The sequence below is a fragment of the Crinia signifera genome, chromosome 3 (assembly GCF_055691185.1).
Source record: "Crinia signifera chromosome 3, ASM5569118v1, whole genome shotgun sequence".
Taxonomy (NCBI): Eukaryota; Metazoa; Chordata; class Amphibia; order Anura; family Myobatrachidae; genus Crinia; species Crinia signifera.
In genome coordinates this window covers 124,234,352-124,378,530 of record NC_139219.1, presented here as the reverse complement: position 1 = coordinate 124,378,530, position 144,179 = coordinate 124,234,352, and the positions used below count along the sequence as shown (strand labels likewise).

General features: G+C 45.7%; 1 protein-coding gene across 5 annotated transcripts; it reads left to right on the top strand.

The window, feature by feature from the left end:
* Positions 1-68,002: 68,002 nt before the first annotated feature.
* Positions 68,003-143,677, top strand: LOC146063759 (chitin synthase chs-2-like). 5 transcript variants are annotated; one of them, XR_014471656.1, is made up of 20 exons: positions 68,003-68,136; positions 80,123-80,264; positions 82,896-83,078; positions 83,720-84,726; positions 85,847-85,936; positions 87,023-87,190; positions 99,584-99,764; positions 99,902-100,015; positions 108,225-108,366; positions 111,880-112,080; positions 115,317-115,601; positions 116,585-116,764; positions 120,547-120,934; positions 125,677-125,729; positions 130,643-130,707; positions 131,971-132,081; positions 133,508-133,725; positions 135,083-135,138; positions 138,100-138,176; positions 143,356-143,677. XR_014471656.1 is itself a non-coding variant. In XM_083176467.1 (19 exons), exons 1-19 carry the CDS (start codon positions 68,096-68,098, stop codon positions 143,415-143,417), a joined length of 3,687 nt encoding a protein of 1,228 aa, XP_083032593.1. In that variant the 5' UTR covers positions 68,003-68,095; the 3' UTR covers positions 143,418-143,677. The 5 variants fall into 5 exon arrangements, 2 of the variants coding, with proteins under 2 accessions (XP_083032593.1, XP_083032594.1); XR_014471657.1 differs by having other exon boundaries at positions 138,100-138,226; XR_014471655.1 differs by having other exon boundaries at positions 138,100-138,242.
* Positions 143,678-144,179: the final 502 nt, after the last annotated feature.

Genomic DNA, 144,179 nt, shown 5'->3' with positions numbered 1-144,179 from the left:
ACCAATTAATGTACCTCCTACGCTCGCATTGCTCGCCATGAATCTGGCCAGGTGCCTGACTGCTAGAACTGCACTACAACTGCGAAAAAAATAATCATGGGTGGACCATTACTATGTTGATCTTTTGCTTGTGCCAATCTATTGTATTTCAATGCAGCAGGATGTGCAGTAGTGATCTATTGGACAGGTTCTCAAAGTCGGTCCTCTGGACCCCACACAGTGCATGTTTTGCAGGTCTCATCACAGAACCAAGGAGGTTATTCTGGTTGGTGCGTAAATTTCCGAATTCTTTCGTAGCGGTCCGCACGCCACGCTGTGCGGTGGTGTGCGGATATCGTCCGTAGAAACGCCCACCGGTCCTCCGCATTCGGACGGACTCACTCTTTAAGAACAGGGCGTGTTCACGGATGACATACAAACCATGCGTGTGCGGGGGAAACACTCAGATTCTGCACGGTCTGACCGCGTATGCACGGCCTTCCCGCGTCAGAACGGACGTGAACCGGCCAGTACGCACAGATGCAGTGTACTTACGCACAAAACCACACTACTCTTATCTGAGTTCCCAAATAGATCACATGACACACTTAGGCAATTATCAAACCACTTTGAAAAGGGATTGTTGCTCCTGGTCATCTATTATTTATCTAATTGATCCTTAAACACTTAAGCACTATACATTAACCCTAACATTCCCTATGGGGATAAAAATGTGATCTACCCTTTTGCTGCGTACATAACTAAACATCACCATGATTGTATTTGCTATGCTATTTATACTTTTAATGTAAAATACTAAAATAACACACAGACAACTTCTTAATTAAACGGTAACTTTTATTTACAAAATCATAAATAGAAAATAAACTTATTCCAGGAGCAGGTCGCAGAGGTCCTGGACATGGCCAGCCATCCGCATGAGGTCCTCCCGCAACCTCATGAGGGCCCCTCGCACACCCTGGGCTGCCTCCTGGTAATCTGTGGGCATGAGAAAGGGGGTACAACATTAATTATGCTACTCAGGTACACCTTGTACAGTCAATCCTAAGTACCTACACCATGAGAAATCATACATACAAACAAATACTTAGGCAATCCTGTATCTAATGGCAGCAAATATATGTTCATGATGCTGCCACCACACACACACACACACACACACACACACATATACACACACACATACACACATACACACATACACACACACTTGTGTGACATATACATTTCACAATGTATATATCAAAATCACAACCACACTTGAGGACCACTCACAGTTGTCCTGGCCAAACACTCCCCAATCTACTCGAAACCTACACCCACTACAACATGCCACATTTAGCCATACATATATACCTGCATGTTACTGCTTAATAGCTAAACTGCATGATAGATAGATACATAGATAGATAGATAGATAGATAGATAGATAGATAGATAGATAGATAAGAGATAACACATTAAAAGCCTACGCTACTCACTCTAACCTATTACTTCATGATTCCTTGTCACATTGCCAGACAGGTGAAAGTGCATCACTAATCTGCTTTTATACACCAAACAATTTCTAAGTTCAATACATCCTACATAAGTACATTCAAAAATACATGGCAACAACACAGGACCACTGGCTACAGGGTGGCCCAGGAGAACTGGACACTTGAGACTCCGTTAGATATCTGGCCTGCCGATATTCCATTGATGTTTTGTTTGCAGGGCCGGCGCTACCCACTCAGCAGCTCCTGCAAAGCAGGGAGGCGCCATGCTGAAAAGGCGCCATCTCCCTCCCTGCTCTGCTAAAGCTGCCTCAGCCCTCACTGTCACTGCCTCCTGCTCGCCCCCCCCCCCGCAACGCCTGTCTGACAGCGGGCGGCAGTACGGAGAGGCTGAGCAGCTCCCTGCACCGCTCACACACTGTCCTCCTGCAACCTGCCCCCTCTTCCTCACGGACACTTGCGCTGAGGCATGTAGCGCTGCCTGTGAATGCCTGGATGACATTTCATGTCCGGATCCGCCCCCCACCCATTTCTCCCTGTGCCTGTCAGCTGTCAATCAAATGACGAACAGGCGGTGGTAGTGATGTGTGAGGGGGACAGCTCACCAGGGGCAGCTTCATCCCGGCGTCTGTACTTTGGTGGGGGCTGTCTCCGCCTCCTGGGCCCGGCTAGGCGGTGATAGAGGCATCACTGAGGCGGCTGGCGGGGATCTTGAATCAGGCAGCGGGGGGGGGGGTGCTGGGAGCCTGGGAGGTTTGATTTGGGCAAGGTGCTGCGGCTGCTTCCCGCAGCCCAGCCAGCCCAGGGGCGAGCGTTGCCTGCCCCTTTTTTAAGAGTTTTGGGCCGGCCCACCGGGAAATGGCCCTGGTTTCCCGGTGGGCCAATCCGCCCCTGCAATCGGGCATCACATCGCACAGTACAAAAACTATGTGCTGCACATACTTTTGGTACTGCTTTCGGATCGCATCGCGCACACATTGCATGCATGCCGTTCGATGCAATGCGATCTAGCCCATAACGTATGCAATTCTCGCAGCGTGTATGGGCACCTTTAGTGCCTGCAACATTTTGAGGACACAGCACTGAGATGGTGTATGTATACATGTACATGCACCCGAGATCCTCCATAGGATCGCATGTTGCATACACTCCCACAATCGGGCTGCAGCTTGTTGCAATGTAAAAGGGCGCAAAATGTATGGTTTGCAGGAGGGCGCTAGACACTATAGCACCGGCCCTGTTTGTTTGTCTTCGATACAAAGACCCTGCTTAAAGAAACACTCATCACCTACATGAGCCTGCACATTGCACGGTTGCAGCATGGCCCTATAAGGCCAAAGTGTGTCAGTTGTTGTACATTTCTTTGGACTACTCTTTACTCTATTATACCAAAATGTCATCATCTTTGCCACATAAATAACTGTCCCTAAGTTAGTCATGAGTAATTACGTCTACTTACCCCTGCCAGACACCTCCACCGTCTCTTCTTCCTCCCCACTTGGAGGCGGTGGCACCTCTTCAAGGGGTACGGCCTCTTGATACACGGGGGGGAGGTACAAAGTGGAGGTTGTTGATTGGCTAGGGGGAGGGGTGTGTGTAGGGGTGTTGGAGGCGAGGTATTCCACCTCATGGTGGCCCTCAACCTCCTCCTCCATCTCCACCTGTCCCGCCTCCTCCTCCTCCACCTCAACCTGGCCCTCCACTTCCACATTCAGGGCGACCTCCTGGACCTGTAGGGCGTCGGATGTTTCCTCCTGGGCGACCTCCTGCCCCTCATCTGAGGCCTCCTGCCCCTCATCTGAGGCCTCCTGGGCCTCCTGGGCCTCCTCCTGGGCCTCCTCCGCCGCCTCCTGGGCCTCCTCGGCCTCCTCCTGGGCCTCCTCGGCCGCCTCCTGGGCCTCCTCCTCTCTGGCCTGTCTGGCTCTCTCCCGTGCTGTGGGTTAACCAAACAAAATGGGTCAGTGTCATTTGGCATTGTAATTGACCAAGTACATATCCTAACCACATTATATATGTGTTATATATCACACATATAGTATATGGCATTTCTATGTCATAAACACCCAACTGACCTCATGTTATGTTATTATTCAATAATGTGAAAATGCAAACACTCACTGGCCTAGATGCACTAAGCTTCAAAAGTGATACAATGGAGAGTGATACACAGGCAGCCAATCCGCTCCTTCCTGTCATGTCACAGACTGTAGTTGTTTTGAAGCTGAGCGAATCTGGCCCACTGTCAATTATATGTATTTTGCGAAAATACTTACAGCGTTGAAGATGCCGCCTCAGAGCCTGCAGCCGCTCCGGCTCCAGCCTCCGCAGGTCGGACCATCGCCTCTCCAGTTGGGCGATGGTCCTTCGCACATTAGTGCCGGCGAATATGCGGCGCCGGGCCGCAACATATGCCCGGCGCTTGTCCCTGTTGCTGATGAAGGGGCCTGCCTGCCCCAGTCTCCTCTCCATGACTGCCACCAGCGACAGCAGCTCCGCAGTGGAGAAGGATGGTGCTCGCTGGTAGGCAGCCATTTTAGCAATGGCACATGAAAATACTTCCTGTCCTGTGATTGGTTGTTAACTTTACTATTTGGTATTAACTTTATTATCCATATTGACATGGACGTTGTGTATGCGCCCAAACATCGGCGATAACATCGCACCGCCAAGCAACGCGTGCTATAGCTAGGCATCGCTTAGCTGTACTTCGCATTACTTACTGTATGCATTTATGTGTATGCGTACATTTATGAGAAAAAAACACATACACATACTAGCACTTCGCCATTACATTGGACACCTGCCTGGTTGCCTGGTTGGCTGCCTGCCTGCCTGCCTGCCTACCTCCTACTGCTTATATATTTTTAACTAACCCCCCAAAATCAACATATATATATGTGATCATCAAAAATACATCAGAACCAAAAATATTCACATCCACATCCCACACATACATGGTGAAAAAAGTAAGAAATTCAATGTACTCACCAGACTCGGATGATAAGCTCAACTAAAAAAATGAATACATAAAATATTATTTCAAATCTATGGACAATACGTGCAATATTGGCCTTAAACCAATACACCTCAAACACAATACGTAGTGCTATTGCTATTGCCATTAAGAGGCCATGCTGCCTAATGTTTAAATCGGAGGACACAAAATTTAAGTCATTGTCAACCTTGATGGGGATAATAGATCCAAAACATGTTTGGTCTGGACAACAATCAGAAATGTACCTGAAGTATCTCAGGGCCACAGAGTCCCGCAGCTGGTATCCGCGTCTGCTTTCCGGGGAGCGGGATGGGCGCATGGGCGGGTCTTGCGGCTCAGATGGAACCTCCCACTCATCAAAGGGTATCTCACGCCGCACAGCTATGTTGTGAAAACAAACACACAGGCCCACAATCCTCGACACCATTTCAGGCGCATACTGTAGGTCACCACCAGTGCGATGGAGCACTCTAAATCGACCCTTCAACAGGCCAATTGAGCGCTCCACCACTTGCCTGGTGGCAACATGCGCCCTATTGAATGCCTCCTGTGGGCCTGGTTCTGGGGAGCTGTACGGCGTAAGTAGCCAGGGCGTACATGGGTAACCGGAGTCACCCAGAACCCACGCATCACGGCCTTTAAGCTCTTGGAGTCTTTGCCAAATGCCGGTTTGTCGGATAACATTAGAGTCATGGGCACTTCCGGGAAACTTCGAGTTGAAGGCGAGAATTTCCATGGATGGGCCACATACCACATCACGTTCAGTGAGTGGAACAATTTTCGGTTCCTATAGATCTTCTCACTTCTTGATGGAGGCACAAATGGTACATGGGTGCCATCCACAGCCCCTATCACATTAGGGAAGCCAGCAATTTGATGGAATGCCTGCTGGCTTCCGTGAAGGGTCTCTTGGGCAAAAGTCATGGCCATGAAGTGCCCCTTGCGCCTAAACATGGCTGACGTCACACGCCTCAGGATTCGGCTGAAAGCCGGCTGAGATATTCCAGCAAGTACTGCCACTACTTGTTGGAAGGATCCCGAGGCGCAGAAATGCAACACCGCCAGCAGCTGAGTGTGAGGCGGAATTGCTGTCGTGAGCCCATGAAGAGGTTCTAGATCACTCTCAATTAAAGAGAGTATATCTAGAATAACATGTGGGGGTAACCTGTACCTAGTAAGTACCTCATCATCGGGCATCCCAAAGAGTGTCACCCGTGTGCGGAAGATTCTAGCATGTCCTGGCCTCCTTGGGCGATGAGTGGGGTGAGCCGCAAGTGACCTTAGCCTCTCACCCATGTACTGCATTACAGCTTCAGCAAGCTACAACAAAAGGTTAAAAAATAAGGATACACCTATGCCAAGATTGGTGATACTTCAAAATTTGACACATTTGATGCAACTATACGTACAATACAGGGGCGCCCAGTGTAGTCCCACAGATCCATAGTAATCTAGAAAGAAGTTTCAATAATATTACCTCCCCACACACCTTGTTAAAGACACATTTATTTTAAACATGTAACAACTAAACACAAAGTAACTATTACAGGTGTGCTCATCTGCTCAATAACTAAATAAAAACAAATCAAATAATGCTGGGACATGTAGTTCACCATTATATGGTGCCACACACGTTTAACATCTGTCAGTTAAATGGTGGCCAGCTAACATGTTTCTGTAATGCTAACAAGACTTTGCTGTACCAACAATCTGGAGCAGCAGAATGCTTACCTTAGAACCTGGCCCAATACAGTTCTGGAGACAAATGGGTACTCTTTACCTAGCACGGCGCCCACGATCTCCATCGCGGGCATCGTGGGTAAAGAAATCGTGGGGATCGCGGGCATCGCGGTCAGTACATTAACGGCCGCGACGCGATGCCCGCGATCCCCACGATTTCCCATAGGGTTCAATGTAAAATTATGTGCTGCTCGCGATTTTAGATTCAATGCTTCAATGGCCGCGATTTGGCCATAGGAATCAATGTTAAATGGGCCACAGAGCCCAAATAGGCACAATTAACACTTAAATGTCCCCCCAAATTTGTAACGCCACCCCACGATCCACGCCAACCCGAAGCGTGGCGAGCGCAGCGAGCCCGCGAGGGGCGGCGGTACGCGTCCTCCGACCTTTTCATACCCCCACTATCGACGTCGGCGTGGAGTTGAGAATAGAATAGTGTGGCGAGCGCAGCGAGCCACCGAGCCCGAAGCGTGGCGAGCGCAGCGAGCCCCGCGAGGGGACGCGGATACCTTCACAGGTAAACGTGGCCCTACGCGGGCTTCACAGGTATCCGCGTCCCCTCGCGGGGCTCGCTGCACTCGCCACGCTTCGGGCTCGGTGGCTCGCTGCGCTCGCCACACTATTCTATTCTCAACTCCACGCCGACGTGGATAGTGGGGGTATGAAAAGGTCGGAGAACGCGTACCGCCGCCCCTCGCGGGCTCGCTGCGCTCGCCACGCTTCGGGTTGGCGTGGATCGTGGGGTGGCGTTACAAATTTGGGGGGACATTTAAGTGTTAATTGTGCCTATTTGGGCTCTGTGAACCATTTAACATTAATTCCTATGGCCAAATCGCGGCCATTGAAGCATTGAATGTAAAATCGCGGCCAGCACTAAATTTAACATTGAACCCTATGGGAAATCGTGGGGATCGCGGGCATCGCGTCGCGGCCGTTAATGTACTGCCCGCGATGCCCGCGATACCCACGATGGGCGCCGTGCTAGGTAAAGAGTACCGACAAATGCACCTAGCTGCGATGCACTATTTATAGGCCTAGCACATGTGTTGTGCATGACATCAGTGATCAGTATTGCATGACTTCTGGTCCGGATTTGAAAATGGATTGTGGAAATTCCTTTTTATGGTCAATCTACACACTAACACAGTACTACTGAACATTGACAGATAGCATTTAGGATTGCATAATGTTACAGGTGTCCATGACAACAAATCTTTAAACAGGTCACCTACATTATAGTTTGATGTTTCTCCAGGTTTTGTACAAGCGATTTACAGCTACTATGGGCGTGGCCTATGCGCCGCACACACACCACGGCGTACGCTGCCGTGCGTGGCGCTGCCGCACGGAACGCAGCTTGTAGCTGATTTACGCCAATTACACCAAAAGTATTTAAAGTTGTGCTACAAAGGCACACAGTTGTTTCTAACATGGCTGGCTCTGATTCAGAGGAAGACCAGGTGTTGCAGAACCTCTTAGCCCGCATGGAGTCCAACACCACCTATGTCCCCCTCAACCCAGACCAGCCATTGGGGGAAGACCAGCCAGATGGGCCATCGTCATCAGCCCAATCGGTAGCTGGCCCATCTTCAGCCTCAGCAGAATCATTGGGAACACAGAAGGTGGCTTCCCAACAGAGTAGCCTGGCCAGCACTTCAAGTACAGCGCAAGGTGGCCGTGGGCGTAGCCGTGGCGGTGCCAGTGGCAGTGGTGGTGCCAGTGGTAGTGGCCGTGGCCGAAATAGGGCAACAGAGGAACCAACAACCAGAAACATGGCATTCGAAGCACAGGAGCTTGCCATCCTGGTGCCCCGGGCACGGGATTGGATCGAGTGTCCACAGGACAAGTTGACACACACAAGGAGATGGAAGATCTGGGAGGACATAACGGCGGAGATTAATGCGGTGGCTCCACAAGTTCGTGAGACGGAGCACGTTAAGAAGAGGCAAGTTCATGTGTGTTACATTTGAGCAGTACAAGAGCAGTAATGTTTACATTACATATTAGATGAAGTTGGTCAATGGGCGGTCAAGTTGCTTGGAGGCACAGACATGTTTGCCATGTCATTGATTTGATAGTTATTGTAGGGTGTGTGAGAGTGTATCTTCTAAGGGTTGTTGATAACATTTAATATAATGTAATCTTGGTGGCATGAGGCACATGTTGTATTATGTTGCAGATTGCAATTGGTGCTATTGCAAACAGGAGGAGTGACATTTATTAATATGTAAACTTTGATTGCAGGTGGCACGACTTCAAAACGAACCTCAAGAAGAAATTGACCCAGCGGTGGGAACACAGCCACACCTCTGGGGCTGGCCCCATGCCATCAAGGCTGCAGTTCACCCCCCTGGAAGAGATGGCAGAGTGCTGCATTGCAGTTGAGGAGGTCCGGGGGGTGAGCACCATGGACAGCGAGGCCCCAGCGGAAGTCATGGCTTCTTTGCTTGAAGGTAATTATTTGGCATGTCATAAGTAGATGTATTGAATTTTGCAGGGAATGTGTTGTAATTGGAATTTTCTCTTTCTCCAGCATCCCCACCGCTTGGTCAACAATCTCTTGAGGAGGTTGAGGAGTCTGGGCCACCTGGCCCCAGTAGCAGGCCCGTGCAGCAGCAGCCGCCAATGTCCGCGGCTGAATTGGCCACGTGGGGGCATGTGCTTGTCAACATTCAGCAGCAGGAAGAGTCGGCATCAGAGCGGGTGCGTAGGGCCGAGGAGGTGTTGCAGGGTTTGACCAGCAGCCAGCAGAGTATCGCTGAGAGCCTGCAGGCTATGAGTGCCAGCCAGCAAGCTATTGCTGCTAGCCTGCAGGTGCTGGCTGATCAAGCCCTGCGGCAAAATGACCTCCTCCTCCGCCATAATGAGCTTTTGGTGGAGCTAGTTGCCAGCAATAGGGTCCTAATGTTATCTGTTTCTGGTGCATTACCACCATCAGCACTCCCTGCTGCCAGAGGGGGAAGACGAGCCACCCCCTCCCCAGCATGTGCTCCACCTGGGTCACCATCTGACCGTGGCCGTGGCAGAAGAGCTGCTGCACGTGGCAAAGAGCCTGCCAGGGGCAAACGTGCCCGGAAATGAACTTGTGTCCGCATTAATCTCCACCGTTATGTCTTCCCAAATCTTTCATTGAGCTGTGTGTGTCAGCTTCCTGTGTCCAATTCCGTGCCGAGGGTACCCACATTTGCCCTTGCTTCGAATGTCATGTTTGGTTCCCCTGTTGCCCTGTTTGGGCTAGCATTACTGTGTGCTGTACTTGAAGTGTTGGTGCTATACTTTTGTTGTGAAGCCACCTGATGTGTTCCTAATGATTCTGCTGTGGCTATGTATGTCTATAATACATGTATTAAGTTGATTTAATAAATGTTTTTTTTTTCCCCCCAAATGTGTGGTTTAATTGATACATGTAGAAGTGAGATGTGTATTTGTATTATTACTATTAAGTTGTGTTCATTATTTGCAGTGTAAAAGTGTGTGAAAAGTGCAGCATATATGTGTGTGTTTAGTAATGTTCCATTTAAGCTGCAATGGTTCCAATTGAAGCAGTGACAAGCGTGTAATTAACAAGGAATGAGTAAAGTAGGTGATTGTATTGTCTTCACCTGACATTGGTTTCAGTGATTAGGCGTTCCGTTTGCCTAGCGCATGACCGAGTGGTGTCCGCAAAGCAATACTTGCTTATGGACACCGCATATTTCTTGCCTTTTTGTTCGCGTGCATTAGGTGTGCCGTCCGAATGCACGCGTACCAAATTAAGTGCACTCCCCCGTGTCCGCCCATGTTTCCGCCCAGTTTAGCCCACTTTGAAAGTACGCCCCTGTGTCATTCCGAATGACGCCCATAATACGCCCATATTTCCCGAGTGATTGCGGTGCACATTGCTGTGCGGTATTAGTGAGTACAAGTACGTAGACCATGCGTGGCACATGCGCATTGCGTTCCCCACGCATGCGCAGACGGCTAAAAAACTGCATCCTATGTCACAGGACCCATTCGCACCACTGGTGTAACTATAATGGGTGTAAGGTGTGATGTGCACACTGGCCCTTGAATCACAGGGTGGCCCACACACTGCACACTCTGCACCCATTAATTGTCCCTCAGCCCGGCATTGACTGTAGAGCTGCAAATATCACTGGAAAAATGGCTAATGCAGGCATTTTCTGGTGATTTACGCATATGCAAAATGGATGTCCCCAGGCATGGGTGAAGTAGACTTTGGCACAATGCATGCACCACTGAAGAAGAGGGGCCTGTTAATAGGCCTCCTCCTATAATAAAGCACTTCTGGTTTGCATTTGTAAAGTACTGAATATTGGTAGTTTGCATATTTATTTTATTTATTTACAGTTTATTGTATAGTGCAGCAGATTCCGTTGCACTTTACAATTGTAAACAACAGTGATAAAACAAACAGGGTAGTAACAAACCAACATAGAAGTAGGAGGGCCCTGCTTGCAAGCTTATAAATACAAATTCCCCTCTCAAGTGTGGCATTATATTAACCCAACACAGGAAATGTTTGTCTGTTTTGGGGTTGATTGTTTCCAAACTCAGCAATTTCTTGCTAATACATCATAAACTCCCCATCAGGTATCCCCCAGGTCTACACCTTTTAACTCACCATAAACTTAACCTAAACCTTAATAACTAACTTATCTAATAAAAAAGACACAGACACAAGTGCTGGCGTTTCAAAATTAATGTCAATTTATTTTGACAATTAAACTAAACTATATATATATATAATGGTGGCGGCACCAAAGAACGGTCACTATAGGAAAGTGGGGTTAAAGATGTTTACCATACACACCATCGCTGGTGATCGCTCTCCCCGGTCATCCACTCGTGCTAGTGGTGACCACCCCCCGGGCGGAAGCATGGCCGATGACCCTAGATGTCAGGGGAGAGCGACACCCCACTATCTACACACACACACATCAAGATCTTACAAGGATGACCGTTCTTTACCGCCGCCTAAGAGAGAAGAAATAGGGAAGGGTGGGTGGGGCTTTTTCAGACAGAGGAAGGACTTCCTGTAAGCATATTCCTTTTCTTCCCTGTCTGTACCCTCCCACTGCTCTGATAGGCCTTGTGCCCATCCTATCTGCATGTCAGCTGACCTTCCAGTGTAACCTGGGGAACCCATCAGGGGTTTATGCTCTCTCATTGCTTATTCAGCATTCGTGGTTCTTAAACTCCCCATCAGGTATCCCCCAGGTCTACACCTTTCAACTCACCATAAACTTAACCTAAACCTTAATAACTAACTTATCTAATAAAAAAGACACAGACACAAGTGCTGGCGTTTCAAAATGAATGTCAATTTATTTTGACAATTAAACTAAACTATATATATATATATATATATATAATGGTGGCGGCACCAAAGAACGGTCACTATAGGAAAGTGGGGTTAAAGATGTAGCCCATACACACCATCGCTGGTGATCGCTCTCCCCGGTCATCCACTCGTGCTAGTGGTGACCACCCCCCGGGCGGAAGCATGGCCGATGACCCTAGATGTCAGGGGAGAGCGACACCCCACTATCTACACACACACACATCAAGATCTTACAAGGATGACCGTTCTTTACCGCCGCCTAAGAGAGAAGAAATAGGGAAGGGTGGGTGGGGCTTTTTCAGACAGAGGAAGGACTTCCTGTAAGCATATTCCTTTTCTTCCCTGTCTGTACCCTCCCACTGCTCTGATAGGCCTTGTGCCCATCCTATCTGCATGTCAGCTGACCTTCCAGTGTAACCTGGGGAACCCATCAGGGGTTTATGCTCTCTCATTGCTTATTCAGCATTCGTGGTTCTTAAACTCCCCATCAGGTATCCCCCAGGTCTACACCTTTCAACTCACCATAAACTTAACCTAAACCTTAATAACTAACTTATCTAATAAAAAAGACACAGACACAAGTGCTGGCGTTTCAAAATGAATGTCAATTTATTTTGACAATTAAACTAAACTATATATATATATATATATATATATATATATATATATAATGGTGGCGGCACCAAAGAACGGTCACTATAGGAAAGTGGGGTTAAAGATGTAGCCCATACACACCATCGCTGGTGATCGCTCTCCCCGGTCATCCACTCGTGCTAGTGGTGACCACCCCCCGGGCGGAAGCATGGCCGATGACCCGAGATGTCAGGGGAGAGCGACACCCCACTATCTACACACACACATCAAGATCTTACAAGGATGACCGTTCTTTACCGCCACAGCTAGGCCCTAAGCCGCAGCACCGCCACCAAGTAGGAATCGCTCAGCACTGTGTATCTAACCAACTAAAAACATCGCCCAAAAACAGAGCCACGCCCTCCGGGCTCAGATGAACACCATCGCTTCTATACAGCGCACTCCGCTGAAAGCTGATGGCGTCATGGCGAATAACACCCCCGCCATTGGTCAGCAGGTATTTCTCAGCTGCAGCGTTCACTGTCTTCCGTGAACGCTCCAGGCGGGGGCAGGACACCGCATTTCTCCACACAATCCTCGATATAATGGAGGACCACACCAACTTACATGTTGGCAAATACAGCGAAATAAAATAGAGGTCCCGCACAATCACAGAGCGTAGCTCAAGAGCGGTCACCCGCCCTAAGTCATTGCCACCCTGGTGGAATATAATGACTCTCGGGACCCCAAAATTTCACAGGGCTCGAATCAGCCCAGCCTGCAGTCCTTTCCACAACATACCTCTCTCACCCAGCCACCTAACCTCCCCAGCCCGACGGAACACACGTACTTTAGAGGCGATGTTCACCCTAGAAGCCCAAAAGACAAAGGAATGTCCCATCATCCATATGGTCCTGTCGACCTGAAATATTTATAGAGAGGTTAGAAGGCTGTCGACAAGCTTGCATACCACACACTCACCACACTTGTTAGGAGAGAGGAATGAGAAAAACCGTGGCCGACCAGCTCTTGAGGCACAAAACACACCGTCTGGAGTAAACTAACAAGTACGCCATGCCAGATTGTAATTATAGCCGAATTGTGCCCCCAGACGGATGTGAAAACACACCTCAAGGCCCCCACTGTAAGTTGACGAGCGCTTATGCGTCCAGTCGACCATGGTGAAAAGTGACAGATAAGGCTGGCCGAATGTACCTTCGAAAAGCTGCCGAGCGCCATCGACCCAAAGATTGAATCTCTGCGTCGGAGCAGCCCTCCGCAGCCGCCGAGGTAGCAGCCCCAATCCTAAAGGAATGAGACCCAAATTCCCTAGGATCGAGGCCCGTGGCCTCCAGCGCCCGCCCCAAGACGTGACAAAATTGGTATTTGGTGAGCGGTGACCCATCCTCATGCATCAGCCATGCGCCGGGAAGGTCCGGGCGCACCTGGGCGAAGGCCGAGACCAACGTCACAGGACACGCCCTTTCCACCGCGCACGGGAGCAAGGACAGCCACCGCCCCCTCCCAGCCTGGTCCGTCTTAGAACGTCGCAGGTGACATAGCACCAAGTCAGCTTGGACGACCAGATCATCCACAGCCAGAGGTGAGGGCGTCCGTTTTGACGGGGCCACCAGCTCCCCAATCCTGAAGGCCCCGTGATATGCCATCACGTACGCCGTGCAGAACAAAAGGACCTCATAATAAGGCCAGCAAATGTCCCCCAGGGCGTCCAGCAGTGCTGGAAGTAACGACATATCGATAGGGCGCCTGCAGTCCGGGAGAGCGGGCGTAGCCCGCCGCCAACCCCGCAACGCCCTCGACACCAGAAATGACCGGGACGGGTCTACCCTACCCTGCAGCGAGGAGAAAAATGACACCCCTGCCAAAGTCCTGCGCACGGAGGCGACAGAGCGACCAGCGGAGTATGAACTCCAAACAAAGGCCGACATGGCCGCTTCAGGTGTCTTACCTGCTTGTGGAGCGGACAGTCTGAACTGCTCCCACTCCTGCCATCCAGCCTGATAGCAGTGGAGCGTCCGTGGCGCGATAGCCCGCATGGCTAGCCCCTCCATTCCGGCCTGATCATCTGCCAAATATAAGAGGGACAGCATTCACCAACAATAGATGCATCAGGAGCCAGGGCCCGGAACTTATCCCAGTCGGCCCTGGACAATGCGTCTGCCACAGAGTTCTCTACTCCGGGAACATGTTGTGCCACAAACTGTATGTTGAACAGCAGGCATCTCAGCACCAAGCGCGCAAGCAAGCGGACTACCGGCATGGAAGCTGAACCCTGCCTGTTGATTGAGTGCACGACTCCCAAGTTGTCGCACCAGAATATGATGCTGGAGTCGCGAAGCCTGTCTGCCCATAATTCCAGCGCCACTACAATGGGGAACAGCTCCAGCAGCAATAAGTTTTTTGTAAGCCCTTCCGACACCCATTCCACGGGCCATGGAGCGGCGCACCATGAACCGTGAAGGAAGGCTCCGAATCCCACTCCGCCCGCTGCATCAGTATACAATTGTAACTGTGCATTGGTGCGTGGGCTCGCAGGCCAAATAAGGACTCCGTTGAACTGTTCCAGGAAGGAAAGCCAAGTGCGCAAGTCCCTCTTTATCTCTGCGGAGAGACGTACATAATGGAGGGGGTGTCTGACGCCTGACATGGATCTCTCTAACTTCCTACAAAAAACTCTTCCCATGGGTATGACCCTGCATGCGAAATGCAGAAGCCCAAGGAGCGACTGTAGCTGCCGCAACTGTAGTTTACCCGTTGCCAATGCTAGGCTAATGGCTCCGCGTAGCCGAGACAGCTTGTCATGGGGGAGGCGGCAACAGGCCGCCACTGTGTCGATTTCTATCCCCAAGAAGGACAGGCACGGTACTGGGCCTTCCGTCTTGTCCGCCGCAATGGAGACCCCAAAATCCAGGAAAAGCTCCTGCAGGTATGTCAGCAGGAGCTTGCATCGATGAGAACCGGCAGGGCCCACACACAAGAAGTCATCTAAGTAGTGGGCAACACCAGTTTCGCCTGAACCCAACACTACGCACCAATGCAAGAAACTGCTAAAGCGCTCAAATAGGCGCAAGAAATCGAGCAGCCCATTGGCAAGCACCTGTCCACGTAAAAACCCGTGGGAAGGCGAAAGCCCATGAACCGAAACGATTCTGGATGAAGTGGGAGAAGGCGAAAGGCGGACTCAATGTCCACCTTGGCCAACAAGGCCCCGTGTCCATGGCTGCGCACTATATCAAGAGCTTGTTCGAACGACTGATACCGCACGCGGCACAAGTCTTCGGGGATGGAGTCATTAACAGAGCTGCCCGGGGGATGAGACAAGTGTTGGATAAGCCTAAACTTGCCGCTAGCCTTCTTGGGGACCACCCCCACAGGGGAGAGAACCAGGTTCTCAATAGGGGGTGACGGGAAGGGGCCCACCATCCTACCCAGGCTCACCTCCTTGGCCACCTTCTCTAAGACTACCCCGGGCATCTGCACTGCGGATTTTAAATTGCGGGGGGCATGCGCTATTACTTCCCCCCGAATTGGTAGGCGGAAGCCCAAGCGGAAGCCTTCCTCTAAAAATTCAGCCTCTTCCCTACACGGGTACCGTCCCAGCCAGCCGGCCAAGCGGTCAACCCGTACCGGAGAAGGGGCCTTACTGAGGTGCGCTCCCGGCTGCTGCAGCCTGGGAGGTGCCTCCTTGCTTTCCTTTCCTGCAATCCTTAAATGGGTGATTGCCCCAGCATTTTGAGCATGCGTGCTTGAACTTGCATGAAGCGCCAAGGGCGCAACCCGCACCATTGAAGGCAAAGCAACGCCCAACGGGGGCTCCCCCCGCCCTCCCGCGAAAGGGTTGCTGGTGTTTGCGAGGGGCGGGGCTGGAGGCTGGCGAGGCCGCAGGAGCAGCCGCCGGCTTTGGCCCCATCCAGATCTCCACGTCTTTACACCCAAAAGCCATAATGGCCAACCCGGACTGCTTGCGGCGGAAGTTCTCATCATAGGAGCGCCATGAGGAATCTAGAGGCCAGGATGGGGATGGATGAGGGGCGAGGAACGGACAGTAGCCCAGCTGCGTCCTGGGGCTGTGAAGGGGTGAGCTGCCTGGCCTGCACACCTCCGCCTCTGGCGCTGGACCGGGCGGAAGGCCGCGATCCAGGCCTGGCGTTAGCGTTTGCGGGCGTGCGGGGGCCTAGCCCTCTCGCGCGAGTGTTTGTGGCGCGGGCTCTACCCCTGCCCGACCCCCCCTGGCCACCGCGACTACCGCTGCGCGTGCCGCAGCCTATCCCCGCAGTACGCGAGGTCCGGCGCCGGGCCGCGTCATCAGCCGGCGCCGCGACCATCGCGTCATGCCGCGCGGGCGGCTCGGGAGCCTCCGGACCCCGCCGCGATCCCCTCCGGTCCCCACTGGAACCACCAGGGACCGCGCCGCTAGGCCCCGCAGCCTCCCAATCCGCCGCAGCAGCATCAGCAAGGCGGGCAGGCGGGCGGGTAGCCCTACGCGGCCTATAGGCCATGGCGATACTTAATGATGTAGAGAGGGACAGGTGAGATAGAGATGGACAGATCTAGAAGGGCAGAGGAGACAGATAAAAGAGATTAAAGATGAAAGATTCTTGCAAAGAAAACAGATATTGTTTGCTGCAGAGCAGCGCTTGCCTGTTCTTGCAGCAGCTTTTTCAGACAGAGGAAGGACTTCCTGTAAGCATATTCCTTTTCTTCCCTGTCTGTACCCTCCCACTGCTCTGATAGGCCTTGTGCCCATCCTATCTGCATGTCAGCTGACCTTCCAGTGTAACCTGGGGAACCCATCAGGGGTTTATGCTCTCTCATTGCTTATTCAGCATTCGTGGTTCTTTTTTAGAGCAATAACGCAAGTGGTTTATAACAATAAGGTAAATCAAGTGCAACAAGCAGTCCAGTAGATCTCCCAAGAGCATGGTTTCAATTCCTTATGCTATCTTCACCATCAACTACTGCAGTGCCAGATTAAAGTCCTGGAGCTAAATTATATGAAGGGCCTATTGTGTATTGCCAGGCAGTGTGTGACCACAGTACTGTATGTGTGTTTTCCACCTCATGGCACTCTCGGACACTACAGTAGCAGTAATAATAAAAAAGAACCCATAGGTATAAGCTTCACCTACAGGACAAAAACAAGGAACAGGAGTGTTGAAACACATTTGGAGCACATGGAGGACCTGAAATAGATCTTCATGGAGCTGATTGCTTTCAACAATTCGGTACTTGTGGATTATCACGGCTCCCATCGCATGCCACTACATTTGGCATGCGATGGCATGCGATTTGATGCCACTACATCAAATTACCACACACACCTTGACAAAGTTACCACACACACCTTGACAAAGGGGCGCAGCCCCGAAACGTTGGATGTTTTATCACCCGCTGTGAATACACTGTTTTGTACAAAGACCCTGGAGTGCCAGTCTCTTCTTTTCAAGTATATATATATATATATATATATATATATACATATATATATATATATATATATACTGTATATAGATATATAGATATATATATAGATATATATATCCGTACAAGACTGCCGGCACTCACTCCAAGCAAATATTCCAACTGGCCCCGGTGCCCGACGGAGATTCTAGTATACCATGTACAATAAACGGCACTCAGGAGGCAGGATACATCTGATTTCAAAGATTTGGTGTATTAAAGCATGACACTCAGAGGACAAGCTTTCGGGGGATTAACCCCTTCTTCAGGTCACAACACCTACAGCAATGAATGTTAAACAAGACATACCTTTTATACCCTGTTGCTGTATCCTCACACCGCTGCAAGACACGCCAGACGCCGCCGGCCGGAAGTCAGGAAGTGACGCACTTCCGGATAGACACTCGATCCAGTCGCTAAGCAACCATCACAAGCGTCTCACTCCGGAAGGCGCACAGTCCTGTCCCCAGCCGCAGTGTCATCGGCATATGCACATGCAGAAAGATGTTATGGAAAACAGCAAACAAAGTACATCACTTACCCCACTGAAGCGGGATCCCACCTGTCAGGAGAGATATCCATTCTTCACTGCACGCCAGTACAGGACGCAGCAGGTGGTTGCTAAGCAACCCACCCCACCACGTTCACATAGGCTGCTGTATAAATGTCACTCGACCTCCAGCAGTCGGCAGCCAGACCTGGGGAAGAGATGTACCACAATGTTACATACATATATTTTACATTAAACAATTATAGAACCATAACATAATATTATATACAATATAAAGAAAATAAAGAAAAAGAAGAAACACAGAGAATACATTAATCCAAGGGGATATGAATCAGACAAAGCTATTCCAATTCAATTTTTCGTTTAACCCATTAGGGTAAATGGTATTTAACCGCAGGATCCATCTTGCCTCCAGCCGGAGCAAAGATTTAACCCTATCTCCCCCACGCATAGATTCCTCAACCTGGTCAATCATAAAATATTTCAATGCAGATAAAGGGTGTCTCATAGCCTTAAAGTGGCGGCCAACCGGTTGGTCATTATCCCTACCACCCAAGGCGAGACTTATTGCAGATCTATGCAGGCCCATCCGTTCCCGAAAGCTCCGAGACGTCTGGCCTACATAGTACAGGCCACACGGGCACACAATCACATAGACGACATAAGTCGACCTGCATGTCAACACTTTGCGAATTTCAAACGTTTTAGGAGAATGTGGATGTTTGAATGACTTGCATTTAACCAGGAAGTTACATGTAATGCAACCAAAGCAGCTATAACAGCCTGGTGGCTTAAAATAAGTGTTGGGGGCCCTAGGTAGGACTCTCCCAGTAATGTCAGTATGTACTAAGCAGTCTCTAAGATTGCGGCCTCTTTTGAAGGCCGCAATCGGACGGACATTAGTTAAGCCAGGCAAGTCAGCATCTGATCTCACAATAGGCCAAAGTGCCCGGGTCGCTTGGCCAATCACCGGGCTGGCCACAGAATAAAGGCTAGACCATGGCAACAACTCCTGTTTGTTTTTAGGTTTTGTAGATAACAGCTGAGCTCTGGGCATTTGTAATACTTTTAATTTTTGTGCTTTTAAACTCACTAAATCATACCCACGAGCCACAAATTTAGCAATAAGCGTATCTAATCTATCGGACAAACCAGATGTGTCACTCATGAGTCTAGCAATTCTCATCATTTGGGAAAGGGGTAAACTTTTTTTGAGAGCAGGCGGGTGATGGCTATTTGCCATCAGGAACGTATTACGCTCCACATCTTTAAAATAAGCATCAGTGATGATTTTGCCATTCCTGATGTGTATAGCAACATCCAGGAAATGGGCTGTCGTCGCGCTCCACTCAAATGTAAATTTAATCGTTGACTTTCTTGCATTGACCATAGAGATCAATGCCGTGAGTCTCTCGATCCCCCCTGTCCATAAAATGAATACATCGTCTATGTATCGTGTGTAAACATGTAAGTACTGGTTGACTGATGGATCATTCAAAAACAATAGTTCCTCTTGTTGGAACATATAAATATTTGCGTATGCAGGGGCCACTGCTGACCCCATGGCACACCCGCGGAGCTGGAGGTAATAGCTCCCATCGAATAGGAAATAATTTCTATTCAGAATTAAATCTAACAAGCAAATAAATAAATCATGGTCAAACATATCTGTACTTAGATGTTCTCCAATGAACAATCTCATCGCCTCAAGCCCACCAGAGTGAGGTATGGATGTATATAAACTACATACATCCAAACACACCATAATGGTGTTTTCAGGTACATCCCCCACACTCTGTAACAACTTTAAAAAACTGGTTGTATCCTTTAAAAAGGCATTCTTTTTGGGGAGAAGGGGCTGAAGGAGAAAGTCCACAAGTTGTGAAATTGGCTGGTAAAGGGAATTGCGTGCAGAAATTATAGGGCGTCCTGGCTGTTTATTGGCATTTTTGTGAAGTTTGGGGAGGGTATAAAGGACTGGAATCACGGGGTGCTCACATAAGATATTTTTAACTGCTTTATTAGACAAATGGCTTGCAGATACTGCTGCTTTAAGCACTGCTTGAAGTTCTTTCAGATATAACTGAGTAGGATCCTCTCTTAGTTTTTTGTACACCGCTTCATCACCCAGTTGGTCATAGATCTCTTGGCGATAGTCACTGATGTTCTGCACGACTATGGCCCCGCCCTTGTCTGCGGGCCTAATAGTAATGTCCTCATAGCGTCCATGTTCACTGAGCGCTTGGGCTTCAAGTTTAGTGAGATTTTTAGACACAATGCCTGGTGCTGCCACAAAGCGGTTCACGGAGTCATCCAATAAACGGCCAAATGTCCTAATAGATGGATTGGATGATACGGGATCAAATTTGGATACAGATCTGGTTTTTAAGAAAGCATCAACAGGATTGGTGTTAGGTATTTGCACCTGATTCTGGAAGTGCTCTTTAGGCCACAATTTTCTCAAAAATTTGTGATGGTCACATTTCCATGTGAAAGAATCGTGAAAATTAGTTGGCACGAAAGAAAGGCCTTTACTTAGTACACCCAACTCAATAGGGGACAGGACTCTGTTAGACAGATTAAATACTAATAGTGTTTCTTGTCCTTCCGCTCCCGTGGAGGGTTTCTGCGGACCTCTCCTGTTCTGTTGGCCCCTGCGGGTGGCCGGCCTTTTTTGCGTGCTGGCAAAGCCACCTGCTCTAAAGGGAGACTTTGTGTGCCAGTTGCATCATCTGATTCTGAGATGGCAAACTCACTATCGCTGGTCATTTGGCCTGGGGTTGTACGAGGACGGGACCGACCTGGCCCAGATCTTGGCTGCCATGGTCTTGTTCTCCTACTGTTGTCACCTCGTTGTTGGGAATTAGACATATTCCCCCCTGCTAGCCAATGATAGACACGATTTTCATCATAGTCCAAGTCCACCGTGGACTTTTTATTGCGCTTAAATTTCAGCAAATCTCGTTTATAGTTGTCACATTGCTGTTCAAGCTTTGTAATCCAGCTTTGATTAGCAGCATCATCCAATTGATTTTTAAAGGTGCTTTTAAATACATCAATCTTGGTTCTAGCAGCCTGGAGTTCCCGGCCTGACTCCTCGACTACCAGGACCATCAGATCCAGTGAACATTGATTGAGAATACCAATCCATTTACGCACAAATTCTGGCTTGCGTCTCCTGATGGTAGGGGTATTTCTCACTCAAAATCCCCTTGGGATTCTCCTCGATCTGTAGTATTCAGATAATGAGGAGCCGTGGAGCAAATAATCTGTCTCCTTACGTCGCAATCTGAATAATTGATGGTAAATCTCCTCCATACTTAAGTTAGAGATGTCTGAAGCCACATCCTCCTTGAATAAAATATTCTCAATTTCGGCAGTTGTATATGTGAACAGTTCACCCGGCGATAGATAGATAGATAGATAGATAGATAGATAGATAGATAGATAGATAGATAGATAGATAGATAGATAGATAGGTAGATAGGTATAAATGAGTGCCCCACAAGCACACCCCACAGATCAAGTCTGAGTATGGCCTTATAAGAGAGTGGTTGAGTGCCTGTGCATGCAACCACTTTCACTGCCACCCCTGCAACACTCCCATATCATACCCATAAGGTTAACCATCTCCATTCTCACACTAAGCCATTTCCCAGTCACCACCCAGGAATGTCCAGTCCTTTACCAGGACTTTCTTACTTTTTTTCTTGGTTGAAACAGTCTTTTTGTGAGTACAAGCATGCACCACAGGAGCATTTCGGAATTTTCATGCACAAGTGGTAGGAAACAATCCCCCAACTACATGAATATTGGTATTGTGCTTGGCTCTGAATCAGGCTCAGTATGTTCTTGTATACCGTATTTTCGATATGGTGCTCTGCAGGGGTGTAACTAGATATTCATAGGCCCCATAGCAAAAGTTTGTAAGGGCCCCTATTTAGCAACTGATGGTGTTAAATGTATGTAAAACATATTACTTTACAGTAAAGATGGGCCCCCTTCAGCTCTGGGACCCATAGCAGCTGCACCCCTTGCACCTATGGTAATTATGCCCTTGGTGCTCTGATTTCTGGAAAGACACAAGGTCTCAAGCAAAAGGTCCTTTCCTTGTACAGTATTTTAATCCCTAAATTCTGAATGAACGTGACCATGAAATATATCTGTTTATAGAAATTCTGATTTTTTAGTAGGTAACATTAGAAGAATAGATAACTGAATTTACTGTTAAAAAAAATGATATACAAGACAGAGAGCATTCTTGTGACCACTAGTATTCATTATATCACCCCAGTTCTGGGGGTATTTAATGAAGATAAACCAAATCTACAGTATGGTCATTCTACAATGCATGCCTCAGAAATGTCTAGTGCTGTTACAATGCAGACCCATAAAATCTCTGATGGCTTTATAATGCACACCTCCCCTAATTCCTGGTGACCTTCCAATAGACCACAGACCTCTTGTGTCTTTATAGTTATTCAATGTATTTAAAGTCACTCTGTTCCAGCATCCACCAATTTTTAAGACCTATCATTGCATAGATTAGTGAATTAGGAGCTGAATCATTAGCATTATTTTCACTGAAATAATGTAAAAAAAAGGGTATTTTCAACTGAATGCATTAAAGGGCTTTTGAAGCAGTTTTCTAATTAACATTTTCAACACAGGCCGGGCGATAATCAAACAACCACGCATGCATATCAATCTTAGTACACAGGCACAAGACCATGATGGGATAAAATCCTGCCACTGTTTTTTATCACTGGCCGTACACAAGTTGATTGACAGGAAGCCTGAATTTGGGGGGTGGTAACCAGACGTTTTCTGGGAGAAGGCATGCATAGGCGTTTCAAGGGAAGTCATGTGACCTCAGCTCTGTTTTTTAGCGCACCCGCCAAGTAAATCCTGGGCTATGCACGGATTGCACACACTGCAAAAATCATTTGACAGTGAGTGAGTTGTGAATGGATTTTTGCAGCTATACACCAATCCACATCATTTTCGCATTCCATTCGCAAGCATTATACAGCAATTTGCAAGCTTGCACAGTGCAGGATTCACTCTTGCAGGGTGGCAATAACCTGATTGCAGGGCTCTGCAAATTAGCAGCCAAGGCTGTGAATTTTGCAGCCTTGCGAGTCCACCATAGGCCACCTGCATGACCGCTCCCTTACCTTTGCACGCCATTATCCCCCCACATGGCTGCGAATGGATGATTTGCATAATCATCCATTTGCAGCCGGGGAGAAATCATTAAAAGGGTGGTGACCATTGAACGATTTCTCCAGTTTTCGCAGATCAGAAACACATCTTTGTCATCTCTGATCTGCGAGCACCATGTGTGGAAAGCAGGAGGGTAGCTGACATCCACTGATGTCAGCTGCCCGTCCCCAACACCCACATCCCCGGGCAATTACAATGGGAACTCTCAGTGTTTTCATGGGAATGCCCATGAAACGCTGGGCGTTCCCATGTGCTGCGCCCCCCACTGCCCAGTGGTGTAGCTAGGTGCCACGGCGCCCGGAGCAAGGGCATGTTTCGCGCCCCCCCCCCCCAATTGTAGTAGGTGAGGCTCCTGCGCAGTGAAAAGTGGGCGCGGCCCAACATTATACCACACACCGTAATGCCCATTGCACATTTTAGCGAGCTTTGTAATACCAATTACACATAAAGCCACATGCCGTAATGCCAATTACACATAAGGCCACACACGATGTCCATTGCATACTATATAACAAACCGCAATGCCCATCACATACTATATAACACACCGTAATGCCCATTACATACTATATAACACACCGTAATGCCCATCACATACTATATAACACACTGTAATGCCCATTACATACTATATAACACACCACAATGCCCATTACATACTATATAACACACCGTAATGCCCATCACATACTATATAACACACCGTAATGTCCATTACATACTATATAACACACCGTAATGCCCATCACATACTATATAACACACCGTAATGCCCATTACATACTATATAACACTCCGCAATGCCCATGACATACTATATAACACACCGTAATGCCCATGACATACTATATAACATACCGCAATGCCCATTACATACTATATAACACACCGTAATGCCCATCACATACTATATAACACACCGTAATGCCCATTACATACTATATAACAAACCGTAATGACTATTACACATTTGACACATAAGTGTCACTTACCTACATGCTCGATGCCAGGGGCTTCATGTTCGATGCCAAGGGGGACTGAAATTGCTCGTTGCCAAGGGGGAAAGAACTGTGCAGCAGCCCGCTCCCGGCTCCCCGCCGCTATTTTCAATTCAATGCACCACCAGCTACCCTGCCTGCAGCTCCCCCGCCCGCTCCCAGTGCCGGCAACAGAAATCATGGGGCCCCTACACTGATATGTGTGGGGAAATATGGATTATTATTCCCTAGTGTAAAGTCTGTGTGTATTGATTCCAAAAAAACAGTCCTGCAGACTAGATGTCTGTTGAATGGTTAAATTAGTGTTGTATCAAGAGAGTGTTGGTCAAAGAGCTAAACTGTTACTTAGTTCACGAAGAATAAATGTGTAGTTGCTTACAGCTTAGTTTAAGTAGTGTTTGCAGTAATCGTGGTCCCTTATAATGTGGGGACCTCCATACAAATACTAATATTGGGTGGCACAATATAGGTGAGGAGAGTGCTAATACAGTACAAGCAAACACGTACAATTTTATTACTGCAAAAAAGTTGCTTTCTGGAGTGATTGATGCTTCACTCTCCCAACTAGTAAAGCATTTACAACTTCATAAACGCTTGTGCATATTAACTACAGTAATTGCTGAAAAGACTGCTAATATCTGGCTGACGTGGGATTACTGTAATGCCATAGTGGTAGGGTACTGGTAAAAATGAATTTTAAACATTGTTGAATTGCTCAAGAATATTATTAGGGTGATACACTGCCGCTCCCAGCAGTGTTTCCCTGAGCAAGATAGAGACGGCAGGGCAGTCGTCCCCCTCCCCTCTCCCCCCGCCGGGCCTGCCCGCTCCCGGCTCCCAGCAGTGTTTCCCTGTGCGGGGATAGAGACTGCAGGGCAGGGCAATCGTCCCCATCCCCGTCCACCTCCCCCTCCCTGTCGCCGTGCCTGCCCGCTCACGGTTCCCCGCTGTGTCCGGCAGATGTTTGCTATTTAATATTCACATCTCCCGCTGCACCGCGCTAGCCAATAGGCACTCGTGGTCCAGCAGCCACCAGTTGATTGGCTGCTGGACCGCAAGCGCCTATTGGCTAGCGCGGTCCAGCAGAAGATGTGAATTTTAAATAGCAGAACATCTCCCGGACACAGCGGGGAACCATGAGCGGGCAGGCACGGTGGCAAGGAGGGGGAGGCAGTAGCGCACGCAGGGGGGGTTTCCGAGTACCCAGAACCCCCCCCCCCAGGAGTCTAATGGTCATTGTCTGAAAGCTGAGGGTCCCCTCTTTCCAAGAGTACAAGAATTTTTAAAATCGGACCTTGGGAACCGGAGATATCTGACTTCAAAGCAGTGGTCCCCATCCAAGTCTGTTAATTGATGTTCCCAGTCAGATATTTCAGGTTCTGTCTGACATAGAGTTTTTCTGAGGATATATTCCAAAATCTGCGACTCTCCCCCTTTGAAGGACACTAGAAGCTTGTCTCTACTGTTCCCAGAACCAGAGATATCAGCCTTAAAGCAGCTGGTTACTGCTCCAGCTCCACACACCTGGTATGTAGTTTTATATACTCCTTGGCAGATTGCTCTGCCTCCTGAACTCTGATCTCCTAGTCCCCAGTACCATTTGGTAGGTGGGATTCTCTAGTTTTTAATTCCATTACAATCTAAGAAATCTATTTCCGGGAACTGGAGATATCTGCAGTCAAGCAAGCTGTCCTCCCACCAGAAAATTATGAATAATAAGCCCACTCCACTATGCACCCCTCCTCTGCATATTAAACATCCTCTACCACCCTGGAAGTTATGTATCAGGGCCCCTTCATTCAGCCCAATGCCCCCTTCTCCCACCTCATCTCCCACCATCTGTGCAGTAAAGGGGTAATTAGTGGAAATTACTGATCCAGGCCCTATATGTTGATATAATACCCCCTACCACCCGCGGGACATCAAAACATATACTGGGTCACCTAAGTGTCCATCTCCGTACTTTGCTCCGCCCCTCTGGAAACCCCCTTCTGAAAATCCTGCGTTTGCCACTGGAAGGGGGAGGTGGACGGGGATGGGGACGATTGCCCTGCCCTGCAGTCTCTATCCCCGCACAGGGAAACACTGCTGGGAGCCTGGAGCGGGCAGGGGGAGCGGGCAGATGAGCGGGCATGGGAGCGGGTGAGCTGGCGGTGCCAGCACGGCTCCGGCGCCCCTGAAATCTTCCTGCGCCTGGAGCTTGTGCTCCACCAGCTCCGCCCTCGCTACGCCCCTGCCACTGCCACCCCACGCCCCCTGCCTGCACTGCTAGGTGTGAGTGGGTCAACAAACATGTAGTTTGCCATACCCGTATGCACCCTGTGTCTGCACATGCACAGGGAGACCGAACCAACTTTAATAACCCCTGGGTCTAAATATCCCCTTGTATTATTTGTGTGCAGCATGTAACAGTTTACCTAAGAAGCTGAAAATGTGTTGTACTATTATCTTGGTATTTAACAGTGGCAGAAAAAGGGTCGGGCCATGGACACTTTTTGCTTGACGTGACACTAGTAGACACAATCCCATGGTCAACACGGTCATACATCTCCTGCAACGTCCTAAGCACTAGCTCCTCACTCTGAGTGGGGATTGGATTATAGGATCAACAGTAATTAGGTCGACGGTGTCTAGGTTGACCCCAAAAGGTCAAAATTCACAAAGTTGACATAAACTAAAGGTTGACATGTAAATGGTTAACGCATTAAAAGGTCAACCTGAGAGTTTCGGCAGTTTCTAAATTTGAGACGTGAACCACCAATTAATGTACCTCCTACGCTCGCATTGCTCGCCATGAATCTGGCCAGGTGCCTGACTGCTAGAACTGCACTACAACTGCGAAAAAAATAATCATGGGTGGACCATTACTATGTTGATCTTTTGCTTGTGCCAATCTATTGTATTTCAATGCAGCAGGATGTGCAGTAGTGATCTATTGGACAGGTTCTCAAAGTCGGTCCTCTGGACCCCACACAGTGCATGTTTTGCAGGTCTCATCACAGAACCAAGTGAGATAATTAGCTCCACCTGTGGATCTTTTAAAATGTCAGTCAGCAATGAGTGCATCTGTCGGGTGACCTGGAAAATGTGATCGACCATATTAATTGTCCACCCCTGAGGACCGAGTTTGAGAACCACTGATCTATGGCATAGTACTGGATCATTGCGACATCACAAAGCAGCTTACGGCAACCATGGGGTCATGCAAGCCACATGCCATAGATCCTCAAAAGAGGCCAGTAAGTCTATGACTAAAAATGGAGATCTTGGTCTCTTCTTCCCGTAAATAACAATGACATACAAGGCTATCGCTGCCACCTCCTCCCCCAAACGACATCAGACTGTCAGTAACTGACAGTTCTATGCTGTACTGCATCCTATGTCACAGGACCCATTCGCACCACTGGTGTAACTATAATGGGTGTAAGGTGTGATGTGCACACTGGCCCTTGGATCACAGGGTGGCCCACACACTGCACACTCTGCACCCATTAATTGTCCCTCAGCCCGGCATTGACTGTAGAGCTGCAAATATCACTGGAAAAATGGTTAATGCAGGTATTTTCTGGTGATTTACGCATATGCAAAATGGATGTCCCCAGGCATGGGTGAAGTAGACTTTGGCACAATGCATGCACCACTGAAGAAGAGGGGCCTGTTAATAGGCCTCCTCCTATAATAAAGCACTTCTGGTTTGCATTTGTAAAGTACTGAATATTGGTAGTTTGCATATTTATTTTATTTATTTACAGTTTATTGTATAGTGCAGCAGATTCCGTTGCACTTTACAATTGTAAACAACAGTGATAAAACAAACAGGGTAGTAACAAACCAACATAGAAGTAGGAGGGCCCTGCTTGCAAGCTTATAAATACAATTTCCCCTCTCAAGTGTGACATTATATTAACCCAACACAGGAAATGTTTGTCTGTTTTGGGGTTGATTGTTTCCAAACTCAGCAATTTCTTGCTAATACATCATTTTTAGAGCAATAACGCAAGTGGTTTATAACAATAAGGTAAATCAAGTGCAACAAGCAGTCCAGTAGATCTCCCAAGAGCATGGTTTCAATTCCTTATGCTATCTCCACCATCAACTACTGCAGTGCCAGATTAAAGAGAGCGAGCGTCGACTAGACGCGAGAGACAATAAACTACTAGGATGGGCTCCATTACCATTGTAATCCCATATGCAGTGGGGAACAGCAGGGAAAGTGGGAAGGTAGCAAGGGGGGAGGGCAGAGAAGAAATAGGTAAAGTGACCCCTCCCCTGGGCGTATCACCATACTTAAGGAAGGCCAGGTATAGGGGGAGGGTCATTAGGAGCAGAATACCTGAGAAGTGTTTGTCCGAGGAGCAGAATACCTGAGAAGTGTTTGTCCGAGGAGCAGAATACCTGAGAAGCAAGAGGGCACACCGTAAGGATTGTGGAGACTCACCAGCAGCTTTAAAGTTAAAAAGAAGCAATGGACTGTCCTAAGAGATCCAGAGATCTAAGGGACCGGAGCAGCAGCAGAAGAAAGCAAGGAGGGCTCCAGCAGCAGGAGATCTGAGATCGGCACCAGGAGGGCAGCATCCGGCTGTGGAACGGGCCGGCCGAGAGGAAGAAAGAGGCAGAAGACAGGACTCCAGCAGCGGGCAGCAGCGCCGAAGAGAAGCAGCAGCAGCCGGGACATACACACAGAGTCGGGTAGGAGCATCCCCAGGGCCGCACTCGCAGCCAGAGCGCAGCCCATCCCCTCCTTACCCGACTCCCAGCAGCAGCGGGCACCAGCAAGAACATCCAGAAAGCAGCAGAAATATTATAAGTATCTATATTTATTGGCATTTGTATCCCTTCTTATTCTTTTACTTAATTCCATATTCGGCACCCTGCTACCATCTGATGTCACAAACTCCCAATGTCTCTGTAATCCTATGAATTCAATCTTTAATGCAGATAGAATTTTACCACATGTTTTATATTATGCTGGGTAACTTTCCCCTAAGGAATAACAGCACCTAATAGAGTTTTACACCTATTACCTAACAGTACAGTTGGGATTCAGTGCTGAAGTTTTTTCAATGCAGACTTCTAGCAGTTTAAGGCCAAAAAATGAGTACTTAGGGATTTATTATTATACTCGCTGCAGCCTTTAGCAAAACAGCAAAGAATTAGGCCCAATGTTCAGGCAAGTGAAAAAAAAAAAAAAAAATGTCCAATCCCCCCCTCCCCCTAATTAAATTACCGAGGGCTTGTTTACATGGCATAGCATGTAGAGATCATGATAGAGGTATCCTTTCAATACAATCCATTCATCTACTCCTCCCACTAAGCAGAGCATACAATGGAGTCAGCAGGCTGCCTAGCAATGATAAACAAATGTATAATTTGTGCAATAACACATTAATATGGTTATTATTATTATAGTTTTATTTATAAGGCGCCACAAGTGTGTTGCAGCGCCGTACAAACATGAAATGTATGATTACAGATGAGCGCCGAGTTGTGTCATTTCATATGTACTAGGGGAATGACATAGTTTTCAGAACATAATATAATATTGCTTAAGAGTGTTATTAGGATACGGCAAAGCATATGCTTAGATAGGCAGAATCCAAATATGGGAACGCATTGTTTTGTTTTTAATGTTAAAAAATTATGTTGTTTAATGTTAAATATAATGCAAAATAAGGCAGGAAAATTAATTATGCGGTGCAATTTTCAGCAGGCAAGGCATCATAGGGGTATAATAGACAGTATTAAAAATATGTTGCTGAATGGGGGAATGATATATGGCAACAGGTTAGATTAAGCTGCAGTCAGTAATATAATATGGTGTCACATACAAATGAGTAAGTTCATTGTTACGTGCATGTATGTACAATAAGAATAATTGTACAGGATATCAATAAGTGAATTCATTACATTTGTGCATGATAAGCATTTTACTTCATATTAGACTGTTATATCTTTGGCAATTACAAACTTACTGTTGCTTCCTGAAAAGCGCGGGGTTAATCTGCTGCTTTATAAAAAATCCTTTGCTGTTATAATTCTGTTAAGTCAATTCATGCAATTGTATAAGAAGTAATGTATATAATTAGGGCACAGGGGTGGAACCATAGTTCTCACAGCAACTAAGTTTGTAAGTTAATTTTTTAGTTTTTTGTTTAAAGGGGTACATGCTTGGCCTTAGCAGGGAAGACCTATGCGCAGTGCACCTGCCAGCAATGTGGTGGCTACATCTTATAACCTTTATGCTAATACAAGGGATAACAGACCCTTCTTTTGAAGCTTAGTACAAGTTATCTTTCATGGTCATTTAGAACAAAGGTAATGCACTATTTACTGAACAAGCTTAGTCCAACAATGTCCAATGCCAACTGGGCTTAATGGGACATTACAAATTTCCATGGGGGTAGCTATTCAGTCACTTGTATACGGATAGAGGCAAGGTGGGAAATGGAAAAAGGAGAATGCAGGGAAGGAGGCATTATAGGATTATTGCTCAGGTTTGGGAGGCTGCATGGTGCAACGTATTTACACACAGTACAAACTAACATGTTTTATGTCACCTCGCAGTGCAACACTTCCTCTTCCACCTGCAGATGCCTAAGGATCGGAGGGGTCGGGCAGGCTGATGACCTGGACGGACGCTGATGGTTCTTGTGGTTTTGGGGCATACCTCGAGGGAGAATGGGGTGCATCGCAGTGGCCGCAGAGCTGGGACGAAGCAGGACTGACCAGGAACATGCTGCTGCTAGAGCTGTTCCCGATCTTAGTAGCGGTGGAGTTGTGGGGCGGAAGTACTGCGGGCCAGCCAAAATGGCCCAGGAAGCGGAGGCACCCCCCAGCTAAGGGGGTGAAGAGCTCCAAGGCCTGGCGTCGGGGGGGCAACGTGAAGGGTGACCCCGGGCGGTTACAGGTTTTAAGTTGCGAGAAGGGGTCCCTGGCCCCCCGGGCGGCTTGATTCAGTTACGATACAGGGCTGGAGGACCGCAGTGCTTAGCTTCACTCCCTTCCTCCCACCGCTTCCCTTCGAAAGGGAAGGGGTGGGAGGGAGGATGTTTAAAGGGGTGGGGTTTCTTAGTCTCTTTAGCGCTCAAAGGTTTGATAGGAGCGAGAGGCGACTAGCCGGGAGAGACCGTAAACTATTAGTCTGGGCTCCCAAGGCCAGGAGGTGTGCCCTATCATATTGCTGGGGTTAGGTAAGAGGCAAGTAGATAGTAAGGAAGAGATAGGAGGAGGAAAGAAGGGGGAAGGTAGGAGAGGGCTATAGGGTGAAAAAAAAAAAAAAAAAGGGGAAGTTTTAACCAGACAACCTTAAACTAGGTAACCGGGAACATACCCTTAAAATAGAACAAGCGGAGTACAAATGGCGGAGTAGAGCCAGGAGGTTGGCGTAGGATCACGGGAATGTGGCGGGCTGCGGTTCTAGGAACCTAGCATTGGCGGAAGTACTGCGGGCCAGCCAAAATGGCCCAGGAAGCGGAGGCACCCCCCAGCTAAGGGGGTGAAGAGCTCCAAGGCCTGGCGTCGGGGGGCAACGTGAAGGGTGACCCCGGGCGGTTACAGGTTTTAAGTTGCGAGAAGGGGTCCCTGGCCCCCCGGGCGGCTTGATTCAGTTACGATACAGGGCTGGAGGACCGCAGTGCTTAGCTTCACTCCCTTCCTCCCACCTCTTCCCTTCGAAAGGGAAGGGGTGGGAGGGAGGATGTTTAAAGGGGTGGGGTTTCTTAGTCTCTTTAGCGCTCAAAGGTTTGATAGGAGCGAGAGGCGACTAGCCGGGAGAGACCGTAAACTATTAGTCTGGGCTCCCAAGGCCAGGAGGTGTGCCCTATCATATTGCTGGGGTTAGGTAAGAGGCAAGTAGATAGTAAGGAAGAGATAGGAGGAGGAAAGAAGGGGGAAGGTAGGAGAGGGCTATAGGGTGAGAAAAAAAAAAAAAAAAAGGGGAAGTTTTAACCAGACAACCTTAAACTAGGTAACCGGGAACATACCCTTAAAATAGAACAAGCGGAGTACAAATGGCGGAGTAGAGCCAGGAGGTTGGCGTAGGATCACGGGAATGTGGCGGGCTGCGGTTCTAGGAACCTAGCATTGGCGGAAGTACTGCGGGCCAGCCAAAATGGCGCCAGGAAGCGGAGGCACCTCCCAGCTAAGGGGGTGAAGAGCACCAAGGCCTGGCGTCGGGGGGCAACGTGAAGGGTGACCCCGGGCGGTTACAGGTTTTAAGTTGCGAGAAGGGGTCCCTGGCCCCCCGGGCGGCTTGATTCAGTTACGATACAGGGCTGGTGGACCGCAGTGCTTAGCTTCGCCACAGAAGCAAGTAACAGTATATATTTGTAAGCAAATTAATAAATGTGACCACTAATTCGCCAAAAGTACATGACTCCATTTGTTTATTTCAGGTACCAAGGGGAGGGGGAGAAGGGGGGATTTCATTTGTTAGGGGTAAAATGGTGGGAGCATCAGACGATCAGAGGTTTAAAGAGAGCGAGCGTCGACTAGACGCGAGAGACAATAAACTACTAGGATGGGCTCCATTACCATTGTATTCCCATATGCAGTGGGGAACAGCAGGGAAAGTGGGAAGGTAGCAAGGGGGGAGGGCAGAGAAGAAATAGGTAAAGTGACCCCTCCCCAGGGCGTATCACCATACTTAAGGAAGGCCAGGTATAGGGGGAGGGTCATTAGGAGCAGAATACCTGAGAAGTGTTTGTCCCACCCGCCCACCCCAAGAGGAAGGAAGAACGAACAACAAGCAGAATTATGATGCAATGGAACATAGATTAACAGAGGCGGAAGTACTGCGGGCCAGCCAAAATGGCGCCAGGAAGCGGAGGCACCTCCCAGCTAAGGGGGTGAAGAGCTCCAAGGCCTGGCGTCGGGGGGCAACGTGAAGGGTGACCCCGGGCGGTTACAGGTTTTAAGTTGCGAGAAGGGGTCCCTGGCCCCCCGGGCGGCTTGATTCAGTTACGATACAGGGCTGGTGGACCGCAGTGCTTAGCTTCGCCACAGAAGCAAGTAACAGTATATATTTGTAAGCAAATTAATAAATGTGACCACTAATTCGCCAAAAGTACATGACTCCATTTGTTTATTTCAGGTACCAAGGGGAGGGGGAGAAGGGGGGATTTCATTTGTTAGGGGTAAAATGGTGGGAGCATCAGACGATCAGAGGTTTAAAGTCCTGGAGCTAAATTATATGAAGGGCCTATTCAGAGCCGAATTTCCCATTAGGCACGTGAGGCACCGGCCTAGGGGCGGCACATGTTTGGGGGCGGCACTTGGATGCCTGTGATAGTACTGTCAGCCCAAAATGTACCAATAACTGCAAAATATCCACTGTACTGTACTATATTCCATCTTAAATAGAGTGTAAATGGATAGGACATGCAGATACTGCCCCTATAAACTGTCCTACTTAGTAAACATTATTGTTGTGCCTAGGGGCGCCCTCCTCCCTAAATCCGCCCCTGGGCCTATTGTGTATTGCCAGGCAGTGTGTGGCCACAGTACTGTATGTGTGTTTTCCACCTCATGGCACTCTCGGACACTACAGTAGCAGTAATAATAAAAAAGAACCCATAGGTATAAGCTTCACCTACAGGACAAAAACAAGGAACAGGAGTGTTGAAACACATTTGGAGCACATGGAGGACCTGAAATAGATCTTGACGGTGCTGATTGCTATCAACAATTCGGTACTTGTGGATTATCACGGCTCCCATCGCATGCCACTACATTTGGCATGCGATGGCATGCGATTTGATGCCACTACATCAAATTACCACACACACCTTGACAAAGTTACCACACACACACACAAAGGGGCGCAGCCCCGAAACGTTGGATGTTTTATCACCCGCTGTGAATACACTGTTTTGTACAAAGACCCTGGAGTGCCAGTCTCTTCTTTTCAAGTATATATATATATATATATATCTATATAGATATATATATATATATATAGATATCCCAATGGCAGTTAGCACACTTCATTCACATCATCCGGGGAAATGCTGAAGCCACATAAATGTGATGTAGTGAATAATTAAAGGCCAGCATAACAAAATGAATAGCAAAAGATAGCAAAAAAAGCTGTATTTAATAATAAAGGTGGACACACCAGCATATCAAAAAAAATAGTCCATATACATATTACCAGGTCCAAACAACAGCGTGGTAAAAGCAGCATGGTGGTCCACCTAGAGGGTCACTGATGCCCGACGGCCGTTTCGGTGTGCTATCACCGTCCTCAGGAGCATAAGTGACCCTTCTAGGAGACCGGATATAAATAGCGTGTATCATTAACAAAATACCTGACACCTGTGTGCTCGTCTGTCACTGATTCCCTGTAGCTACTCGTGTCCAAGCAACGTACCAAAGCTTGGAGGTGCGGCCAGGATCTGACGTAACGCTGTTTCCGGCTTTCGCCGTACATAGCGTCGTCTCCATGGCAACCTCATAACAAACAGCGGGGGACACCGACGTCATAAACACGTCGCCGGGCTGGGTGGGAACCAGCTTCGGCGTCCGTTATCATGGAAACGGGTCTCACTTGGCTGTAACCGCAGCACGTCAGTGAAGTGCAGGCATCCCCAACTATAAAGCCGAGTGACACCGCAATCACCAACGGTGCAGGAAAAATAAGTGCTGTCGACATAGAAAGTTTGACAGGCTGGAAGCCTGTTTCACCTCTCGTCGATGGGCACAATTTAAGTGGGAAAAATGGACAGAGCTGCGGGTTAGATCAAGATTTGCACTTAAGGTCATTAGTGAAAATAATAATAAAGAAATAAACAAATACACACAAAATATATTCCAAATCAAGCACCAAAGGCATCGAGGAACATCATCATGTTGATAATCATAAGAGTATTAGTCCTGATTAAAGGAAACAATGTAGGGATTGTTCTTCATTAAGTCCATTGGGTGAGGTACAATTCAGTAAGTTGATCCAATAACACTCTCTCCGAAGTAACAAATTACCACGGTCCCCCCCTCTCCTCAACGGGGGTATGTGGTCCAGGGGTTGGAAACGGAAGTCCTTTAAGGTATGTCCAAAATTATGAAAATGCTTAGCGACTGGTGGAGTACTGTTATCGATGGAACTTCTAGCCTTCTTTATGGATGACCGATGCATAGCAATTCTTTCTTTGGCAGTCCTGATAGTCTTGCCGATATATATCATTTTACATGGACAAATTATGGCATAAACCACAAATCGACTGTCACAATCAAGATGAAAACGTATAGGATAAGTCCTGGATGTCTTAGGTTCTGTAAAGACAGGTGAGGTTATCATATGTTGACAATTGACGCATTTGGTACACCTGAAACTACCATTGATCGGACTAAGCCAACCGAATTTCTTTTTGGGTAACAGATCAGATTTTGCAACAAGATTTTTGACATTATTACTCTTCTTATAACAGAACATTGGAAACTTGTCACAGAATTTACTCATGGTGTCATCAGCTTGTAAAATATGCCAATGATTCTGTATAACTTCTCTAATCTTTTTAGAGGCTATGGAGTAAGTACTTACAAAGGTTAATCTATCATTAAGATTGTCTTTAGTGGCAGACACCAGAGATTGTTCCTGTGACAAGTTTTTACAATGAGTGATAGCATCCTGTATTTCATGTTCAGGGTAACCCCTGTCAATAAATCTGTCACCCATCTCAATAAGAGCCGCGGTCAATATACTGTCGTCTGATGTAATTCGTCTAACCCTGAGAAGTTGTGACAGTGGCAAGCCCCTCTTTAACGGCATAGGATGAAAACTATCTGCCATTAATAAGGTATTTTTGTCTGTCGGTTTTCTGTAAATCTGAGTCGCCAATATACCATCTGTCAAAGTCACACCAACGTCAAGAAAGCTAATGTAGCGGTCACTATAAGCCATTGTAAAGCGTATGGTGGTGTCCAACGCATTCAGATAATCCACAAAAGACGTAAGGCGATCAGCACCGCCAGTCCACACCATGAAGAGGTCGTCAATATATCTCACGTAAAAAAACACAAAAGGTGAAAATTGATCATGTGACATAATGTGTTGATTCTCATACATGTGCATATACAGGTTGGCATTGGCTGGGGCCATGTTTGACCCCATAGCCGTGCCCTGCAGCTGTAAAAAAAATTTATTTTCAAACAAAAAATAATTTTTGGTCAACACAATTTCCATGAGTAAAAGTAAAAAATTAACATTGGGACCCCCATAGTGTGGACTGGCGGTGATCAAGGCCCTCACAGCATCTAAGCCATCTTTGTGTATAATATTAGTGTAAAGGCTGGATACGTCCAGTGTCACTAGTAAAGCATTTGATGGTATATTAGTCAAATTTTTTAATTTTAGTATGAAATCCGTGGTATCGCGTAAATAATACGCGGTGTTCTGGACCACTGGCTGGAGCCAAAAGTCGATATATTGGGACAACGGTTGACAAATTGAACCACATGAAGAGACTATGGGTCGGCCAGGGGGTTTGATTAAGGTTTTGTGAATTTTAGGTAATATATACAGGATGGGGATGCGGGGATGGGTCTGAGTCAAAAAATAAGCAGTGGTCTCATCTAACCAGTTGTTGCCTAAGCCCAAGGAGATTATAGAATCTATCTCTTTTTTGTAACTATACGTGGGGTCATAGGTCAAACATTTATAACAACTGGAATCTGATAACTGTCTTTGTATTTCTGATACATAGTCGCATCTATTTAAGATAACCACCCCGCCCCCCTTATCAGCGGGGCGGATGGTTATCTCCTGATTGGAACCTAGACTTCGGAGCGCTAGATTTTGTTGTTTAGATAAATTGGAATATGAGATTTTTTGGTGACCAATATAATCAAGGGTATCCCTTTTAACTAAATTAATAAAGATCTCAATAGAGGGATTGGAATAGGGTGGCTCAAAGGTGCTTTTAGACTTAAACTGATTGATGGGTTTATCAGATGGGGGGGTTTTTGCAAAAAAGTTTTTTAATTTCAACAGTCTGTGAAATCAATATAATTCGACTTCGAAGTCAAATGGTCTTTGTTTAAAGGTCCTAACAAAGGATAAGCCCTTACTAAGCACTGCCAAAGAAAGAATTGCTATGCATCGGTCATCCATAAAGAAGGCTAGAAGTTCCATCGATAACAGTACTCCACCAGTCGCTAAGCATTTTCATAATTTTGGACATACCTTAAAGGACTTCCGTTTCCAACCCCTGGACCACATACCCCCGTTGAGGAGAGGGGGGGACCGTGGTAATTTGTTACTTCGGAGAGAGTGTTATTGGATCAACTTACTGAATTGTACCTCACCCAATGGACTTAATGAAGAACAATCCCTACATTGTTTCCTTTAATCAGGACTAATACTCTTATGATTATCAACATGATGATGTTCCTCGATGCCTTTGGTGCTTGATTTGGAATATATTTTGTGTGTATTTGTTTATTTCTTTATTATTATTTTCACTAATGACCTTAAGTGCAAATCTTGATCTAACCCGCAGCTCTGTCCATTTTTCCCACTTAAATTGTGCCCATCGACGAGAGGTGAAACAGGCTTCCAGCCTGTCAAACTTTCTATGTCGACAGCACTTATTTTTCCTGCACCGTTGGTGATTGCGGTGTCACTCGGCTTTATAGTTGGGGATGCCTGCACTTCACTGACGTGCTGCGGTTACAGCCAAGTGAGACCCGTTTCCATGATAACGGACGCCGAAGCTGGTTCCCACCCAGCCCGGCGACGTGTTTATGACGTCGGTGTCCCCCGCTGTTTGTTATGAGGTTGCCATGGAGACGACGCTATGTACGGCGAAAGCCGGAAACAGCGTTACGTCAGATCCTGGCCGCACCTCCAAGCTTTGGTACGTTGCTTGGACACGAGTAGCTACAGGGAATCAGTGACAGACGAGCACACAGGTGTCAGGTATTTTGTTAATGATACACGCTATTTATATCCGGTCTCCTAGAAGGGTCACTTATGCTCCTGAGGACGGTGATAGCACACCGAAACGGCCGTCGGGCATCAGTGACCCTCTAGGTGGACCACAATGCTGCTTTTACCACGCTGTTGTTTGGACCTGGTAATATGTATATGGACTATTTTTTTTGATATGCTGGTGTGTCCACCTTTATTATTAAATACAGCTTTTTTTGCTATCTTTTGCTATTCATTTTGTTATGCTGGCCTTTATTTATTCACTACATCACATTTATGTGGCTTCAGCATTTCCCCGGATGATGTGAATGAAGTGTGCTAACTGCCATTGGGATATTCAACATTATTATGCAGATTGCACCTCGCTTTTTAAACTTTTTTAAAGAGACAGTTTCTCTTTTTTTGATATTTTTCACATTTTTTTGTGTTACTTGCTTCTTTGGTGGCACCTATTGGCCTTGAGGATTACAATTATGGATGATACCAATGCTTTGCCTGATGCTTTGACTGGAATCAAAAGATTCGATAGTAAGGATGAAGCCAGGATTCTTTTCACCAATACAGAGTCGCTAGCTTTTGATGTGGACACTGCTACTGAGGTTTATGCTGATTTGCTAAAGCTGAAGAAGAGGAAGGTGGAATTGACCCTACATGGTCTCACGCTTTCACAATATTATAAGGATAAAATGATACCTCGAGGCTTTAGAATACGAAATCAGCCCACAATAGGGAGAACCAATAGCAACTTCTGTAAACAATGGTGCCAAATCCTAAATGATTGTTCATTCCAATTGATTCTATTAGTCATTGAGCAGGTTAATGCTGATTTGGAAATATTAGATCAGGAAATTATTACTTGTGAAAATTTGGGTTTAGAACTTTTGAAAAATGAACCAACGGGTGACATGACAGTTAGGTTGGAAGATTCCATCACTGCCTTCCGTACCGACTTACTAGCCTTTAAAAAAAGCAAGTACAAGGTTGTCAAGGATGACTATAGGGATATGCGGGTTTATGGTTGGGTATTGGGTAATGACAATTCTAAACCCAATTGGAGGGAGAACTTTAGGACGAGACGCAGACGAACAGGACGCCAGGATAGAGATTTCACTGACATAGATACGCACACCTCTGCTAGTGATTCAGACCAATCAGGGAAACGGGTTTTTCCAAAGGGCAGCGTTACCCGGTCCAAGTACAAGGGCCAAGGAGGAGAACTACTAGGAGGGGAGGAGTTAAGTTTAGGAAAAAGACAGCAAGGACGGAACAAAGGGAAACAGTAGTTTTTAATTTGTCCAACTACATTCCTAACACTGACGAGCTGGAAGTGCTTAGTAAGGGCTTATCCTTTGTTAGGACCTTTAAACAAAGACCATTTGACTTCGAAGTCGAATTATATCGATTTCACAGACTGTTGAAATTAAAAAACTTTTTTGCAAAAACCCCCCCATCTGATAAACCCATCAATCAGTTTAAGTCTAAAAGCACCTTTGAGCCACCCTATTCCAATCCCTTTATTGAGATCTTTATTAATTTAGTTAAAAGGGATACCCTTGATTATATTGGTCACCAAAAAATCTCATATTCCAATTTATCTAAACAACAAAATCTAGCGCTCCGAAGTCTAGGTTCCAATCAGGAGATAACCATCCGCCCCGCTGATAAGGGGGGCGGGGTGGTTATCTTAAATAGATGCGACTATGTATCAGAAATACAAAGACAGTTATCAGATTCCAGTTGTTATAAATGTTTGACCTATGACCCCACGTATAGTTACAAAAAAGAGATAGATTCTATAATCTCCTTGGGCTTAGGCAACAACTGGTTAGATGAGACCACTGCTTATTTTTTGACTCAGACCCATCCCCGCATCCCCATCCTGTATATATTACCTAAAATTCACAAAACCTTAATCAAACCCCCTGGCCGACCCATAGTCTCTTCATGTGGTTCAATTTGTCAACCGTTGTCCCAATATATCGACTTTTGGCTCCAGCCAGTGGTCCAGAACACCGCGTATTATTTACGCGATACCACGGATTTCATACTAAAATTAAAAAATTTGACTAATATACCATCAAATGCTTTACTAGTGACACTGGACGTATCCAGCCTTTACACTAATATTATACACAAAGATGGCTTAGATGCTGTGAGGGCCTTGATCACCGCCAGTCCACACTATGGGGGTCCCAATGTTAATTTTTTACTTTTACTCATGGAAATTGTGTTGACCAAAAATTATTTTTTGTTTGAAAATAAATTTTTTTTACAGCTGCAGGGCACGGCTATGGGGTCAAACATGGCCCCAGCCTATGCCAACCTGTATATGCACATGTATGAGAATCAACACATTATGTCACATGATCAATTTTCACCTTTTGTGTTTTTTTACGTGAGATATATTGACGACCTCTTCATGGTGTGGACTGGCGGTGCTGATCGCCTTACGTCTTTTGTGGATTATCTGAATGCGTTGGACACCACCATACGCTTTACAATGGCTTATAGTGACCGCTACATTAGCTTTCTTGACGTTGGTGTGACTTTGACAGATGGTATATTGGCGACTCAGATTTACAGAAAACCGACAGACAAAAATACCTTATTAATGGCAGATAGTTTTCATCCTATGCCGTTAAAGAGGGGCTTGCCACTGTCACAACTTCTCAGGGTTAGACGAATTACATCAGACGACAGTATATTGACCGCGGCTCTTATTGAGATGGGTGACAGATTTATTGACAGGGGTTACCCTGAACATGAAATACAGGATGCTATCACTCATTGTAAAAACTTGTCACAGGAACAATCTCTGGTGTCTGCCACTAAAGACAATCTTAATGATAGATTAACCTTTGTAAGTACTTACTCCATAGCCTCTAAAAAGATTAGAGAAGTTATACAGAATCATTGGCATATTTTACAAGCTGATGACACCATGAGTAAATTCTGTGACAAGTTTCCAATGTTCTGTTATAAGAAGAGTAATAATGTCAAAAATCTTGTTGCAAAATCTGATCTGTTACCCAAAAAGAAATTCGGTTGGCTTAGTCCGATCAATGGTAGTTTCAGGTGTACCAAATGCGTCAATTGTCAACATATGATAACCTCACCTGTCTTTACAGAACCTAAGACATCCAGGACTTATCCTATACGTTTTCATCTTGATTGTGACAGTCGATTTGTGGTTTATGCCATAATTTGTCCATGTAAAATGATATATATCGGCAAGACTATCAGGACTGCCAAAGAAAGAATTGCTATGCATCGGTCATCCATAAAGAAGGCTAGAAGTTCCATCGATAACAGTACTCCACCAGTCGCTAAGCATTTTCATAATTTTGGACATACCTTAAAGGACTTCCGTTTCCAACCCCTGGACCACATACCCCCGTTGAGGAGAGGGGGGGACCGTGGTAATTTGTTACTTCGGAGAGAGTGTTATTGGATCAACTTACTGAATTGTACCTCACCCAATGGACTTAATGAAGAACAATCCCTACATTGTTTCCTTTAATCAGGACTAATACTCTTATGATTATCAACATGATGATGTTCCTCGATGCCTTTGGTGCTTGATTTGGAATATATTTTGTGTGTATTTGTTTATTTCTTTATTATTATTTTCACTAATGACCTTAAGTGCAAATCTTGATCTAACCCGCAGCTCTGTCCATTTTTCCCACTTAAATTGTGCCCATCGACGAGAGGTGAAACAGGCTTCCAGCCTGTCAAACTTTCTATGTCGACAGCACTTATTTTTCCTGCACCGTTGGTGATTGCGGTGTCACTCGGCTTTATAGTTGGGGATGCCTGCACTTCACTGACGTGCTGCGGTTACAGCCAAGTGAGACCCGTTTCCATGATAACGGACGCCGAAGCTGGTTCCCACCCAGCCCGGCGACGTGTTTATGACGTCGGTGTCCCCCGCTGTTTGTTATGAGGTTGCCATGGAGACGACGCTATGTATGGCGAAAGCCGGAAACAGCGTTACGTCAGATCCTGGCCGCACCTCCAAGCTTTGGTACGTTGCTTGGACACGAGTAGCTACAGGGAATCAGTGACAGACGAGCACACAGGTGTCAGGTATTTTGTTAATGATACACGCTATTTATATCCGGTCTCCTAGAAGGGTCACTTATGCTCCTGAGGACGGTGATAGCACACCGAAACGGCCGTCGGGCATCAGTGACCCTCTAGGTGGACCACCATGCTGCTTTTACCACGCTGTTGTTTGGACCTGGTAATATGTATATGGACTATTTTTTTTGATATGCTGGTGTGTCCACCTTTATTATTAAATACAGCTTTTTTTGCTATCTTTTGCTATTCATTTTGTTATGCTGGCCTTTAATTATTCACTATATATATATAGATATATATATATATATATCTATATATATATACATCTATATATATAGATAGATAGATAGATAGATAGATAGATAGATAGATAGATAGGTAGATAGGTATAAATGAGTGCCCCACAAGCACACCCCACAGATCAAGTTTGGATCTAGCCGCATTCTTGCAAAATTGAACAGTGACAAAACTTAATAATGTAAATACTGTGTATTATATAGAAATGACAAAAGGGGCCCTAACCTTATGGATGTTACTTTTCTGTGGAGAGGGGTGGGAGGGAAGGGGTTGTTGCATCGCACATTTTGACTTGCAAATAACACAAAACTTCCGCCAGCCATCAAAAGCCGAAAATAAAACTGTCAGTAACACAAAAAAATCCTCAAGGCCCCACTATAGGGCAAAGGTGGGGACACCCTGGCCCATGCTGTCCCGCTGCGGGGGGGGGGGTGTCAGTTGGGAGTCCCCCCCAATCTGACAGAATAGATGCTGTGCGCACAGCGTCTATTCAGAGGCGGTGCTACTGCCCGGACTACTGCAACAGGGGTGCTACTGCCCAGACTACTGCAGAACAAATAGAAGAGATGGCGGGAACATCCAGAGCCCCTTGGGAAGAGGAAATAGCAACACCTCTGATGGTGTTGGCATAGGGCCGACTTTTGATTACGCTCTTCCTATAGTAAAATAAGTATGTGTGTCAATGTATGTATGTATGTATGTATATGTGGTAGGGATTATCGATCCCATATTTTTCACTTGCAGAAGAGGGACTGAAAGGGGGCGTGGCTTATGCAAATTGGGTCACAGCTTATGCTAATGAGGGCAGCGGCCCATTTTTATTCGCTGTGCCTCTGAATAGACGCTTCGCAACTATTTTAATGAAACCATTAAAAGTCATGTTTTATTAGTATAATTCTTTCTTGGTGCACCAACAAAAGACACCATTTTCTGTCCTCTCAAAGTACACTTATCCCGTGTCTGTGGTAGCACACCCTCGCATAATCAAATACTTAATAAAAACAATGCATAAGGAGGGTCCACCCGTATAACCTCAATGTGATTTATGTGCGACTGGCACAACTCTCCCCAATCTTCTTACCAGATTGGGGGGGGGGGGGACACTCCCAACTGACACCCCCTAACCCCCCCGCAGCGGGACACTGCCAGCCGCGGGAACATCCCCAAAAACCGGGACGTTCCCGCAGTAACTGTTGGGAGGTATGAGAATGTAAGATCCACTGGGGCAGGGACAGATGTTAATGGCAAAATATTCTCTGTAAAATGCTGTGAAATCTGTGTGCACTAAATAAATAACTGGTAATAATGATCACCTCTTTCTGTCGGTACAGTAGGACATAAAGTAACAAGAGAAACTGACATGTCCATATCGGTTGCAATACTTTAAATATGAGAAGTGAAATCCTGAAATACTGAAAACCGGGGTCTGTGGCAATGGTATTACCACAGAGAAGTAAACTGATAAGCCTCAAAAATAAAAATGAACCACCCTTTTACAGTTATAAGAAAGCTGTACTTATGAGACACAATACCTTCCAATAAACCTACAGCAGGTACAGAATTGTTGTATATCTGGAAGTATGGTATTATGCAAAATGACCACTAGGTGGGAACATAACACAATAGCTGCATGAAAAGAGCACAATAATGCTTACTAGGCAAAAAATGTTTGTTCACCTAATGTTTCCTATTTCCCAAAATGTAACTATATTCTGACATTTTTACAGTATTCCTAAATTGTTAAAAAGAATTCAATATATCATCTGAATATAGGGCAGAAATAAAATGACAAAAGCTTCACTGCAATTTACAACCCAAAGATAAAACGTGCACTCTCCTCAATGCTTTATTTACCAGTATGTGGAAAATATCACAACTTTGACATGTTATTCCTCAACAACCCACAACTGTATTGCACATCTACATCACACACACACACTATTTAATTATATCTGAACTGTCATAATCAATGTTGTTATTGCGCCATAGTTGGTCTCACAAAAAAATACCTGTTTCAGTAAAATACAGTATACTGCTATGGCAACAGAGGAGATCTGTAATATAAACTTGGGGAGATCAGTAATATAAAACAGGAATCTCAGCAAAAATATAAAACAAAATTAACCCGTTGAGTGCCAAATGAATTTGTAATGGTGCGTACACACGGGGGCGATTATAGCAAATATCGCTGGAAATATGGTCGCTGAGCGACCATATTGTCAGTGATTGGAGTGTGCACCAGAGATAAATCGCTGGGTGCGCGCTCCCGTTTTCAGCCCCTGAATGGTCACTGGTCAGAGGAGCATGCTCCTCCGACCAGCGACTTTCACTACCTCTTCTCCCGGCAGTGTGACATTTTCATCTGCGACTATCCTTACAAAGAAATAAGGATTAAAAAGGGTTGAGATTACCTGAAGGGTAAAAAAAGGGGCAGACTAGATTTGCCAAATGGTTCTTATCTGCCTTCAAATTCTATGTTTCATCTCTGGTCACAGATGAAAACGGGACACTGAGCAATATGATTGCTGAGCAATATATTGCTAGCAATATATTGCCAGCGATCATATTGCCCCATGTGTGCGCACCTTCAAAATAGGTGTAAAAATTGGCAAGCAAACATTTTATCCATCATAATGACATGTAATATTTATAGGAATATATAATTTTTTTTACACAACATTTTTTTATTTGCATTTATATAACAATTGTAAGCAACGCTGGTATTTTTAGAGTATATTTTGCACATCTCTCACAGAGATTTTGGCAGTAAAGGGGTTAAACTACTGAGAGTTAAACTACTTAAGGGGTTAAACTACTTAAGTACTGAGACAATGTGATACTCAAGGCTGCAAAACATCATTTATTCAATTATTTATTTATTTACAGTTTCGGTACTTGTGTAGTTTCACGGCGCCGCCGCGCGCAAAGTCTGTCTCAGAAACTTGGCAGCTTGCCAGACGCTCTGTTTAACTGTGCATGTGCCGCTCTAGCTGTTCTCGTAGCGCCGGGCAGCAGCGCGCTGCCCAGGCGCTGACAGGTCACTGTGGTACTTGTAGTTCCACAGTGAAATAGGCAGTCCTGCACACCGCTGACAACGGGGGCATGTAAAGTGGGCACACCGCTGACGTGCCGGGGCTTCTATACTAGACACCCAGGCACACCGCTATCAAAGGGGGTGTCCCACTTGTAGACGCTAAAATTTAGGGGCTAAAGCATCTGAATCCAGCCTCCCTGCAAGCCGCTAAGAAGGGGGAGTCTGGATTTAGATGCCAAAGCGTCTGAATCCAGCCTCCCTGCAAGCCGCTAAGAAGGGGGTTATCTGGATTTAGACGCTAAAGCGTCTGAATCTAGACTCCCTGCAAGCCGCTAAGAAGGAGGGCATCTGAATTTAGTTGGGTCTAGGGGAACATCTAAATTTAGATGCTAAAGCATCTAAACTTAGTTGGGTCTAGGGGTACACTATTAAACTTGTCCACAATGACACTATTCGACGCAACAGCTGTCGACCTTGTAAAATCCACTATCCACGCCAACCCGAAGCGGTGCGCTTGCCACGCTTCGGGTTGGCGTGGATAGTGGTGCTGTTTCAGGAACACATTCACACCTGCAAACTCCTACACCTGAGACAGTAATGACGACATTTTTTAAACTATTAACTAGTTCTTAGTTAAATGTAACCGAGAATACTGAGGTAAAAATCATTCCAGAACAATAGATAATCAAAGTAAAGAACAGCAAAATTTAGGGAAAGTCATGATTTAGAACAGGAACAGGAAGCTGCTGCTGCTGCGTCATCACCACCACTTGCAGAGGAATCAGCTGCTGATGTGGATGCTGTCGGCTCTGCCTCGTCACCAGTGGCGTAGCTTGGTTTGGGGTGCCCCCCCCCGCCGTTAATGGGGTGGGCGCCCCAAACCAAGCTATGCCACTGGGAGTTTCTCTGCCTGTGTTTGGGCTCCAATGCGATCAGTGGTAAGCGTGTGGATGCAGCCGCATACAGCGACAGTCAGCATTCCATCCCCCCCCCCCCATCGCCACAGGCTTACCTGTCTGCGCATCCCGGCTCCCCTCCTGGCTTCAATTAATTCTATGCAGACGGACCACGATAAAATGGCCGCCCCCATACCGCAGACAGTTTCAGAGAACTGTGTGCTTATGGGGCGGCCATTTTATCGTGGTCCGTCTCCATAGAATTGATTGAAGCCAGGAGGGGAGCCGGGATGCGCAGACAGGTAAGCCTGCGGGGGATGGGGGTCGGGGGCATTACTATAGCACTGCAGCCCCCCGGCGCCCCCACATGCACAGTGCCCCCCGCGACCGCGGGGGCAGCGGTGCTATAGTTACGCCACTGATCGTCGCCATCCTTCTCAAGTAGGGGAAGCAGGGTCAGTGCATACAGGATGCGCTTGAAGGGGTCCTGTGCGCCTAAACTCTGCCTCCACATAACCTCCTGGAGGTACGAGTCCAGGTGATGGTGCGCGGTCCCCCTTTGGCGCTTATTGCGCCACTTGCAACTGCCCCACAAGCGCTCAATGTTCTGGGTGTGGAGCCCAGTGTCAGGATCCACAAAGTTGTACTTATGGTTGACCTTTGCGTGCTGGTACCCGGCCTGCTCCAACTGCTGCGTGTTAAAATCCATAAATGAGGTACCATTTCAAAGATTAAGTTCTCTGTTCTGAAGTATTGTTAATTCAGGGTTGCCGACCCTCCCAGAATTACCGGGAGTCTCCCGAAAATCGGGTCCCCCTCCCGGCCCCCCGGAAGGGTGGGCAACCCTCCCGGATCAGGGGGACTCCCACTGAGCCCCTCGATTGCTGCATTCGTGTCATTTTAGCCCCGCGTCTATTCAGAGGCGGTGCTACTGCCTGGACTACTGCAGAACAAATAGAAGAGATGGCGGGAACATCCAGAGCCCCTTGGGAAGAGGAAATAGCAACACCTCTGATGGTGTTGGCATAGGACCGACTTTTGATTACGCTATTCCTATAGTAAAATAAGTATTTATGTCAATGTATGTATGTATGTATGTACAGTATGTATGTATGTATGTATGCATGCATGTATCTATGTATGTATGTATATGAGGTAGGGATTATCGATCCCATCTTTTTCATTTGCAGAAGAGGGACCAAAAGGGGGCGTGGCTTATGCAAATTGGGTCACGGTTTTTGCTAATTAGGGCAGCGGCCCGTTTTCATTCGCTGCGCCTCTGAATAGACGCTTCTTGGTGCACCAACAAAAGACACCCTTTTCTGTCCTCTCAAAGTACACTTATCCCGTGTCTGTGGTAGCACACCCTCGCATAATCAAATACTTAATAAAAACAATGCATAAGGAGGGTCCACCCGTATAACCTCAATGTGATTTATGTGCGACTGGCACAACTCTCCCCAATCTTCTTACCAGATTGGGGGGGGGGGGGACACTCCCAACTGACACCCCCTAACCCCCCCGCAGCGGGACACTGCCAGCCGCGGGAACATCCCCAAAAACCGGGACGTTCCCGCAGTAACTGTTGGGAGGTATGAGAATGTAAGATCCACTGGGGCAGGGACAGATGTTAATGGCAAAATATTCTCTGTAAAATGCTGTGAAATCTGTGTGCACTAAATAAATAACTGGTAATAATGATCACCTCTTTCTGTCGGTACAGTAGGACATAAAGTAACAAGAGAAACTGACATGTCCATATCGGTTGCAATACTTTAAATATGAGAAGTGAAATCCTGAAATACTGAAAACCGGGGTCTGTGGCAATGGTATTACCACAGAGAAGTAAACTGATAAGCCTCAAAAATAAAAATGAACCACCCTTTTACAGTTATTAGAAAGCTGTACTTATGAGACACAATACCTTCCAATAAACCTACAGCAGGTACAGAATTGTTGTATATCTGGAAGTATGTTATTATGCAAAATGACCACTAGGTGGGAACATAACACAATAGCTGCATGAAAAGAGCACAATAATGCTTACTAGGCAAAAAATGTTTGTTCACCTAATGTTTCCTATTTCCCAAAATGTAACTATATTCTGACATTTTTACAGTATTCCTAAATTGTTAAAAAGAATTCAATATATCATCTGAATATAGGGCAGAAATAAAATGACAAAAGCTTCACTGCAATTTACAACCCAAAGATAAAACGTGCACTCTCCTCAATGCTTTATTTACCAGTATGTGGAAAATATCACAACTTTGACATGTTATTCCTCAACAACCCACAACTGTATTGCACATCTACATCACACACACACACTATTTAATTATATCTGAACTGTCATAATCAATGTTGTTATTGCGCCATAGTTGGTCTCACAAAAAAATACCTGTTTCAGTAAAATACAGTATACTGCTATGGCAACAGAGGAGATCTGTAATATAAACTTGGGGAGATCAGTAATATAAAACAGGAATCTCAGCAAAAATATAAAACAAAATTAACCCGTTGAGTGCCAAATGAATTTGTAATGGTGCGTACACACGGGGGCGATTATAGCAAATATCGCTGGAAATATGGTCGCTGAGCGACCATATTGTCAGTGATTGGAGTGTGCACCAGAGATAAATCGCTGGGTGCGCGCTCCCGTTTTCAGCCCCTGAATGGTCACTGGTCAGAGGAGCATGCTCCTCCGACCAGCGACTTTCACTACCTCTTCTCCCGGCAGTGTGACATTTTCATCTGCGACTATCCTTACAAAGAAATAAGGATTAAAAAGGGTTGAGATTACCTGAAGGGTAAAAAAAGGGGCAGACTAGATGGGCCAAATGGTTCTTATCTGCCGTCAAATTCTATGTTTCATCTCTGGTCACAGATGAAAATGGGACACTGAGCAATATGATTGCTGAGCAATATATTGCTAGCAATATATTGCCAGCGATCATATTGCCCCGTGTGTGCACACCTTCAAAATAGGTGTAAAAATTGGCAAGCAAACATTTTATCCATCATAATGACATGTAATATTTATAGGAATATATAATTTTTTTTTACACAACATTTTTTTTTTTTTAATAAACAATTTTATTTTGTTTTTCATCATAGAACATAATAGTATACAATGGAACGAGATTGAAAGTACAATGTCAGGAACGAATTGACATATTTTCAAGTAGCAAAATGAACTTCTAAGAAGAGAGAGATTATTGATGTATTTGAGCAGAGAAATGTTCTCAAGAGACTTTTCTAGCTACGCAATACACAACATTTTTTTTTTATTTGCATTTATATAACAATTGTAAGCAACGCTGGTATTTTTAGAGTATATTTTGCACATCTCTCAAAGAGATTTTGGCAGTAAACGGGTTAAACTACTGAGAGTTAAACTACTTAAGGGGTTAAACTACTTAAGTACTGAGACAATGTGATACTCAAGGCTGCAAAACATCATTTATTCAATTATTTATTTATTTACAGTTTCGGTACTTGTGTAGTTTCACTGCACCGCCGCGCGCAAAGTCTGTCTCAGAAACTTGGCAGCTTGCCAGACGCTCTGTTTAACTGTGCATGTGCCGCTCTAGCTGTTCTCGTAGCGCCGGGCAGCAGCGCGCTGCCCAGGCGCTGACAGGTCACTGTGGTACTTGTAGTTCCACAGTGAAATAGGCAGTCCTGCGCACCGCTGACAACGGGGGCATGTAAAGTAGGCACACCGCTGACGTGCCGGGGCTTCTATACTAGACACCCAGGCACACCGCTATCAAGGGGGGTGTCCCACTTGCAGACGCTAAAATTTAGGGGCTAAAGCGTCTGAATCCAGCCTCCCTGCAAGCCGCTAAGAAGGGGGAGTCTGGATTTAGACGCCAAAGCGTCTGAATCCAGACTCCCTGCAAGCCGCTAAGAAGGGGGTTATCTGGATTTAGACGCTAAAGCGTCTGAATCTAGACTCCCTGCAAGCCGCTAAGAAGGAGGGCATCTGAATTTAGTTGGGTCTAGGGGAACATCTAAATTTAGATGCTAAAGCATCTAAACTTAGTTGGGTCTAGGGGTACACTATTAAACCTGTCCACAATGACACTATTCGACACAACAGCTGTCGACCTTGTAAAATCCACTATCCACGCCAACCCGAAGTGTGGCGAGCACAGCAAGCCCCGCGAGGGGCGGCGGTATGCGTCCTATGACCTTTTCATACCCCCACTATCCACGTCGGTGTGGAGTTGATTTTATAAAGTGTGGCAAGCGCAGCGAGCCACCGAGCCCGAAGCGCGTCCCCTCACGAGGCTCGCTGCGCTCGCCACACTTTGGGCTCGGTGGCTCGCTGCGCTCGCCACACTTTATAGAATCAACTCCGCGCTGACGTGGATAGTGGGGGTATTAAAAGGTCATAGGACGCGTGCCGCCGCCCCTCGCGGGGCTCGGTGCGCTCGCCACGCTTCGGGTTGGTGTGGATAGTGGTGCTGTTTCAGGAACACATTCACACCTGCAAACTCCTACACCTGAGACAGTAATGACGACATTTTTTTTAACTATTAACTGTTTTTTAGTTAAATGTAACCGAGAATACTGAGGTAAAAATCATTCCAGAACAATAGATAATCAAAGTAAAGAACAGCAAAATTTAGGGAAAGTCATGATTTAGAACAGGAACAGGAAGCTGCTGCTGCTGCGTCATCACCACCACTTGCAGAGGAATCAGCTGCTGATGTGGATGCTGTCGGCTCTGCCTCGTCACCAGTGGCGTAGCTTGGTTTGGGGTGCCCCCCCGCCGTTAATGGGGTGGGCGCCCCAAACCAAGCTATGCCACTGGGAGTTTCTCTGCCTGTGTTTGGGCTCCAATGCGATCAGTGGTAAGCGTGTGGATGCAGCCGCATACAGCGACAGTCAGCATCCCACCCCCCCCCCCCCATCGCCACAGGCTTACCTGTCTGCGCGTCCCGGCTCCCCTCCTGGCTTCAATTAATTCTATGCAGACGGACCACAATAAAATGGCCGCCCCCATACCGCAGACAGTTTCAGAGAACTGTGTGCTTATGGGGCGGCCATTTTATCGTAGTCCGTCTCCATAGAATTGATTGAAGCCAGGAGGGGAGCCGGGATGCGCAGACAGGTAAGCCTGCGGGGGATGGGGGGCGGGGGCATTACTATAGCACTGCAGCCCCCCGGCGCCCCCACATGCACAGCGCCCCCCCCGCTACCGCGGGGGCTGCGGTGCTATAGTTACGCCACTGATTATCACCATCCTTCTCAAGTAGGGGAAGCAGGGTCAGTGCATACAGGATGCGCTTGAAGGGGTCCTGTGCGCCTAAACTCTGCCTCCACATAACCTCCTGGAGGTACGAGTCCAGATGATGGTGCGCGGTCCCCCTTTGGCGCTTATTGCGCCACTTGCAACTGCCCCACAAGCGCTCAATGTTCTGGGTGTGGAGCCCAGTGTCAGGATCCACAAAAGTGTACTTATGGTTGACCTTTGCGTGCTGGTACCCGGCCTGCTCCAACTGCTGCGTGTTAAAATCCATAAATGAGGTACCATTTCAAAGATTAAGTTCTCTGTTCTGAAGTATTGTTAATTCAGGGTTGCCGACCCTCCCAGAATTACCGGGAGTCTCCCGAAAATCGGGTCCCCCACTGAGCCCCCCGATTGCTGCATTCGTGTCATTTTAGCCCCGCCCCCCTCCATGGAGATCAGTGCTTTTGACTATTTCCCGTAATGGGGGGCAGAGCTTAATGACGTCAGAGTCAAGCCCAGCCCCCCGAACGGGTAATGAAAGTCTCCTCTCCAGGCTTTTTCCGGAGAGGAGCATTTCAAAGTCGGCAACCCTGTGTTAATTTAAAAATGCACATTGTATTGTTTGTTTTAAAATCAAAGTAAAAAATGTCCTTTCCCACAGTAAGCTCCACCCCTTCACTTTCCAGCTTCCCTGGATAAACTCAGACCTCAGTACAACTCGGAGAATCGGCCACCATCACCACATCCATGCTTACAAAGCTGTGCCTGTAGACTAAGAGTTGGGGAATACAAATGCAGCAGTAAAAAAGACTCGTTGTGCTCGCCTACCTGTTGGGATTGTGGCTGTAGGGATCTCAGTGCCGGTATATTCCCCAGAGTATGACAGTAAGCACTGGCCTAATGGATTCGGCAGGGAATCAAGCCGCCTGGAGGAGATCCAATGGTCAACATAGTAAGTCGCCTTGGAAAATAGGAAGCAGCTCAAAATTCAGTCATGGTTTTCTAAACCAGTGTGAGATCCAGTTTGAGCTACAGCCAGCCAATTTTCCAACGGACCGTATCAAAATTGCTTATGTTATTTCTTTGCTCACCGGTAAAGCACTAGATTGGGCATCTCCATTATGGGAGAGAGCAGATCCTCTTCTTTCAGACTATGTTAACTTCGTGTCTACCTTTAGAAAAAATTTTGACGAACCAGGTAGACTTTCCTCTGCTTCTTTGGAGATTCTACGCCTTCGCCAGGGTACCCATCCGGTCAGTTACATTACACATACATACTCACCAAGGTCCTCCAATCCTACTCACCAAGGTCCTCCGGCGAAGATCACGTCCTCTTCTTTTTGACTTAGTCCAGGTCTTCGTATGACCCAGCCGGTATCCTCTCATTAACTAACCGGAGAGATGATGAAGTTTCATCTTCAGCGCCTCTCCTCCAAATGAATCTATTGGCCGCCTAGCGGCCAATCAGGAGCCGAATTTCTCGGCTCCTGATTGGCCGACAAATTGCATTCAAGTACCGCAGTTATTCTAAAGTTGCATCTAAGTGCCACAGTTATTCTAAGTTTTATCCAAGTCCTGCAGTTGGTCTCAAGCTGTATCCAAGTGCCACAGTTATTCTGTTGTATCCAAGTGCCGCAGTTATTCTCAAGTTGCATTCAAGTACTGCAGTTATTCTAAAGTTGCATCTAAGTGCCACAGTTATTCTAAGCTGTATCCAAGTGCCGCAATTATTCTCAAGGTGTGTTCCAGTGCCGCAGCTATCCTTGGCCGTATCCAGGTGCTATAGATCTGCACGGCTGTTTCCCAGTGCTACAGCTAACCACAGTCATAACCAAGCCCTCCAGCTATTCACACTTACATCACGGTTGCTTCCAGTGCTATAGCAATTGTACCAAGTGCTGCAGTTACCCACAGTTATACCAAGTCTTCACAGCTCCAAGTCTTCACAGCTCCAAGTCTTTACAGACAGTCACAGTCATTTTCAAAGCTCTTCTCTCATTTCCAACTTGTTACAGTATCCTCCAAGGTCCTCGCCATCCTCTCCGACTTTGTACAGTGGTCTCCAAATTCTCCAATCTCCTTCAACTTCTGCACCATTCTTTACCCAAGTCCTATGCAACACACTGTCCATTATTATACAAACTGTTACTGTATTACTGTTGCTTAATGTCTCATGTTACCAGTTATCTCTGATTGATGCTATTTCAGTTTATTCATTGACTGTACCACAAGACCTTATCATCATTAAACCTTGTAAACACTGCTTAGCTTCTCTTCCATTCATCCAGCACCTTAGTACATGAGAAAGCACAATATACATCCACCAAGCTTCCGCCATCCAATCCCCATCTCCTCTAAGGTTACTCCCCATTTACCGGTCCATACAAATCCCCAGAGTGTGACAGTGGTCAGATTTAAGTCTTTTGCATAAGAAGAGAGGGTTCTTAATACTAATATACAGAGGGCTGAGCACAGGAACACCTGTGCAGGACAATGAGGTTGGTGCAGCAGGAGCAGTCTGGGATAAACTTGAATAAAGAAGACAAGAAGAGGAATGATGCCGCAAGGATTCACCAGGAGGCTGGATCGGACTTGAAGAAGACAAGAAGACGAGTTGATGCTGGGAGGATTCACCAAGAGCCTGGACTGGACTTGAAAAAGACAAGAAGATGAGTTGATGCCGGAAGGATTAACCAGGAGACCGGACCAGACTTTTAGAAAACAAGAAGATGAGTTGATGCTGGAAGGATTTACCAGGAGACTAGACCAGACTTCACAAAGACAAGAAGACGAGTTGATGCCGGACACTCTCGGCTGGGGTAACAAGCTGGAAGGTAGTAAGTACTGGTGTTCGTGTCTTCAAAAGGAGTAGTAACTGCAGATGACGGGTACGGGTTCTGGTACCGTATAGTTTAACAGGATATGCAACTGCAGGACTGCTGGTCTTGGAACCGATTCTGTCAACAGGAACAGCAGCTATCGAGTCACTGGCACTAATATTGGTGCTGGTACTTACACTGTCAGCAGAGATGGAAATTACAGAGTCACTGGTGCCGGTATAGGTATTGGTATTGGTACTGTCAACGAAGTTGGTAACTGCAGAGTCACTGGTACCATAATTGGGATTAGAACTGGTTCTTTCAGCAGAGATGGTAACTGCAGAGTCACTGGTACCGGTATTGGGATTAGTACTGTCAGCTGAGAGGGTAATTGCACAGTCACTGGTACTGGTACTGATAGTGGTCACTGCAGCTGCTGTCTAATGGGATTTACTCAATCCCTCAAAGGCAAAGAAAAGGGGCTTGTATAAAGATTTAGACAGAGCTAAAAGTACTGCATGAAGTTCACTAATTAACGTCCAAGTATCACCTACAAGTATTGGGGCCCGCCATGGGAACCAGATTCGCCCCGAGCTTCGCTAACCTCTACATGGGCCTCTTTGAAGAGCAACACCTCCCTATTATTATAAGACGACTTACTAAAAAATGAGGTTGACGAAAGACGAAGGGTCATATTCAGGAAGTCAGAAAATATAAGGTCCAAATTGGTGCATAGCCATTTAAAAAGGAGATAAAACTCAAACTTAAGATCTTAACTTGCTTCCAGAGAAACCTAATGGTTTCCATCGATGTATGCAGGATAACTGCATCACATGTAAACATACACGGAGAAAAACTATTGAATTTGCCTACCCCTTCTGGCTGCACACAGGTATGTTGGCAGCGGGGGTCCAGGGACTGGTGTAGCGGCAGCTTTCACATACACAGCCGCTCGCTATTTGCCTGGCGGCGGGAAGCGCTGATGATTTTGAAAAGACTTGCCGGACGCTGAATGGCTGAATTCAGCCAATCAGCGTCTGGCAAGTCTTTTCAAAATCTGCTTCCCGCCCAGCAGCGCTAGGAGCCGGAGTTAACCTTCTCCAGTCCCCGGACCCCCGCTGCCTGTCCCCAAGGCAGTGATTTGGTGGTTGTTGTTTTTTTGGGGGGGCGACCAAATGACTGCCGCCCGGGCACCGAAACACCTAGTTTCGGCCCTGATTTTGTTAATACAATCCCCAAAGAAATCTCTCCAGTGTGACGTGGGGTGTTGACAGTACGCAGGACCAGAGGTCAATCTGGACTGTGCCCTGGCACCACTTTAGGCATTTCACCATCTGAAAAAGCAGCAAGAATATGCACTATACCTACTCTGGTCTTCTAAGTCATGGTATGATACAGGAGGTCGCTGGTGCGCAGGACCAGAGGTTCATCTGGACTGATCCCTGGCGCCCCGTAGGTATTACACCAGTTGAAAAACTATTAGGAATCTGCATTATAACCATCCTTGTCATCTAAGTCATGCATTCAAAGTACCTGTTCCACTATGTGGATGTCTGTCATGTATCTAGACTATATTAACAATAATTAATTCCTTCAACTTAGAGTAGCACCCCACCCACCTGATTTGAATATTATTTTACCAGCTTGGTCCCTGGTAGCCACAGACTGCAAACTGGAGGCACAATGAAGGTAAGACCTAAAATTGACATTAATTGCTAGTCTTGGGATGGATTTGGGGCGCGGCTCCCCTTGGGTTGGTGTGGCTGAGTTGCTTTGTGGGTGGCACACCCTAACATTTATTTAGCACTATTTATTTTCAACTAATATATTATACTTTCTAGCTCTTCACTTTTTAACCTCTAGCTATTGCTTCTTTATTATTGATACACCTTTAGCTTAGTTTTTCACTTGTGTGCTGCTCTGGGGTGACTGGCCTATGCCAACCTTTTTGGGGTTCCGCGCCCCAGATTCAAACTTAGTATTAGGGACCCACCAGAAATGAGGTCATCGTGAAGCTGGTTGGTGGGAAAATATTTCTTGGCCAATTGATATACCAAGAACCACTATTATTGTTTAATAATATGGAGTGTGCATCTGCACCATGTATTTTTCTTTGCAGAACTACAAGTCCCAAGGATGATGGCACCTCAAGTATATAGGGTGTGCATTCTAAGATCCCCCCTCCCCCCCATAAGCTAATATTGTGTACACCTGTACACCTGAAGGTTGGGACTACTTCAACTTAGAGTAGCACCCCACCCACCTGATTTGAATATTATAATACCAGCTTGGTCCCTGATAGCCACAGACTGCAAACTGGAGGCACAATGTAGGGAAGACCTAAAATTGACATTAATTGCTAGTCTTGGGGATGGATTTGGGGCGCGGCTCCCCTTGGGTTGGTGTGGCTGAGTTGCTTTCCAGGTGGCACACCCTAACCTTTATTTAGCACTATTTATTTTCCACTAATATATTATACTTTCTAGCACTTCACTTTTTAACCTCTAGCTTCTGCTTCTTTCTTCTTAATACACCTTTAGCTTAGTTTTTCACTTGTGTGCTGCCCTGGGGTGACTGGCCTATGCCAACCTTTTTGGGGTTCCGCACCCCAGATTCAAACTTAGTATTAGGGACCCACCAGAAATGAGGTCACCGTGAAGCTGGTTGGTGGGCAAATATTTCTTGGCCAATTGATATACCAATAACCTCTATTATTGTTTAATAATATGGAATGTGCAGTGGCGTAACTATCGTAAGGCAGCCCCCGCTGCCGCTTGGGGGAGCGGGCGGCAGCGGGGGCGCCGGACTGGGCTGGGGGGCAGGGTGCCTCGTGCTCCCGGGGACACTACATATTCGCAAACAGTAATTGTAGAACGCCGGCCGCTCTGTCTGTGGCTGTGCTACAATACAGTCGGAGGCTGCAGCTCCGCCTCCCTGAGATTCTTCCTCACAGATGAATCTATGTAACAGCAGCACATGCGGCTGAATGGCCGCACCGCTGCGGAAGAGAAGGCTGCTGTGTGAGGAAGGAAGAAGCTTAGGGAGGCGGAGCTACAAGCTGTAGCTTCCGATTGTATTGCAGCACAGCCACAGACAGAGAGGCCTGCTGTGGTGTGCTGAGGCTGCTCCCTCTTTGCTCCTTGGGCTGCCAGTGCCGCGGAGAGAACAGCTGCTGCTTTATGACCAGTGCCCCTCTCCTGCCCGGTGCCTGTGAACGCTGCAGAATCTGCCTGCTACTCGTCAGGAGACACAAGTCTTGCAGCCCAGCACAGAGGTACTCATCGTGGAGGGGAGGTATTGCATATAACTGAACTTTATATGCAAAGTATATGTGTACAGTTTGTGTTAGTGTGCCCCTGCATTGGTCCCTATACAATACATATGTTTGTGTGTGTCACCCCTGGTCCCTATACAATGTGTACTGGTGTCAGTGTGCCTCTGACCCCTATATAATGTGTGTGTGTTTGTGTCAATGTGCCCCTGGTCCCTATAGAATGTATATGTGTGTGTGTCAGTGTATCCATGGTCCATGTACAATGTATGTGCTTGTGTGTCAGTGTGCCCCTGGTACCTGGGTACCAGAGCCGGCCCTAGGCATAGGCAAACTAGGCAAATGCCTAGGGCATTTGGAATGCCAAGGGGCGTCCACCCCAAGCCTAGGGCCGGCTCATTTATGTCAGCAAGTTACTGGGGCATCGGAACACCTGGCCGGCTCACACTGCCCCTTGCTTGGCCGAACAGAAGCAACAGGAAGCTTCGATTCAGGCAGGCAGCAACATGAAGTGTAATGACAGATTGAGGGCTGCTGCGGTGCTGCGCATTCCCCCAGCCCTGCTCATATGCAAGGTATTTCTTGCCTGGCTGTAATTTATTAGTATGCCGCTCTATGGGTAGCCGTCCGCAGGGCAGCTCAGAAAGCTGGCCTTTGCCCACAGCAAGAGCTGGTGCAGAAAGGGGCCATACAGTCCAACTTTCCTCCTCTCCTCACCTAATCTCTGCCAGGTCCACCTCCCTTTCGTAAATTTTTCTTTCAGCCGCTGCCTCTGGGCTGCCATAGCAGACCCTGATTCTCGATCCTGGCGCCCCAACACCCCCCCCCCCCCACTCTCTGCTCCATCCCCCCCTGCTGCTATTTTATGATCTAGGGGGTGTCACCACTTTATTTCATTAGCACCATAAGGATCTTAGTGATCCCCTGGGTGAGCCCTGCAGCTGCTGCTTGCTGCCTAGCATCCCGCACCTCTAAATGTCGGCGACGCTGCAGCGCTGTCTGGAAAATAGAGTTAGGACACTGGGAGGACATGCAGGAAGCAGAGAAGACCAGAAGACTGAGGAGCCGATGAGGGTACAGCTGCTTAAGGTGAGTTACAGGTCTTCAGGTGTCTTCACACAGAAATGGTGAAGAGGGGGAGGGGATTGTCTGTAGGGAACTGGGAGGATAATGATATACTGTATAGGTAGATTTATTAGTCTGAGGGTTCACTGTGGGATAAAGAGGGGTCAGGAGTGTAATGGTGGATATATAGAGGGGTCAGTAATGTAGTGCTTGGTATAGAAGGGTCAGCAGTGTAGTGGCAGGTATAGAGGGGTCAGTAGTGTAGCGGTGGGTATAAAGGGATCCGTAGTGTAGTGGTGGGTATAGAGGGATCAGTAGTGTAGTGGCGGGTATAGAGGGGTCAGTAGTGTAGTGGCGGGTATAGAGGGGTCAGTAGTGTAGCGGTGGGTATAAAGGGATCCGTAGTGTAGTGGTGGGTATAGAGGGATCAATAGCGTAATGGTGGGTATAGAGGGATCCGTAATGTAGTGGTGGGTATAGAGGGGTCAGTAGTATAGTGGTGGGTATAGAGGGGTCAGTAATGTAGTGGTGGGTATAGAGGGGTCAGTAATGTAGTGTAGAGTATAGAGGGGTCAGTGGTGTAGTGGCGGGTATAGAGGGGTCAGTAGTGTAGTGGTGGGTATAGAGGGGTCAGTGATGAAGTGGTGGGTATAGAGGGGTCAGTAATGTAGTGGTGGGTATAGAGGGGTCAGTAATGTAGTGTAGAGTATAGAGGGGTCAGTGGTGTAGTGGCGGGTATAGAGGGGTCAGTAGTGTAGTGGTGGGTATAGAGGGGTCAGTGATGTAGTGGTGGGTATAGAGGGGTCAGTGATGTAGTGGTGGGTAGAGAGGGGTCAGTAGTGTAGTGGTGGGTATAGAGGGGTCAGTGATGTAGTGGTGGGTATAGAGGGGTCAGTGATGTAGTGGTGGGTATAGAGGGGTCAGTAGTGTAGTGGTGGGTATAGAGGGGTCAGTGATGTAGTGGTGGGTATAGAGGGGTCAGTAGTGTAGTGGTGAGTATAGAGGGGTCAGTGATGTAGTGGTGGGTATAGAGGGGTCAGTAGTGTAGTGGTGAGTATAGAGCATGATTTTATAATGTTCTTAAACAAGTGTGTTTATAAGATATAGATAGATGGATGAGCGCGGCTACATCTATCTATCTATCGACTCCCCTGACAATAGAGTGGTGATATCACCTGTGTGGAAATTTCGACCAGGTGGGCAAATTAGGAGCAACAAACGGAGGGAAATGGTGGCGATCGGAGATAGCTACATCTGTGTATTCGCATATTATACACACACACATGATAGGGGCAGCAGTCAAGGTTTTGCCTAGGGCATCAAATTGGTTAGGGCCGACTCTGCTGGGTACCCCTAGTCCCTGTGCAATATATCTGTGTGTGTGTTGTGGTGTGGGAGATGGTAGCAGCCACCCTATTTTTCTTACACTGTCTCTACCTCTTGTTCTCTCCCTGACACTGTCTCTCTCTGATTGACTCTCTCCCTGACACCCTCTTTGTATCTACCTGACGCTCTCGTTTCCCTCCCTTTTTCTCTCTTGCCCCCCCCCCCCCATTCTCATCCCTTTCTCTCTCTTTCTCCCTGTACCCCTTTTTCTCTCATTTCCTATTTTTCCATGAAATCTTCTCTTTCCTTCCTCCCTGACCACTTCTCCATATTTTTCTCACCCTTCTCTCTCACCCTCTGTGTCTCTCACTCTCCTCACTTTCTTTTTCTGTCTTGCTCCCTTAACAGACATTGTAAAGACAAAGGGGTAGGGTTCCCCATCACAATTTTGCTATGGGGCCCACAGAGTTTTAATAACACCCCTGTACGTATATGTGTTGGCGTGGGAGGACAGACGGGTTGTTGTGAGAAAGGCTGCCCAGGTCTCTTAGCAAAGAGGTGGTACCGAAATGCTGCTGCATTTTGTCCTTGCACTGGTAGAAAAGCTGGGCCACTTGATTTAATTTGCCCCCACAGGCTAAACGTTGCCACTGGGGCATGAAAGAAAATTTAATAGGCAGGGTGTGTGTGTGTGTGTGTGTGTGTGTGTGTGCAGGAGAAGTTGATGAACATGCAAGATTTTCCCTATATACTGTAAGGTCTTTGGTACTTTCTATATCCATGCCTCTTTCTTTTATTTACCTCTGCCACAATCTCCATTTGTCCCTCTAGGCACCCCTCTCCCCACTCTTCCTTCCTCATCTATACATCTGCTACTTCCTCGTCCTCATGTGTGCCTGTGCCTCCCCCATCCATGGCTGGTGGCTGCCATTAAAAGTGACCAACAGAAACAAGAATTATGGCAGGTAAGCACAATTTACACACACACTGTGATATATATATGTGTGTGTGTGTGTGTGTGTGTGTGAGATGTGTCGTTACATTGTGTCATATTGTGAAAGGGGTCCTACGGTGAGTGGCAAATAGTGTAAGGTGCATTATTGGGGGGGGGGCGCCAGAAAGTTTTTTGGCAGGGGGGAGCAGAATTTATAGTTACGCCACTGAGAATGTGCATCTGCACAATGTATTTTTCTTTGCAGAACTACAAGTCCCAGCATGATGGCACCTCATGTATATAGGGTGTGTATTCTAAGATCCCCCCTTCCCCCATATCTACTTCCTGCCTACTGACATGATAGCCAGCCGGCATCATCATACCCGACTGTTCCACATACAGCAAATTGGATGTAAAGGGGTTATTAACACAAGTGCCCAGGTAAATATCGGAGGAGGAACCCAGCTTATCATAAGCATAAAAGGCACCCAAGCTTGTGCTTCACAGGAAGAGGACTATGCACTCCCGGGAGTGGTAACTACAGTGCTTGAAGTGGTCCTGGAGAGGTGGTGGAACTCCTTTCCCCTAACAACGCCCCCCACCTCATTGAGCAGAGCCTAGACCAGTGCCAGGGAATTTTCGCCCTACCTCCGATAAATGATAATGGTCCCACAAAGAAGGGGTGTGGTCACACAATAATAACTCCAATTAAAATTACAACACACAGTAGCATAATCATATACACATTCCACCGCATGTAGTGCCCTTGTGTCATATTCACACAGCAGTGCCTCTTATACACATAATGTCAACAGTTGTGCTGCTTAAACACATCTGTCTTTATCACTCCAGCAGCTCACTGTCCATGTCCCTCAGCAGCTCCATGCCCTGTGTCTCTCCAGCAGCTTCCCCACTTCTAAATCCCTTAAGCCCCCACTCACCCTGTCTTCAGCAAGTACAGAACCTGCTCCTCTAAGTGGCTCTTCTTCACTTCAGCGGCGTTGATAGCATGACATCACATACGCCATGCCAGCATCTGGGAGAGGCTTTTCTGTTGGAATTTCTGTTCTGGGCTGTGGAAGAGGTGGAACTCAGTTCCCCCTACCATTAGAGGTGGTGGAACTCAGTTCCACCCAGTTCCCCCTCACTTTAACCCATGGGTAACTATATACACCTGAGTTACATTAACAGCAATAAACTAACATTATCCTTCTATGCTAGATCTTGCCATCTTAATACTACTAACTCACTAACATCACTACTGTGGGAAACTCCCAGTCAGATTAGCACTATGCTTTATTGAACTAATCCACTCATCTGCATAACTTCTTTTAACAACATTTTTTTATTTAGATAGATGCAATAGTAGGAGTATTTTTTTTTTAATGCATAGTCATATTTAAATATGTGTATGTCCAAACTTTTTAAAATATGTATTGTCTTTTACGTGTCTAATATACTGGCCGGTTATTATATGTTGTTTAATTGTTGAATTTTTCTTTTTATATGGATTAAAATAAAATTATTGGTTCTTACTATCTGTTTGGCTATTATTAATGAACTTCATGCAGCACTTTTAGCGCTCTCACTCCTTCGTCCCTGAAGCACCCCCTTCCCCTGTCAACCTGTACCTCTAGCTCCCTCCTTCCCAGCAGATCTCCCTCCCCCTGTAACCCTCATACCTCTCGCTCCCTCCTTCCCTGCAGCACCCCTCCCCGTCATCCCCGAACCTCTTGCTCCCTTTTTCCCTGCAGCTCCTCCTCCCACTGTCACCCCCGCACCTCTTGCTCACACCTTCCCTGCATCTCCCCCTGACACCCCCACAACTCTTGCTCCATTCTTCCCTGCAGCTCTCCCTCCCACTATCTCCCCTGCACCTATTGCTTCCTCCTTCCCTGCAGCTCCCCCTCCCTGTCACCCTTGCACCTCTTGCTATCTCTTTTCTCTGTAGCTCTCTGTCATCTTGTCACCTTTCACTCCCTCCTTTCGTGCAGCTCCCCATCCCTCTATCACTCCTACCCCTCTTGCTGCAACCATACCTACAGCTTCCCACTCCCTGTTTCTCCCGCACCTCTCGATCCCTCCTTCCCTGCAGCTCCCCGTCTCCCTGCTGTCACCTCCACACCTCTTGCTCACTCCTTCCCTGCAGCTCCCCATTCCCCTGTCATCCCCGCCTCTCTTGCTCCCTACTTCTCTGCAGCTCCCCTACCCTGTCATCCCTGCACCTTTTGCGCCCTATTTCCCTGCAGCTCCCAACTCCCTGTCATCCCCACACCTCTCCCTCTCCCTTTGCTGCAGCTCCCCCTGTCACCCCTGCACCTCTCGCTCATTCCATCCATGCAGCTCCCCCTGTCAATCTGTACCTCTCACTCCCTCATATCCTGCAGCTCCACCTGTCAAACCCGTACCTCTCACTCCCTCCTTCCCTTGCAGCTCCCTCTGTCACCCCTGCAGATCTTGCTTCCTCTTTCCTTGCAGATCTCCGTTCCCCTGTCACCCCTGAACCTCTTGCTCCCTTGTTCCCTGCAGCTCCTCCTCCCACTGTCACCCCTGCACCTCTTGCTCACACCTTCCCTGCAGCTCCCCCTGACAACCCCACACCTCTTGATCCATTCTTCCCTGCAGCTCTCCCTCCCACTGTCTCCCCTGCACCTATTGCTCCCTCCTTCCCTGCAGCTCCCCCTCCCTGTCACCCTTGCACCTCTTGCTCCCTCTTTTCTCTGTAGCTCTCCCTGTCATCTTGGCACCTCTCGCTCTCCTTCTTTCGTGCAGCTCCCCATCCCTCTGTCACTCCTACACCTCTTGCTACAAGCATCCCTACAGCTTCCCACTCCCTGATTGTCCTGCATCTCTTGATCCCTCCTTCCCTGCAGCTCCCTGTCATCTCTGCACCTCTTGCTCCCTCCTTCCCTGCAGCTCCCCATTCCCCTTTCATGCCCGCCTCTCTTGCTCCCTACTTCTCTGCAGCTCCCTTACCCCGTCATCCCTGCACCTTTCGCTCCCTCCTTGCCTGCAGCTCCCAACTCCCTGTCATCCCCACACCTCTCGCTCTCCCTTTGCTGTAGCTCCCCCTGTCATCCCTGCACCTCTCGCTCATTCCATCCATGCAGCTTCCCCTGTCAATCTGTACCTCTAGCTCCCTCCTTCCCAGCAGATCTCCCTCCCCCTGTAACCCTCATACCTCTCGCTCCCTCCTTCCCTGCAGCACCCCTCCCCGTCATCCCCGAACCTCTTGCTCCCTTTTTCCCTGCAGCTCCTCCTCCCACTGTCACCCCCGCACCTCTTGCTCACACCTTCCCTGCATCTCCCCCTGACACCCCCACAACTCTTGCTCCATTCTTCCCTGCAGCTCTCCCTCCCACTATCTCCCCTGCACCTATTGCTTCCTCCTTCCCTGCAGCTCCCCCTCCCTGTCACCCTTGCACCTCTTGCTATCTCTTTTCTCTGTAGCTCTCTGTCATCTTGTCACCTTTCACTCCCTCCTTTCGTGCAGCTCCCCATCCCTCTATCACTCCTACCCCTCTTGCTGCAACCATCCCTACAGCTTCCCACTCCCTGTTTCTCCCGCACCTCTCGATCCCTCCTTCCCTGCAGCTCCCCGTCTCCCTGCTGTCACCTCCACACCTCTTGCTCACTCCTTCCCTGCAGCTCCCCATTCCCCTGTCATCCCCGCCTCTCTTGCTCCCTACTTCTCTGCAGCTCCCCTACCCTGTCATCCCTGCACCTTTTGCGTCCTCCTTCCCTGCAGCTCCCAACTCTCTGTCATCCCCACACCTCTCCCTCTCCCTTTGCTGCAGCTCCCCCTGTCACCCCTGCACCTCTCGCTCATTCCATCCATGCAGCTCCCCCTGTCAATCTGTACCTCTCACTCCCTCATATCCTGCAGCTCCACCTGTCAAACCCGTACCTCTCACTCCCTCCTTCCCTTGCAGCTCCCTCTGTCACCCCTGCAGATCTTGCTTCCTCTTTCCTTGCAGATCTCCGTTCCCCTGTCACCCCTGAACCTCTTGCTCCCTTGTTCCCTGCAGCTCCTCCTCCCACTGTCACCCCTGCACCTCTTGCTCACACCTTCCCTGCAGCTCCCCCTGACAACCCCACACCTCTTGATCCATTCTTCCCTGCAGCTCTCCCTCCCACTGTCTCCCCTGCACCTATTGCTCCCTCCTTCCCTGCAGCTCCCCCTCCCTGTCACCCTTGCACCTCTTGCTCCCTCTTTTCTCTGTAGCTCTCCCTGTCATCTTGGCACCTCTCGCTCTCCTTCTTTCGTGCAGCTCCCCATCCCTCTGTCACTCCTACACCTCTTGCTACAAGCATCCCTACAGCTTCCCACTCCCTGATTGTCCTGCATCTTTTGATCCCTCCTTCCCTGCAGCTCCCTGTCATCTCCGCACCTCTTGCTCCCTCCTTCCCTGCAGCTCCCCATTCCTCTTTCATGCCCGCCTCTCTTGCTCCCTACTTCTCTGCAGCTCCCTTACCCCGTCATCCCTGCACCTTTCGCTTCCTCCTTCCCTGCAGCTCCCAACTCCCTGTCATCCCCACACCTCTCGCTCTCCCTTTGCTGTAGCTCCCCCTGTCATCCCTGCACCTCTCGCTCATTCCATCCATGCAGCTTCCCCTGTCAATCTGTACCTCTCACTCCCTCATATCCTGCAGCTCCACCTGTCACACCTGTTCCTCTCACTCCTTCCTTCCCTTGCAGCTCCCTCTGTCACCCCTGCACATCTTGTTCTTCTTTCACTGCAGATCCCCATTCCCCGTCACCCCTGAACCTCTTGCTCCCTTTTTCCCTGCAGCTTCCCATCCCCATGTCACCTCCACACCTCTTGCTCCCTTCCACACAGCTTTCCATGCCCGTCACCCCAAGACCTGTAGCTCTCACCTTTCCTGCAGCTCCGTCTCTGTCACCCTTGCACCTCTCACTCTCTCCAAACCTGCAACTTTCACTTTCCTGCACTTCCACCTCTCAACCACGCACCTCTTGCCCCCTTCTTCCCTGCAGCTCCCCCTGCCATCTCTGCATCTCTCGCTCCCTCCTTCCCTGCAGCTCCCCATCACCCCTGCACCTCTTACTCCCGCCTTCCCTGTAGCTCCCCGTCAAATCTGAACCTCTTAATCCCTCCATTCCTGCAGCTCCACCTGTCACCCAGCACCTCTTACTCCCTCCTTCCCTTGCAGCTCCCACTGTCACCCCTGCACATCTCTCTTCCTCTTTCCCTGCACATCCCCGTTCCCCTGTCACCCCTCCTTGCACCCTCATTCCCTGCAGCTTCCCATCCCCCGTCACCCCACCTCTTGCTCCCTCCTTCCCTGCACCTTTCTGTCATTGTCACCTCAACATCTCTTGTTCTCTCCTTCAATGTCACCCCTGCACCTCTCACTCCAATGCAGCTCCCCCTCCCCTTGTCACCCACTCTTTCTCTGCAGCTCCTTGTTCTCCTGTCACCTCTGAAACTCTTGCATCCTCCTTCCCTGCAGCTCCCCTTCCCCATGTCACCCTGCACCTCTTGCTCGATCCTTCCCTGCATCTGTCCCCGTCACCCCCACACCTCTCGCTCTCTCCATTTCTGCAGCTCCCCCTTCTCCTGTCACCCCAGCACCTCTTGCTCTCTTCTTCCATGCCACTCCCACTGTCACCCCTGCACCTATTGCTCCCGCAGCGAGCAGTGGCGAATGTGCAGCGAATCCTAAACAGGATTCGCTGCACGTCGCCAGTATTCACATTGAATACTGCCCATAGTGTCACAAGTGCGACTTGATCTGAGCAACAAATGGAGCTACATGTTAAGCTCTCAATGCCCTTGCCAACTGGTTTTTACTTTTATTTGTACTGTTTATGATGCTCTAAAAAAAAAAAAAAGATGAACAGTGATTATATTATTTTTCTTTGTACCACATTTAAACTTTGTATATGATGATTTTTCTCTTATGCTGCTTTCCCACTGCAGACCAGTTTAAAGTACTGGTAATCTTAAATGGTATTTTAAACGGTATTAGCATTCCCACTGCAGCAGATTATCATTTAAGTACCATTCCCATTGCAGTGAACCGTGTAAAATGTAGAGTGCCTAACCCCCCCCCCCCTCAGTGTAAAGAGTGCCTAATCCCCCCCCCCCCCAGTGTAAAGAGTGCCTAACCCCCCCCCCCCCCCGTACCTGCCCTGTGCCCCCACCTCCCCTCCCCTTGTACTTAGCTGCACGGGGATCCAGGCGGGGATGCAGGGCAGTGGGGAGGCAGCGGGGGTCCATGCAGGGTCCATGCGGGGTCCAGGCAGTCCCAGTGCCTGATGAGAACTAGTAGTTCTCACTTTGCGCATATGTAATGAGTGCATGTGCATAATAATGAGCCGCTCATTACATATGCGCATATGTAATGAGCGGCTCTTTATTATGCACGTGCACTCATTACACATGCACAAAGTGAGAACTACTAGGTCTCATCAGGCACAGGGACTGCCTGGAGGCTAAATAACGTTTAAGAGGCATTCCCACTGCCTCTTAAACGTTATTTTAACGTGTAGGACTCTGCTTTAAAAACGGGTTGAAATACCATTTAACTTTAAACGGTATTTCAACGGTAAATTGCACTGAAAAATCGGCAATTTACCGTTTTTGAGCTGCAGTGGGAAAGGGGCATTATATGTCTTGTTTTCTTTACTGTTCAATAAACAGTTTAAAAAAAAAAAATACATCCTTCCTACAGTAGTTCAGCCACACCTTTTCATGAAAGTAATCTAGTGACTGCAGGGCAGATAAACCAGTCCTCTTTCTAACTCATACACGTACATGAAATAAACAGCTTGTATTCCCAGCAAATGAAAGACACCACAACACAGCACTGATGGATAGTGAGAGTAACAGCTCTAGAAAGGAAAAGGATAAGTATGTTTTACTATCATATTTACAGAATGTGTATTATTAGGCTCACTATAAAATCCATTTTAACCAGGACACTAATGATTTACACAGGTTCTATGGCTGGCTGATTTGTGTGTGTGTGTGTGTGTGTGTGTGTGTGTGTGTGTATACAGTATATATAAATACCATATATATATAGATATATATATATATATATCTATATATATATATATATATATATAGATATATATAAATAATTTACATAGTATGAATGAATTAATCATTTACTTATTAATGTGTTCAGAAATTGTCAGTAATTCTCCTTGAATCGAAGCAAAGAAATTAAGGGCCATTTCAGGATCACTTGTAACATACTTGCCTACTTTTGAAAACTAATTTCAGGGAGATTATTGTTGGTAGTAGAATTTTGCATGGTGCCCCATTGAGGGGATGTGTCATGCACCACCCAAAGAGCGTGTCTAGTTCCATATATCAAGAGATTGTGAAAAGAGATGGTGAATGTGGCACCCAGAAGGATGGGTGTGTACTGCTACATCTGAGAGGAATCTTTTTAAATGACTTATATACAAATGTAGATGAGCCCCAAAGCAGTTAGTAAGAGATACTATACTTGCTAAAGTGCTGGGAAATGGTGCTGATGATTCAATGTTAATGTATCTGTCTCTCATTCCTTTTTTCCCCAAAAAAATGGAACAGTGTAATGTGGGCTAGGTGACATGCAAGAGATTGCTAGACTAATAAGGGAGAGAGGGAGATTGCTGCTATGTCAGGGAGTCTCCTGAACAGGGGTTAAAGTGAGCCGGAACGGGGCGGAACTGCGTTCCGTCAGTTCCATTTTGGAGGCGGAACGGTTCCGCCACCGTCCGCTCACCTTGCCCCACTCACAGCCAGTCCTACCATAATGCGCCGCTGCCACATTGCCAGGATGCGCCGATTGCAGCAATGGACACGGACAGTGCCATTACATATAATATTTGGCACTGTCCGTAAGCCAATAGGAGCTCAGAGTTCCCAAGCCAATCAGGCAGCAGCCTGAACCACGAGAGCTCCAATTGGCTCGTGAGCCCCTGTTTCATACATTTTAAATGTCCGCTGTGTGAATGCGGGAACCGAGGAGCAGGAGCAGCGCAGCCCTCGACCAAGCAGGTTCAGAACACCGTGAGAGGATTGGAGCGCAGCGGCCGCGATCTACCATAGAGCAGCAGAGCAGCATTCACAGGAGAGCAGCGGCAGTCAGCAGCTGTTGTGGAGCATAAATGCAAACCAGTGTCGGCCAGGGAGCAGGACATCCGGGAGGCCAGGGAACAGGAGACCCGCTGATTATAGTAAGAATGTGACCTGATTTCTCCCACTAACACCTGTTACCTAACCCACCGCAACCTCACCCCCTCTCGCCACCATCACCAAATCACCCCCTCTTGCCCTCTGTCAGCTTGCTTCACATCAGCTCACCCCCTCTCACCTCACCCCCTTTCGGTCCCCTCAGCTCTTCCCATCACCTCAGCCCCTCTTGCTCCCATTACCTCCAGCCCTCTGCAACCCCCCCCCCCCCATCATCTCACCCCCTGTCAGCTCAACACCCCCCCTCCGTTCATCTCACCCCCTCCTTTCCCCCTGTCTCCTTGCTCCCTCTGATACTGAGCATGTAACCCCTGGCCCTTGGTATGTAACCCTTGGCCCTGAGCATGTAACCCCTGGGCCTGAGCATGTAACCCCTGGGCCTGAGCATGTAACCCCTGGCCCTGCGCATGTAACCCCTGGCCCTGATCATGTAACCCCTGGCCCTGATCATGTAAACCCTGGCCCTGATCATGTAAATCCTGGCCCTGATCATGTAAACCCTGGCCCTGATCATGTAACCCCTGGCCCTGAGCATATAACCCCTGGCATCAAGCAAGAAAACCCTAGCAATGTAGGTATGCGGCACTTATGTGGCATAATATGTAATGAGCATTACTATGTGTGTCATATTGTGTAATGGACATTAAGGTGTGTGGCATAATGTGTAATGGGCATTACAGTTTGCACAATCTCGTCCCACAAAGCCATGCCCTAAATTTTTGCAGCGCGCCTTCGGCGCGCACGCCTACTTTATTTAAGGGTGGGGTTGGGTTGTTTTGCACTATGGGGCTTAATTTGAATTAGGGGTGGTATTATGTGTGTGTCCCGCACTATTCTTTTCATGGGTGTGTGGGATAGGCCTGAAATGTAAAACTTGCAAGGGGGCGCCGAACAACAGAGCACCCACCCTGGCTGTGACATGTGGGGGGGGGGGGCGGAGGGGCGGAGGCGGATGAAGTGAGTTCCACCACCTCTCCAGGACCACTTTAAGCACTGCTCCTGAAGAATGCAGGAGGGGAGGTAACTATGATGTAACAGTGTAATGTGGGCTAGGTGACATGCAAGAGATTGCTAGACTAATGAGGGAGAGAGGGAGATTGCTGCTATGTCAGGGAGTCTCCTGAAGAATGCAGGAGGGGAGGTAACTATGAGGTAACGATCCAAATTTTGCCGTGGCTGCGATGGTTGGTTTTGCGCATGGGAATGCAGGTGGGCCGATGCCAGCCGGGGGTGGGCGGCTGACATCACATGACATCAGCACCTGCTCATTTTTGGGTGATTTGCTGAGGAAGTAAAAGTCAGTTCAAACTAACTTTTATTTCCAAAGGTAGAAGTCATTAGATGGTCGGCGACCTGCTAGCGGCCGCATGGTACCGAGGGTATTCGGTGGCAGGGGTGGACATTCCGTCGGGTGATGGGCGGCATTTCAGCGCTCGCTAAACAGCAAATGATTGCTGCTTAATGAGCATTACTGAATCGGGTCCTTAATTCCAAACATTTTTTTGATAAAGTGATCTATAGAAGGGCAGCAGAATGGGGTGGTGTTGTAGGTGCTACTTTTTAGTATATTATCTAACTATAAATCTCTTTACATTTACACTCAAGAGCACTTGGTGCATGCACGTGGTGCGATTTGGCTTTTGTTTTTGACTATATAATTCTTAAAATAGTTACCCTAAATTAGGTGTTTGTCTATTGATTTCCCTTCTCTATTACCTGGTGTGATGCCAGTTTGGAGCATGTTCAGTATTGTTACAATATTTCAACAAACTAGTTTATGTTAACAATATTTAGCATAACTAAAGGTGCATACACACTGTACAATTTTTCGACCAATATCGTGCATTTTGGCAATTCTGAATTATATTGGTCAAAATATCTTTCAGTGTGTATGCTATGAATGATGAACGATGATTTGCGTACCCGCCGGTTGTTCATCAAGGTTGTTCGTCAACTGAGCAGGCAGCTCAATTTGGATATCTTTAAAAAAAAAAGCCTATAGACTGTAGCTATTGTAGATTGTCTTTCGTCAACATCTTTTGTCAAAATCTTCCATCCAGGACACAGAAGTTCAACGGAAATTGGTCATTAATGTCTTTCAGTGTATACATCATCCAGTGTGTAGGCACACTAGAGCCATTGTGGAACATGTGCAGTACAATAGGAGGCAAAAATCACTCCACTGCAGGGCTGGCTGCGGTGGCAGTGTGACATCACAAGCAACAACTGCGACCCAGTCCATGGCAGCCCGGCAACTGGCTACCCTTGGCATGCGTAATAGTTAGGGATGCCAATCCCGGGGTAGGAATGTAGGTTTGGCTTCCCTAATGAAAAACCTGCAACGGCCGTACCGCATATTTACTTACATGTGCAGCCGGGAGGGTGGGCGGTGAAGGGCATGGCAGGAGCCGGGTGGTGAAGGCAGGAAACCCAGACGGGTTGGTGGGTAGGCGGATTAATGCGAGTGCCGAATGGGTGGTGAAGCCGGGAGGTGGGCGGACGATGCAGCTGGTGGGAGGGCTGTGCGGCACAGGACGAGGCGATCTGTGCGGCTATGTGGCCTGCGCAGCGTGCTGCGCAGAGCTGCACTGCTGCTGGGAACGGGAGAAGGAAGCTGGGCAACATCTGAGCACTCGTTTAGATGCTGCCCGGCATTAGACTGCGCATGCACACAGTCTAATCCCGAAATCCCGGCATTGGATACTCCATTCCCGGGATTGAAATCCCGGCATTTTAGGGGCCAAATCCTGGGATCCCGCCAATCCGATCCCAATATCTTCCACCCTAGTTATGAGATTGCAAGTTTTTGCAATCACATCACAGGGGAGGTACCCAGCATGTGGGGCATCCTTGCTAGCACGTGTAGTTTTGTGAATATTCACAAAACTACAACTCAACTTGAATTAAATCTAACATTAACATTGCCTCCATCTTTGAATCTCTTGCATTGTAGATAATAATAGAATCTGATTGGTTGCTATGGGCAATCCCTTCACTTTTAATTTTAAAAATGCTTTAGTCCATGGGAAAAAAAAGTGATTGAGATATGATTTAATTGTGGTGTTCTGCTAAAATAAAAAATAAAAAAAATAAAATAAAAAAGTTTGGGCTACAGGATTTATTATTCTTCTCTTTTCCTCATTCAGGATGAGCGGGTTTGCAAAAGCCATTAAATTGCGGTCACATTCAGTAAAATGCGACCACAGACCATATCTTTGTTAGTGACATTGCAAATGGTATTGAAGGGAAAGTATGCCTTTTTGCAGATGACACAAAGATATGCAACAGAGTAGACACACCAGGAGGGGTAAATCAAATGACTGATGATCTAAGTAAACTTGAGAATTGGTCAAGAGCATGGCAACTCCAGTTTAATGCTAAAAAATGCAAAATTATGCACTTGGGACTCAAAAACCCAAAGGCTCAATATAGTATCAAGGGTACTATAATGGAAACTACTGAGGAGGAAAGAGATCTAGGAGTCACTATTTCAAGTGACTTAAAGGCAGGAAAGCAATGTAGCAAAGCAATGAGGAAGGCTAGTCAGATGCTTGGTTGCATAGGGAGAGGAATCAGTAGCAGAAAAAAAGACGTAATAATGCCACTTTATAGGTCATTGGTACGGCCTCATCTGGAATACTGTGTCCAGAGACCATATCTTCAGAAGGATATAAATACATTGGAGAGTTTACAAAGAAGGGCAACTAAAATGGTGCATGGCCTACATCACAAAACTTATCTGGATAGACTAAAAGATCTTAACATGTATAGTTTGGAGCAGAGAAGGAAAAGGGGGGACATGGTAGAAATCTTCAAATATATCAAGGGTTTTAACATAGTACAGGAGGGAAATTTTCTTCAAAGGACAATAAGTAATAGAACACGAGGACATGCACTGAAACTGAAGGGAGGGAGGTTCAGGGGAATTGTTAGAAAGAATTACTTCACAGAAAGGGTAGTGGATAAGTGGAATAGCCTCCCATCAGAGGTGGTAGAGGCTAAGACAGTAGAACAATTCAAACATACTTGGGATAGGCATATTAATATCCTTTACAAAGAAATAAGGATTAAAAAGGGTTGAGATTACCTGAAGGGTAAAAAAAAGGGGCAGACTAGATGGGCCAAATGGTTCTTATCTGCCATCAAATTCTATGTTTCTATGTGTGCCTTTATGGGCAGCGACGGGATGGCAATGTGCAACGGAGCGGCATTAGGTGGACAAAGGCCTGGCAGCACAGGCATTTCTGGCTGGGACAGCTGCATGACGTCACACGCAGCCGTTGTGACAACAGTTATAGTTTCACAATTTTTTGCTGAATTACAACTGAACCATAGTGCTTTAGGCAGCATTCTGGAGAGAAGATTCAATCATGCACATCAATCCCCGCCCCATGGAATTTACAAACTAATGACTCATTATACCAGGATGCACAAATTGCCAGAAGGCAAGTAACCTAAAAGCATGTGTTTTTGGAATGTGGGCGGAAACAGGAACAGTACAAACATGGTCATAAAATACATCCTCCAACACTATGAGGCTGCCATGCTAACCACTGTTCCACCATGACACTAAACTGATCAATTTTAAAATGTTCTTAAACAATCATTTGGCTAAAATTGAGTTTTTTTCTCTGTATTCAAAAAATTATTATGGTGACGTTATTTAAACCACATCCATATTTACTCATTAGCTGTAGTAGGAATACCTGTCTATTGTAGTTTATCTTTAATCTGTTTTTAGAAATGTGCAGAATTGGCTACTGGTGAAACCTGACAGACTAGAAGGACAGGAAGTGTGTGGCTGATACTATAACCACTATATAAAACACAGATCCAGATTCCACAAACAGTGAAGAAGGAGGGCACATGAAAGCAGGAAGCAGATCACTTTACAGTAAAAGCAGATAGATATCTTTACATGCAAGATTGCTCAATTTCAGTAACTACTGTAACATAAATTACACATTTTCTATGTATCCATAGAACGGTTATTGTTGATTTTGAACACTGTCAAACTGGGGACATCATCATGTACAGATGTTTCCTCATACATCTAACCAGGGGCGGATCCAGGAGAAAATGACAGGGGGGGCACCATGATAGGAGAGGGTTTGGGAGGGGGGGGGGGGGGGGTTAATGGTGCCAGTGTACATGATAAGAGTGGCGAGAGAGAGGAGAGAAGAGAGAGGGGGTGTAGTGTATCACACCATATACTGTACAACTTCTATACATTATGCAACAAAATACTAGACCCACTTACACATGATGCCAAATGGAATGAGTCAAAATTCACATAATGCCACATGGATTTAGCCAAATTTCACATAATGCTACACGGATTGTGCCAAAATTCACATAATGCTACACGGATTGTGCCAAAATTCACATAATGCTACACGGATTGTGCCAAAATTCACATAATGCCACGCGGATTGATCCAAAATTAACATAATGCTACACGTCTAGAGCCAAAATTCACACAATGCCACACAGATTAAGCCAAAATTCACAATATGTTTCATAATCAGGGACATTGCGCACCAAAGGCGCACATTAAAAATTAACACCATAATGCCCATTACATGTTAAGCCACACATCATAATGTCCATTACGTATTATGCCAAACACCATAATGCCTATTAAAAATGATGGTACATAAGTGCTGTTTACCTACATGCTCGTTGCCATGTGGGATTACATGCTCATTGACAAGGGGGAATACATGCATGGTAACTGGGGGACAGCTGCCGCCAGGCAGAAGCGACAGCCACAGACAACCAGGCAGAGAGTGGAAAGCTGCCCGGCTGTATTCAGACCACTGCAGGTCCCGGCTATTTGAAATAAAACCCCTTCACACCAGAAAATGCAGGGACTGGCCCCTTTTCACCAGCCTAGTCCCTGCATTTTCTGGTGTGAGGGGGGAGAGAAAACCAGCCCCCCAACTGACATGAGACCAGTATCACATTTAAGAACTTTCACTTCTCGTTAAACTGGGCCGTTTTGTTCCAGAGTAATCTGCCCTCAAAGAACATGAACAGCCATAAAAGAAATTACATATCAGAAATAAAAAAATTAGTTTACCCGCAATGTCTCTGGAACCAATTGACCCAAATGGTCAAAATTGAAGGCCCGGCAACTTGTGTTCGAATAAGATTAACCATGAGCTTCTGTGATGCCGGGGGGGGGGGGGGGGGAGCGTTGGGACTGCCAGCTGTCGGAACCGGGTAGGGGGCGGAATTAGCGGGTCCCATGTTATCCTATAGGGAAAACGTTCCAGGTTTACCAGGCGGTATCTCTGGTTCCCGGGGGGGCTAGCATCGCGGGGCTGGGCTTGGTTTGTTGGAAAGCCTATGTCTGAAATGTAAGAGGGGCACATGCCCGGGTGCCCTCCCCCCCTGAATCCGCCCATGCATCTAACCTCAGTATGACACGCAACTTCATTAGCATTGGGCATGTTGCCTAAAATGCCTGTTTATTGCAATACATTGGGGATGCACCAGGAGACTATGCTCATTCATTTGCTATGTGGTACTTGTATATATGTGTGCATCTCAGTCTGTATATGAAACACAACCGAACTTGGTATGAAAAAAATGCCACGGCTGCATCATTGCTGTTTGTGTAGAGATTCAGAGACTTATGGGTCTATGTACTAGGACTTGGAGAGAGATAAAGTGGAAGGAGATAAAGTTCCACACAATCAGCTCCTAACTGCCATGTTCTAAGCTGTATATGAAAAATGAAAGTAAAAAGCTGGTTGGCTGGTACTTTCTCTCTGCCCACTTATTTCTCTCCAAGGCTTAGTGCATAGACTCCTTAGTTACACACATATATACAAGTATACTGCATGTTGAATTAACCTGTCTGGCCTCCTATTGCATCTTAGCTGCTTAGCATCTTAAAGGCATTTAAAAAAGAAAAAAATAAATGACTGACACTAGCAGTTTCACAGGACATGGCGTGCTAAGAAGGGCTGTTTGCAGTGACTGCAGTAAAGATGTTTGAGTGAGGACACATCTGTATATGGAACCTGATTCTGAAGTACATAAACACAAACACATAGCTGTATTAGACAACCACAAAAGATCTTTTTTTTATTTTTTTATTAAATTATTAAATTCTAAAATAAAAAAATTCCATTCTAAAAAAAAATACTTTGGTCGACAGGATTTCTGTAAATGTGTCTGAAAGATTTATTTTTCTTCACTTATATATCGCTTGCAGAATACTGGGAATATGAAAAGATTCAATACAGTAATTCACATCAGTCCCTCTCCCATGGAACTAAGGGCCCCTTTTAACATTGATCGCATTTACAATGCGATCTGGGCGGAATATTACCGCCCTGGATCGCATTGTAAAATGCGATCATTTCACCCCAATGTATTACCGGCCAGGGGGCAGGGACAGTGCTCCGAAAAGAGCCCATCCTTGCGATGCCCGGAGCCAGAAGCCGGGGGGTCTGCGCATGCAAGGTTACGCACAGACCCCCCCCCCCCCCGCAACCCCGCTGACCGCACTGCCCAAGTGGCAATGGCTACAATGGGCTATCGTCATATCAGAATGGCGATAGCCCAGGGGTGCGAAGCAGGGCTGCCCAATGTTGATACATCGGGAAGCTTCGCATCCCCCATAGAAACCTAAGGGGGATGTGGCCAGCGGCGCTGCAAGGGGGATCACAGCAGGGATCGGAGATTCCTGCTGAGGTCCCCTGTGATACATTAGGGGGATACTTAATATTTGCAGTTAACCCCCGAAAACTGGTGTTTTCGGGATTTAGCCGCAAATATTATTTGATAAATGGGGCCCTAAATGATCTACTGTACCATAGCAGGACATAGTGATGCTAATTTTCTAGAAGCCAATTAACTTCCAAGCAAGTTTTTTCATTTTTTTAGGAATGTGTCCAGATACATTTTGGGAATAAAAAGTGTAGCACATTAGGTCAACAGTGTCTAGATGGACACCAAAGAAGTCGAAATGCACAAGGGAGTAAGGAAGGAGTAAGGAATATCTATAGTTTGCAATTGTTTTAGCAAGCTGGGAAAAGACAAAGGCTTATGATTAGTCTCCTAATATTTCAGTGTTGGTTCCAGCCCAGAACTCCTTTGATAAACAAGTCACTCACCTTTTTCAGGCCCCTCCAGTTCATTTGACCTTATGTTCATTGCACTCTGAAATCTTGGTATTTTTCCTTGTAAATGGCTACACTTATTTTAGGCCATCCTTGACTTAGCATCATAAACCCATAATTGTTTGGCAGAGTTTGGGTATACTGTAGTTCAGTAAAGATCTACCAGATGTATGTCCTTGGATTCTGCAACAGGTTCCTGAAGGCCTTCCTTCTCAATGAGAAGAATTCTTTGATGCGTTTTATAATATCATGTATATACGCTTTCTCTCCATTGGGAATAGGATAGTGATACTAAGTTAATTCCTGGTCCCAATGGGGTACATTTACTAAGAATGGAGTTCTATTGAAGAGAGGATGTTGCCCATAGCTACCAATCAGATTCTACTTAGATTATATAGACCCTGGTTGCTATGGGCAACATCCCATCTTCAAAAGACCCCCTAAGTCACCTGTGGGTACAGGGTTTGTCTATTACCTCAAAAAAGATGGGTGCTTTTGGCCCTCCATTGATTAGAGGTACTGAATAAAACCATGATTAACAAACCTCTATTGCCTTTCATCTCTGTACTGTTGATTATCTCAGAGGGGCCACCATCTTCTCCAAGATTGATTTCTTGGGGCCTATAATTTAATTTGCATCAAGGAGGAATATATAATAGAAGACAGAATTAACTCCCATGGCGAGATTTACTAAAGGGAAAATGCCGTAAAACCCCCGTTTTACGGCATTTTCCTATGTATCAATAAACGTCCGCAGCGTTTTCGCTTTGCAGGGTATCGCCACCCTCTGGGTGGCGATACCCTATAGAAGCCTATGGGCTTCTTTCGCCGCCCGCCGTAAGTCGTCCGCGCGCCCACCCCCTCCCGTCCTCCTGTGATCATCTCCTCCCCCTGGTGTCACAGCCGGCAGGACATCCGGCTTCAGGGGGGAGGAGGAGACACAGGGGGACGCTGGCAGCCGCCGGTAGGTGACGGAGACCCCCGCAGCCAACATCACAGGTATCGCGGGGGTCTCCGTTACCGCAGCCCGATGCTGGCCGCATATGTTAGTACATATGCGGTAGCATCGCGGCGGCTGCCGTGCGAAGGGCGGAGATGTATGTTGATACATCCCGCCGCCAGTCTTGACATTATAAGTACCTGGTTATGTTTTTTGGCCTTTCCAATGCACTTGTTGTCTTCCAGTATCTTCCATAAAGAGATAACTAGTAAGGCAGCAAAGCCCTTTCTACCTCATATCACACACCAAGGCCAAATGGATTGTCTACTGAGATATGTACCTTAATTACAATAATAATCTGCAGCATTAACCTTACACATATCAGGAAAAGCATCCCAGCAGCTTAATAAAAGCTGTGACCAAGAGCCATCACGGCCACCAAGATATCCAGTTGCCTCAAAAACATTGGCACCATCGGCCTGTATGGCCGGCATTATGCAGCATACCAGTTGCTTGGCAACAACCAGGACCCACTGTTGCTTCTTACTCATGTAAAGCTCACCATACATCTACAGATTTATTGTCTGATCTGGCTGGTTCGATGGTCAGCTCATTCGATGGTCAGCTAATAAAACTCAGTCAAGGCTCTTATTTTGGCCAGAGATGGACAAATTCAGTGCCGGCGCTGACATCATGTGATGTCAGCTGCCCGCACCGAGCAGACATCGACCCCCATTTTTGTAGGCACACACATAAAATGCTGGGCGTACCCCAGCGCCAACCCCCTGCCCATCCCTGGCCCTCCCTTCCCGGAGCAAACGGGCCAGCGCATGTGAAATTCCACAAAGCCGTTCGCTCTTAGGGTTTGCGCATGCGCAAACCCCAAACATCATGATGGATGAATTCATCCCATAGCGACTGGGTCTGAATCGGCCCCTAAGTGTGATGAATTACAGTATAGCAGTCTTAGTAAATACATCACAACATTGTGAATCAATGAAGGTACTGTACTTGGAGTACGCACCTGTATGTTCTTCTTTGTCTGTGTGATTACTGTACTGGTGAAACATGACAGACTAGAACAACAGGATTTTTTTTTTTTGGCTGATAACATTATTTGCTATACATCACAGATCCAAGAACAAAGGAGATGTGAAACCAGACAGATACATCACATGTAGTATTTCTCAGAGTTATTTACTGAATTAAATGAAAATATTAAAAAATGTATCTTAAAATAACTAGAAAATTTAAATTTTTTATGTATCCATGGAACCAGTAATTAATTAATTCATTAATGTATTGAACACTGTCAAACTGTGTAACACCTTTGAGCAAGTGTGTGGGATCTGGTTTAAGAATACATACAGACACATGGCTGAATTATAGACAATCATAATTGTTTTGTATGTTTATTTATGCAATGCTAAATAATAATTTGTTTAACATAATTGATAGGATATTTTACACTAAGATAAATATATATATATATATATATATATATATATATATTTGTGCTCATTAACAGCAGGATATTTAGATAAATATGTGATGTCTTTATTGTCCCAAATAGATTGAAAAGAAGCTGGGATCCATTTCTGGTGCTACCAGTGGATGATGGAGAAGAAAAGACAGGGCGATGCACTGGTGTCCTAATATGGCTGACATGCATCGCTGTTGGTCTCTTAGTTTTAGCAACTGGATTTCTCAGCAAGGTACTATATGTCAATACTTGGTACAGTATCTTCTAGTCCACTACACATATACTATTAAAGTATACTTCATAGACCATTAGCTGAAATTAATTGATAACAACAGATATATCAGTTATGTAAAGGCTTACTTTTTACATTTTATCAGGAACACTTATACGGCTTTCACATCGCAAACCCAGGTCAGACCTCCGCCCGCTGTCCTGCTGAACATTCCTAGCATGGATTCACATCAGCTTGCATGCAGCCAAACGGGAGAGAAATCATTCGATGATTTCACCACTGTTCGCAAAGAAAAATTAAGGTGCCCATACACGTTACAGTTATTGTATACAATATTGTATACAATATCGCATCTCATCGCATCTCGGTTATGCGATGAGATGAGATCTAGTACAAAAAGTATGTGCAGCACATACTTTTTGTACAAGATCTTATCTCATCTCATCGCAAAATGGAGATGTGATAAGATGCAATATTGTATACAACAATTGTAACGTATATGGGCACATTTAGCCTGGACTGGCTTTTCAAGCGTTTGCTTCCTGATGACTTCAGATGTCAGCCGCCCACCTCAGGCAGGCATGGGCACTCCTGCATTGACAGAGATATGTCCAGCGTTTCTATGGGTGCGCCCATAAAATGATGAGCATTCCCTGCTTCCGCCCCATGCCCGCCTCCTGCCCACCGATCCTGGAGCCAACACCTTGGCAAGTGTGAAACTCGCTGAATGCGCAAACCCTTAGGATCAGGTCTGAATCACCCCGTTTGTGCACTGTGAAAAGGGGTATATGTAGGGAATTCAATTAGGTGCAGTATTTATAACCTGAGGAAAGCTCCAATTTTAGCATCCAGAGCTACAGTATTTGGTCATTTGTAATTTTCACCATGAGGTAAACTCTAGGTGACATTTAATAGGATGCAATTTTATCGCATTTTCCGAAATCGCACATTATCGCACTTTTTAAAATCACAATTTTTCCCGGGAATGCGCATATTTAATGAGATGCGAATTCCGGGCAAAAAAGTGTGATAAAGTGCAAATTTGAGGATATTTGCGATTTTGTGTTTAAAAAAATGGCGTGAGGTCCCCCCTCCTGAGCATAACTAGGCCTGGGCTCACTGAGCTGGACCTGGTTCCAGTTGCGTTGCTTTTTTCCCTCTGAATTCTTTAGATACTATAGATCAGGGTTCCTCAAACTATTTTCCTCTGGGACCACATCAGACAATAATAATGGTACTTGTTTCCTAGCACGGCCACACCGATTCTAATCTGGGGCATCGCAGGTAAAAAAATCTCATCGGTCGCATCGCATGCGTGCTAAAAAAATCGCATGCGATGGTCCCGACGCGATGCCCCCGATTTCCCATAGGGAACAATGTTAAATGCCTCAATTTACCCAAATGAACAGGGAACAATGTTAAATGGTCCAGAAACCCCCCAAAACACCCCAGAACAGTGAAATGGCCCCCCAAAATTAGTTAACGCCACCCCACGATCAACGTGAACCCAAAGCGTGGCGAGCGCAGCGGTACGCGTCCTCCGACCTTTTCATACCCCCACTATCCACGTCGGCGTGGAGTTGAGAATAGAATAGTGTGGCGAGCGCAGCGAGCCACCGCGCCCGAAGCGTGGCGAGCGCAGCGAGCCCCGCGAGGGGACGCGGATACCTTCACAGTTATCCGCGTCCCCTCGCGGACTTCACAGGTGTCCGTGGCGACGCGGACACCTGTGAAGCCCGCGAGGGGACGCGTTTACCTGTGAAGGTATACGCGTCCGCTCGCCACGCTTCGGGCTCGGTGGCTCGCTGCGCTCGCCACACTATTCTATTCTCAACTCCACGCCGACGTGGATAGTGGGGGTATGAAAAGGTCGGAGGACGCGTACCGCCCCCCCTCGCGGGCTCGCTGCGCTTGCCACGCTTCGGGTTCACGTTGATCGTGGGGTGGCGTTAACTAATTTTGGGGGGCCATTTCACTGTTCAGGGGTGTTTTGGGGGGTTTCTGGACCATTTAACATTGTTCCCTGTTGATTTGGGTAAATTGAGCCATTTAACATTGTTCCCTATGGGAAATCGGGGGCATCGTGTCGGGACCATTTAATGCTTATTTAGCCGCATGCGACGCGACCGACGCGATTTTTTAACTTTTCAATGCATTTCAATGGGAAATCGGGTCCATCGCGTCGGGGGCCATCGCATACCACTATTAAGGGCACAAGATCAATGCGATTGTGGCCGTGCTAGGAAACAAGTACCATAATAATTATTAAAGGACCCCAGTAAGTTACCAGAAGCTTACCACACACCTGTGGTCAGCAGATGGAAAATGCATGGCAGCATTGTGGTGGCACAAAATGATGCGAGGAGCCTCAAGTAACAGCCAATTCAATGTGATTTTTCAGACTGTTTGTATCACTGTCTAAGAAATTCATCAGTATGATGGTCAGCGAAATGGAGGCGTGACCCCATGCGGAGATGGTCGCGACCCACTTTGGGGTCAGGACCCACAATTTGAGAAATGCTGCTACACAGTAGATTGATGACAATAAACGCATCTTTGTTTAAGCACCCTTATAAATTAAAAAATTTAATTCTTAATTTGTCTGATTATTTTTTTTTTATTTCAATCTAGATTTGTCTTCTTCTTCTAATTATGTTGAATGGTGAAGATTCCAATATTGTTTCCAACAAACCATTGTGTTCCCTGTTACTGGGAGCAGTGCTGATTGTACCATACACACTAACATTTATCCAAAGTCTGTGGAAGGTGGCATTTACTCATTCTTCCAATCCAAGCAAAGTTTGTCTGCTGAAGGTAAGATTGTTGCTCAGAATTGTCTAATAAAGCTTGTTACTGAGAAACCAACCTTTCACATTCACTGTAAATATTAATGTGATGGGGCAGGGGTCAGGGAACTTTTTTACCTTTTACCTCAAAATATATTTAGATATGCTGATGTTACCCCCTTGATTTGAAAGGAAATAATATAATTGTAATACACACTATACCCCCAGATGGCCTGATGGGTCTATCATCGGCCTGTCATGGGTGTGTCACTGCAGACAGACTGTCTTCTCTGGAACATAGACTCTTCTGTGCAGGCCATGTTCAGATAGAGCCTCTGCCACTTTCCTAGGGGGGGGGGGGGGGGTGCAATTGTTAATGGTGGATGCAATTGCGCACCAATGGTGTACAGTTTTTAACCACCAATGGTGGTTACAGTGTGCAGGGCTTGCACAATCATGCGCAACTTACATTTTCATATATCACACCTATAGCTCCAGAAGCAGAGTCCTTTAAGTCAGACCATGTACCACATCTCAATGTGTATTTATTTTAAACATATGTTTACTAGACTATTATTTGATTTTGTAATAATGTTTTTGGGGATAATGAAATTCAGTCATGTGTATAATAATATTTAAAAAATGGACAACTTTTTGTTTTCCAAACAGGTGTTTGCTGTGGAATTTCTTGTTGCCCTTGGATCCTCACTGCTCATCATAGTGGCCATGCCTCGTTTCAACCTATTTACTAACATCACAGTCCTTAGCAGTGTTTGCTTTCTTCCTGCAGCATTACACATATATAATCAAATCAAGAAGAGAAATGGCAGATGGTATATGGCTATTTGTTCTTTTATTTTTCTTCTAACTGGCCATATACTATTCTTTCTTATGTACTATCTAGGTGAATATTGCCATAACATTATATTTTATGCAGTTACAATAATTCTAACAAATTTAGTATCAATAAATTGGTATGAAAATTTTATACCACAAGTAAATGCAGGATGTGATATAAAACCAGAAAACAATGAAAGGAACGTTCTCTATATGTTTGGCAGCATTGTAAGAATCGTGGTCACAGTGGCTGTGGTGGGGATTTATATTCCACTACAAGGACAGCAGTGGGATGCCATAACGACTACAACCTTGAATGAACGATATTTGGTACTCAGCCTCTTTGGCATCCAGGCTCTGAGCTCTGCTTTCTGCCATTGGTTTGGAGTTGTTGCATGTAAAATGCGCAATGTTAAAAAAGTATTTAATTTTCCCTTGATTTCATCAACGGTAACAATTATCTTAGGCTTGATCTTGGCCCTCATTGCTGATTTAAAGGAAGCAGAAACGTTGTCCTATTTTTGCCAAAATCCTATATTGTTTGAAAGAGGCACGTTGGTTGAAGATTTGTTCTTGGAAATAACCCACCATATGTGCCAAATAGTAAATATTATTAACACTTCAAACCATGTCATAGTCATGTTTATAAGTGCCACATGTGGGTATATAGGACTCCTCTTTGCTACCTATAAAGTGTATCAATTAAAGGGTCATAGCATTGAAAGAACAACTAAATTGTTTGGCCGTCGCTTGTATGAAGCTGTCTTTATTGATCAGTCCTCGCTTCTCAACATAAGAAGTAAATTAAACAAGAACATGTTGGATTCAAGATACGTAAGGTAAGAGATATCGTGTTTTTAGAATATATTATATTATAAAAGATTTAAAATATAATTTCTATACAATACATAATCTCCTATAAATCGTTCATTAGTAATTTTTACAGAAATGTTATGTAGAAGTTAGTATATTTATATTGCACTATATTACATTTCAAACTGGAATAGTTAGACTTTATACAGTAGATATTATATCGGTCCAATCAGTCCAATAGAAGGCAATCAGAGACTTTGTAAAGGGATAAAACCTGTATTTTTAAGTAAACGTTTTTGGGACGTAGGGGGGTTATTCTAGTTCACTATTTCTGACAAATTCCTTCTTAGATGGACAAAACCATGTGCACTGCAGAGGGCAGATGTTACTTGTGCAGAGAGAATTAGATTTGGGTGGGGTTTTACTTCAAAGTGAGATCTATATTGCAGTGTAAAAATAAAGCAGTCCGTATGTTCCCTGCACAGAAACAAAATTACTCACCCAACTCTAATGCACCTTTTACATCTGCCCCCCTGCAGTGCACATGGTTTTGTCCATCTAAGAAGGAATTTGACAGAAAGAGTGAACCAAAATAACCCCCATAGTCCCGTCCATAAATACAGCACAAAAACATTTACTTAAATATGGGTTTTATAACTACACAAAGTCTCTGAGTGCCTTCTATTGGACTGATATACTCATTTGTGAGTGGCACCAGGACAGCTGATTTTTGGGTTTGAGTGCCGGCTGTCTTGTATTATAAATAAATATATATGTGTGTGTGTGTGTGTGTGTGTGTGTGTGTGTGTATGTAAAACACAAAGAGAAAAGAGCACATAAATGGCTGTGTTTACTGTTAGAGCATTAGGGGGAAGCCATATATCTTCTGGTTTTTATTTTAATGACGGATAAAAATGTAATTTTTTTACTGATAATTAGGTTATTTACAAGGCGTAAATAACCTAATTATCAGTAAAAGGAAAGCAGAGAAGGAGAGCTGGTTGATGATAGAAGAAGGTGACATGCACTCTGAAATAATTTTACTATAATAGTACATTACTTTCCCCACTGTTGCACACTAAAATAATGTTTAGTTTCTTTTAAGTGACCTAAGATATATTTACATTTTTTTATGTGTTTTTACAGCTCCACGGATAATGTGATGATCTATTTATGTGCCACAATGTGGCATGAGACATTTAATGAAATGCAGAAAATTCTTGCATCAATATTCAGGTATTTCAGAAGGGCCTTCATTTTTCCCAACATTAAACCAAAAGAAGGCCAAAAAACCTTGGTCCAAGTACCCTCATTGTTAGTTCACTAAAAAGGTGTCAGAAAGTAATATTGGTACTTATATGTTAGTTGGGCGCCCACTAAGCTATTTGCTTAGTTTTCCGCATCCCCTCGTGGGGCTCGCTATGCTCGCCACGCTTCGGGCTTGGTGGCTCGCTGCGCTCGCCACACTATATAAAGTCAACTCCATGCCGACATGGATAGTGGGGGTATGAGCGTACTAACTATACTGGGCGCCCAACTAACATATAAGTACCGTAATATCTACAGTACATAGGTTTGTCATTATAGTCAATACCTATACCATATAAGCGTTGGTGATATAGTTCCCCCCCCCCCCCAAAAAAAAACATGTAACCAAACAAAGTATTGGTGATATAGTGGGGGTTCCTCCCAAACATTTAAGCGTTGATGATATAGTGAGGGTCCCTCCAAAAAAACGCAAGTAAATGTTGGTGACACAGTGGGAAAAAAAATACTTACCAAGTCCAGAGTCTTCAGCGGCATATCCTCAAACTCCCACAGCTTGCACAGAGTGAAGATGGTGGGCGAGGGAGATCGGCTCCACACACATCAATGTTTAACCATTTTCTGTGCAATTTAGTAATATTATGAGAAATCGATCAGAAAGTGGCTGAATATCGCTCCGTGGCTCATTAGGCCTATATCTATACAAACAGACAATAGATTTTCTTCACATATGCATGCATCCCCATATTGTTGAAGATCAGATTTAGATGCATGGTAGAGGAAATGTCACTGTGTTTAATGGTGTTCCAGGACGGTGATGTGGAGGTAATAGTAGGGTGGCTCAGGGCCACCGAAAGCTGAACAGAGCCAGGATGCTGGGAGTCTGTAACCAAATACGGGAGCTGAAGAACCAAACCGCACTCTACTTTATATAATGGTGGACAAAATTCTGAATTAAATAGGAGTGATAATATAAGTGTACTGGCAATTTATTATTTGTATGCAGGGTATGACTTGTCAGAAGCATCATTTCCATTTTTTTTATTCCTCTCTCAGGCTGGACAAATACAAGTCTTCGATGGAGGATGACACTTTCAACTTTGAGGCACACATTTATTTTGATGATGCTTTTGTTGATGATTCTGAGTATGAAAATGGCAAAAAGAAAAGATGTGTCAACAGATATGTGGAAGACCTGGTTACTGTAATTGAGGACGTTTACAGGTGAGAATACACTTTCATGCTATTACTATCAAGTTTGCGAAGGAGAGTGTGCATTTTGAAAATTGCATACATCACATAAATGAGCACACCTTGTAAGTTTAAAGTAGAAATGGCAATCATGCTGACATTACTACTTTTCCACAAAACCATCTTGAACCCCCACAAAAGTCACAATTGAGATACAAGAACCATATAGAAAGTTGGTAGTGAACACGAAGAAAGTACTGGAGGTTCTTAAAAGGGGATTGGTTCTAAATCCCAGGGGTCGGAATCCAGGCGTTCAAAATCCCGGTGCCGAAATCCCGACCAAGGGGGGACGTGGATCGCCCCGCCTTGCGGGCGCGGTGCCTCGCTACGCTCGGCACACTAATTTATTCTCCCTCTATGGGTGTCGTGGATACCCACAGAGGGAGAAAGTGTCAGGATTTCGGCAGTCGGGATTCCGGCTTCGGGATTTTGACCGCCGCAATTGTAACTGCATCCCCTTAAAAGGTGTCAAATTGCTGATTTTCAAAATTTTACACGTCTTTTTTTTACTTAAACCTTTGAGTGCCAACATCTCTGTGAGAGAGGCGCAAAATATCCACTAAAAATGCAAGTGTCACTCACATTTGTATAAATTAAAATAAAAAATGTTATGTAATAAAAGATTATATTTCATATATAATGTAAACTACATGTCATTATGTTGAATAAAAATTTATGAAAGGGTGACAGTTTCTCGGTTACATAGAAACATAGAATATGTTGCAGATAAGAACCATTTGGCCCATCTAGATGGCTCCTTATTTCTATATAAGGATATCATTATGTTTACCACCTCTGATGGGAGGCTATTCCACTTGTCCACTACAATTTCTGTGAAGTAAAGTTTTCCTCAAATTTCCCCTGAACCTCCCTCCCTTCAGTGTCAGTACATGTCCTGTTATAATACTTCCCGACCTTTGAAAAATGTTTCCCTACTGGACCTTGTTATAACCCTTGATATACTGTATTTGAAAGTTTCTATTATGTCCCCCTTTCCCTTCTCTGCTCCAAACTATACATATTGAGATTGTTTAGTTTTCCTGGTAAGTTTTGTGATGTAGGCCAAAAGCAGCAAATATCGTAAGAATATCGACTCCGAAAGTATGTATACATAACACATGTATGTATACCATTCAGTAATAGAAAAAATGTACAGGCACTATAACAAAGCACATCTAGAGAGGTTATTCTGGTTAATTCGCATCCTTGCGAGTCAACCTAACCCCGAATTGCAAATGGTGGTACGCCGGCCCACCATTCGCAAGGTGCGTACGTTCGGCGACCATCGAATGATGTGGAACATGCACGCATATGTAAGGTTGTTCTGAGCAACCTTACATATGCGTGCACAATCAGAAAGAAGTGGGCGGGCAGCTGACATCCGGTGATAATGTATATAACTATATGCACCAGTGGCGTAACTATAGGGCCGCAGCCCCCGCGGTGGCGGGGAGGCCCCAGGGGTCTGCGGGCGCTATTGTTTCTTCGCCAGCTCCCCACTGCTTTTGGGTGCAGCGTGGAGCTGGCAGGGGGGTCTGTGCAGCGCGGGGGTACCTGTGGTCAGGGAGAGGCTGGAGGTCCCTGCGGCACGGCTGAGTATGATGTTGCCCGGGTCCCTGCAGTGAAGTGGAAATACTGCGCTACCGTCGTGCGGCGGCAAGGGAAGCACTTCTGACTTTGAAAACACTGGGCGCATGCTGATTGGCTGAATCTCAGCCAATCAGTGTGCGGCCAGTGTTTTCAAAGTTAGAAGCGCTTCCCGCGCCGCCGCACGGTAGTGACCTCCAGCGCCACAGGGAGTGACCTCCAGGATCTCCCTGACCACAGGTACCCCCGCGCCGCACAACCCCCCTGCCAGCTCCCCGGGGGGGGGTCTTGTCTTTTAACGGGGGGGGGGGAATTGTCCCAGCGGGGGGGGAGCAAAATTTTCTTTTACGCCACTGATATGCACAGATATGTTGCTTAAACATAGTCACTTTACAAATTGCAAAAACTAACATGGATAAAGGGTAATAACCGCGTAAAAGTTAGTATCAAAGGTATGTAACATGTGAATATAGTTAAATATTGATTAAAAAACATGTACAGTAGATCAGTAGATTAATTTATGATTCTATCACATGCATATAAAAAAATAAAAATAAATGTTCAAGCATATCACGTCCTTTCACAAACCTGACTTGGTTCACGTTTGTTTTCTGGTTTCCAATGTTTCCAGGCTTGTCTGTGTCCATGCTGCTGCAGCAGCTGCTCTGCATTCCTCCTTGAGTAATCACCTGTGAGGCTCCCTGACTTCAGCACTGGTCACATGATCCATGTATATTCAAGTAATACCACTTCCTGGTTGTGACCTAATCGCTGCTGCGGTCAGTAGCCAATCCCCAGCTACCTAGGGGGATATAAGGACTCACTTGAGAACAGCTCAGGGCCTTGAACAACTAGTCTGATCCCTGTGTGTATCCAGTCCTCAGCATTCCAAGTCCCCAGAGTCCCTGTAGTTTTCTGTGCAATCTGCTGCTGCTACCTGCTGTTACCAAGGCTCTCTCCACCTGCCAGGTTACTTTCCCGACTGCCCGGAGTCAGACAGCATGGCGAGCGCAAAAAAGCTCCTTGCGGGCTCGCTGCGCTCGCCACGCTGCAGGCACGGTGGCTCGCTACGCGAGCCACCTATCCTATTCTCACTCTATGGGGGTCGTGGACCCACACAAGGGAAAATAGCGGGTGGCCGTCGGGCACCCGGCTGTCGGCGTTTTGACAGTCGGGATCCCGACGTCGGGTAAATGACTGTCAGGATCCCGACTGTCGGGAACCCGTCCGGCACCCGTGAAGAGGATAGAGCACTCCAGCATCTCTCTGCAGAGTTTGCTACAGGTCTTAAAGGGCCATCACCATCTTTAACTCCCTAGTCAACACAGGTGTCAACTCTAAACCTCACTTGTCATTCTCCTGAAAGTTTCCCAGAGACTGACTCCAAGGCTCCTGATTACCTGCTACAGTGAACCTCATCCTGCTGCTGCTGCTGTTGTTGTTACTACCACCTTGCCTGGTTCATTCCACCTGCTATAGTTGGTATTATATTATCTCCAGCATCCAGCTTATAGTCAGCTTCCCGAGTGCAGCACAGGACCATGGACTCCCAGGTCGACTCTGCCGTAATTGACTCCCAGGTCGACTCTGCCATCATCGACTCCCAGGTCGACTCTGCCATCATCGACTCCCAGGTCGACTCTGCCGTCATCGACTCCCAGGTCGACTCTGCCATCATCGACTCCAAGGTCGACTCTGCCATCATCGACTCCCAGGTCGACGCTACCGTCATCGACTCCCAGGTCGACGCTACTGTAATCGACTCCCAGGTCGACACTGCCGTCATCGACTCCCAGGTCGATTCTGCAATGATCCCCAGCTCCCAGGCTGAAGAATACACTATTGGTTCCCTGACCGACAGTGCCCTCCATTGGCTCCCAGGCCAACATACCCTTCTGGCTTCCAGACCAGATAGACTCTCCATTGGCTCCCAGGCCAATGTACCCTCCTGGCTCCTAGGCCAGACGGACTTTGCATAGGCTCCCAGGCCAACATACACTCCTGGCTCCTAGGCCAGACGGACTCTCCATTGGCTCCCAGGCCAACGTACACTCCTGGCTCTTAGGACAGACAGACTCTCCAGCAGCTCCCAGGCCATCCACACACCGTGTTGGCTCCCAGGCTGTCAACTGCCATGTCGGCTCCCAGGCCGTCAACTGCCATGTTGACTCCCAGGTCATCAACAGTCCATGCCGGCTCCCAGGCCATCAACTGATGTGTCGACTCCCAGGTCGTCAACAGTCTGTGTCGACTCCCTTGTCATCAACACATATCTGGCTCCCAGGCTGTCTACAGTCCGTGTTGACTCCCTGGTCGTCAACATCCCTCCGGCTCCCAGGCCAACAACATTCCTCTGGCTCCCAGGCCGCCAACACTCTGTGACGGCTCCTAGGCCATCCACTTCTCACCCAGCTCCCAAGCTGTCATCATCTCTCCGGCTCTCCAGGCCGACACAGTCCATTTACCATGCTCCAAGTTCCTCAGCTCCAAGCTCACTAGCACTCACTACCGAATGCAGTGGAATCCAAACCTCCTTATGGGGGTCCTTGGTGAAATCCGTTGGTGGTGTTAGACTTCACGCCTCTGATCAGAGTCTTGTCAACTCCCCCACCTAGCTGTGCCCGCAGTGCCAGTGATATATGAACTGTCCTTGACTCAAACCCCCAGTGTTCCAGTTCCCAGCATCCACAGCCCACTGCTGTCAAAGCCAGGAACACCAGAGACCCGAGTCCTGACACATCCATTTAAATGTAAAAAAATATATATACATGTATAGTGTGTGTGTTTTCTGTAAATGGACTGGATTGTTATGTGGCATGGACAATCACTGATATAATGGTAAATATCCTTTGCAAATAAAAGTCAGTGTAGACTTAATTTTATTTGCAGCTGCAAAGATGAAGACAGGTATTTATATGACATCAGCCACCCACTCTGGCACACTTTTTCCCTCTTGCTACCCATAGGAATGCCCAATGTTTTCATGGGATGCCCATGAAAGCTGGCGATCCCATGGGTGACACTCGACCCCGCCGCCGTCCACCTCCGGCCTTTCCAGCTCCCTGACAATTGCAAGTCGCCTAAGCTGTTCGCAAAAGGGGACCTGCACATATGCAGTCCCCAAACCATCGTAACTGGGCCAAATTTGGCCCCATCCTAACAGACCAAAATCACCCCCATATTGCACATTGCTCCTGCATCTTTGTATTCCCCACCCCCCAATGGTGACAGGCTGTAGCACTATGTGGGACAATGGAGGACTCATTCTGCACATACACAGAATGGGTCCTGTGCATGAATCAATTTTTTTATTAGATTTTATACGTGAGTTTATGTTAGATTTTGAAATAGATATCCTAAACTGAAAACAAAATCACTAGTCAAAATCAAACAACTTCAAATTCAATTTAAAAATCAATTTCAAAATCAAATCCTAGTAATGTGTGATTTGATGATTGAAAAATGTCCATTTGATTCAATATCAGTCATTTTAAATCAATTTTAAAATCAAACACAAAATATACGCTAATACTGAAGAATATCAATAAACATTAAATATAGTATTGATGAGTACTATCTTATGTTCATTAATAATTCTATAGATTGTAAGCTTGTGAGCAGGGCCTTCCTACCATTTTAGAATGGAAATATAGCAGTACTACTACTACAATAAAAAACAAAAGCAGGATTTATGTAAATGTTAAACTTTACATTCTAAAAATAAAACATACCACTAAAAATTGTTACATAAACAATGACATGAATAAAATTATATATAAAACATTAAACTGTAGCCTCATTACCAGGTACCGTTTAGAGGGGCATTCAAATATAGTGAAGTGTTGATCGGTAGGTTAGTGCACTTTACCATAGGTTACATTTGCTTCCATTGAAGAAAAGATGCAGTTGGAACCCTCAGGGAGTGCCGAGGTCCTCTCTACAGATATGGTGTCCTTTTTGTAAACCACTGGAGGAAGATGAACGGCAATGTTTGGAGCCAACAAACAGGTATCAGTGTCCTCACTAGTATTACGGAATCCAAAAGTAAACCGCTGGAGGATATGTCCTGATGTACCTTTGGTGTTGGATTGGGCGTCCTCTCACATGGATGGCTGCAGATTGCTTGGCCGCCAGAGGTATCCCAGGAGGGGAATGCCGGATGAGTTAACCAACTGGTCGTGGAAGCAAAAGGAGGGGGGGTCCCCAATAGACAATGAAGCAAAGTAATGATGGAAGAATGATCCGCTCCTTGTAGTGATATCCTGGTATTGAAGCAAAACACCTGTCGCGTACCTGCAGTAGCCTTGAAAAAGGATATCGCTACAAGGAAACCCCCCCCCTTTTGCTTCCATGACCAGTTGGTTAACTCATCCGGCATTCCCCTCCTGGGATACCTCTGGCGGCCAAAGCAATCTGCAGCCATCCATGTGAGAGGACGCCCAATCCAACACCAAAGGTACATCACGACATATCCTCCAGCGGTTTACAGTATGATACCGTAATATTAGTGAGGACTTTGATACCTGTTTGTGGGCTCCAAACATTGCCGTTCATCTTCCTCCAGCGGTTTACAAAAAGGACACCGTAACACTAGAGAGTACCTCGGCACTCCCTGAGGGTTCCAACTGCATCTTTTCTTCAATGGAAGCAAATGTAACCTATGGTAAAGTGCACTTACCTACCCATCAAATAACACTTCTCTATATTTCAATGCCCCTCTAAACTGTACCTGTAATGAGGCTACAATATAATGTTTTATATATAATTTTATTCATGCCATTGTTTATGTAACAATTATAGTGGTATGTTCGGTACTTGTGAGTTATCCGGGCGTCCGATGTGGTCATCGCATGCCATTATAATAAGGCATACGATGCGATGCGATGCGACGCGACGCGTTTTGCCATCGCGTCGCATCGTATGCCTTATTATAATGGCATGCGATGCGACGCGATGTTAACACTTCCCGCCCATTTTTAAACCCGCCCTCTGGCACATCTGGCAGAAAAACAGTGTGAGGTAGTTTCCAGAGGAGAGAGCAAGTGATTTACAGAGAGATAGTGTTTTACAGCGTTGGTGTATATTTGTGAGGTGAATTTTTGGACATTTGCCCCAATATTGCCCCATTTGGCCCCTTACACCTGCCCCATTTTGGCCCTTACACCATTATTCCCAAAATGGCTTTGGTTGATGGCATCTTCAGCCTCCCAAAAACTGAGGAAGAGACAGTCGTATTCCTGCAGGAGAAAGGGCTGCTCCCATTGACTGCCACATGCCCAAATGGCCACCCTATGCGCCTGTCCCTGAAAGAGCGCAAATGGCGCTGCTACATTAAAAGTTGCAGCAAAAAACAGAGTCTGCGGGCCTCCCTATTCTATCCTGGGTGCAGGCTCCCATTCATGACTATCCTGCGCTTCATCTATTGCTGGTGCGATGAACTGACGTCGATAGAGTTCTGTGCTAAGAATTTAAAGCTATGCAACAAAAGCACCATTTTTTATAACGCCTTGATGCGGGAGGCATGCCAATGTGACTTGATGGCACAGCCTCAACGGCAGATTGGAGGCCCAGGGCAAATGGTGGAGGTTGACGAAACACTGTTTGTGAAGCGCAAAGCCAATGTTGGCAGAGTACTCCCACAGCAGTGGGTGTTCGGAGGAGTGTGCCGGGAGACAGGGGACTGTTTCATGGTCGCAGTTGCCAAGCGAGATGCACCCACTCTCCTCGGTGCAATTGTGGAGCACGTGGCACCTGGCAGCACCATCGTCAGTGATTGCTGGCGCGCCTACCAAACTACTGAACTGGAGCGGGCTGGTTACAGCCACTTGCGGGTCAATCATCGGTTTAATTTTGTAGACCCAGAGACTGGTGCACACACCCAGAACATTGAGAGACTGTGGGGTTGTGCAAAATGGCGCAACAAACGCCAGCGGGGCACAGCCCGCCATCATCTTGATTCCTACATGCAGGAGTTCGTGTGGCGAAAGTGCCTGGCGGGAGACAGCGCATTTGAGCGCATTCTGCATGCGCTCACGTTACTTGATAAATAATGATGTTGATTGATTATTGTGTGCTTTGTGATTGTTTGTTATTCTAATTTATTTCATTAATATGTTAATTACACAGTTATTCCCTTTAATTCAGTTGTCCTTAATGTGTCAGATATGCATGATATTGATGAATGATATTGGATGCTCACAGCCACTCCACTATCAACGTGAACCCGAAGCGTGGCGAGCGCAGCGAGCCCGCGAGGGGCGGCGGTACGCGTCCTCCGACCTTTTCATGCCCTACTATCCACTAGGGCGTGGAGTGAGAATATAATAGTGTGGCGAGCGCAGCGAGCCACCGAGCCCGAAGCGTGGCGAGCGCAGCGAGCCCCGCGAGGGGACACGGATACCTTCACAGGTAAGCGCGTCCCTTCGCGGGCTTCCCAGGTGTCCATGGCGACGTGGACACCTGGGAAGCCCGCGAAGGGACGTGCTTACCTGTGAAGGTATCCGTGTCCCCTCGCGGGGCTCGCTGCGCTCGCCACGCTTCGGGCTCGGTGGCTCGCTGCGCTCGCCACACTATTATATTCTCACTCCACGCCCTAGTGCATAGTAGGGCATGAAAAGGTCGGAGGACGCGTACCGCCGCCCCTCGCGGGCTCGCTGCGCTCGCCACGCTTCGGGTTCACGTTGATAGTGGAGTGGCGTTAACAATGGGGATGGGACTGACATTGTGTCACTTTTTGGGACACTTTCTTGGGGGTTTTACACTGCTAAAATCGGGTGGTATCGCATCGCATCGCATGCCATGTGGTTAACATGCGATGCGACGTGATCACTTTACATGGTACCCGATGTAAAATCGGGTTCGGGTGGTCATCTCCTCGCGTCGCATCGCATGCCATTTGGTTAACATACGATGCGACGCGATGCGAAATCGGGTTCGGGTGGTCATCTCGTCGCGTCGCATCGCATGCCATTAGGTTAACATACGATGCCATGCGATGCGACGCGATGCGTATACGACCAAAAATCGGGCGCCCGGATAACTCACAAGTACCGTATGTTCTTTTTTAGAAAGTAATGGTTCATATTTACATAAACCCTGCTTTTTTTTTTTATTGTAGTAGTAGCGCTGCTATATTTCTATTCTATTGTGTTTTTCTGCTTTGTAGGGCCTGACTACCCCTGCCCTCTAGCAGCTGCTCATTGGGATCCAGACTATGGGGGTTATTCTAGTTCATTCTTTCTGACAAAATCCTTCTTAGATGGACAAAACCATGTGCACTGCGGGTGGGGCAGATGTTATTTGTGCAGAGAGAATTAGATTTGGGTGGGGTTTTTCTTCAAAGTGAGATCTATATTGCAGTGTAAAATAAAGCAGTCAGTATTTTCCCTGCACAGAAACAAAATAACTCACCCAAATCTAATTCTATCTGCACATGTTACATCTGCCCCCCTGCAGTGCACATGGTTTTGTCCATCTAAGAAGGATTTTGTCAGAAAGAATGAACTAGAATAAACCCCCATATCACAGGCATCTGAATTTATTCTCTATTGAATTTTAAAAAAAAAACTGCTCCAATTACTAGTAAATAAATAAATACATAAATGGCTATATAAAATATATAAGACCACAGATAAAAGTCCTTGCACAGAAACATTGATAAAAATCATGGAGGAGTAAGAACATTAAGAAATTATATGAGACTAGGAAACTAATAATATCACACTCTATAGAAGACAAGATATGAAAGGATAGAGGAACCACAATATCAAAGTACAATACAATACTCTGACATAGGAACCCCCAGCATTTCATGGGCCTCTCCATGCAGATGCTGGGCATTCCCATGCGAATGCCGTCCCATAGCACACAAACATAAGTCAGTATCCACTGACTTATATGTGTGAGCCCGGGAGAAATAATTTGATGGTAATGATTTCTCCTGCGGACACATGCCAGGGGATGTGTTTTCATAACACAAGACCTTGCATGATTGGGAGAGGATACAGCGGTGGGGGTGGGGTGTTTCGACAGGTTGAGCACTCTGGGACTCAGTAATACCCCTTTTACACCGCCGAAAAATCTGGGTCAGCGGCGGGTCAGACCCGGATCTTCGGCGGTGTAAATCCCTAATGCCGTGTCCCTTTACACGGGACTTCTACCCAGGTCCTGACCTGGGTAGAACACGGCTAGGACCTGGGTAGAGGGCAGTGTAAATGGGAACGCCGGGTCGGATGACCCGGCTCCCATTTACATGAATGGGGAACGTCCAACCTGCGGACCGTAGCGTCCGCAGGTTGGACGGATTGTAAGTCTGACACTGACAGCCGGCGCTGCTGTCTGCTATACTCTGCAGACAGCAGCAGCGGGGGAGGGAGGTGAACGGATGCCTGTGTGCGGCATCCATTCACCTCCTGTGCGACGGCGGGGGGAGTGTGCGCGGGGACTGGGGGCAGCCCAGCAGCTTACCTTAGTGCTGGGCTTCCCCCAGCAGCGTTCCGGTCCGGCGGCGGCTTTGATTGGCGCTTGGAGATGACATCATCCTGTCATCTCCAAGCACTGGGGGGGGGGCGCGGGTGCGGGCCAGTCTGTCCGCCCGGTGTAAATTGCACTAAACGCCGGGTCACACCCGGCTTGAACCTGGGTCTAAAAAAGCCGGGTGCGACCCGGCGTTTTGGTGTAAAAGGGGTCTCAGCTGCAAAGAGTCCACCAAAATCAGGCCCTGCGTATTAGCACTGCGTATGATGAGCACTTATGACAACTAGATCTACAGACAATATGAACTACAGATCAGTTTCCCACTGACGGGAATATCAGAACTCATGATATTCTCACAACCACATGCACACTCTCCAATACTCCTGATTCCTGATATGTGTAAATGCAGGCTATTGATTGTGCGAGCTTGTCTCTGGGTGGAGACCATGAATGTGCACACGATACTGAATAGCAAATGCAAACGTCTCTAAAAGCTTTGGATACTGCTTAAACTTTGTTGAATATCATTTTCAAAAAAGCAATGCTGTAATGGTAATAATCATCTCTAATACAACCCACAGTAGTAGATCATTGTGAACAATATGTCTATGGATACATCACTTATCTATACTGTGTGTAAAATACCATTTATAATCACCCTATTGTTAGTAGAAGAATACTCATTGACATTCACCCTGAAATCAGGGGCGGATTTAGGGATGAGGGCGCCCCTAGGCCAGGGTTGCCGACTTTAACATTCTCCTCTCCGGGAGAAGCCCCGAGAGGAGAGTTTCAGCAGCCGCTCGGGGGCGGGGCTAACGAGTGACATCACTAAGCCCCGCCCCCATACTGTTAAAAGCATCGAATTCAGGGATCTCCATGGAGGGGGCGGGGCTAAAATGACGCGATTGTGCCGTTTTAGCTCCGCCACCTCCTCTGAGACCCGAGGATTGCGGCATTTTAATGCCGCGATCCGGGGGTCAGCGGGGGTCCCCCCTGAATCCGGGAGGGTTGCCCACCCTTCCGGGGGCCGGGAGGGGGTACCCGATTTTCGGGAGACTCCCGGAAATTCCGGGAGGGTCGGCAACCCTGCCCTAGGCACAGCAATAACGTTTGCCCCTTCCCCGCCTAATTGTATTATTTTTATGGATTACTTATAAGCCCTCATTTGATAATAGCCAATATAATGGATTTATAAAAAAAGCCACTATCTGTGGCGTGTTGTGTTATTATGAATACATATTACTAAGTAGGACAGTTTACAGGGGCAGTATCTGCATGTCCTATCCATTTACACTCTATTTAAGATGGAATATAGTACAGCATAGTGAATATTTTGCAGGTATTGGTACATTTTGGGCTGACAGTACTATCACAGGCATCAAAGTGCCACCCCTAAACATGTGCCGTCCCTAGGCACGTGCCTCACGTGCCTAATGGGAAATTCGGCTCTGCCTGAAATGCCCAACTCTGTATAAACTGTCCGGGCTCTCTCAAGGGCTTAACTCTACACTGTTCTCCATTCTCTATCTTGAAACCTCATGCCTCTCACAGCAGCTTGTTCTCTAGCCACAGAGATGATTACAATTCTGTTAGCAACTCACCAATCACCTTTCAGCTGCCAAGTGTCAAGGTAGGATTGAAGGCAAACTCATCAGAAAGGGACCTGGCTCAGCTTCATCTTCTCTCTTTGGGCCTTATTCTAGTTCACTCTTTCTGACAAAATCCTTCTTAGATGGACAAAACCATGTGCACTGCAGGTGTGGCAGATGTTACTTGTGCAGAGAGATTAGATTTGGTGGGGTTTTACTTCAAAGTGAGATCTATACTGCAGTGTAAAAATAAAGCAGCCAGTATTTACCCTGCACAGAAACAAAACAACTCACCCAAATCTAATTCTCTCTGCACATGTTACATCTGCCCCACCTGCAGTGCACATGGTTTTGTCCATCTAAGAAGGATTTTGTCAGAAAGAGTGAACTAGAATAAGGCCCTTTGTGTCAAACAAGCCCCCGCTCCTCTGTTTTCTACCCTATTTCACATCACGGATGTTTAGTTCACTCTCAGATAGTGCTAATGGTCCACTAGAAACCCACTAGCTGCCATCTTGGCATAGCCCATTGTAGCAAATCTCCATCTTGGGTGGGTCCAGGATTTATAGCTCCAGGGATATGAGGTATTGCTTTGTTTATGTCTTTAACCTCTATATAAGGATGAGATCAGATAAAACACACTTAAACCTGCTGGTCTGTGGCTCATTTTTATTTATTTTTACATATAATATATTAAAATATGTTTTCTTAGATATTTCACACTCAGCAAGAAGGAAGTGTTTTATCAAAGCAGAACAGCAAAATACAAAATACAAACGATTGTATCTACACCGTATGGTGGAAGGCTGCGGTACACTCTTCCTTGTGGAAATCTGCTATATGTTCACCTGAAGGACAAACAGAGGATTCGAAATAAGAAAAGATGGTCACAGGTAAAAATAATCATGATTATCATCATAATAAGCTATGGTCATTATTATTCTAATTGTAGTCAATGTTTTAAGGATATATAGTGCTTTATTTTAACCAAATAGCATTTGTAATAACATCCAATCTGTTCTACTTACAGATAATGTATTTGTATTATTTGCTGGGATGGAAACTAAATCACAAATATGAAAATATGAAATTAGCTGAAAAAAAAGATAAGGATGAAATTGATGGTATAGAATCAGAATTCAATGTAAGTAAAATACCTTTATTCTCGAGAGATAATAGGATCATTTCCAAAAACGCATATACTGTATCTCTTAAAAGACAACTGGTTTATCATAAGGCAGTTCCTCTTGGCCATGTTATAATTTTAACCATCTAGTTCAGGGGTGGGGAACCTCAGGCCCTGGGGCCGTATGCAGCCCCCGTAGCCTTCTGAGTGGCCCTCCCACCCACCAGGCGGCTTTGCCGGGAGTCAAGTAAAGGGGAATTCTCGCGAGAGGTCAGTAGTTCTCGCAAGATTCCTCTTAAATCAACAGCAACTGAGTCAGTCCTATTCAGCGGCAGCCGCCGAAGCGTGGGACGGCTGCAGCAGGACAATTTGTAAGAGTTCTTTCTGAGTATGAACAGACAGAATGATTTCAACTCATTTTTTATTCAACTTTTGGAGTTTGTACTTACCAAAAACTATTTCACATGCAATGAGAGATACTACCTCCAGGTAAAGGGGACAGCGATGGGGACAGCATGTGCCCCAATGTATGCGAACCTTTACCTGGGGTGGTGGGAGAGGGAGGTCATGTTTGGCGAGATTAATAACATCTATACGGATCATGTCGTACTGTATCTCAGATATATAGACGACATCCTATTAATATGGGATGGAGATCAAAAAGATCTGGAGACCTTTATCAACATCTTGAATCATAATTCCCTAGATCTCAAGCTATCAGGCAACAGCAGCAAAGAAGAAGTCAATTTCCTGGATTTACGCATACGAATTGAGGACAATGGCCAAATTTCCACAGACAATTATCGTAAAGAAACTGCCACGAACAGTCTCCTTCATGCAACCAGCTGCCACCATCCAGCCACCATTAAGGCAATCCCAAAGGGAGAAATCCTAAGAACTAAAAGAAACTGTTCACAGACTACCGACTTTGCTATTAGGGAACAACAACTTTGTGAAAGACTCCATCAGAGGGGTTATAGCAAAAGATCAGTAAAAAAGGCCAAAAAGGAAGTAAGAGAACGCCCTCGAGAATCACTGTTGACCCCAAAAATCAGAATACAAAAAGAAGAACCAGTGAGGTTCATTGGGACCTTCAGTAACAAGTGGCGGTATATTAACGAGATCTTACAAAAACACTGGCCAGTTCTCCACACAGATATTGACTTAGTGGACATCCTTCCCAGGAAAGTCCAGATTAGCTGGAGACGCTCAAATAATCTAAAGGACGTCCTGGTCCAGAGCCATCTCTCCAAGATACAAAAAACACTCATTTCCAAAAAGGGTTCTTACTGTTGCCGCCAGTGCAAAGCATGCCCCTTCATGGTACCCACAACAAATTATTTTGATAGATATGGTAAAAAATGGAATATAAGTGAGTACATTGATTGTACCACCGAGGGAGTAGTGTATCACTTGAAATGTCCATGTAACCACATTTACATCGGAAAAACAAAAAGGAAACTTAAAATAAGAATCTTGGAGCATGTAAACAGTATCAGGAGAGCAAAACAGGATAAAAGCAACTTTAAAAACCTCACCCCCATAGCCTCCCATTTTTTATTACATCATGGAGGCAATCCCTTGGGATTACAAGCGTTTGGGATGAAACACATCAGTGTAAACATCAGAGGAGGGGATGTTGATAAGAAATTATTACAGTATGAGACGAAAATGATATTTATGATGGACAGTGTATATCCGAAAGGTCTCAATGAGAACAACAGTTATACACATTTCCTGTGATAACATTCTAAATACTGAAAATATCCTGACATGCTCCATTTCCTCCCTTTTCCCTCTTTTTCCTCTTTTTCCGCCCATGTCTTTTCCTTAAAAATATTTTGCAACAATTTATCTCAAGACCATAAAATCCCTATTGGAGGATTAACGAATATGAATTAGAGTTAATAAAACCAAATTATGGTACATAAGTCAATGATTTGAAGCTGTATCTGGGGAAAGGTTATAATACACAACGCATTTAAAATACCTATTTAAACCATGATTATAGTTTATCCAGATATTCCAATATAAATATATGGATATCTGTTGGAATATGAGAACGTATCCATTTTGTTCAAAATATGGACAATATTGAACAATGATATATAGCAGTTTTGCATAACCCAAATTAATATGGGTTGGAATATGAGAACGTATCCATTTTGTTCAAAATATGGACAATATTGAACAATGATATATAGCAGCTTTGCATAACCCAAATAAAAATCATCCGGTACAAGTTATATTAGAATGCCATGGGACCAAACCCACATCATCACACTTATAAAGGATGGAATGCACACACAATCACTTATTTTATCACCACATTTTTATATATCATTTTCCACTGAGTTCTTCACTATGATTTTTCTCTCACATCAACCATCCCAAAAAGCTAAGATAAAACTCACTGATTAAAACTTATTCACTATTTAATACAACACACGAATAATTCACACAATCTCAAATATCAATAGTATTTACTATATCTTTCACAATAATCAACAAGACAAATGCACCCCAACATATTTATTTATTTAACACCAACATTTATTTGTACTTTATTTCTCTCACTAATTTCCCTCATTTCTCATCTTTATCTACAAAATAAACATTCATAAAATTGATACAAGAAGGAGAGCTAGCTGCAATATCTGCATTGTTCCTATAATCTCATAGTATTTTAAAAGGTATTTAGTATCCTTACGATCCAATTCCCCACCTTCTGTATAAAGAACACACAGTTTGGGATACTATACCCTAATAAGGGTTACCCGTACTCAGTATAAGTAATAACCAAGTACCCTGAGGAAAAGATTGGTTGAGGAAAACACGTGAACCAGAATACCTCCTGTAATTGGTAGCCGTCCATTTAAATATCATCCAAGTGGGACGATCGGGTTCTGCCTTGAAAAAACTGCCACTAGTGAAACGCGCGTCGGCGTTCATGTGTCCTATGTGTTAGAGTCCTTAATATAATAATTAAATGTGATGTTAGTTCTGTAATAGAATAATTTGCGCTCTGACGGAGAGACAGTGTGAGACTACACCCGCTCTGCCGGCTGCACGAACAGAGCCAGAGTAGCGGCTGCAATAGTTTGAGTGATATACAGTCTCTGTACTTAGCACTTACCCTGCATTTTGACTGAGTGACAGCGCGAGACTGTACCCGTTCTGCCAGCTACCTGAATAGAGCTGGAGTAGCGGCTGTAATAGTGTGATTAAAACACACTTGATATGTAATACTTGCCCTGCACTCTAATTGAGTGACAGCGCGAGACTGTACCCGCTCTGCCAGCTGTCTGAATAGAGCTGGAGTAGCGGCTGTAATAGCGTGATTAAAACACACTTGATATTTAACACTTGCCCTGCACTTTGACTGAGTGACAGCGCGAGACTGTGCCCGCTCAGCCAGCTGTCTGAATAGAGCTGGAATAGCGGCTGTAATAATACTTACCCTGCACTTTGACTGAGTGACAGCGCGAGACTGTACCCGCTCTGCCAGCTGTCTGAATAGAGCTGGAGTAGCGGCTGTAATAGCGTGTTTAAAACACACTTGATATTTAATACTTGCCCTGCACTTTGAAAGAGTGACAGCGCGAGGCTTTAACCGTTCTGCCGGCTGCGGCAATAGAGGTGAAGCAGCGATTGTAACAGCTTCAACATACCCAATATTTAACATCTGTCCTGCGCTGTGACGAAGTGACAGTGTGAAACTGTACCTGCTCTGCCGGCTGCATAAATATAGCCTGAGCAGTGTTAGTAACAGTCTCAATTTTGACGGAGTGATAGTGTGAGATTGTACCCCCTCTACCGGCTGCAAGAATAGAGCCGGAGCAACGGGTGTAATAGCTGAACAAATCCTTGTGAGAAAGGTATAACAGCTATTTTCAGTCTTTAATATTCGTCCTAAAGCTAAACAGCAGCCTTAATGAATAGCTGTACAAGCCCATAATAAAGCTCACGCTACAATTAAACCACGGTATTCACGATATTCCAGTCTATCCATATGTATTGTATAGTCAGCATAATTACCAATTGATGCTGGCAAATATGTCAAATTAAAAACTTACCAGTCCCTAAAAGACGGAGTTAATAGCTATGACAGTCGGCAAAATTAGTCGTATATTCTAAAACTGTATAAAAAAGCTATTGTATTTCTCTGTAAAATAAATAATAGGGGACAAAAGGTAGACATATTAAACAATTGATACAAGCGACTATTGCGCACACAGCCCAAACAGTCTGAAACATATTGGCTACTTTTTGCAACACATGCACATGTTACCTAATCAACAGTAATAAATTGGAATTACGGCAGTGATTCAAACAATAATTGAGCCTGCACCCAATAAAGTGTATGAAAGTGATTGTAAAAATCTATGATCTTTGTGTTATTCCATCTTTTTATATAGATTGTACAGCCAGCGAAACAATCTCTAATATACGCTGGCAAAATATGTCAAATTACATTTACCAGTCTCCATAAAATAGAACTGGACAGGCGATACAGTCGGCAATATCAGCCGTATATTCTAAAACTGTATAAAAGCTAATGTCTTAAAGGGGATAGATGGTAGACATATTAAACAATCTGTAAAAATCATTGCTGCGCACGGAGTCCACCCTATTTGATAGATGGAACTCAAGAAGCAACAATAAGAATTATGACATAAACCTGGATACAATCCAAGCATACCGTGGAGCTAAAAAGCAATAAGCTGGCAGTACTGGCTAGCAGATAAACCACATATACAATTGTAAGTCTAATTGTATGAGGCTGAAACTGCATAAGAGTTAATACACACCAGCAGATATTACGGGGAAATCACCAAAGCTGTTTTCATGGTAGTACACACCAACAGATATTGTATAGAATTGGTGTAACCAGTACGGGCACTCACTTCTTTTGAGATAAAATCATTCAATATTATTTATTATCCTGTATAGAGCACTGAGGAGCTAACTAAAGGATATAAGTGGAACTCAACATTGGCTTATAAAAATACACATAGCCAAGAGCCCTCACTAAGTTTCGAATAAAAACATACAGCACTATACTGTGTGTCTTGCAGTAATACAAAATAACATCTGCAAGTGAATGATAAATCATTGTGACAAGTGTAAATATCTTCTGATTCGATAGATTACACCATACGATTCATACACTGGACTCTCCTAAAAGATTAAAAATAAGCAAAACAGAACAACATCACAAAGGGAGTAAATCTGTAAGGAGTAAACTATGGCATAATATTATAAGCCCACCAAGGAGTATTGAATAACTCCCTTACAGAATATCCCCGATAGAAAAGGACCAAAATTAATTAAAAAACACATGAAAGGACACAGATACTAATCAAAGTAAAAAAATTTATTTAAAAGATAAAAAAACGAAAAACACTTTTTTACATATATATATATATATATATATATATATATATATATATGATATATTTCACGGGCTGGATAGTTCTTATTTTAAACATATCTCAATAAAGAAATAATTTTAATTTGTATATTTCTTTCAAAATCACTTCTGTGCACCAACAAAAAAGACATTCTTCCCTGTCCTCTTTTTTGTCATTACATTTATTGTCTTTGGCTGCACCCCCTCTGAGCTCCACAATTGATAAATGTCTCACCTGGGGTATCTTTAGTGCTGATAGCACCTGCCTGTGCGGACATATCCCGTTCCCCCCTATCCCCAAAAACTTACGTACAATTTGTAAGAGACATTTTTACATATGGCCCCCGAAGGATTTTTTCCCCATACAAACGGCCCTTGGCACAAAAAAGGTTCCCCACCCCAAATCTAGTTTAACACTTTTTCCTCCTGGGTTTTCTTGTGCAGTTACTCAAATTCTCCCAGCTGTGTTATACTGACCTCAGTTAGTCATACAGTATCTGCAGCAGCGGCATAACAATAGCTCCGCAGACCCTGCAGTGGCTTGGCGGCGCTAGGTAAGTTTGGGTGCCGCTGGGTCTCCGGAAGCAATTTCTGGGGGATAATGGGGCTGGGGCCGCCGCCAAATCTGTCGCTGCTGGCAGGGCACCCTCCCCTTCCTTCTCCTCTCCACCCCTCCCTTCCTAATCGCTGCCGCCAAAATCCACTGCTGCGCCTGGACCTGCAGATCCCCCTGTTAGTATGCCACTTGAAAAATGGCCACCCACTAACAGCAGATGGTTATTAAATAATGGTCTGCTTTAAGACGGCGGCCATTTTGCAAGTGACATTGTAACAGGAAGAGCGCCGGGACCGCAGACAGGAGGATCTGCTTGTCCCGGTGGGCAGCAATGGACTGGGCGGTGGAGGTGAGGAGGCGGTGAGGAGAGGGTGTGCACAAACGTTAGTTGCGGGGGGACGCCCAATTCAGAGTAACGCCACTGATCTGTGCAGATACAAATCTTGAGTGATGCAGCATGTCCCAGGGGTATAGACAGAAACTGGCTGGTGAATATAAGCTAAAACGCGTTTCTCTACATGTGTTACTTATCAGCGGTTTCCACCACATATTTTCAGTGTGTCCCATCAGGTTATTTAATGCTGTTCAAGAATACTTCATTTTTACAGATACAATTTCATCAGGCCAGGTAGCGAATAGCACATGAGTTGTAAATAAATAAAACACATCCAAGAAATTATAGACCCATAAGTCTGACATCACTAGTGGGGATAGCATTCAGGAGTACTTTACATCCAAAAGATTATCTGTGGTAACGGGATACAGTCATTGGGTCACCAGCATGATGGTCGACAGTCATTAGGTCAACCTAACCCATGTCGACCTAGACTCATGTCGACCTTCCTGCATGTCGACCTAGAAACGGTCGACCTAAATGCATGTTGACCTAATGGTGTCAACCTAATGACTGTGGACCAACATTGTGGATACCTAATGATCCATACCCGTGGGAACCAGCATGTATATGTGAGGGATACGTCATGCCAAACTCATTTCATTCACTTCTATGAGGAGGTGAGTGATTGCTTAGAGCTGCTATGATTCCTAGACAGGGAGACAGGACAGAGACACCGCTCCCAGGGGTAGGGTAGAGCTGGAGGCAGACCCTAGGACATGGTGTGGGAGGTGACCAAGTCAGGTCACTGGTTCATGGCAGCCACACTAATTAAAGAACAATAGGCGCCAACAAGGAGGTGTCAAAAGGCACCCTCCCCCCCTTCTCCATGTCCTGGCACCCTAGGCTGCATTAGGCTCCTATTCAGCCTATTGGTTAATCGGGCAGGGGTTAGGTTAATACAAATTCTGTAAGCAACTGTATAATTAATGTATGTGTTCATTATATTTTGAATTGGATTGTGATACAGGCATCTAACCTGCTTCTGGTGGGATTCTTATCTCTCAGGGTATGGTAAGAAATAGAGACTTGTATTATACTTACTTCCCTTTGAGTGACAATGGAATTTGGCAAAACAGGTGTGAAAATTGCCAAGCAAACATTTGTATTTATCATAATGACCTGCAATCTTTACCTTATATAGGAAATATAACTTTTTTTATTTAACATTTTTTATTTGAATTTATATAACAAATGTGAGAGACGCTGGCATTTTAAGCAGATATTTGCATGTCTCTTACAGAGATGTTGGCACTCAAAGGGTTAAACTTCCAGTAATATAAGTGTCACAATAGTAGTGGAGAATGCTGTTGGACCCATTGATGAAAACACTAGGATAATTAATGAGCCTTCCAGATGCCTGCAGCTATGCTGGCTAATACATTTCCAGTAGCATGTGTCACAACCTATCTATGCTCAGACTCTGAGTGATTTTCAACCTTTTTACCTTGCGGCACACTAAATAAGATTTTAAAATTGCCAAGGCACACCATGAGATCCCCACAGGGCAAAACACATTGGCCCCCACAGGAAAAAAACAAACCTATTGGCCTCCATATAAAAAACAATCACACTGGTCCCCACAGGTAACAAAAATAAAATAAATTGTCCCTTTACATGAAAATAAGATACCAGTAAATAACAGTTAAACTGGTGGTGGCTGTAATCTGGTTTGGGCATCTCTAGATCTGGGGGCACACTTGAGAACAGCTCAAGGCACACTAGTGTGCCACGGCACAGTGGTTGAAAAACACTGGCTCAAAGAGCTCTCCAACATTCTGAATCAGGTAAGTATGATTTAACATGATATATAATAAATACATTATTTTCAGTTTCAAATTCAAGTACATTTATTTATTCACAGAAAGCAAAATCAAATACCTATATTTTGGCCCTGGATGGAGACACAGACTTTCAGCCATCAGCATTAATGATTCTGGTAGATCATCTGAAAACGTATCCTGGTGTTGGAGCCGTCTGTGGAAGAATCCACCCAACTGGAACAGGTATAACAGGGTTGCTGACTTTAATATTCTCCTCTCCGGGGAAAAGCCCAGAGAGGAGAGTTTCAGCAGCTGCTTGGGGGGGGGGGGGCTTGATCGTGACGTCACTAAACCCCGCCCCCGTGATGTTAAACAGGTGAATTTGTGTATCTCCGTGGAGGGGGCGGGGCTAAAATGACGTGATTTTGCCATTTTAGCTCCGCCCCCTCCTCTGAGACCCGCGGATTGCGGCATTTAAATGCCGTGATCAGGGGCGCAGCGTGGGTCCCCCCTGAATCCGGGAGGGTTGCCCACCCTTCTGGGGGGCCGAGAGGGGGACCCGATTTTCGGGAGACTCCCAGCCATTTCGGGAGGGTAGGCAACCCCATACCTCCCAACATGACCCTCTCCAGGAGGGACACATTGCTTTGCTTCTACACTTCTGTCTTAATTTATTATTCACATCACCTGTGTTGAAGCACCTTTCTTATTAATTAACCTGTTCAACATAGATCAAAGTAATCATGCATTAAGAAGAAAGTCCAGAAGCAGAGCATTTTGTCCCTCCTGGAGAGGGTCATGTTGGGAGGTATGCAACCCTGAGGTATAAGAAAACCACAATGTACAGTAGTGGTTTATACAGATGGGGCAGGTCCCATCTTTGCAGGGGATGGCGATGGCGTTGCCAGCCGCCATCCCCCGCCAGCGCCATAGCTATAGCAAGAAGGGGACGCACGCGCACGAGAGGCGCGTGCGTTCCCTTCCGACGGCGCTTCCAGCGCTTCCTCCGGGTCACCTCTACCTGCCCGCACCCCCCCCCCCCCCCTAACCCTGTCGTCCATCTCCCTGAAGCGGAGACGGACAGGGTTCCCGTCGCCCCGCCGACGGAGATTGAGACGTGCGTGTGCGTGAGACGCATGCTTGTCTCAGTCAGATGGTGAGGCAGGCCACTGGTGGATCGCCAGCACTGACGTTCTGGCAATTCGCCAGCAAAGAAGAGGCCTGCCCCATCTGTATATATAATGGGGCATACCCTGCACTTCAATACTAACTGCTAGAAGTTAGCTAGATAAGACAAGGCCCGGGTGAAGGCTGAACACACCTTAATACACCCTGGACACAATGCACAATTTATACTAAAGATTTTAAAGAAATAGAAGTCTATGGGGCTGGTGCATGCTGCTTGTGTTTTGTTTAAAATATGCAAACAAAGTGTTCACCTACATTCATGGGCAGAATTGACACTTGCACCTCTTTACATCTGGAAAGGTGTTGGGGTAGGTGTGTATGAGGCAGACCTAAACCAGGATGCAAAGCTGTGAATGGAGAACAATACAAACCTATATGGTTGTCTTCAGGGGAAGTCTCTCTAGGAAAATTCACCTTCCTCATTCTCAGAGTCTGTTCCCGCCACTGCACGATACTGCCTGCTGCCGTTCTCTTTAGTGGCACTAGGCAATCCTCACCACCAGTCCACCTGGGTGTGGTATGGGACTCCGACAGTCGGGATTCCGACAGTCATTATCCTGAAGTCGGGATCCCGACTGCCCAGAGTCAGACAGCATGGCGAGCGCAAAAAAGTCCCTTGCGGGCACGGTGGCACCTATTGTATTCTCCCTCTATGTGGGTTGTGGACCCCCACGAGGGAAAATAGCGAGTGGCCGTCGGGCACCCGGCTGTCGGCATTTTGACAGTCGGGATCCCGACGTCGGGTAAACCCGTCCGGCACCCGTCCACCTCACCTCAGAGTTCCCTCACACACACTCCAATGCATTCTGTGTTATGTGAGTGTATGTATCTATGCATATCTTTACATGTATATCTCTTGTAGTACCCAGCATGGGTGGGCACATATAGGGTCTAGGGCAGGCATGTCCAAACTATGGCCCTCTAGCTGTTGGGAAACTACAAGTCCCACTGTGCTTTGCCACATTTTTGCTATTAGGGAGTGCTAAAACTATTGCAAGACATGCTGGGATGTGTAGTTTCACAACAGCTGGAAGGTCATAGTTTGGACATGCCTGGTCTAGGGTATCAAATACATCACAAAGAGGGATCTCGGGGTGTATGCTGCACCCGGGTGTCACTCGTCCAGGTGGTGATACCAAAATGTCAGTTTCTGTAGGTGCTGCCGTGTGACACCAAAATTCAGCTTCTGTAGGTTCTGCAGAGTGACATTAGGTTCAGTCAGACCTGATCACATGGCTGCGAATTGGCACAGTGGGCGATTATCGATACACTGCGCATATGTATGTTCACAGTACGCACATGCGAGGCCATTCTGTGATGAACTGCAACTAGTTCTATTGGCTGGCCAGTCGTATTGTGATTGATTGGGAGTGGGCGTGTGGGGGTGGAAACCGACCTTTTTTTGGGAGTGCTAAGAAAAATGCTATGCGTGCCTAGAAAAACACGGGGAGTGTCGGCTTTGTGACGTCAGCTTCAGCCCTGATGTGCCTATTTTTCATTGCAGCAAGACAGTACTCCACTCCAATAACCTGAGAACAATCAGTCTGTATTTAGAGTTACACAATGATACACCATTTAACACTGATTATGTATGTCATTTAATGCTGATTACTTCAGAAAAGGATCCTTGTTTTAACAATTATCAGGAACCGATAACCTATATGATATATTCTGTTCCTCTGGAATTATTTATCACCTGATATCACAGAATAATTCGTCATTAGGGGCGGGATGTATTAATATACATCGCCGCCCTTCGCCGCACGTCCACCGCGATGCCAGCGCATATGTACTAACATATGCAGCTGGCATCACGATGCGGTGATGGAGGCCCCCCTTGATACCTGTAATGTGGTGTGCGGGGGGTCTCCGTCACCTCCCTGCCACCTCCTGCTCCCTCACACCGGGGACAGCTAAGCAGGCTGTCCCCGGCGCCTCCTCCTCCCCCCTGCAGCCGGAAGGATGTCCGGCTGCGTCTCTAGGGGGAGGAAGGTTTTACCTTCTGGGTCCAGGAGGACCTGGACCAGGTAAGCCAGAGGGAGGTGGAGGCGACGGGCGGCGAAAAGAAGCACCCAAAGGTGGCAATACCCTATTGAGCGGTAACGGTGCGGCCGGGTTTTAATACATAGGAAAATGCAGTAAAACGGGGGTTTTACCGCATTTTCCCCTTAGTACATCTCGCCCTAGAGCTTAACACTAAACTAATCTCTGTACAACATCTGCTTGGGAATTGATTATACCAGATGTACAGTGTAAAATAATGTTATATGTTGTTAATGTCTATTTTATTAAACCTAAATAAAGGATTTTAATATTTTTTTGTATATTTAAGTAGTGCCCAGACTAAAAGAGTTTATTTCCTATTGCTGGTCTTTTTTTTCCTCCCACAAGGGAAATAATTAGCTACACATGTAATAATAATTAGGGAAATAATTAGCTACAATATGTGAATGAATACTCCTGTGCATTGGCTAGGTGACCTGAAAAACGTGACTTGTTTGGGGTCCCGAGGACTGAGTTTGAGAATCATTGATCTAGAAAATGTAAAGACTATTTTTCTGTGCCTAGGACCTATGATCTGGTACCAGAAGTTTGAATATGCTGTGGGCCACTGGTTGCAAAAATCTTCAGAACACGTCATTGGTTGTGTCCTATGCAGTCCAGGATGTTTCAGTTTATACAGAGCATCTGCCTTGATGGATGACAATGTACTGAAAAAGTACAGCACAAAGGCAAGAGAAGCTTTGGAATATGTTCAGTACGATCAAGGTACCAGTTACTAAGTGTAATTATTCTCATCATTTACTATTGATATATAGAGCATATAGCTGTATAAACAATTTTACTGCACATGTTAATTGGGTGATGAGCTGGTAACATGTCAGCCAAATTTAACTCCTATAAAGCTTATGGTGCCCATACAAGGTGCGAAAGCACCGTGCTCCCGCGGGCATCTCATCGCATAGTACAAAAAGTGTGTGCTACACATATTTTTTTGTACTGCCCATAACGGGTGTGATCATCGCACCGTGTATGGGCTCCTTAAGAGTTAGCTGTATTAAACTGCAACACTTCATAAATTTATTGTTATAGAAAAACAATGGACAATTAACCATTGTTAGGGATAGTGTAGGTGGCATTGCATGGAGTATTTGTTATGATATCGATTGTAAGCTTGCGAGCAGAGCCCTCCTATCTCTATGTCGGTTTGTTTCAACCCACTTTGTTTTATCACTGTTGTTTCCAATTGTAAAGTGCAATGGAATGTGCTGTGCTATATAAGAAACTGTAAATAAATAAATGTCCCTGAAACACTGCCGGGCATGCCACTGTAAAGAAAGGGTGCGCCACAGGAATGCCTGAACAGATTAAAAGCCGAACGCCCGAATGCCCGAGCGCTCCCGAGCACCCCCAAGCAGCCCCAAACTTCTAAAAGATGCCACAAACAGCCAAAGTCAGCTGCTCCTTGTGTGGTGAGTATTTCTGGAGCAGGACAAACCTGCCCTGGTAGGTTTGACCTGTCCCAGGAAAACCCACCACTCAAGGGTTTAAGGGTCCACTTAAGTGGGTCAGTTTATTGTGTTGTATTCAGTGCCGTCGAGAGGGGGGAGCGGGTACTTTTTACCTGCGCCAGGATCTGTTGGAGGGGCCCAGGTAGTGAGAGAGATGGCATGGGAGTAGAGAACAGAAGCTAAGATGGCATGGGAGTAGAGAACAGAGACCATGACCCTACTGTTGACACCGCCCCTTTATAAAGGGGCCCGGAGGCACTTTTAGTGGCCCGGTTGTATTCACAAAATCATCAAGCTTCAAAACGACATATCACAATGCATGAAAACAACAGAAATTGCATGGGGCCTTTATGACGGGTTGAAAACTCCATGTCGACCTTGTGAATGTCGACATAGACAATGTCGAACTAATGACCTTGTCGAACTAATGACCTGTCGAACTAATGACCTTTCGAACTAGAATCATGTCGACCTTTTCCCATGTCGACCTAGAGTCATGTCGACCTTTTAGCATGTCGACCTAATGGATTCGACCTAATGACTGTCGACCATAATGCAGTAGACCAAATGACTGCATCCCCTTTATGACAGCACCCTTAAGGGGTCATTAAACCCATCTTCAAATTTAGATTGTCCCTTAAGATGTTAAGGTAGTGCGCAAAGTTTGAAGACAATTAGTTAAAGCGTTTGAGAGTTATCGTGGAACATTCATACACATACCTCCCTACTGTCCCGTATACTGCGGGAATGTCCCAGTTTTTGGGGGACAGCAGTGCCCGGCCGGGGGGGGGGGAGGGGGGCAGTTGAGAGTTCCCCCTGTAATCCGGTGAATAGACGCTGTGCGCATGTGCACAGCATCTATTCCCACAGCAGAGAAGCTGGGGGCTGGCCAGCAGCTTACAGAGCTGCTGGTCAGGCACTCAGAGTGACGAAAATGGGGGCATGGCCTCACGAGAATGATGCACTCTTAGGCCATGCCCCCTTGCTGGTAAGCCACACCACTATTTTCATTCACACCTTCGGTGCGCGCGGCTGTCCCTCCTTTGTACTTACAAAAGTTGGGATGTATGCACACACAAACATCATTCAATTATACTTACAGTATGTAGACAATGTTACTGTATTACCTGGCAAAGCAGGAACAAGAATGAACTTGTGTGTTTGGTTTGTTTCAATAGAAACTACACCAAGATCCTCCCTCCTTCCAATCATGGGTGCTCTTTAGCATCCGCAATGTATCGCACTGGATGCAGTCTGTCGGTGTGTGCCAGTGGTGCCGCAATTCTGGCACACACCTATCTTCAAAGTGGGGAGGCACCAGGCAGGAGAGGCACTCCCCCTGCTCTGCATCCCTGGAGGGCAGCGCGCAGTGAGTGGCGGGTGACCGCTGATTGACTGAGAGAGCAATCTCAGCCAATTAATGGCCTCCAATTTTTTTTTTCATTCTCCTGCAGCTCTCCAGGAGTACATTCTATAAATTTCATGCAATTTATTGCATGTATAAATGGCACATAAAGTGCCAAAACATAAGTGAGCCCTCCTGGGGGAGCTCAAGGGGAATTGGGTCTGACAGGTTGGACTAGTGTATGGGGCCTTAAGCAAGGCAATATCATTCAGGGCAATGGAATTTCATGCTTGTGCAATATAACATTTTTCTATCATGATTATTTAGATTTTAAGAACTTTAGCAACCTAATTTTTCAAATGATGTTCCTGTATGGCGACATTCCCGGTAGTGTCAGTAACCTATTACAGGTCTCGACAGCTTTCCTCACATCTTCCTTGGCAGAAAATGTTAAAGATCAGAAGTGGAACTACCATTGGTGCAGCAAGTGCCCTCAGGGCCCTTGAGGACTAAGGGATCCATTGCTGGCATCCACTGCCGTGTGGCATATTGTGAAGTTGGGTTAGAGTTGAGGAGGGGACACAAATATCTTTGTACCTGGGCCAACCACGTAAGTTTCGTCACTGGGTAAGATGGTTTCAGCAGCTTTGTTGGAAATAGTTTTGTAAGAGTCCTGTAACAGACAAGTTGTGAGAGTAGAAGGCATCAAGGACATGCCCAGATCAGTGCAGGCAGGCAGAACTGGAGCATAACTAAGCAAGCCAAATTTAGTTAATTGGTAATTAAGCTGAACATGGTCACGGTCAAACTAGTTTCGGTACACAAATAATAATAGTAGGAGGAGCATAATAAGGTCACAGGTACATAAGAAAAGGGACAAAGGTAGGTTTTGAATATGAAGCACATGGACATGAAGTAATAAGTATCATATCAATATTAAAAAAGCTAATCTTTAGATATAAATATTGCCACCATTGGTCACAAGGAACGTCTATTCAGAAAATAAATAGATGCATTGCAATATCAGATTATTTGCAATATCATAGCAATTAACTATCTTAGAACATATGCTTTTGATGCAAGGGACAGTATGCATATGATTTAGAGTCATGGTGTCATTCATGCTCACCAATCCTTGTTGCTATTAGGTGAGGATCGTTGGCTTTGTACATTACTCCTCCAGCAAGGATGGCGTGTGGAATATAATGCAGCATCCGATGCCTATACTAATGCCCCTCAGGAATTTCAGGAGTTTTATAATCAGCGCAGAAGGTGGGGACCTTCAACCATGGCAAACATCATTGATTTATTGCACAGTGGAAGAGAAACATCAAAGAAAAATCCTTCCATTTCTACTGTCTACATCCTGTATCTGACACTGACATTGGCAACTTCTATATTAAGTCCTGCTACAATGTGTTTAATGATCGCAGGTACAGTACTACTTCATTATTTGTTGTATTTCTGCTAAATGAAATATATACAGCCAAAAAAACTATCCTATATTTATATTATGTTTAATGCATCAAATGTAGCAAGGAGAGCTATGATATGAAAATGGTAATACTGTACACCGAAGTGCCAGTAAGAATGCTTATCATCTGGCCCCTATATATGTTGGCCAAGATGCAGGGGTGGATTAAGGTCTGTGGGGGCCCTGGACTGTGCCACCCCCCCCCCCCCCACACACACACACACACACACAGACACATTACCCCCCAGGGGAGGTTGGTACATGGGCAGCACAGGCGGTCCCTGCAGCGGTATGAGCAGTCAGCACCATGGTCCCTGCAGCGTATGGGAAGTCAGTGGCGGGGTCCCTGCAGCAGATGGGAACTAGTAGCGGTATGGCTACTAGTTCCCATCAGCTGCAGGGACCCCGCCACTGACTTCCCATCTGCGACAGGGACCCTGGCTCGCCTTCTCTGCCCGACCCCGTTGCCCAAGCACGGGGCGACAGGAGCCCCACACCGGCAGCAGTGCTGGTGTGGGGGCCCCTTATGTGTGGTGGCCCTGGGGTGACCACCAATGTCGCCCCGTGCTTAATCCGCCACTGCCAAGATGCTTTGAGCCATACTTCCCCCAGCCACATCTTCTGGATGAAGCAGATCAGTGGAGAATAGAACAGTTATACAGCTCTCCGTCCTCAGTAGCGGGATTAATGATAGCATTTTAGGGATTCAAATCTAAATACTGCTTACAGTGGTGGAACAGTAATGTTCTTACCTCTCTGAGAGGAAAGCACAACCTGCAGCGGCAGACAGCAAGACCATGGACAGCTGGCCTGGTTAGGGACAAGAGGGTGTTCTTTCCCATAAACTTTTAGTGGACCTTCAAAAATAGTAAATATAGGGCAACAAATTAATTTGTATTTCCAATCTTACTGTCAAATTATTTTATTGGTTTTTATTTCCAGGTTCCATCTCATTTCTTTTTCAATGGACTGCCAATGTCTGCATTGTGCTAGCATTAATTCCTCCTACTCTTTATATAGGAGTGTGCTATTTCACAAAACCCAGCACCCAAATCAATATTGCTGCATTCCTCAGTGTGTGCTATGCATTTTTGATGACAGCTACATTCCTGTGTATTATTGGTAAGTGAACTTTTCTACCATAATATATAAACTAGTTTTAAGTAATACAGCATTTCATACCCTCCAATTGTACCTTTTTTTCTGGTACAGTACCATTTCTTTTGGGGCCTGTACTGGCCAAAAAGGACTCTATACCGGTTTTCTGGGTCCATTGAAAGTAAAGGAAAGGGGTCATAGCCACGTCCCCTTTACCAGCGACCATGCCGCCTCTCCAATTTTGAACAGATTGCTGCCCAGCATGTGGGATCCAGCATGTCAGAAAAGCAAAGGTCACTTTATTGTACTGGTGTTCTGATTCATCACTACCATTGGACTATAAGTAAATGGTGCCACTAATTCCAGGAATTTATGGGCACACATTACCCAGTGGTTCAATTTGGTTTAATATAGTACATTTATTATAATTTGTTTACTCTGAATGTTGCTACAGTATATATTGTGACTACAGCATGATAGTATTTCTAAGGTTATGATACTCATGTACTATCTATGTAACTTAGTGATGTATTAAATGTGTGCTCTGTGAGTGCCATATAAACGAGTATATAGAACAACAGCGCCATTTTGTTGAAAATAACTAAAAGATTAAATTGGCCTGTAGGCTGCAAGGTTAATCTTTCCATATGATTAAAGTGTCTATTCCCTATATGAATGTTACTACCCACAAGTAACTTTAATAATTTAACATTTAATATTTAATATTTAGTCATAATGTTTAGTCATAATGTCAATATAGCAACAGCATACCCTAGAGCCCTTCAATACACACTAGTGTTGGTGAGATCTAGGGTATGCTATTTGTGCATTTACCTAAGTGTGTGATCATGCTAGCTAGAAACGACTGATTACCATCAAAATTGCAAGGGCAAGAAGAATCAAACGAGGATGGTCAGGTGCCTGTGTGTTGGTTATGACTTTATATTGTAGAAACCTTATGCTGTAGAGATATAGGGGTTTACTATATATATATACTATATACTATATATACTATACTATATATATATACTATAAATTTAGCTCCCCCCTGCCAAAAAACTATCTGCCCCCCCCCCCCCCCCATAATGCACTGGGGGCTATTCCCCTATTTTTACATACTGTACATATATACTGCTCAGAAGTGAGCGATAGAGAAAGAGGGGAGCAAGAGAGTGAGTGTTAGGGACAGAAAGTTGTATAGACAGGGAGAAAAAGAGGGTGTCTCTGAGACATTGCCAGGTAGCCAGGTAGGTAAAGGAGAGAGAGGGGATGGAGGGGTGGGGGGAGACAGCTTGGGAAAGAGAAAAAGACAGAGAGGGGGCTGCGGAGGCAAGGAGTATGAAAGACGGGGGGTTGTGGAGATAGGGGACTGTGATGGGGATATATAGTGGGCTGGGCATATGGAGTGGGGAGATGGGCGTTGTGGTGGGGGGAGAGACGGGGCTGTGGAGACGGAGTGGGGAGAGAGGGGGCAGAGGAGATGGAGTGGAAGAGGGGGCTGAGAAGACAGGGAGTGAGGGAGGGGAACTGCGGAGGGGGCTAGGGAGACGAGGACAGGAAGGTAAGAGAGTGCCCTAAGCAGACAGGGAAAGGGGGCTGAGGAGATAGAGAGTAGGGTGACGACAGAAATAACTTGTAAAGTACATCCTTATCCCCCCATCCTGGGTAAGTACCCAGTCTCCCATCAGCAATAGTGGCACTTCATTCTGTCGGGTCTCATCAGCCCTGCAGATCCGGATCTCCTGCAGTGCTGGCATCTTCAGGTGCATCAATCACTAGCGCTGTGTCCCTCACTGTCCTTCGCCGGAAACTCCAGGTCAATTGATCTCCAGCACCGGCCGGGACGACTTCTGCTGTCACGCACCATCAGGTCTCATGATCTGCTGTCATGCATCGCTCTCTCCCACCTCTCCCTCCGCTGCAGACCTCCTGCTGCTGCTGCTTCCAAATGCCTTCAGCCCTGAGGAGCCGCCGGGCATTCAGAAGCAGCAGCGGCAGTAGGTCAGCAGCCGCCCTGCTTAAAAAAAAAGTGCGCCACTACCGAGTCCCTGTACTGCAGACCCTGCAGGGTTAGCGGGTGGCAGGGCCCGGCACCCCTGCTGCCGCCCGCTCCCCCAAGTGGCAGCGGGGGCTGCCTTATGCTAGCTACACCACTGGCCCTGAGATCAGGTATTCGCCACCAAACCAGAGTGAAATCCTGCCTCATGGAAGTCTGCAAAATTTAGCTGGATAAATGATTTGCTGCAAATCCACTCACAAGATGCTCACCATAAAATGATTTTTCCAATGTGTGCAGTCTGTACATAGACCAGGACTTACAGTACTTGGAGGCTGTGATAGAAACAGGCTGATCAGGGCAAGAGCTAATGTCACACACCCTCCCTCCAAACGCCTGGGCATGCCTGTGTTTTCCCTGACAAAACATCCAGTTACCACCCCAGACGCCGGCTTTCTGTCATTTAACTTGTGAATGTACTAAAATTACTATTGATTACTGATCAATTTTTATAGCTTTTTATTTATTTATTTATTTGTTTTAGTTTGCAAAGCGCCAGCATTTCCTGAAGTACAGTTCTATGGAATTTCTGGACATATCTTGGTATTTATTGGTTTAGCTTAAGTGGAACAATATATTAAAACACATACCTCCCAACATGACCCTCTCCAGGAGGGACACAATGCTCTGCTCTGGACTTCCCTCTTCATTTAGGTTTACCATCACCTGTGGTGAAGCACCTTTCTTATCAATAAACCTGTTTAATAATTTGAAGGTAATCATACATTATGAGGTAAGTCCAGAAACAGAGCATGGCGTCCCTCTTGGAAAGGGTCATGTTGGGAGGTATGATAACGGCTGTATATTTTATAGATGAAAGTAGAAGCAGTCTGGGAATCATTGGAAAACGAAAGGACTTGACCAATTAAAACTTCTTCTCAGCTGTTGAGAGGTCATGACCTGTGCACAGAGCCTGTAGCATGGAGTTAAATGCAATGGCACAGACTTCCCTGGCATAAGGTGGTTGCAAGTCCCGAACCCCCAGAGTCATCATAGCCAACCCGTAGTTATGGCCCTGGTGGAGAATTTATAACATGGTCCAAAAAATACCTAGAAACAACATATTTCAATTCCTTGAGTTTAAAAACTTCCAATCATAACTTATCTTAAAGAGGGCAGGATTCTTTAATATCCGCGCCCATGGTCCGCTGCACATCGCCGCCTACCGCAGACATAGTTATCACATAATGGCAAATTATGGCAAAGGACAGCTCTTGCGTTAAGAGCTGTTCTTTGCGTTGAGCTGGCGATGTGAAGCGGTTCCCCCCTCCCTCACCCGGCCGGATGATGTGCTACTGCTGCTGGGGGCTGCTCTCCTCCTCCTCCCTGCACCCGGAAGAGGATTACAGTGCAGGGAGGAGGTCACAGGTCTGGGCAGCACAGCGCTGTGCTGTCTGGACACAGGTAGGGGGGGTCCGTGCGGGGCGGCGGGGGTCCGTTCAGGGCAACGGTGGGTCACGGTAGAAGCCCGTCGCGGTAACCTGGGGGGGGGGGGGATCTTTATAGCATCCCAAAATGCGGTAAAAAACCATATGACGGGTTTTTACTGCATTTTTAGTTTAGAGAATTCCGTGCAGATCCTTTCTTCTTGTCTGTTCATTGCCCAAACTTAAACAGCTGTAGCACTTTATTAATTGCTGTGTAAAAGAGCACAATGTATCTGACACTTTACTTCACTTTCTTCTATGTTAGCCATAAATTAAATATGACAATTCTTAATAAGTAACCTGTGTTTTTTTTTTTTTCCCAGCTGACATGGTGACACAGCAAACTTTTGTGACACCAACTGGTTTGTTTCTAATCTCAATGATCTTCATCCATTTAATAACAGCTTTGCTACACCCCAATGAATTCTCCTTGCTGAAATATGGACTTGTATACAGTATAGGCGTCCCAAGTGGCTACCTACTGTTAACGATATACTCCTTAGTTAACATGTACATAGTGTCCTGGGGAACCCGAGAGACTGTAGCACCAAAAAATAAAACAAATCAAAGTAACAAAAGAGTCAAATACCAGAAGACATGTAATTGCTTTTGCTGGGATATTAAAGTACAGTTCCATGACAAGAACTGTGAGGATAACATGCATACAGCATATACAAAGGACGTTGATATTCAGCCTACAGACCCTCAAAGGTAATGTGTGACTCTGAAGGAAGTTTGCCGAATTTGTTGAAATTGTGTGTGGACAAAGTCCATGATATGATGATATGAAAAGAAAAAACTAACTAACTTCTTGACACTAATTCACATGGGGGCTCCCTGAGCTATTTCACTTTGCCTGAATTCTGATTATGATGAACGCACATTTAGACATTTATCATTTAGCTGTTGGCCTGATACAGAGATGAGTGCCATTCATATTGCTCAGGGCTCGGCAACACCGGCCCTCCAGATGTTGATGAACTACACATCCCAGCATGCCCTGCATCAGTTTCAGCATGGCCACATAGCAAAACTAATGCAAAGCATCCTGGGATGTGCAGTTCATTAACATCTGGAGGGCCGGTGTTGCCCAGCCCTGATATTGCTGCTGCTTCTTTGGATGTGAAATATGCCAATGCAGCAGGAGGCATCTTGTGTAAATAGATGCCTGCTGCTGGCTTCTGTGAACCGCTGTTGCATCCCTAGGCTCATAATCAGATCACTCTGTAAAAACATTGTCTGAGACTGACTGTCGCAGCTCCGTAACCAAGGCCATCGGAAGGAACAGACCCTGGCCTCTGCATTAACAGAAAATGAGGGCAAACCATCCCTGATTTTGGGAACACTTGTCACATGCACCTTAGGTCTACCTCCACATGGCTGCAGATGTACTGTAGTTACACCTTGTGAAAGCAACCTTAAGACAAACTAGAATATAGATAAGTGGATAAGAACTGTGAGCTGTTAACTATAACAGGGGGATAGTGTATAGATGGGGCTATATCTTGTCGTGACTGATTACTTCAAATGAAATGCTAATCCATGATGTGATAGTGCAGAGACTAGAGAAAACAAATAAAAATATTACACCCCTTCTGCAACTTGTCTTTCCCCGTTTCAGGCTATTATCATATGTGAAAGTGCGATCATATAGAAAAATATATATAAAAGGAATATAGTGTCATTTGTAATAAAATTGTGTTATCACAGAAATTTCAATAGTTTGTGAGCAGAAGCATAGAAGAATAAATGTATTGGTGGAGATTTACCGGAAAGCTGGAAACAATAAGCCTATCAGATGTTATCTTTGTAGAGGGAGTGGTTTTCCGGATTAACCAGTCTGTACGCTTATTTGTGAATGCCCAGCATAGAGCTGCCACTCTTATGAAGAACGCTCCAGTGTCTGCTCCATGTTTCGGGAATCCAACTGTTCCCTTCTTCCAGACAGGAGACCCCTAGTCATCCACCCCCAGATGCCTACTTCCTGCCAATCATCTTGCTAACGGCTACCAAATTAAATAAGTAGCAGGATTTCTTTGGTAGCAGGCATCGTGCACGCACATCCTGGCCTATATGCATGCCAGTCAAACACTAGTTTTATCTCACTCCCCACCTTCATGTTCAGGGGCAGATTGGTAAAGCGATCCGGCCCGGGAACAATCTGTAAGCAGCCCGGGGAGGGGGGGGGGGGTGTGCTCGCGCTACCGCTGCCGGGGAGGGGGGTCGGGTGCTGCTTGCAAATTGTTCCCGGGCCGGAGGGTGCTCGCCTACTGCCGGGGGTGGGAGAGCAGACACTGCTGCCAGGGGGCTGGGAGGGCGGTCCGTCACCACTACTGCCAGGGGATGGGAGGGCAGTCCGCCACTGCTGCTGCCGGGGGGTGGGAGGGACGGCACTACTCACCTATGCTGAGTCTCCTTGTCCCGGCCAGCTCCAGGTCCCCGCTGATGCAGGAGACAGATGGCATCATCCTAAGCGGCCACAGCATAGCTGCATAGGATGACGCCAGAACCAGCCCTGATAGCAGTCTGATGGCAATCTGGACCGGCCCACCGGGAAATGGCCCGGTTTCCTGGCGGGCCCCTGTTCATGTTCCATTTGTAGATTTTCCACTATATAAGTTCACTTTAATGAAGAAAGCTTTACTGCTATCTCTTATCTAAGCAAGAGAGCTTAAACAGCATCTGAGTGCAAGACACCATCATTAACATTTGTTTCTGCATAGCTTTACTCTCCAGTCCACCCAGCCACATTGTCAGTTATTAACATGCAAGGTGTCCAGCTTTTCTTTATTTCAGGTACAAAGATCAGTAATAGCTGCAGTCTTTCCACATGTTCTGTAAAGTCAGATAATGGTACACTCATTTAACTGTGGTGGATGCACTGACCTAGGGTTTCCTGCCAAAGTTTAAATTGGCAAAGATCATTATAGAAAACAGAGTGGTTGCAGACACCCCCGTTCTCTTTTGCATGTGCAAGTGTGGCTATTGCAGTTTTTTGTCGTTAACATTTTTGGTTGATGTTATTTTGTAATGTTGACTGCTTTCTCTTTATCATGCTATACTGTGATTAGCTCATGTATGGATGTACTAATGCAGCAGTTCTCAAACTGTGGGTTCTGACACCAAAAGGGTCCCGACCTTCCCAGTATGGGGTCACTACTCCATGTTGCTGACCATCAGGCTGATGACTTTTCTAATCTCAGTCAGTGATTCAAGGAGCCTGAAAAGTCTGTAGAACTGTCTGTTATTTCAGGCTCCTCATCACTTTGTGCCTCTACAATGCTGCCATGTATGTGCTGTCCACACATGTGACAAGATGACCTTCTGCAGTAACTTGCTGGGGTCCTGTCATTATTTTTATTGTCTGATGGGATCTAGGGACACTAGACTGAAAGCTGAAGGTCCCCTCTTTCCAAGGGTACAAGAATTTTAAAAATCAGCCTTGGGGAACCGGAGATATCTGACTTCAAAGCAGTGATCCCCATCCAAGCCTGTTAATTGCTCTTCCCAGTCAGATATTTCAGATTCTGTCTGACTTAAGGCCCCCATACACTATGCGATTTTGGGACGATTTTATCCGATTTCGGCACTTTGGGCCGATAACCGGGTGATATCGGCCCAAAATCGCAGTTGTGTGACATCTGATCCGATCCGATGCGCGGTCCGGTGCGCATTGGATCGGATCAGGGAGGTCGGACGGTCAGCACATAAGATCATCCGACCTCCCTGTATGCTATGCATATGCCTGCCCACCTGACAGGCATATGCATGCAGACTGACCGGGAGCAGCACGGTGGGCAGCGGGTCTCTGAGCACTAGCGCGCACACACACTGACCTGGCCGGTCATGTGATCACAAATAGCAGCGCTGCCTCTGCGGGACGGGACGGGCAGTGCAGTAGTGGCGGCTATTAGATTTTTAAAATACCTTTCAAATGACAGGCCGTTCTCTGATTGGCTGAGAGCTCTCTCAGCCAATCAGAGAACGGCCGGTCATTTGACAGGTATTTTGAAAATGTAATAGCCGCCACTGCACTGCCCGTCCCGTCCCGCAGCGCTGCTATTTGTGATCACAGCATGCCCGGCCAGGTCAGCATCAGTCGCCGCACCCGGCACCCGCCGGGAACTCATTTGAGAGCCACCGCCCGCCCCCACTACTGCCACCGCCCGCCCCCACTACTGCCGCTGCCCGCCCCACTGCTCCTCACCGCCCTGCAGCTCCCGATTTGCTTTACATATGATAAATCACAAGTGATTTATCACATGTAAAAACTGGCTCATCAAGTGCCAAATTGTATGTGAGCCTCCTGGGGAGCTGCCGGGCGGCTCACAGGAGAATTGGGTCCGACTTGTCCTAAGGACAAGTCGGCCTAATGTATGGGGGCCTTTAGAGTTTTTCTGAGGGTATATTCCAAAAGCTGGGACTCTCCCCCTTTGATGAACACTAGTAGCTTGTCTCTACTGTGCCCAGAACCAGAGATATCACCCTTCCAGCAGCTGGTTACTGCTCCAGCTCCACACACCTGGTATGTAGTTTTATATTCTCATTGGCAGATTGCTCTGCCTTCTGAACTCTGAACCCCTAGTACCATTTGGTAGGTGGGATTCTCTAGTTTTTAATTGTATTAAAAGCTAAGAAATCTAGTTCCGGGAACTGGAGATATCTGCAGTCAAGCAAGCTGTCCTCCCACCAGAAAATTATGACTAATAAGCCCACTCCACTATACACCCCTCCTCGACGTGTTAAACATCCTCTACCACTCTGGAAGTTATGTATCAGGACCCCTTCATTCAGTCCAATGCCCCCTTCTCCCACCCCAGCTCCCACCATCTGTGCAGTAAAGGGGTAATTAGTGGAGATTACTGACACAGGCCCTACATGCTGAGCGGTTGATATAGTACCCCCTACCATCCGCGGGACATCAAAACTTCCACTCATAGCACCCCCACCCCTACTGCTGGAGGATAGGTAGGGGCCCCAATACATTGCTATGCCCAGGGGTCTACACTGCTGTTATGTATGTGTATATAAGAACCGGCACACACTTGTAGAAGTCCAATGTAGATTTATTTAAGGCATGAGATGGTATACAGACACGGCCCAACAGCCGTTTCAACTGATATTCACAGTCTTCCTTATTTATATACATTTGGTCTATCTATAATACTTTAACTGACCCGGTATATACTGGGTCACCTAAGTGTCCATCTCCGTGCTTTGCTCCACCCCTCTCTGGAAACCCCCTTCTGAAAATCCTGCGTTTCCCCTTGGAAGCATCAGCCTTTACCAGGTGCCATTCAGTAGACAAAACAGCATTGTCTCCTAAGTGGTTCATGTGCAATGTTATACAGACTTTTTGCACTTGCCAAATACAGTTTTTCTTACTAGGTTTTACTGTATATACTGTCTATATATATATATATATATTTCTGGTTTTTTGTTTTGTTTTTTAGTGAACTAACCAAAAACGACTTTGAGGAAAAAGAAGATATTACTTATGAAGAAAGTAAGTTAATTGTCTGCACCATAGAAAAAAATAATTTGACTTTGTTAAATGAAAATAATTTTTTGGCACTAATTAATTATGTTTTAATACTAATATAGCAAAAATATTTAGCAAACTAAAAGAACCACCATAGGTTTTGCAAGAATTAATCCGACGTGGTTTAAAATTATATATGTTCTAATATTTATCCTGACAAAATCAAGCATTGTAATGTTTAGTCCAACTGACATGTACAGTATGTACTGTATCACATTCAGCTAGTAGAAAGAATTTCTTTACGGTCAGAACAGTCAAACTCTGGAACTCTCTTCCCAGAGAGGTGGTAACAGCTGGCTCATTAAATGTGTTCAAGGCAAAGTTGGACAAACATTTACTGGATAAAAACATCCATGGGTACAAATAAGAAATATAATCTGTCTGTAAAATATCAGAACCTACCAAATCAGCAATGGATATCTATACCAGGTTGAACTAGATGGACGCAAGTCTTTTTTCAGCCTTACCTACTATGTAACTATATAATTTCAGCGGAACAAGCCTAATATGAAGACTTTTAATGGGATGTGGCTTGCATGATGTTGGTTTGGGCCTCCACAGAAAGTGGATATGATTGGAGGGTTGGAGTTTTTCATTGATGCTCTTCTTTTTTTCTTCCCAAATTGTACCTATTCAATGACTCATTATTATACTGGGACTTGATAGAAGTGACTATTGAGTTCTGATGGAGTGCTACCTGTTCGCAGAACAAACAACACTCACTACGGGCTCCCATTATCACTAGGTGAACCTAGTAGATGTACAGAGGGAATTTCAGACCGTGAATGTGTGAGATAATGTTTCTACTGTAAAGCACAATACACACACTAGACAATTCGTTCCAGGAGCAATATAATTAAAATCATCATCAGAGCGCCTGTGCGAACAACATATCGCATATGCACTGAACAATATTGTTAAAAATATCATTCAGTGATGTGATCTTCCCACCACTCCTAGCATGCATCATTGTATGTACAGTAGAAAGTCAACAATGAGCAGGCAGCACAGATGACAGTGGGATGGAGGTTGTTCACGATCCACGGGATTGTGCATAGTTAACAATGTTAACGTATACACTGAATGATATTATAATTGATATCATTCAGAAGGGACAAAATGAGTAATATAATATAACTTAGCATGTAAGAACAGATGCTACCATGCCTAGTGATCACACTCGGGGGTATATTTACTAAAGGTCAATTTGTCATTAATTTTACATCTTAATCAATCTTGGGCTTCCATAATAATGTTATGAAAATTATGTTCATAAATGTGTTTCACATTTGTGAACATAATTTTCATAACATTATTTTTCAAATATTAATACTGTAAATGTGTGTTTTAACCCTGGAAGCCTAGGCAAATATGAAGGAAGTACAAGAAGGGAGGAGGAGTGCTCCACAAGAGTGAGGAGGTGCTTAAGGTCAGGTCCTGATTAAAGATTCCAGGTGCCCTATGCTAATACACATGTAGCTCCCCTTGTAATGCTGCTAAATACACATGTACAGATGGAGCAGGTCCCATCTTTGGCCGGCACTCGCCAGATCCCTTGCACTCCCACACGCACGCGCGTCCCAGTTTCCTGTCGGCGGGGGGATGGGAAACCTGTCCGTCTCCCCTTCAGGGAGTCTCATGCAGCGCGCGTCCCCTTCGGCGGCTGGCGGGGGATGGCGGCTGGCGAATCTTCCGCAATCCCCTGCAAAGCTGGGACCCTCTCCATCTGTATAGGCACTCAGGGAGTTGCCATTCATACTGCCCATGTGGATGTAACAAAGTTATACAGCTGGCATGTACGATCTAATGCTTGTGGCATGTGGGAATGATGCTTTGGCTTTAGGCTGCCCATCTGTAGCCCAATGTACATATATAGTAATGGCAGTCACCTTAAGAACTTCACCCTCCACAGTACAATGGCCCTTATTCTGATCGGTGCGGCCGGAGCCGATTATGCGGCCAGGACCGTGCGTGCGAAACCCCGCCTTCCATACGGATCGCCAACTCCGTCCGTATGCGGTAAGAAGCTGGCCGAACGGACCGCACGTGTATTTTTCTCGGAATACGCCTCCTCCATCTAAGGGAACCTCCCCCATCATTCGATGGTCGCAGACCATCGGCTGCAGGACCGAGTGCTCCACCAGCTCCCGCAACCTCAGACCACACGGACATTTTTCCGTGCAAAAGCAGGGATCTGGGCGGGCAGCTGACATCCTGCGATGTCATATGTCCGCCCCCTACACGTGCGTCACGGCCGCATTACCATACGTACGCCCAGCGTTTTCATGGGAACTCCCATGAAACGCGGGGCGTATGCATATGGTAATGAGCCCAAATAGCCCTTCACGCCTCTCTCCACCCCCTGTTCGGAGTGTTCACATATCATGCGGGATTTGGCCGTACGACCCGCTCGCACATGCGCAGAGACGCCTCTGCACATGCGCAGACACAAAACATCGGCGGGCCGAACGCACGCCGATATATCCGCACCGATCAGAATAAGGGCCAATGGGACATGGAATAAACATGGAATAAAATAGGCCTTTTTTTCAATCCTCATATACTTGCCTACTTTTAAGGTCTCCTCTAGGGGAAAAGCCCAGAGAGGGAACACTGCTGGCCACATTGGGGGGCAGGGCTAGGCTTTCATGTTACTATACTCCACCCTCACTGCTGCAAAATTATTTGTAGGTTTTGAGGTGGGGTAACATGTGATTTTGCATCATTTAGCATCATCCTCCATACGCAATTGATTCCCAGTACAATATCCTTACCCTACCTGCTTTACTAGTAAATGGACAGCACTCTTCTGTGAGTGACTACTTGAAAAATCAGGAGTCTCCAGCAACATGTTGGAGATTGCTCTTATGTTCTCTCTCTCCAAGACTTGATTTATTTCCTGCACCATCCCTAAACCAGTGGCGTAACAATAGCACCGCAGCCCCCGTGGTCGCGGGGAGGCACTGTGTAAGTGCGGGTGCCGGGGGGCTGCGGGGCTATTGTAATGCCCCCCCATCCCCCGCAGCTTTACCTGTAATTGCTGCGGTGGTCCCGGCTCCCCTCCTGGCGTCATTCTGATGCTAATAGCTATGGAGATGGACCATCATAAAATGTCTGCCCCCATATAGCAGACAGTTCTCTGAAACTGTCTGTTGTATGGGGGCGGACATTTTGTGATGGTCCGTTCTTCATAGCATCAGAATGAAGCCAGGAGGGGATCCGGGACCACCGCAGAGAATACAGGTAAATCTGCAGGAGATGGGGGGGGATGGGCGCCAGGGGGCACTGCTTTATTATCGGCGGGGGGTGGCGGGCACTCAAATCTCAAATTATAGTTACGCCACTGCCCTAAACCTTCCTATTTTAAATCTTTCACAGCTTGCTTTAAATAATGTTTGAAATTAGATAAAGTTGATATTAATTAAATTAGTTCTCATTGATGTAATTAAGAGAGCATGACAGACAGTTGTAGAAGTCAATCTAATAATTGTACAGTATAAGGTCTTTCCTGTCCGAAACATGCACATGCAATGGGAGCCAAGGACAACCAGATAGAAAGTGGTTGGGCTGGACAGAACTAGGGGCTGATTGAGGTGATTCAGCATATAACTCTTTACTAGTTGAGGAAGTGCTAATATATTCTTAAAAACCAGAAAAGAAGTAATTGATCTACCTACTAGAAAACAGAAATAGTTGATAATGATGTTGAATGGGACTTCTTCCCAACAGATACACTAAAAATGTTCAGGTATAATTCTAGTGTGTATGGCTGTAATCAAAGGAAGTGTGTGTGTGTGTGTGTGAGGGGGGGGGGGGTATAGTATTAATCTGCTAATACGATGTACACACATCGTATTAGGGGGGGGTATAGTATTAGGGGGGCACAAAGTGCCGAAATCGGATGAAATCGTCCCAAAATCGCATAGTGTATGGGGGCCTTTAGGAATGAGTTAACAATGGTGTTCAGGTAAAAGGCAGGATTGAAGACAGCATTGCAGAAATGACCAGTTACAATCAGCATACCCTGTCTTTTCCCAGCTATATCACACAACAAATTCCTAAGAACCAGGTATGAGAATTTTTTTTTTCACCAAACTCCATCTCTATACTACAGACATCATTAGTCTTGGGATGTGTGGGATCTCGTTTGTCCTAGCAACAAAGTATTTTCCCATCTTACAAATTGTATGATAAACAAACACTGTCATCCTATATTACAAAAAATGCTAATGGAACCAGATAATGGGGTAGGACATTAAATGTGCCTGATCACTTTTGGTAATCCCCAGAGAATAATGCTATATTGTATTACAAAAAAAACATTAAGAAGTCCAGGGATAGGGGCTCATAATACTCAGTTCTAATCTGTCCTGGCATCAATAAGTTCTAGGGGCCTCTGAGCTTGAATGGATTTGGTTGTGATAAACCTCCTGAGCTTCTTCGGAGGCAGTAGAGAATGTTGCCTGGTTGCTCTGATTGTGAATCATAGACAAACAGAGCGACCAGGCAGAATTCTCTTCCTTCTTCCTAGCCTGCAAAAAGACAGTGGTTGATGGTCACCATTTTGATTGGTGGATGGCTGTAACTATTCACCAATCAGAGTGCTGGGAGCCATTCACTGTGTGGAAGCAAGTATAGAGGTGGTACTGGAGCACATGCGGGGCTTGTTTTGATTTTTTTTGTTTACATTTGTTCCTTTACATTTTTTTCAAATACATTGCTTGCCTGGGGCCTACAATGATGTTAAGATGGCCCTGCTTGTTGTACAGTCACAGGGATCTTTTTCAACAAGTGGATAGATAATCGATCATTTCTGAAATATATGTATCTATTTCCCACAGCACTTAACAAACTTTTCTCCCTTTTTTTCATCTTAGGTTGGATCTCACAAATACACATGAAAACAAATCAAACTCTATTACAAGTGGAAAAACTGGAGGAGGTGGGTGATGGTGAAACTAGGGGGTCATTCGGATTGAGTCGCTGAGCCCTTTGCAAACATCGGGGTGGGGCGGGGCATGGGCGTGCTGTGACGGGGTCAATATCGCCCAGCTTTTATGGGCATCCCCATGAAAACGCTGGGTGTTCTTATAGCTACGCAGGTGGGCCGATGCCTGCTTGGAGTGGGCAGCTGAAGTCCCAGTCTTTGTTCTGGCGGTCCCATTTCTGCTTTCGATCCAAATGCTGGGATACGGTCACTAGGTCTACATGCATTAGGTCGACAAGCATTAGGTCGACCATTGAAGGTCAACATGACTGAAGGTCGACATGACTGAAGGTCAACAGTGCATTAGGTCGACCCAAGCATAAGGTCGACATGCGGAGGGTCGACAGACAAAAGGTCAACATGAGGTTTTTCACTTTTTCTTGAGCTGACATGGCCTACTATACACTAGGGTGTCGTGGGAGAGTAAAATAGTGTGCTGAGCATAGTGAGGCACCATGCCCGAAGCATGTTGAGCGCAGTGAGTCATGCGAGGGGACACGCTGCTCTTTCTTAGTGTCCACGTTGACTACGTCAACATTCGGGACAAAAAAGTGAAAAACCTCCCCCATGTCGACCTAGTGCTTGTGTCGACCTATTGACCCCGTTGACCTAATCCATGTTGACATTCAATCATGTCAACCTTCATGCATGTCGACCTTCATGCATGTTGACCTTCAGTGGTCGACAATGCTTGTAGACCTAATTTCTGTCAATCCAATGATACATACCCTGATGCCATGGGGACGCACATCGGGATTGAATCTGCTTTTACTTACTTTTATCTAATAGCAATAATTGTATACCTCTTAAGGGTTATATTAAAAACAGAGTGTTTGAGGTACATAATTTAATATTTAAAATATTTCAAATCTGACACTGTTCCTAGAAAAGATAGTTGGTACTGTAAATACTAAAGTGTGCTAAAAGTGGAATGGACTCTTATTTGACCAATTTAATTTAGGTAATAATTACTTTTTATTATTTTAAGAATACAATATATGGAATTGTATTGTTTCTTGTTGTTTGTGTGTTCTCAAGTGAGGAACGCTTATGTTAACTCGCAAAAGGAGTATTATCTCCCATATTTATTTAATTAAAAATGTATATATTAAATAAAACTGCCAAATTTTTATATTTTTACTTTACATACATCATTAAAACTTACACATTTTTTTGTAAGAGGATCCCAAAATTATCCTGAATTCATTGATTTTCTAGGAGGAAATAACATTTTGGAAAGAACTGATTAAAGACTACTTAATGCCCATCATTGAGGATAAACAAAAACAAGCAGAGATTGAAAGAGAATTAAAGTATTTGAGAAATAAAGTAAGTGGTAAGGGAAGGCTTACATATTTACTAAATGTGCTATGCAAGAAGAGAAACCTTAAAATGAACACACAGACACACACACACACACACACACATATCTTCAGTGCAAACACAGGCAGCAGCACTACCAGGGATTTTCAAAAGCTTTTATAAGTGTATCGACGTTTCGGGGTACTGGGACCCCGTTTTCAAGGTGAAAAAACAAGGATTGTTTTTTCACCTTGAAAACGGGGTTCCAGTACCCCGAAATGTTGGTACACTTATAAAAGCTTTTGAAAATCCCTGGGAGTGCCACTGCCTGTGTTTGCACAGAAGATATTCTAAAGCTCCAGAGGGCACCCAGGTAGCTGCTATCTAAGCACATAGAGTGCCGGACTGACCATCACAGGCCAAATTAAGTTAGCTCCGGGTAGGCGTATCAACTTTCACGTTATCACCGCAATGTAGTAAGCCTAGTGAAGGAGCTTGGGAGTTTACTACATTGTGGTGATAACTTGAAAAATGATACGCCTACCCGGACCTAACTTCATTTGGCCTATAAGGTGTAACCATTTAATTACGGCCCTGTGAGTCCATTAGTTAAGGACATCATCCTTACGGAAACATTTGGCACGTTAAAGAAGGATTGTCTTCCCCTAAAACCTACCCTCTTATTGATTTTATCTTGTCTGAAAGAAAGAGTAGTTGCCAGACAGGCCTATTATTAAACACTGTTGTCACACCCCTGATGAAGTAGTTCTGATGAAACGCGTTGGGTTTCAATAAAGAACTTTTATCCTGAACGAATTTCACGTGTCATTCTGGAAGGGGACAAGGATTTGTCATATGAAGTGTGATTGATGTATTTCAATGATTACTGTTTTGACTAGGTGGTACTAAGTCCAGCGCTCTCCGATAAACCCATCTTTTTGTGTATTTTTGCTGTCAGACTCTCACTAACAGGAGAACCTTATCGGAGTAGCAGCTTACAAAAATCATTTAGCGCAAGACGAAGGCCATATTGTAATATATATATATGTATATAAATATATGTATATATATATATATATATATATATATATAAATCTCAGAGGTACGTTGTTCGGCACTCTGGATATATACACTTTATGATAATATAAGCAGAACACCCACCGTTGCTCCAGAAGAGGACGATGAGATTTATAGGCGGCACTCCATGGTCTTTTAGAATATCAACTTATATTTAGTGCATAGAAAAAATGCATAATTCCATCAGACAACGTTTCAAGACCTATTGTGGTCTTTTCATCAGGTTCAATACATAGCAGTTACATATGTGCAAGATCAAAAAGATCAACTGGGCAACTACATATATATATATATATATATATATATATATATATATAAATAAAATAATGTATTTTTAGATTTATATTTACTTATCTTTATTCACTTTTATTGGCAGGTAACCAAACTATTCTTTCTGATCAATTTTCTGTGGATTGTTGCAACATTTATCCTACAGATCATTGGTTTATCTGTGACCATTGTTATACCCAAGGTTTATCCAAATGGAGCTGTTTCATTGACAGTTAAACTGCATGTAGAACCAATTGCAATTATGTTCTTGCTGTCTTTTGCCATTTTGCTCCTAGTGCAGTTTGGAGCCATTCTATACCATAGGTAAGTAATAAGTCACTTTATGCTGTGATATTAGCCCATTCTTTGACTATATTTGTTAGCTTTTTATCTGAAACATTAAGTTATTACTATTAATTGATTTGATGTTGTAAATTCAAAAGGACAAGCACATTTTAACAAACCAAACACTTCAGCAAAAGGAAATGTCACTTTTGTGGCTGAACTGCTTGGTTTGTTTGGGCCCCCACAAACTAAGTTAGCAATGTGAAACTCATCATCATTCATCCTCATTCTCATCATAACCCTCCTCACTGTTGTTAATATATTTGCCATATTCACACAATATTAGTCCATTCCCACTGCAGTACACCATTGCAGAATAAGTTTATATTTCTTGCAATTGGCAGCTAAGCTTTTCTTCATACATTTTTAAACTAATTTAATGAACATCAATTTTTCCACATATGAACATTCCACGTGTCATTGTAGTTCTTCTTGTTTTGCCTCTTTACCAAGGCGAAGCAGGAAGCAATAGCACAGATGTATGAACATCTCGGCTGCTGGATTTGGGTAGCGAAAACTCCACCCACTGGCTATGCTTGCCAGGCCCACAAAAGAGCATCAGTTTAATTCTAATATGTGCTGGGTTTCAACCAATGCTGGCTCCACTGGGCATGCGTTAGATGGCCCAGAGTGGTAATTGTTATCTTGCTATGTTAGGAACCTCCAGTATCAGAAAAGCTGGCATAGAAGCATAACCATATATTTGCATATATTTCCTACATCTCTACTCTGCCACTACCTACTTTACATGCCTTGTTTTTTTAATCCCATGATGCCCATTCAACCTCTGGAAAGCCCTGCTATGATCACTTCAATCTTCACCACATTGCTTACTTCAAATGTGTCCTTAAGACCATTTTCTACACTCAAATTTACAATTCCTCCCCTTTATGCCCCATCTTCTGCATCCCATTGATCCACCCCTCTCTATTTGTGTCCTAAATTCCCTTTAGAATAAGGTTAGGGCACTCTTCAATTTTTTGTATATTAAAATTTGTGCTTGGAAATTTTACTACTGCATGTAAATTGCTACATTTTACCCCAATGTACAGATGCTAAAGAACGTTTGTAGCACTATATAAATAATAAAAAATAATAATAATATATGCTGTGGCATACGATAGAAAGCAGCTTTTGCCCTGTGCTAAGATAGTTTTAGGTGTCATAGATGACTCAACAAGTGTAAACATGAACAACACATTCTTAAATTATGCAGATTTATTAGTCTTATACCATTATGCGTAACTTTATTTATAGTTTCATTAGACATAGTTTCAGTAGACATGTTTTAAAAAATGTTTTTAATATATCTTTTTAAAAAAAATTAATTCTGTAGAGTCTACACCGGAATTTATTTTATTACCTACAACCAGAACAAAAAGAAACAATCAGGTAGGTTACTCATGTATATCAAATTCTTTTACTTAATTTGGATAAATAAGTTTTATTTATCCAAAATATTTTTCTACATAAATGTAAAAAAATAGAACTCCGTACATTTTTTGGATTAAGTAGTTATAATCAATATGTTTAAATTAACAATTTTGTTTCTTCCTGAATACCAGTCAATAATAATAAAAAGTTATTCTGCAACTTATAATTCAGGTATTTAGCATATTGCATATATATTCAAGAACATGAGCATACTAAAGGTACAATTATTGTATGCGTTATGGACTAGATTGGATAGACTACACCCCTATGTATATGTGTGCATGCTTGGTATGCTGTTGTCTGACTGAGTTTTTGCATAATTGCTTAATTTCTTAATAAGGAACATTTTTAACAGACATAACATAAATATTCAGGGGGAAATTTACTAAGATCAAATGGGGAGTAATGCACCCATTTGTACCTATTCCATCTTAATTATGGCCAGGACCCAGTGATCTGCGAATTTGTTCAAAAGGCAAGCTCAGCTGAATTTGGCTGTATGAATGAATACACCATCGATAGAACTGGGCCGTAGATGGCCATAGAGTTCTATCAGATCAGCAAATTTAAAATCATTCGTATGGCTGAATTCGTCTTCAAATTCAGTTCAAAATATAATGTAAAATAAACCACATCCAGTGTTAACATCCAGGGTTAAAAAAAAAATGCTGACCCAAACCACAGGGACCAAGGAGCTGTTTGTTTACACAAGCAGCTTCTCCCTGAGAATAAGGGAAATACTGGGAATTCCCTCAGCCTGTCAGGAGCAAACCCCTAACGTCACTGAAATTTCCCTCATTGCTCCTCTGTCCACTTTGTTCAGGTCAACAAGGCCTTTTCCATTTATGAACAAACTACTTAAATGAATTAACCCCTTCAGTGGTGGGTTTTTCTGGGGCAGGAGTACCTAAATAGGACTGTTTTTTCCTGTCCCAGAAAAAACGTCCACTGCCGGGGTAGATGATTCCCAGCGCTCCCCTCCCCTCCTGTGAACCTCCCCAGCCCCTCCGCTCCAGAGGTCTTTAGTGGAGCTCCCCTGCCACTGCGGCCGCTGCCAATTATACAAGCACAATGACTGGCAGCAGGTGGCAGGCTAGGGGATGTTCGGGACGGCTCGGGAGGACTCAGGCTCCCGAAAACCCGAGCAATCGGAGTCCTCCGAGCCGTGCCGAACATCCCCGAGCCTGCCGCCGTCTCTCCCGAAGTATTGGCGGTGGCAGTGGTGCACAACTGGCGCACACCTGTAGATTTGTGGCATGGCAGGAAATTTCCGGAACTGCCACTGAAGGGGTTAATTAAAAAGATGAATAGGTGGTACTCATATGTTAGTTGGGCGCCCATTATAGTTAGTACGCTCATACCCCACTATCCATATCGGCATGGAGTTGACTCTATATAGTGTGGCGAGCGCAGCGAGACACAGAGCCTGAAGCGTGGCGAGCATACCGAGCCCCGCGGAAAAATAAGCAAATAGCTTAGTGGGCGCCCAATTAACATATAAGTACCGAATAGGTTTATTTGGTAAAGCAAAAAAAAAAAAAACTGAAGACATTGAATGTCGGCATGTCGAATGTGAAAATACTGAACATTTTGACATCCTGAAAGTCAATATTCAGACCATATCAACACAATGTAGTAGTAGTAGTAGTACGTTTATTTATAAGGCGGCACAAAGTGTCCGCAGCGCCGTACATAGCAAACAAAAAACTAATTACAAGGTAACGTACAGGGTGTGTTGAAAAATACAGTATAAATAGGGGTATAGCTGGTAGAACTAAAATCAGCATCAGTTCAGAAGTAGGTGTCAAAATTGTCGAGGAGACTGAAGATGAAGTAGAGGAAGGGAAGAACAGGACAGGAGCACAGGTGAGGTAAAGAGGTAGGGTGAGTACGTGAGGAAGGAGGAACCTACTCATAAGAGTTAACATACTAAAAGGAGGTGGGTGGACGAACGAAAAACAATAGGATAAGTAGGAACAGATGGGAACGGAGGCAGGATAGGAGGATCAAAAGAGGTTAGTAGGAGGGATAGGCCAGTCGAAAAAAGTGGGTTATGAGGGAGCGCTTGAAGGAGGTAAGGGAATCAGAAAGCCTGATGGGTGGTGGGAGGTTGTTCCAGTGCAGGGGGGCAGCGCGAGAGAAGTCTTGGACACGGGAGTGGGAGGAGGTGATTAGGTGAGAGGTCAGTCGGGGGTCAGCGATGGAGCGAAGAGGACGGGAGGGAGTGTGGATAGAGATCAGTGAAGAGAGGTAAGGAGCGGTGGAGGAGGAGAGAGCCTTGTAGGTGGTGGTGAGGAGTTTAAAGAGAACTCGGAAAGGAATGGGGAGCCAGTGAAGAGATAGAGGGGGGAGGCGGAGGTAGAGTGGCGGGAGAGTAAGATGAGCCTAGCAGCCGCGTTAAGAATGGATTGGAGAGGTGCGAGGCGGGTGAGAGGTAGCCCAGAGAGAAGGATGTTGCAGTAGTCAAGGCGGGAGATGACAAGTGAGTGAATGAGAATTTTGGTCGCGTCAGTGGAGAGGAATGGTCTGATGCGTGAGATGTTGCGTAGGTGAAAGTGGCAAGACTGTGAGAGAGCACGAATGTGGGGGGTGAAAGAGAGGGAGGAGTCAATGATGACACCGAGGCAGAGCGTTTGGCATTAACACAATGGCATTAACATAATGAGTATCAATAATTCATAATTACATCCTTAAAAATAGCTAGTTTTTCATTTTAATTTTATGGTATATGCTGTATGTATCCATATGCAGCTATATTGTCACCTAGCAGTTGATATAATTACTGGTTAGAGAACTATAATGGACATATTGTAAGAGAATTTAAATAGTTTTCACCAAAAATTGACATTTTCTGACAACCGATAATTTTTACATGTTGCCTCAACTGGTCGATATATTATTGCCTTATTGAGCCAACAGGTATTGGACCATGAAGAGGAACAGGAAGTGTCCCAATTGATCTGGAGAAATATAAGCCACAAAGGGGAGATCTCACAGTATGTATAGGACAGATGTCTGTTTTCAATTGGAAGGACAAAATGAACATGTATGTTTTGTCAATTGTAAGATATACATATATACTTACTTTTTATAAAGCTATTGGAGCAAGTAATTTGCAATGCTTTTATTTCGTATAAAAAGCAATGGTGGCAAAATATATAAACAATTAAAATAGAGTTGATGGAGTTGCTGACACTTTTGCAGAGCCCTCCATTTCAAGATTGAGAGGCAATCATCAGTATTTGTTAGAGATGAGCGGGTCCGGATTCCCGAGATCCGACAGATCCGAATATCGGGGATCCGGGCCAGATCCGAGCCGGCTCGGGAGTTCCCGCCTGAATTCCGGACCAATAACGAGGCCGAACGTCATCATCGCGCTGTCGGATTCTCGCGGGAGCGGGATCTTATAAAAGACGCACGCCCGCCCCGCCATCTTCACTCCAATCTTGGAGAGGGAAGAGGGTGGTTGGGAAGCTCTGTGTGCTCTGTGCTGTGCTCTGTGCCATGTGCTCCGTGACCTGACCTGTGCCCTCACTGTCCTGTGCTGTGCTCTGTGCCATGTGCTCCGTGCTGTGCTGTGCTCCGTGACCTGCCCTCACTGCCCTGTGCTGTGCTCCGTGCCATGTGCTCCGTGCTGTGCTGTGCTCCGTGACCTGCCCTCACTGCCCTGTGTTGTAGACTTGAGAGTCAGTGACTGTTTATAGGCCTGAGCCCTGTAGTGTGATTTAACTAACTAGGTGCTGCAGTGCTCACACGCAGGGGCTGCAGTGTCCACTGTCCAGGGGCTGTCCTGTGGCCTGTGCCCTGTTGTGATTTATTTAGCCCTAAGCCCTGTGTTGTGATTTATTTAGCCCTGAACCCTGTGTTTTTTGTGATTTAACTAACTAACTCAGTGCTGCAGTGCTCACACGCAGGGGCTGCAGTGCTGCTGAGTAGTACACTGTGTACAGGGGCTGCAGTAATACAAGGGACTGTGTCCAGTGTGACGGCCTATATCTTATCCATTGTCCAGTGTCACGAGTCACTCACGACATATATCCTGTGTCCTGTCCTGTGTGACGACATATCCTGTGTCCAGTGTGACGACATATCCTGTGTCCAGTGTGACGACATATATCCAGTGGCCAGTGTGACGACAATATATCCTGTGTCCAGTGTCACAAGTCACAACATATATCCTGTGTCCAGTGTGACATGTAATGTGTGCCGGCATATATCCTGTGTCCAGCGTGACATATATCCATTGTCCAGTGTGACGACATATATCCAGTGTCCAGTGTCACGACATATATCCTGTGTCCAGTGTGACGACATATATCCTGTGTCCAGTGTGACGACATATATCCTGTGTCCAGTGTGACGACATATCCTGTGTCCAGTGTGACGACATATATCCAGTGGCCAGTGTGACGACAATATATCCTGTGTCCAGTGTCACAAGTCACAACATATATCCTGTGTCCAGTGTGACATGTAATGTGTGCCGGCATATATCCTGTGTCCAGCGTGACATATATCCATTGTCCAGTGTGACGACATATATCCAGTGTCCAGTGTCACGACATATATCCTGTGTCCAGTGTGACGACATATATCCTGTGTCCAGTGTGACGACATATATCCTGTGTCCAGTGTGACGACATATATCCAGTGGCCAGTGTGACGACAATATATCCTGTGTCCAGTGTCACAAGTCACAACATATATCCTGTGTCCAGTGTGACATGTAATGTGTGCCGGCATATATCCTGTGTCCAGCATGACATTTATCCATTGTCCAGTATGACGACATATATCCAGTGTCCAGTGTGACGACATATATCCAGTGTCCAGTGTGACGACATATATCCAGTGTCCAGTGTGACGACATATATCCTGTGTCCAGTGTGACGACATATATCCTGTGTCCACTGTGACGACATATATCCAGTGTCCAGTGTGACGACATATATCCTGTGTCCAGTGTGACGATATATATCCTGTGTCCAGTGTGACGACATATATCCAGTGGCCAGTGTGACATCTAGACATTGTGTGATGGCATATATCCAGTGTCCAGCGTGACATATATCCATTGTCCAGTGTACAGGAGCTGTGTCCATGGGCGGTGTCCAGAGGCTGTGTCCAGTGTGACGGCTGTGTCCATTGTCCAGGGGCTGTGTCCAGTGTGACGGCTGTGTCCAGTGTACAGAGGCTGTGTCCAGGGTGACAGGCTGTGTCCAGTGTCCAGGGGCAGTGTCCAGGGGCAGTGTCCAGTGTCCAAGGGGCTGTGTCCAGTGTGACAGGCTGTGTCCAGTGTAAAGTAAGAAAAAGAAATGAAAGTAATAAATAAAATAAAAACACATTTTTGGAGGATGATGGAGGAGGAAATAGTGGGAGTGCTGAAGCTGCTACCACCAGTCATGACAAGGCCGATACCTCTTTGTATTTGCTGTTTGGAGCAGTTCTCTTTTTTTTGGGATAGTTTATTAAACTGCCACCCTGTCTGCCCCTGCAGTGCCGCTCTGCCAGGTTGGAAGTGTAAGGTCCACATGTATGTGATGCCGACTGCTGTCGCTTAGCTTAGTCATCCAGCTACTTCGGTGTACCCTTTTGGTCCAACTACAGTAAATTAAAACAATTTTGTAAGCTGTGAAGTGATCAAAATTGACTAGAAATGAGTGGAAACTAATGTTATTGAGGTTAATAATACTTTAGGGGCAAAAACAGGCCCAAATTCTGTTATTTTAGCCATTTTTAGCATTTTTTCATAAAAATCCAGATCCAAAACCAAAACCCACAAGGGTGGTTTTGCCAAAACCAATCCAGATCCAAAACACGAAGGGAGATCCAGATCCAAAACCAAAACCCGAAAAAGTGGCCGCCGCACATCTCTAGTATTTGTTCAGGAACAAGACATGGGGGTTTATTCTAGTTCATTCTTTCTGACAAAATCCTTCTTAGATGGACAAAACCATGTGCACTGCAGGGGGGCAGATGTAACATGTGCAGAGAGAATTAGATTTGGGTGAGTTATTTTGTTTCTGTGCAGGGAAAATACTGACTGCATGATTTTACACTTCAATATAGATCTCACTTTGAAGAAAAACCCCACCCAAATCTAATTCTCTCTGCACAAGTTACATCTGCCCCACCCGCAGTGCACATGGTTTTGTCCATCTAAGAAGGATTTTGTCAGAAAGAATGGACTAGAATAACCCCCATGCTGTTAATGGCTCAAAGAGCAATGAATGGGTCAAGAAAAGTACATTTTACATAGAAACTGTGCACAAAATATGTCAGACTTTGCCCAGTACCGTCACCGTGCTTCTAATTATAATGCAACAAATGGTCAAGCTTTGTTTTTTTCAAACTGTACTTAATTGTACTAAATAAGTTGTATTGGTCTAAAGAAGTTAAAAAGTTCTAAGTAATAACTAAAACAATATTGAAAGTTTATGCTAATAGAAGTATCAGCATAAGAGTTTCTGTAAACCTTAATTTGGACTGCTAGCCCAATGCCCATTATTTTTCCGTTCCGCTGCCATATTATCAAACTTACACCCACCTCATGCTGGGTGCAAAAGATTAGTCTGAAACCAATCTGCAAGTCTATCTGTACGTACATGACTTTCGGACAAGAAACTGGTAGATCCATTATAGATGGGATGTTGCCCATAGCAACCAATCATATTTTACTTATTATTTATTTAGCACCTTGTAGAAGATAATCGATAGGATCTTATTGGTTGCTATGGTTAATATCCCATCTTCAATAGAACTCTCATCTTAGTAACTTTACCTCCTCAACTCTGTGGGATCATGGGTATGCAGTCAGTGGATAGACAATGGGCAGTATTCAATAAGAATTTTGACGATGTGCAGCGAATCACATTCGCCACTGCCCGCCGTGTTCCAGAGCCTCGCCGGCTCCAGTATTCAACGAGTAAGGGGCTCACTGCCCATGACCGGCGAATTTTAACTCCTGCGGCGATGCCGCAGGGAGCCTGAGGACGGCGGCAGGCAGGGAGATGGAAGTCTCCCTGCCTGCCCCAGAACGTTTGTGGGGGGGAGGTGGGCTCCCTGGGAGCCAGGCAGCACAGGCTGCCCCCCCCGGGATAGCCAACAGGGGACCGGGTATTCACTACACCCGATCGTGCATATGTAATGATCGGGTGCAGTGAATATATGAATATCTAATGAGCGTCTCGGCTTCCGGCCCCCATCTGCCCCATGTTTCATCTGCGTTCCCGTGAAAACGCTGGACATTCCCATTGACATTTGCCAGGGATGAGCTGACAGGGTGGGCAGCTGACATCATCAGATGTCAGCTGCCCGCCCTGTTCCCGTACAGAGTGCACGCAAAACTCAGACACCTGAGAGTGTCTTTGTTTTGCATGTACACTATGTACCAAATCATTCGATGGTCAGCGACCATCAAATGATTTGGTCCCAGGGCTGCGAATGGATGTTTATGCAAAACATTCATTCGCAGGCATGCGGGGACCTGCCCTGAGCGAGTGGGGGCAGCATTGCGAGCGGCAGGTGGAGTTAAACCACACGCATCACTGCGAAATTTGCAGCACTGCGTATGGACTAGAATAAGCTCCTATGTGTATTATTTGTATACTGCGATTTGTAGCAGCTTTGTACTCACGAGTCACTCCTACTGTCATATTTCTGGTGCATCTGCTCTTGTTACATGCAGGACAAGAGACGCATATGCAGTTTATTTATAGCTGGTCACATTTAACATTTTGTTGCAAAATAAAACTTTTTTCTGTTGGATGTATTTTATGTTTGTTTTTGCTTTCAACTCAGAACGCGGTCCTGTATGTCACTATGGAGTTGATAAAGTATCAAGAAGGGAAAAGAGTGGGAGGGGACTAGTGGAAAAGAATCACATTACAACCAATACGTTTTGAGACATTTATAAAGTACATTCTATAGACTCATAGGTAGGTGCTGATTGGTTGCTTTGTGTAACTTCTCACTTGCCCACTTCTCCACTCTTTCCACTACTTCATACATTCATCTGAATAATATATACATAAATATCAGACACCAAATTGGTAATTCAATCTGTATATATTATGCTATAAACTACAGTTCTATTATCATTATTATTGTTGCTGTAAGTCTGCTATAAATAACTGCATTTATTCATTTTCATTATTGTTTTCTTTGTGCTTTCAGAGTCCAATAATAAAACAAGAGGGAACACCTTTAAAAACACATTTGCAGGACCATCTATATGACATTATTTGCAATATACTGTAACTTGAATATTAAATGAAATTAAAGTACTCTTATAGTGTGTACACATGGTAAGATTTGGCTTCCGATGTTCCCGATATAGTGAACATCGGAAGTCATATCGCATACAAATCGCATGCTTTTTTAGGGCTTGCGAGCCCGATGCGCTGCCAATGCGCGCTCCCGTGTGAGCACAAATCGGCAGCCAGATAGAGAGGGCAGACAGCACTATATAGTGTAAATTGTGCCCCTCTAGCATGCCGTGAGATGCAAGACCCGATGCGATCTGATCACATCGGGACTGGCATCTCACGGCAGGTTCTGCCGTGTGTACACACCTTTAGTTTATTAAAATAAATACATATAATTCTAAAGGTTTAATTAATGTGTTTGTTCTTCAATATTCTGTCATAGATATAACTGTAAAATTCAGTGTTATCCAATTCACGATATTAAAAATTATTATTTTAAATGTACAATATTGTAAACAACCTCCTGTCCATGGCTAGTCATTGTTTTTCTAAGATTACTGAACAAGGAAGCCTTTATATGGCTATAATAACACTGTAAGTTATAACTATCTATGTATATGCATGCACACGTATGGGGTTATTCAGACCTTATCGCAAAGCTGCTTTTTTAGCAAATGGACAAAACCATGTTGCACTTTAAGTGGGGCAGATGTAACATGTTCAGAGAGAGCTAAGCCCTTACACACGGGCACTGGGTGGCCCGTGCTGGGGGATGTTCTTAAGCACAGATTG

Excerpts from the sequence above, each read along its gene's own strand:
- LOC146063759 (XM_083176467.1), top strand. The coding sequence starts at position 68,096 with ATGGATAGTGAGAGTAACAGCTCTAGAAAGGAAAAGGATAA. Across the intron at positions 112,081-115,316 it reads ATATGTTCAGTACGATCAAG|GTGAGGATCGTTGGCTTTGT; the intron begins GTACCAGTTACT and ends TGTTGCTATTAG. Across the intron at positions 132,082-133,507 it reads TAAAGTATTTGAGAAATAAA|GTAACCAAACTATTCTTTCT; the intron begins GTAAGTGGTAAG and ends TTTTATTGGCAG.